We start from the raw sequence: 144,179 nt of genomic DNA, 5'->3' as shown, positions 1-144,179 counted from the left end.
GGGGGGTCCTTAAGACCTTTTCACAAATCATATGATTGTATATGGAAGCCTGTCCAGTATACAATTTCTATATAACATGTATCACATCTTGATGTGGTCCATTTGTTAAGTTACTATTGCCACTCTGCACAGATATTCAAACGATACAGATTTAATGAAAGAGCTTTGAAGTTTCGATCCGACACCTTGGGAGGGAAAGGGGCCACTGAATGCCTAAAAAGGGGTCTTCATCAGGACTAGGAAGATGAAGGAGTGACCTGGATGCCGAAGTCATCCAACTGAGAAAATAGACCTGGATAATTCCATGATGTAGGAGGGCCCAAAGTCTCCAATCTCATGGCTGATCAATCTCCACATTAATATATGGTTGTAACAGTGACCATGACAGGGAGAACCTTCAAATTCAGCTTACTGTGTGGTCCAGCCTTGCTTCCACTCAACTGCCCATGGCTTGGGAAAAATCCACAATTGGAGTCTGGGGCACACAAAATGGAGTTAATCACAGGGGCCCTGCCGTAGTCAGCTGCTACTAATGCATCCTCTCTCAAACATAGTCGGAAAGTAGACATTTCTAGCATTGGTGGCAGGGGTGGGAGCCCAGAAGGGCACAATTCCTGTGGCTGCAGTGAATCATAGTGTGTAATATTTTGTGTCATGCCTCACTAATATTAATGAGGTAGGTCAAATTGCAACCCACTGCCATTTAATATTTTGTAAACTGACCAATTAGTACATAGATGGGTACGCAAATTACCCTAGCAGTTACAAAAAGTTGGAGTGCAAAGTGCAACCACTTTTTGTGAATCCTATTTTAGTACATCTGGCCCTACAAGTGAAACTGGTCAGATTAATTAAAAAGGACTAGGATGAATCCAACCAATCAAATCACTACATTTTGCTTTTCTCAGTGAAACATTTTAGATGGGATGGATATGCCAAGGCACAGCTAAGCTGCACCTAAGTGATGATGTCACTTGGTTAAACCTAACGATAGCCAAGCTGCACATAGGAGTTGACCTCAAACAAGGCTGGAATATGTATGGAAATGCTTCAGTGTTTTATAGATGGAATGGGACATGGGAGTTCATGTTGTAATGTTCTTTCATGATAGGGCCAAGACTGATTTAAATATGGTTGGTCAATTTCTACAGTGGTACACTGAGCGAAAGAAGATGGAATAAAATACATATTAGGATCATTTTTCCATCACTTTTTACTTTTGTCACCAAGAACATCAGTAAAACTAAAACCTCAGAAGACTCTTGGATGCTATTGGATTGTATATATTCAAACACAGATTGTACATATCTCTGCCTTACTGTAGCACTAGGTATGTTAGGCTCAAGATGAGCTTAAACACCTTGAGCTTTGCCATCCAGCAAGGGTTCATTAATGATTAAAATTATCTTTAGAGTTATCTGTTTTTGGTAGAATGTCAGTTCAAAGTAGACATTGCTGTTAAAAAGAGACAGCAATAATGAATTGGAGTGGGTTGACTATGCTTGGGTGATAGTCCAAATCTGAGAAAAGAAGAGAAGATAGTGGGGAGCCCAATGTTTTGTTAAAATAGAAAAGGACATAGAATGGGTCTATCTTGGGGTATTCAATGAAATCAGTTGACCCCAGGGACATCTATGTGTCAATTATAAGGGCCATCATTAAACGGTTGGCATAGTTAGAGCAAAGTTGCATTGTCATTTGTGAAGATTGCTCACCACTGAAAACCCAGTTATGTAGGGATAAAGACAAATTTGTTTTTACAAATGGTGGTATTCTGCCCACATCATTAACTTGGGGGGGGGGGGAGGGGGCAGTGTCAAGACATTCAAACGTAGAGAAGTTTCTCTGAGCCTAGATTTGTTTGAGTCACACCTGCACCCTCTAAAACGTTTGCGTGCACAGGTACAGGAGATGGGTACAGTCACATAGACAACTGCTCACTCAACCCCTGCAGTATCCTACAGTACCAAAGGGGAGCAGAGAAGATCCCCCAAGCCAAACACAACCTGATCTTACCATAAATCCTCGGAGCAGGTAGAAGATGTCAATCAATTTGTCTCACGTATCAGGGGTAAATGAGCAGAAAAAAAACAGATACCTGACTCCTGTAGTTATTCCACACTTGTTTTGTTGTAGAGATAACAGCCAGAATCTCTGATTATGGATGATTATGGACTGCATTTTTGCACAACAGCCTAGCAAATCCGTAATGATTGCCTCTGTCAGGCATGTTATGCTAATATGGCTGAGGAAAGTTTGCAACCTATTATGTTTGCACATCAAAGAGAGTATGGTGAGTCAGAGTCAGTCTTAAATCAATTTGCTGTTTCTGCTGCAGCTGTATTGACCTCATATAGGCTCCATAATGCACAGAATGTTCTGTTTTTGATATGACTCAGCACAAGCCACCCTTTTGTCTTAGCCCATCAGTTCTTTTACGCAACAGTGCATATTTCTTCCTACTTAACTTCTGTGAATGTTGTTAGCACTACTCAACCTTCTATAACTAGAACATGTTTAGTAGGGTGTTCCTGACAGTTTCAACTATCATGGACTGTTGAGGTGATGTAGATATGCTTCATGTATTTACTTCTGCAAATAACTGTCAGAAAGTAGACATTTCTTAGTGTTCCCCCATTTTGGGTGACTAGATATGCTGGCATTTTGGCTATGGGACCTGGGATACTTCTGAACAACCACCTTTGCATGTGATCTGACCCTTAAAAGATTTTCAAATGTTTTTTTCTCATTGGGGTCTGCCCTTTGAGTAAGGCCCCAACTACAGGGCGCAGGAAGGGCAAAGGTGACATACATGTTAGCTCCTGTGTGATTTTAAACTATCCACATTAGTTACTTTAAAGGCATGGCTTCAGGACCTCAAACTCAGGCTTATATGGCTTTAGCCAAAAGTTCAGTATAACATGTCAATACAAACCATTTTTCCATATTGAAAGACCATTCAGTCATGTTAGATTAATCACCCCGATATTGTGTCTCGAGTGGACAGTATACAAAAGGGAAACATGCCCAATATTGGGATTGGCATGTGCCTGAAGTGACATGGTTAAACCTCCTTTATTGCATAGGTTGTGGTAGCCCTTCCCTACAGTAAAAGCATACTTACTGGTTTAGGAAGTAGTTACATGTCTCACCAATGCACTGCTGGGAATAATTGAATTCAATGGTCAAAATAGATGTTTGTTAATTATGCTGCAAAGTAATATTGTACCTACTTTTCTCTGATTAATTCCTGGATAGCAAATAATTCTGTTCTGTTATGCTCTCGTTATCATTGGCAGTAATTTAATCTTTGATGAGGTGTGAAATAATTCTCTGAAAGGGAACAATATGCGTGCTCTAAAGGCATGAGGGAGTTAATTTCAGGTCTTCCAAATCTGTCTTACTTGGTGTGGGATAGAGTTGACTACAACAGCAGATGAGCATTACAAAGTCCAGGCTCAGACTCTGATAGTGGGCCGGATGATAGTAAACAGGTTTGAGTCTTTGATGGTGATCTGTCCCCAGGTAAGCTGCATTTTGCTACTCAACAGAAGGGCACCCAGCCTCAGAACCATCCAGACTTGTTTGTCAGACACATTATCACATTTTAATGGGGCAGCCTGTGTGGAGGAAACACAGCTCCATACTTTGACAGTGGTGCCCTTAAATCATGAAACATCCATAGTTCTGAGATTTCTGGGATTGTCTTAAGTAAAGGAACAGGAACTACTGCAAAATGTGACTTATTTGACTGTGGATACTTTTGTGGGATTGGGTTATAAGTTATCCATTACTGGCTAGAAGTCAAGAAATTGCCTCGCATCTCCAACACCCGATAACACTACCAAACTTGAGAAAGACTCTGGGCCTATTCACAAATTTATTGTGGAATATGTAAGGTAGGTCTTGCATACTCTTACATGCTTTTGTAAACTGGCGTAGAAATATCCAACTCTCTGTTAGTAAAAGTGCAAAGATGAAACAATCCTCTTTATTTGTACTTATTGTATATGATTATTCCCTGAATATTCACACTTTATTCCCTTTTTATATGTTTAGGGGCCACTCTTAAATGCTTTTGTGAATCAGCCCCAAAACAGAAAGAACCTGATAACAACAATGCCTGGAAGAAGCCTGAAGTCTGGACATGCCCTAAATTGCACCCAGATAATTTGAAGTGCCTCTCAAGCGTCAGATGAGCTGGCCTCCTGTCGTGTCAGGAAATAAAATATGAAGGACAAAACAGAAGAACTGAGGGCACACGGAACTGTGCTGGAACCTTGGCTGAGTAGTGCTGTTGAAACAGACTCCTAATCAAATCCATGTCCCGGGGATTGCTTTCAAGGTTTGGGAGTGACAGTAGAAATAGTTTCAGCAACTAAGAAAGTTGGAAAGTGAAAAATATTTTGACCTCTGAAGAACGGAGATAAGCTGTCAAGTTTCTCTAGGAAAGCATAGAACTAAGCGGGCAAAATGTGTGCTTCATTCTGCTGACGCTGTTTGCTACAAAGAAAGAAGCTTTGCAGGGCTTCTTCTATTTGGCCTCCTGAAGCTCTTCCCAAATACTGGTCTCAAGCTCAATTGCTGGAGGATTTTATGCTCCAAAATGTCTTCTACGTTTGATGGTAAACCTCTAAAGTGACAAAAGTCAGTAAAGATATCCACATGGCGGCGACATATCCTCAGTGGCTGAGTTTTTCAAGTTTGTTCCACTCTGAGCTTTTGGTGCAAGGACTCAGTGCTTCAGCTGAATCCAGTGTACTTGACTTCATGAGGCCCTCACCAGCCACGGTCCTGCTTTGCTTCTCTGGGTCATCTTGACTCCATAAACCATTCAGAACAGGTGAACAATCTGTTGACCAACACCACTGTCGGCCTGAGAAAGTGCATAGGACCAGGTCACCATGGCAATGACTTACATTGACTCTTTGGGCCAGATTTATTAACTTTTCACGAAAAGCAGCAAGAGAACTTGGTGCGCTGAGTAAAAGGGGCAGGAAGCAATGTACCACAACTTATCTAACCTGTCCTCTGCCTACACTGGTGCACAATCTGCAGCCTAGGGACAAAGAGGGAACCCTTGTGCCATGGAGCAATGGTACTTGTGTCACAGACAGGATTGTTTTTGTGGAGGAAGAAACACCATACTGCATAAAAATAATCCTTAGCGGCATTTTCCTCTTTCAGCGTGCTGCAGAGTATGTTGTGCCTCTTATGGGGAGGCGTACAACTCTGATGTATTTCCAGTTCTAGCACTGTTGGCAAATACTGTAGTACTTCAGAATACATGGGTGGGTGAGTGGGAACACCCATGCTCCACACATGTAACATCCCCACCACGCATAGTAACGCAAAACAGCGACTTGCACTGCCTTGTGTTACTCCAAATCTACCAAACCATGCAGGGCCATGCAAGGTAGCCTTGCATGGCTTATTAAATTCTAGGTTTTGCGTCACCATGCGTCCCCTTATGTAGCACAAGAGTTACGCATAACCATAAAACTGGGCCTGTGTGTTTTAATGTACTTTGTCATTTAAATTACAATAAATATATATTTCTGGGTTTTTTCTTAATCCCATTTTTACCATATTTGTGTCATTTTAATTGTTCACCCTTTTTCCATATTTGTTGTTTAAATTTGATCGATTTGTTTTTTGACTTTATTGTTGTTTTGGCGTTTTTGTATTAATAACACATTTTGAGAAAAGCCTGCTTCCCCGTACTCAATGTCCTGGCTACCAAAGATTACATCCAGATTTTCTCACTAAAGCTGTATGTTACCTAACAAGCCACTAAATTACTAGTATGGTAAGAATTTTCTCACCAATCAACCTAACTGAGCACACAGCTGGACAAGGGCGTGGGTATTGGGGCTAGCTGGGGTGGAGTGAGAAAAATTAGGTAGGTATTTGGGAAAATCAGGACTCCATGAGAAACTGCAAGCAGTTCTGTTGACAGCAGTTTATCTTAATCTGTGTTTTGTTTTATGCCTAATTTGAAGTGTTGCACTTACTCAAATCTCTCATTATTACTGTACCTTTTCACAATTGTAGCTTTATGAGAGTTTGGAATCACACATCTGAAAAAGTCCTTTTGAACAATAATGCAGTGCGGAACCAAGCACTTTAAGTCAACACTGTCACATAATTAGCACCAGACATGAACTGCAGACCCAATACAGATTTATTTTAAGGCCCTAGAAATTACATTTTATCTTTTGGCTCCTTTTGAAGACAATATCCCCATTGAATTTGTAATGCATATGCAAAGAGTGGGCTGTGTTTTTATATTTTAACAAACTGCAACACATTTACTGGATGAGGCCACTTGAAACCTCATCCGTAAACACCAAGGACCACCAACTGCTGTGGCAAGTGAACCATGCTTTGATTTCATTTTGAGCTCACTGTAAGAGGTTTTATTTTTGTATGTAGCTGCTCTTTGAGAGAGCGGTACTTGTGTACTTTGTTATGTGAAAACAATCAAGTTTAAGTCAGCCTCCCTTCTCGATCTTATCTACATTTTACTTAACCCATCCACTATTAACACTATTTTGGGGCCTTTTTCTTTAGAGATATGTATTTATTAGCTTATGTTAGACCTGGCATCCTTGGTGTGGTTTTCCCTGTCTTTTTGCTTCTGTCCCCTGTATTTTTGACTCTATGCTGTACTTCATTTTTGCTGGTTTTTAAACTCTGGGCACCTTACCATTGCTGATCAGTCTTTTCACTCCTTTTGGCCACACATCACCTTTTCTTGCTTACTTAACTTGAACTGCTTCTTCACCTTCGTTGTCAAGTTTGTAAGATCTTTTGTTTAGTTTTTTTCTCTGTTGTACTTGCTCTTGATTTTCATCAATCACTTTCTCTTTTTCGTTCTCAACAGCAGTCTCTTGAGACCCAGTAGCTGGTGCACACTTTATTCGACTTGTACTTGGTTCTTCTTCATGTTCAGCATTTTCAGAATCTGTAACACCAGATTATATAGCTTCGTGTTCTTCAGCTTCTGGTTCTTTTCTTTTCTTTTCTTTTCTTTACCAGTTGCTGCTCTTCTTTTCGACTTTCAAGTGGACTTGGGACTCTTCTTGTATGACTTGCATGAATCCAATTCGGCAAGCCACCACACTTTACTGCTGTCATTGTTACCAATATTGTTTGGTATAGTCCGTGCCATCTGGGTTCTAAACTCAACTTCCTCATGTGTTTCTTCACCAGAACCCACTCTCCTGGACTCAAATCATGTGCTTGATCTGTGTTGTGGTTGAAATTTCTCCAAACTGATGAGACACAGAACGCACCAGATTAGCCAATCCTTTGAAATAATCAAGCACTAGATCCTCTGTAATATTCATCAGATTGTTTGCTGGAACAATTGCTTGTCTCATTGCTCTCCCTATCAAAACTTCATGAGGACTTAATCCAGTCTTTTTATCAGGGATGTTTCTAAGACTCATCAATACCAGGGGTAAAGCATCTGGCCCTTTCAGTGTTGTAGACGCACACACTTTTGATAGTCTGGACTTAATAGTGCAATTAATTTGTATGACCACTCCTGATGCTTCAGGTTGATAAGCAGAATGCAGTTTCTGTGCAGTTTGTAATGCTGCACAAATCATTCAAATTATTTCATCATTGAAATGAGTTCCTCTATTTGTTTCTAAAGAGATTGGAAATACAAATCTGGGGATGATCTCCCTTAAAAGAAATTTAGCAACAATTAAGCTATCATTCCTTCTTGTTGGATATGCTTCTCCCCAACGAGAAAACAGACACACAACCACCAACACATATTTCAGTCCATTACAAGGGGGAAGTTCAATGAAGTCTAGCTGTAATCTGGTGAATGGTCCTGCTGCTTTACCAATTCAACCCTAACTAACAACTGTCTTTCTACCTGGATTTTGCTGCGGCCAGACTATACACCTCTTGCATAAGCTCTCTGCAATGACCGTAAACTTTGGATTCTACCATGACTGCTTGAAGAGTTTGATCATAGCATCTCTTCCAACATGCGCAATTCCATGGTACATCCTTGCCATTTGAGAAATTAAACAATCCATCAGCATACACCCACACGTCATCTTCTCCTCCCACCATACTAAATTCAGCCCAGGTATGAGTCACCCAGGAAAGGCAGGACCCACCTCAACCCCCCAGTGGCAGTCTACAGTGAACGCAAAGCCCCATCCCCTGTCACTCCAAAACCAGACAGCCAATACAGAAACAACAGAGGCACACAGAATGGTTAAATAAGAAAATGCCTACTTTCTAAAAGTGGTATTTTCAAGCACACAATTTCAAAACCATCTCCCCTAAAAAGCTGTGTTTTTAAATTCTGAGTTCAGAGAGCCTAAACTCCATTTCTCTATCTTGTCCCAATGGAAAGTTATGCTTGTAAGATGTTACAAAGCAACTCTCATGTTAGCTTATGGGACAGATGCATTACAATGGTGAAAAACAAAATTGACAGTGTTCCACTATCAGGACATGTCACACACCAGCACATGTCCTACTTTTCACATACACTGCACCCTGCCCATGGGGGTACCTTAGGCCTACCTGAGGGATGCCTTACATGTAAGAAAAGGGAAGGTTAGGGCCTGACAAGTGGGTGCATTTGCCAGGTCGACATGGCAGTAAAAACTGCATGCAGACACTGCAGTGGCAGGTCTGAGTTCCATTTGAAAGGCTACTTGTGTGGGTGGCACAATCAGTGCTGCAGGCCCACTAGTAGCATTTGAGTTACAAGCCCTGAGCACACTCAGTTCAATTTACTAGGGGCTTACCCATAAATCAAAAATGCCAATCGTGGATAACCAATCAGGATAACAATTTACACACTTGCACTTTGACACTTATCAGCAGTGGCAAAGTGTCTAAAGCATCTAAGCCAGCAAAAACTAAATCCAGCAGAGCATCAACAAATACAGGAGGTAGAGCCAAAACATATGGGGAAACCAGGCCAAGTATGCCAAGTCTAAGAATATTTGTCTTTATTTTATCTAACAGGTTGACGGCTTAGGTCAGTTCTAAGAAAACTCAGGTAAGACTCACCTGGGTTTTACCATTAGTGATGTAGTTGCATTGCCTTGTAGGATAAATCGTGCCTACTGCTTAACTTTAGGGATCCTATAGCCCTGACGAATGTCCCAGAACTGATACACTAGTTATTATGGGTAGAAACATGCTCGCTACCATAAGGCGGCTTTGAGTCATTGTCCTCTACTTACCCATCCAATAAACTGTTTTTAAATACACCTATAGTCCTCACTAATGAAGGTGAAAACCGAGGAACCCTAAGGTATTTTTTGATTGTCCGGATCACGTTTTGGTACAGTAGTTTTATTCAAGAACTTCCTCCTACTGCTATGTCTTCGAGGAGGTTGAGTCCGCCTTGGTAGTAGCATCTTACCAGGGTGGGGAGAGAATGCCGATGATGAAGCATGACACTATTATGTGTGTGAGGCATCCTCTTTCATAAAGGATGGCTTTATGCTATGTATAATACACACAAACTTGACTTCTGTCTTAAAATTCAAGATTCTGTCACCATTGTGATAGGTTGGTTGATAGATTTTTATGTCTTTGGCTAATACAATATATCTTGCTATAATCCCTCAATATGTTTCAATTATTTGTACCGTTTATATTTTAATTGTCCTTACTTTTTAATAGGCGAGAAAGGTCAGTACTGAAAATGTGAATTTCAATACTTGTGCAATGGTCTAGTGACACCTTTTGAATGTTTATTGTTATGTTGTATAAATTGTATTGTATATCTTTTATGGTTTTTCAAACCGAAATAAAGATTAAGTCCTGCGAAGTAAGATTTTGATGTTAGGGAAGATTATATAGGGCATGTTTCTCTTCCTCAAAGAGAGACAGAAGTTGCTCAAAGCACCACTGAACCATAGGCCACACAGCCTGTAGGTATGGCGAGACCATCACTACAGCAACTACAAAACATGCATGTTGAACCTGCGCACCATGAAGAATGCCAAGGCCGTATCCCTGTTCCACTTCCACTGGACATGTTAACCTTACTGTAGTCTATTGTGCAGGAAGAAGAGAAGAGCTGCATCTTGCCACCAGCATTCTCTGCTACACAACTATCATCCCGGAGCAGTCATGGTCCATTCGGGGTACCTTTTCTCTTTATGGTCAAATGAAGTGGCATCATAAATGACAATTGAGCTTTTGCTCTTGTAGGAGTGGTACCAAGTATTTGGCAAAAGAGCAAACTGTTTGGACACTATGGGGCATATTTATAATAACTGACGCATCCCTGCATATCAGCAGGGATGCGCCAGTTATTTTGCGCCCCAGCTCCGCCACCATGGATGCGCCGCATTTATAATGCGGCACACCATGAGGCAAAAACGGCACAGATGTGTCACCCATCTGTGCCGTAAAAGTGGCGCATTGCTGGAGTTGCGTCGCAAGCGCGACGCAGCTCCAGCAATGCTCTGGGGGGCCCTATCTTCACAATGCTGCGTCAATCCTTACACCTGCTTCAAGCAGGCGCAGGGTTTTGACGCAGCATGGGCTCAAAATTGACTGAGTGAAATCTTGTAGATTTCACTCACCCACTTTTAGGAGGCGTTCCTGCGCCGGAACGCCCCCACCTGCCCTGGAACGCCTACATGTGGCGCAGGGCTTTACAACGTGACGCATCTCCCAGCCGTCAGGGGCTAAAGGAGGCCGGGCCGGGCCATACCCCTTTCTTCCTAAACACAACCAGTTCAGGAGGATGCCCTCTCCAGGACTACTGCCAGGGAAGGGGGCTGCAACGCAGGGACGTTGGACAAGTACTTCAAACCTACCAAAGAAGATGTAGGTAAGGAAAACTCTTTGGAGAAACGCAGGGCCGAGCGGCGGCACTCCATCGATTCCATGAAGAATACGCCCCTGCCAGAGATCATCCCGTAGCCCATTACCCAAGAGGATGGCACACCCCCACTTAGTCTAAGACCTTTGACTCCTGAGGACTTTCCTCTCTTATTGCGGGACATCCCCACTTCCCCTGAGTTGGTCCCTGGAAAACTCCTAGATATAACCCCTTCTGGGACTTGTCCTACTCCTGTTAACCTGGTCACTCAAACCCCACCTCTGCATGCAGCCAAGAAAAGCAAGTCTAAACAAAGAGTTGAGGTAGAGTTGCACAGGCCCCCACCGAGTAAACGTAGTAAAAAGTCAACGGGGGGCAGGGGGAAAGCCAAACCGTCGCATCTAGATTTTGGCAAAAAACACACACTTGTACCCCAGCCTGGGAGGGATAATAAGATTGCCCCGACTGATCTTCTCTCAAAGGTCTCTAGTTCAACTAGAGCTACTATTCTAAACATCCCAGTGGCTGACACACTTAACCTTTCTAAAGCTATAGGGAGCCTGCGTTCTCTTCTACAGCCCATTAGTGATAGTTTGATAAAAGTAGAGAGTAGGCTCACTTTATTGGAAACAGCTCTTACTAATCTGAACACCTTAGTTAGTAAGCAATCCAATAATACGGGACCTTATCCCTCCGCAGGAAACCTTACTAAAAAAGGAATTATGAAGGGCAATAATAAGGTCTCCCCCCAGAGTGCGACTACTGCCCCTCCTTTTCTACCATTAATGGCTGTCTTAGACCAGGCACCGCGTTGCAATGTGCATAATATGCCCAGAGAGGCAATGAATTCTGCCCCTCAAAGCTCTCACTTGGGGACTATTGACGGCAATCCAGATGTTGGTGGTATCCCTTTACCCTCCCCGGGCCGGCCGGCTCCAAGTCCACGGAGACCAGACTTGCCGCCAGAGGCTAATAGTCTAACGGTGGTCCTAGCAGGCGCCCCCCGCTTAAGACTAGGGGAGAACGAAGATTACCAATCACTAAAATACAAGGTCATTAAATGGCTGAACTGGAATCGACCCCTACCGTCCCATTTTAACAATGAGATTATTATGGTAAGAAGGGTCCCCTGGTTAGGTAAAACTAGGAAATCAATAATAGGGGACTGTATCCTGACAAGCTTTAAGGACCCGGGCACTGTGCGGCACATTTGTAAAGGAACAAATAGGTCACTGGACTCTACTATCCAGACCATGCCAGTATCCTTTTTTTTCCCCCCTACCCATATGCATCACAATCCGACACAAGATGAGTGGGTGAGGGTGGAACAGAGACATAGATACAAGGATCATATACAACGTCCAAGTCTTCAAGTGCAGGACAGGCCCTACTTCCATTTTAATCGCTTTAATTGGCTGAATGGTTTGGATGGGGTTGATTGACTCTCTAGTCATAAGCGAATGGCTTTGGATTGTGGTGTTTGCAGTTCTCCTAAGTTACCTACCTCGACTGCTGTCGAATTGGATGGGCCACGGAACAATCTGGCTGTTTTGGATAATTTATTGGCCCATAATGTTACCAATGCCCTTGGAACTCCGATTGACCCATCACTGGTGGAGAATGTCCGCAGTAGACCTTTTGATTTACCGGCCCCCACTGTTAGTAGTACGTTAGAATCCCCGATTCCAGTGGAGCCCGTAATTACATCTTTTAATTCTCCTGGTCCGACACCTAACACCCCCGGATCTCTGAGGCTAATCTGTTGGAATATCGCTGGCCTCGCTAACAAACTGGAAGATTTGGACTGGGTAAACTATATCGAGTCGGGGGATATATGTATGTTCCAGGAGACCTGGGCCAGAGAGGAACATGGCCATCAAGGCTACATGTCATTCTCCATTCCAGCGAGATGGGAGGGCAAAGGCCGGCCGTCAGGAGGACTCACGACTTGGGTTGCATCCCATCTGGGTTGTGTGGCAACTCGGATCCCGACCAACTCTGAGGACATCCTTGCAATTTCTCTATTATGGCCCAACCGAGTTAAACTGGTGCTTATTAATATTTATTCCAGGCCAATGGGGAATGAAAAGGAATCGCCGACCATAGATGAACTCTCCAATTTTCTAACTGACCTATCGAGTGACTCATATTATGTCGTGGGAGGGGATTTTAATTCTCACTTTGAGCCACTCCCAGGTCTATTGGATGGGTTATCATCTGATGAAGAAGTTAAATGGGCAGTCCCTATGGTGGAAGCCCCACCTCCAAAGGCGTGGACCCCTTTAGCGGTGCAAATCACAGCCCTCACCCTGAAGTTTGGACTCAGAGCTTGTAATGGGCGCATAAAATCTGACATACCCAGCAAAACCACCTACAACAGGCTGGGTAGAGAGTCCCGCCTGGATTATGTCTTGGCTCAAATAGTGAAGTGGCCGACAATTCAGGACTTCAGGGTGATGGAAAGGTCTGATAGTGATCATAACGCACTTGAGCTCGACCTTGTCCATCCTGGCCCCCAAGCCCCTCTGAATATTGTGGTAGAAAATACCCCTGCACTTCTCCTCGACAACAACCGCAGAAGGATCAGGTGGGAGCACTTGGCCACGAGTAAGAATAAACTCCCTAGGCTCTATGACGGGATAATTCCCATTTTGGAAACTGTGGGTCGCTTGGACGCCGAACCATTCAACAAAGACTCCCAGGGTAAATTATTCAAAGCCCACGAGGAACTTATAAAAGCTGCGGCACCCCATCTCACTTGTAGCCCGCGAAAGGCAAAAGGGGGGCGTCCAGGAAAAACACTATGGTATAATCCGGCCTGTAGAAGGGCTAAAATAGAGCTCCTCAAACTAATTAAGGAGGGTCTTGGTGGGGATACCCTAAAACAAAGCAGGCGAGTTTATAAGAAACTCACTGCCCACGCTAAGGCAGAATGGGAGGAAGAACAGTGGGAAAAACTCACTAAGGCACTAGTGACCCAAGACCATCGGTTGTTCTGGAGGATTGTGAACGGGGGGTCAGGGAACTTAAAATCGGCACTAGAGCCGAATATTGCTCCTGGGGTAAGGCAGGCACACTTTCAGACCCTATATAGCCCTGACTCGGAAGAATCCCCTGTTGATGATGCGGTAGGCTTCCCGGACTATGGAGGGGAGCCGATAACGCTTGGTGAAGTGACTGCTGCCATTTCAGGACTTGCCCCTGGAAAGGCGCCGGGACTGGACGGACTACCAGGGGATATGTTTAAGCAGGAACCTGCTGTATGGGCCCCTTATCTTACCGCCCTCTTCAATGGAGTTACTGGTGGTATGGAGATCCCTAATACTTGGCTGGGGGCTGAGGTGGTCCCCATCTTTAAAAAGGGCTCACCTCTCCTCCCAGCCAACTATAGACCAATCAGCTTGATCGACGCGACGCAGAAGCTATTTGGTAGGGTGATGCTGAATAGGCTACAGGACTGGATTGAGGAGGTGGGAGCCCTTAGCCCTTATCAGGCGGGATTTAGGAGGGGGGTATCCACAGTGGACCAGGTTTTTAAATTGAATCTGGTCTACTGGCGGGTAGCAAAAATCGAGGGCGGTAGTTTGTACACAATTTTTGTGGACCTACGGGCCGCTTTTGATTTGGTGCCCCGGGGGAAACTTTGGAGCATCTTGGCAGAGATGGGCGTCCCCCCGGACATCCTCTTGATCTTACAGAGACTGCATCACAACAACTATGCCCGAGTGAGGTGTGGGAGGGCGGGGGAACTGACCGACAGATTCCCCGTTGACCGGGGGGTAAGGCAGGGCTGTGTATTGGCACCGACCCTATTCTGCCTCTTTGTCAACGGGGTAATCGCCCATTTGAATGCCACCGAATACACTGACGCCCCGAAATTGAATGGCAGCAGGGTCCCCGCAATTATGTTTGCGGACGATACCCTGCTGCTATCCAAAACCCCTATGGGTATTCAGAGGATTCTCGACTCCTTCGTGGCCTTCTGTAACGATAGGGGGCTCGAAATCAATGCGGCAAAAACCAAATATATGGTTCTGAACCCGAGGCAAAAACTTCGCCCAAACCCGCAATTGGGAGTTGGACGGCTGGAGAGAGTGACTACCTTCGAATACCTTGGTGTGACTATTAACGAGACCATGACGTGGGGATCTCACCTGAGTAGGGCAAGCCTCAAACTCACGCAGATCACTGGGGGTATTGCTCGTATGATGAATGGTTCATCATATCGTCCATTGGGGGCATTGATCCAGATATATAAAGCCCAGGCTCGGGGAGCGATAATGTATGGGGCGGAAATATGGGGCCACACATCCTGTAAGAGTCTCTCATTAGTGGAAAACAAGTTTATTAGACAGACAGCCGCACTCCCTCCCAGCACTCCGCTCCTCCCCTTGAGGCTTGATCTGGGCCTACGACCTTTAGCTGATGAAATAAGCCTGAGACCTCTAGCATTTTGGCGTAGGCTGTGGAGCAGTATCGATCTCGTAGAATACAGGGCGGAATTGGCTGAACTTTTGAAAGAACCAATGGCGCTCAGTATTCCCTGGGTCAAAAACATCCAAGCCATTTGTGTGGGAATGGGGCTCCCCGACCTATGGAGTGTCCCAGCGAGAGCCGCACCGAAAATATCCAAAAGGTCCCTGGCTAAGGTTTACCATGAATATAAACTAGACAGGGCTCAAGCTATCCAGGCAGAAGGGTCCCTAGCTTCTGTATTCATGCAGAGCAAGGATGTCTATAGACTGGAGAGGGTGCTGGATTCCATCTCCCCCGTACTTACCAGGAAACTGTTTCTCCAATGGAGATACGGCACATTGCCGTTCAGATTTTTCACAAGTACCTGGTCCGCGGGTCCCACCCTAAAGCAGTGTCCGGCTTGTGATGCCATGGAAGAAACTGATTTGCATGTGGTTTTCTTCTGCCCCGCCTATAAAATAGCACGTAAATACTGGCTCCTCCCCTTGATAAGGAATATGGGTTGTAGGGAATACGCACCAATGTACAGAATTTTAAAAACTGATCTCTCTGGCCCAATTGTTTTCGCATTAGCCAAATTTCTGACCAATGTTTGGCACACGCGCAACCGAATCTTAAAGGCGTTAGGACCCCTATAAATGTTTTTACCTTTTATAGAGCTTGAATATGTATATTGTACTCATGATTGTCTTCACTTTGATAACTGTTGTTTAATAACTTTTTATCTCAAATTCTGAATTATTTATGTATTTTATGCTTGTACATATTTTACCTGTGCTTTTATGGTCATCTGACCGAAATAAAGCTATCAAAGTTGAAAGTCAGACATTTATCGATAATTTGTCAGAGTTTTCATGGCCATGTAAAAAGTAGGGGTGCAAAACTGCAACTTTTTTTGCAGCCTCCATAAAGGCCTGCTGGCGAGAACTTTCCAACTTTGTGTCACTAGCACTTTTTTTTGCTTCTGGTGATTGACTTGAAAATCAGACAATCTTAAGTCACATGTATCTTTAACAAAAAAGAGTTTTCTATGGTAGACTTGGCCCACATTTCTAAGATTTTGTTTCTGTATTGTGTCAGTTTAGAGGTGCAGCCCTAACGCAAATTCCATTTTAGGTTTTTTCTAAGCCATGCAAAGTCGATTTGTGTGGCTTTGTGTAGTTTAGTAAATACAAAGGGGCTCATTTATGAGCCCCTGCGTCACTTTTGCGCCGCCGGTGCGTCACTTTTTGTGACGCACCAGTGGCAGAAAACATGCGCCATGTTGCGCCATATTTACAGAGTGACGCATCTAGGTAGATGCGTCACTTTGTAAACCCCTGCGCCACATTATACCTGCGCCAGGGATAATGTATGCAAGGGGGGCGTTTTGACGCAACAAAGGGTCGTAGAAGTGACGCAGTGAAATCTACGAGATTTCACTGCGCCACTTCTAGTGTGCAAATGCGTCAATTTCTTGCGCCTGCCTCACAGCAGGCGTAAGACTGACGCAGGCCCTTTCACATGGGGCTTGCCCCATGTGAAAGGACACATTGCTGGAGTTGCGTCACTTTTGTGACACACTCCAGCGATGCGTCACTTTTGCGCCTACAGATACGTCAGAAATACTGACGTATCTGTGACTCCTTGCGACATGATGCGTCATACTGTAAATATGACGCATCACTGGAGTCGCAGGGAGGGCGCAGTGAAAAGTGGCGCATCACTGTTTTCACGCAGTGATGCGTCACTTTTCATAAATGAGGCCCAAAGTACCACAACATAGTCCATAGCACTGTCTTGCATTACTTTGCATTGGGTAGGTGCTGCATGGGCGTTCCCGTGCATCCACCCATGTATTTTGATGCAAGCCTGGTAAACTTCCAGTTTAGTGTTCTCTTCTGCAATGGCATTGTGCATAGAATAGCTCTGCAAGTCTGAAATGCATATTTCCAGCTTAAGCTTTAGCTATATAGATAGCATGAATCAGCACTGCATGTTTAACTTTTGGTTTAACTTGTTTCCAGGCAGGAAAATAATCTTGTTAAAACTTTTCATGGATGATAGTGAGGACCAGCTTTAGAACCTTGCAACCAATAAGAATGGCAAAAATCAGTGACATTGCCAAATTTAGTAGGTGAGAAAAAACACTTTCTCACCACTGATATCGTTACATATTGAAGATGTCTTTCACTAAACCAGTTGATTTTCGATAACTTGAAGAGGAAGGCGCAATACTCAAACGTCCTTTAAATATAGTTATGTCCAAACTTTCAAAATACATTAAAATGTAGAAACCTGATGAAGACATTGATACCCTAATTACTTACAATTGCCCAGAGGCAAAAACCTCGGTACATGTGCCAGTAATACAATAGAATAGCCAAAATGACACATAATTCCTTTTCCAAAAGTGCTAAATCTCTTGGAAGTGTGGTGCAATAGCAGCTGTGCTTTATTTGAGCCTGTGGTTTCTGGTGTTCGGCACCTGCACTTAATTGGCAGCATCACACTTATGACAGTCTGCCACATGGTGAGCTGTTTGTCTGATTTAAAGTGAGCACAACAACAGTTGTTAACTAATTTAATACACGTTAAAAATGTCGATTACCTGTCACCTATGCTAATCTCATAGCTTTGGGGGCCTGGAATATTCTGAACTGCCACCCTTGTAGGAGTGTGGTGGGTAGTTGCTGGTTTGGTACTGTCATTGGCAGCGCTGTATGGGGCAATGGGTGGTGTAGGCTGTAGTGGTCTCCTGACGAAGGCTGTGGCACTTCATTTTTGACAAATTAAGCACTGAATAGCAGTACTGTGTTGTGTCCATTCATTTGCATGGGGCTCCTTTCACTTTGCTGTCGACATAAAACGCTCGACTGAAATGTGGCCCGAGCCATCCCCTGTCGTTGACATTTTATTTTTCCGCAGATTTATATAGCGCTTACTCAACCCAAAGGTATTGGAGCCATTCACATGAGTACCAGTTACATTACACGTGAGCACATTCATTCTTGGTAAGCGCAGGGAGATAAATGATCTGCCCAGGATCACAGGATGTTGAGCCGACGTCAAAACTCGAACCTGGTTCCCCAACTCCAAAGATGATAGCTCTGGTCATTGCTCCACATCATTTCCTTGTTACAGGCAATCCTTCCACGGCTTTGCTGTTTGTTTCAATACCACCTAAGGCACAAAAATGGCTCAGTTGCATTGTTGCAATTTCATGTGTTGTGCATTTTACTGACCTAGCTCTGTCCTTTATATTGTAGTTGTCTGTCGCTTCAGTTCACTGTGCTTCTTTTCCCTCTTGAAATGTATTTGATTTTCCTAGTTGTAGAATGGAGATTTTCAAATTTGTGTCCGGACAAGAAGCGCTATTTTCAGTTTTGGGGAGCCATTTGGATTATTACAGCATGCTACAATGACGCCCATATTGTTTATTATTTCTCTCTGTGAACAGTTTCTGAATGCAGTCCTTTTTTGATGAAAACTGTTGCATCTGCCAGCTCATTAACGAATGCTACCCAAAGACCTTTCCATAAAGGAAACATAGGAGCTTATTTACGAACCCCTGGGCCACCAAAGTGTCACTTTTTGTGATGTTCCGGCGGCACAGATTACAATCTTATATCTATGAGGCCACGCAAAGCAATTCTGTGTGATTCTGCAGCACACATAGAAAGAGGAAATCTCCTGAAATTATTGATTTTATGCAGGATGGTATCCCTTATTGCACAAAATCCATCAGCCCGGCAACGCTGGCACCCTTTCACCAAGATGCCTGCATAGGTGAATGGCAGACCATTGGCCTCATTTATGAGGTTTTGGTGCAGGACAGCAGCACAAGGAATCTTGCTGTGCTACCCAGCGCATGGGAAAAGGACAGGAATGTGTCATATAGATAGAGCACATTCCTGCCCTTTTCTTTTGACGCTTGGCAGCACAGCAAGATTCCTTGTGCTGCTGTCCTGCACCAAAACCTCATAAATGAGGCCAACTACAGTGAGGCAGAACAAGGAGATATGTCCTTATTTCTCCTTTGTATTTCCTCTTTCTATATGTGCTGCATTCTGTGGCGCACACTGAAAGAGTAAAACGCCTCTTAGGAATGTGCCCCTTCCTGCACAAAAACAATCCTGCCAACAACAGAGGAACCCTTGCATTATGGTGCAAGGGTGCCTGTGTTAGCGCTAGGCAACAACAATGGTGCCAGTGCAAGAAGAAAGGACAGGAACACGCCAGATTGCATAAATAGCAAACATTCCTGCCCTTTCTATTTGATGTAGGGCAAGCTGCGCTGCTCTATGCCAAATCCCTGTAAATAAGTGCCTTACTCTCCTTTCCGAAGCTTCATGGTATTTTCAAATCTTGTGAATCCATTTGTAATGGTGGTGCATCTCCCACAGAATTATGGGTGCCTTCTAAAGACTCACAAGAAAGCTAATACTCACACCTCCTGCTCGTACATTACCAACATGGGTATCTAATTAAAAGCAATAACAAATGATCCCTCCAATACTGCAAATTATAAAAGAGGAAAGTGCAAATCCAGACATGTAGTAGATGATCAAAAGAAAAAAATAAATGTTATATTATTATTCCCTGGAAACTTTACTTAAAAAATGCACAATATATTGAAATATTTTAATTTATACAATTTGTGAGGAAATCACGGGAGGTGACTGTACAAGGCCACACCACAAATTGAGCTATGACTTTCAAATTTTTACATAGTGCTTGGCATTGGCTAAGATTGCTCATCTTTGATAATCTCCATCAAACACTATTTTTGTGCACCATTTTCTGGGCATTATTAAAGGCAATGTGCAGCAACAAACCAGTCACAAGTACAAAACACTAGGTTAACACAGTGCAATATAAAAAAGCCTAGCTTCATCAATCAATCAATCAATCAAACAGCTTTTATAAAGTGCAGCACTGTCACTCCTAGGGGTATCTGGGTGCTGTGTTTCCATCTAAGAGCCAGGTCTTGAGTCTCTTTCTGAAGTCTGCCAGTGGGGAGGCTGTACAGAGTTGGAGGGAAGGGTTATTCCAGGTCTTGGCAGCAATGTAGGAGAAGGACCTCCACTGCCACGGATGTGGGGGGGTGCTAGGGTGAGTAAAGAGGAGCACAGGTGTCTAACGGGTTGGTGAAAGTTCAGTCGAAGGTTGATGTAGGCAGGTCCTAGGTCATGTAGGGCTTTGTAGGCATGCATGAGGATCTTGAACAGGAATCTCTTCTGGATGGGGATCCAGTCGAAGTCTCACAGTTGTGGGTCTGATATAGGTACATTTGGGGAGGTCCAGGATGAGTCTGGCTACATTGTTCCATATGATCTAGAGTCTTCTGAATAGCTGGGTGATGATGCCGGCATAGTGGGCATTGCCGTAGTTGAGATGGCTGGTCACGAGGGCCTGACTGATGGCCTTTCTGGTGTTGGTTGGGATCCAGCTGAAGATTCTGCAGTGCATGCAAAGTGTGTGGAACCAGGAGGAGATGACTGGATTGACTTGTCATTTCATGGTCAGTTGGCCATCAAGGATGAAGCCAAGGTTGCGTACATGGTCGGTTTGTGTCGGTGGGTCTGAGTTCTGCGGGCCACCAGCTGTGGTCCCATGCGGGGGTGTTTTTTTCTGAAGATCAGTACTTTATTTTTGTCAGAGTTGAGTTGAAGGCAGTTGTCTCTCATCCATTTGGCAACGTTGGTCATTGCGTTGCAGAAGTTGGTTTTAGCATTGGAGGGTATGCGTATGAGATTATGTTGAGTCCAAGCGATCTGACGAAATCTGCGAGGGGGGTCATGTAGATGTTGAACAGGGTGGGACTTAGTGATGATCATTGTGGTACACCGCATGTGATGTCTTTGTGGTGCAGAGGTAAAGGGAGACTGTCAGAGGCTCTGCTTGTGGCCTGTAAAGAAGAAGGCGATCCACTTGAAGGAGTCTTTCTGTATGTCCATGTTGTACTCTGTTGATGAGGGTGTTGTGGGAGACAGTGTAGAATGCCACGGAGAGGTCAAGGAGGCTCAGGGCCACTGTTTTTCCATGATCAAGGAGTGTTATGATGTCATCTGTGGCAGCAATCAGTGCGGTCTCTGTGCTGTAGTTGGCTCAGAATCCTGATTGTGAGGAGTCCAGTAGGTGATTATTTTCCAGGAATTCACCAAGCTGGTCGATGGCTTTCTTGAGTACTTTGGCCAGGTCGGGGAGCGGAGAAATTGGTCAATAATTTTTCAGATAACTGGGGTCGTCTGAGGCTTTCTTTAGGAGGGGTCTGATGTCTGTGTGTTTCCATCACTCTGAGAAGGTTGCTGTAGAGATGGAGGTGTTGAGGATGCTGGTGAGTTGTGTGTTTATTGGGTTTGTTGCAAGGTTGCAGAGGTGGCGCTATGAAAACGAAAGGAAACAGACACCATATTATATTTCCTTGCAGTTTTCATGCCACAATTATTTAGAAATGTTCCAACCATGCACACCTTATCTTGACATGCTGATGTGGGCATCCTTTCCTTTATAGATCCTTAAGTCATCTGAGCAGCATCTGTCCATCCCCATCATCCACTTCCTTAGTGGGGGTGCCACAGCGACCTACAGTATTTGGCGATACCACATTTGGCCAGTAGCAGCTTGAGGTATACAGGGGCAGGGAATGTAAAAGAAGAATGTTGTGGGACAGGTTGAAAGGTAGACCGTCTCAGGAATTTAGAGGATACTATGAGCTTGAGTTTGCAGAGTCAACGCCGATGGTTGGAAGTTACTGTGGATGGGATGTTGTTCAGGAGTAAACTTGTCATTGAAGAACTTACCCTGGAGTCTTGCTATCTTTGGTACACTGGAGGCAAGCATAAACTCATGGTTCTAAAGACAACGTCTCAACACTAGAAATTTCTACTATGGTAACCTGTTGTACTGTAAGGTACTATTTCTACTCACTTCGGGGCATATCAGCAAGCTGGCGATAAAAAATTATCGCCACTTCAGCGTCCGTTTTCGGACGAAAAGCGGCGATAATTTTATCGCTTAATCAGCAAGGTCACGCTAACGCATGATTCCTTGCTTTAGCTCCCTTTCCCATAACGTCCACCTTTGCATCTCTAATGAGATGCAAAGTGGGCGTTCCGTCCCAAAATAACTGGAGAAATGTCACTAACCGACATTTCTCCAATTATCAAGGGAATCGCTAACAGGCATAGCGATAAGAAAAGTAGCGCTAACCACAGTTAACGCTACTTTCCTTACGCCTGCTTTCACCCTGTCTTAGCCGTTATATCCAATGTAAGGTGGATATAATGGCTAAGTATGCCCTGCCTTATCAGCAAGCTAACGCCAAAATGTGTGAGATTATCGCTGGATTTCCAGTGATAATCTCACTTTTGGCTGTTAGCGCGAGGAATTTGATCGCTTTTGAGATAAGCGTTGCTGATAGCACGCTATCTCAGCGATAAAATTCCACGATAGCCGGCGATAATTATCCTAGGGCTAAGTGCGCTTAGCGATAATTATCGCCGGCCCTTGCTGATATGCCCCTTCATTTGGTGCATTTATTTGGAGAAGAACTTCTCTTATTTTCACATTTGATGTGAACTCATGTAGCATCTTTTTTTTCTTTACAGTGATTTGGATTTTGCTTGGGATTAGGAGCTGACTGCTTTAATCTTCAGAAATCTATTTAGTATTGTCTGTAATTGCATCCACATTTTTAATAGTTGCATTTAGTACCATTGCTTTCTTGTTCTTGGAATGTTTACTGGTCCTCCTCTTCAGCCAGTTACGGAGCACAAAGGAAGTTTATATAATCCATCCGTCATGTTCTTTCTTTGTTCATGAGGTTGGCAGCTCTAGTGCGACGCAGAAATGTAGTAAAATTGACAACTCGACACAGCTTGCGACTGGCATCACAGAGGAGCATGTCGTGACACACCCTACGTTAGACATCACAGAGGAGCACATCACATGATGCTTCAATGTCTGGCACAGTCAATATTTAACTCCAAAGAGAGAGGCATTAGAGGACATCGTTTCAAGTGGCTTTATTGTCATCTGTATCGGTGCTCTCATTAATGTCAGCAGTGTTTACGCAATATCATACGTGAGTCACTGGAAGGTAGAACTCACACTTGTGGAACTGTGGACAAGGTGAAGAAGAAAAATATAAGAAAGATTTTTTAGGCAATAAACATAGTCCACTCAGGAAAAACATTTCAAATTCAAGGGCCGTGACTGAATTTCTTGGTTATTTTATGGTTTACTCTGGAACGGCACCTGGTGTCCGCTGAACTCAGACGCACCACCACACCAAAAGACCACACCTGCATTCTTTGAATCATCCTGGACAGCAAACTCACCATGAAATGACAGATCAACACAGTCTCCTCTGCCTGCTTCCACACTCTTCACATGCTCCAAAGAATCTTCAAATTACTCCCCACAATCCAGAGAAAATCCGTCATGCAATCCCTAATCACCAGCCGTCTAGACTACAGCAATGCACTGTACGCAAGAATCACCAACAAACACATGGAAAGTTTCCTGACTATACAGAACTCAGCAGACAGACTGATCCTCAACCTGTCCAAACAGACCCACATTACCCAACACCTGAGAACCTCCACTGCCCCCATCTAGAAAAGATGCCAATTCAAACTACTGACACACCTGCTAAGCCCTCCACGACCAAGGACCAGCATATATGAACCCCCAACTGAACTTCCAATAACCATCCAGTAACCTTCGCTCTGCCTTCCTTGCCCTTGCACAAAAACCGTGCATCTGCCGTAGCGACAGTGGATGCCACTCCACCTCACAGCCAAGTCATGGAACGCTCTCCCTCTCCACCTCTGAACATCAACTTTACTGACAGACTTCAGGAAGAGACTCAAGACCTGGCTTTTCAACTAAACCCAGCAATTCAGCACCTGGATAACCTCACGAGTGATTAGCCACGCTGTACAAGAAATGCCTTTTAAATCTATTTCATCTATGTAGTTACGAACTTACTGCAATATGTGTTATAGGTTTTGTGGAAATATGGATTTTTCTGGTCAGTTATGTCCCCTATCTTGGACCCCAACGGTTCTATGTGCATGTTACAAGTACATGTATGTTCCCTCCAGTTCCAGTTATGAAGACGCAAATACATGTGCGTCCACCGTTAACATGTCCTCTTTCAGATCCGCCATGAATAGGCCGGATATTCCATTCCTAAGTACGAAAGGCCACCGCCTTTATATGGTTCACTTATGCCATTTTACAGTCCAGGCAAGTAGGCCCTGATTCTGTCATCAAGCTTTTCTTGCTTTCTGTCTCTGAAGCTCCAGTCCGAGCCTGCATCTGTGACCATGAACTTTGTCTCATTCCCTGCGCGGCTCACGAAGCCTGACATCAGCTTGCTGCCTGCCAAGAACTGTATTTCACCTTCGAAAGTTATCTGCTCCGTCCCTGCCCGATGCATTCCTGTCTAGCAGTTTAAGTAAACATTCTTCCAGCTACCAAGCAAAGGCCCGACTTCTCTGTCTTCATGCAAGTAATTCATAGCCCTGTTACTATGGAAGATTCCGCCCTCGCATCTAGTGTAGACACTTAGACGCTTGTACACGCACTAACAGTCAGTATAGTCAGTATAGAATAAGATTCTACTCTAAGAGACCTCTCTTTTTGGATAACATAGTTCTTTAAACATAGGATGTTAGATATGATTTGGGATTAGGTTGACTTGACCCTCCAGACTTCTGTCGCCACATGTAGAGCTAAATGTCAAGTCCCCTTCACCCCCTAGTTGCACGTCAATCACACGTCATGCTGCTGCGCGCGCATATCTGCCAAGTATTTCTGCTGACATTGCGAAATTCTTTCATGTAACCACCCTCTTATGACATCACATCTGATGACGTTCTTTCATCACTCCCAGTTACGCCTATTTTTGCTACGTACGAATATATTATCACCACTATCAATTGTTACGCCTCTTGCATTGGCCTCACTGTAATGCATATTGTATAAAAGTAATTGATTGTCAATAACGTATGTACTTCACTTCCTGAACCCTCGTGGTGATGGAACCTGGAGCAACCGATTATAATCGACCACTGGAATAAAGCCCATTCCGAACCTCTAATACCACGGATTCTGCCTCTTATTTACTGAGCTATTTTATTATGTTTCTGTATCAAATTAAGTCCCGGTAATTAAATTATTTACCACATGAATGGCGCCCGAACAGGGACACTTTCTCATCTCACGCGCCGGCGGTGCGTTGCAGGCCCGGTCTCCTGCCACAGCTGGACGGACAATAACGCGTACCAGCAGGATTTCCTGTATCTCCCTCCGGTCAAGCGGGGGCGACTGAGGCTGCGATCAACACCCAGACGAGGCGGTGAGAAGTGCGAAGTATCCCGACCAGAGCCTAGCTGAGAGAGCAAGATCCGAGGTATACAGAGGCCCACCAGTTTCCGAAGTCCCAAGTCGAGTCCAGTGTCCGAAGCGTTCGAGTCGAGTCCAGTCCGGTTCAAGTTCAGTCCAGTTTCTGAGGCCTTCCGTTTCCGAGCTACCCGGTGAGTACCATTACTGGGGAGGCGTTCTGGCGTGCACATAAGTTGTGCCGGTCCAGACGGGTTTGGGTACACAAATCCGGTCTGCACTGTTTCAGCAGTGTATCTGTACTGTTTAGCAGTATATCTAGTATATCAAGTATATAAATTCAGAATAATTCAGTTCAAGTCGAGTATTATGTTTAATGATTAAGTTTTCCTTAGATCGTCATCATCATTGTTGCTCAGTTAAATGTTAAATGTTAAATGTTTATAGTACGTTCTGCATATTGTGGTATGAATGACTGTTCATTATTGTGATTACTGTATTAAGTTTGTTCAAGATCAAGTATCAGATCAGTTCTCAATATGCCGCTCTTTTCGAAATTAAGACAGATCACAACTAGAAAAGGGGTACTCGAAGAAGCTGTTCCTATTCCTCCTAGGGACACTCCAGGGTACTTCATGTATCATAAACACGGCTTAGACGCTATATTATTTCTTGATTTATGGGTAGACTACACTAAGGAATTACCAGAAAGTCAGAGGTGGCCCGCAGCGGGGACCTGGGATGCAGAGTGCATCGTGAAAGTAGAGGAAGAATTATGGAAAAAGAAAGCTAGACAATCACAGAAAGACGCCATTGAATTATGGCGTAAAGAATCATATAGACGTACAGAAAAAGCACGTAGACAGGAAGAGAAGAGTAAAGAGAATTCCAATGAAGTCCGAGAAAATCTATTAATTGAAGAAGGTGCACGAGTGAAATCAGAACAAGTAGACAGACAAAGAAATGCCCTTATGAATGGTATGTATCCCCTTCTGGCCGAAGGATTACCTAAGGCTACTCCAGGGATACCAAAAGACTTGCCAACCCCATTATTTCCAATAAAGGTACATCCTAAGGGGCATCCTAGAACTGCAGAAGATGTTTTTCTTTCCTCATATTTAGATGACGCAGCTCCCGAGTATGCTAATCCCGCCCCACATAGACCGCCTGCCAGGGAGGTTCAACGCCAAGATCCAGTACCCGTATCCCTACAGCAACAAGTTCTGACACAAGTTCCGGCAAGCACATCTGTTTCTGCATCTGTTCCTACAGCTACTTCTATAGCTGTATCCACACCTATAGTTGCTGTATCACGTTCTACGAATCCTTTCACACCCGATACCCCAGACGGGGCTACCGGAGGTGCTACCAATATCTTTTCTACGCCACCTAGAATAAATAAACTTACTTTTCAAGAGTCAGCACATTCACGTACCCCCAAACTCATAAATGCCCGTACGCTTAAGGAACTTCTTATAGATTGTAGATATGACCCTGTGCCCGGAAAAGAGGACGAAATGACCCTAGCATCATTACGTATCAGACGAGCCGCGGTGTATTTAGGGAAGTTACCAGGAATGACTGCACATCTAGATAATATATACCATTTTGTCCAAACAGGGCGAGATTCTGAATGTATTAACAGAGCTATGGAATACCAGAAAGTGGAAATACAGGGGGAACTGTTACGTTTCCTCATAAATTGTGTGATCAGAAATCAAGACCGACCGGGGGTAGACCCGGAAGCAATGCAGATTCTTACCAGATGGAGCCAGAATATATCAGAAGGGAGACATGATAAGCAAAACTGTATAATAGCCATGTGCCGAAAGATCCGTAAAGAAATAGAACGCCTACACGAAGAAAGATTAGCGGTAGACCAGTTCGAACAAAGCGAGGAAGAAGTATCAGGACTGCCCACAGGACAGTCAGAAACTATAGCCTATGTAGGTAGAGGAAGATCTTGTAATAGTACTAGATGTCTTACTGATCCGATACGTCCGATATGTCTAGAAAATAACAGGAATTTTCAAACACCAATAATAAATATAAGGTCTAACGAGCATTCATTCCAAGCAGCTGATAAATTACTCCGAGAACGAAGGGGTTATCATTTTCTCGATTCTATGGATGAACAAGAATTAGCCAGGTCAGCTGTCCATTGGGTTGACAGTCCCGGGAAGTATAGTGATGATACAGTAGCACACACATTTTTGAATCTCACCCCAGATGAACAGCGTTTAGCTGGGATTTATATGATTCAACAACTTCTTATACTATATAAAAGCCAACATTCAGATCCTGGTCCCTTACCTGATATATTGACCGAATTACTCACGAATAGATGGAGAGGTTCAGGTACTAAGCTAATTAAAGAAATACTAGAATCAAGAAAGCAGTACATTCTTTTTATATGCCCAGAACATGTCTCACTGCCCATCAAGGAAAGAACCACGTATTACATGGACAGACAGAATCCCTTACGAGAAGTGCACCCAATAAAGGGCGAGGACAATGAGTTTAAACGTGTATATGTATATACGCCCATATCGAAAATAGAATTGTTGGAAATGAAGAAGGTGGTACCCAGTCATGACAAAGACCCAGCGGGTTTCCACCGAGAAATTAAAGACATGTTACTCATGGGAGAGTATACCTATCCCGACATTATGACAATATTAAAGGTATTGATGCCTGCTGGCATTTATGAAAAACTCAAGGAAAAAGAGTGGGAGGTAGGAGACCAAAAGATAGATTGGACAGCATTAGAAGCAGAAGAAAAGGCCCGAGGTCCAGGTTCGGGGCTTGGGGACAAAACTAAAGCACTACCAGGTCTACTAGTACAGGTACTGCCACGTTTATTAACCACGAAAAAGGAAGACTGGGGTGCAATCTCAGCTTGTAAACAAAAGCAAGATGAAGACACTAGTGATTTCTATGCACGATTTGAAAAATGTTTTGGTATAAATAGTGGTATAAAAGCAAGTAGCGAGTCATACCCACATCTGTTTGTGACGAAATTAGTTGAAAATTCTTTGCCCCAAGTGAAGAATAGAGTATTAAAATTCGAGAGTACATGGCAAGGTAACACTCCATCACAAATGTTACAAATGTTACAGTATCATCACAATAGAATTAGAGAGGAACAAGATCATGAACAAAGACGCATGAAAGACACGAAAATGAAAATGCTAGTCTCCCAGACAGTTCCAGTTGAAGGACATAAAAAGGGTACGACACATTCTGGCGATCTAGCAGGACCTGTAAAAGGGACATGCAACTATTGTAAACAACCAGGTCATCATGTACACGATTGTCCAGTCCTGAAGCGTAATATCGCCACGGGTATTACAAAAGAAAGACCACGGCCACTTAGACAGGATCAGAATGAACAAGGAGCCTTGCAGCATGCACAGTCCATGCCAGCTCCACAACAGACTATACAGTTTGTGCCAGCTGCACCAGCGCTGCCTGTTGCTGCCACGCAAACCACGACACGACAACTGTACCAGACCGCACAGTATGACTATCCTGATTATCAACGATATGCATGAACCAGCCTAGAGAGGGAAGTTGACTTACCCCTTATCGAGATCCCTGTAGATCAAGAAGGACCTTATGTACATAGTGAATTATTAGGCCAAGACAGAAAAATTTTACTCGATACAGGGGCAAGTCGAACAACCATAAAACGTAGTGAAGTTCCAGGGGCACCCCTCTCAGGCTCACAGAATATTTCCCTTGGTTTTTCAGGAAAACCTATTGTTAATGAAGTGTCACAACCTCTTCCACTTACGATAGGACCTTTGACCCGAACTACAGATTTATTGCTTACTAAATCATGTCCAGAAAACCTGTTAGGAATAAAAACACTGAAGGCTCTAGGAGCTATAATATGTTGTTCTCCGGAAGGAGTAAGATTGTTTTTACGTGATTTTAAAGGTCATTATGTGTCTAGAGACATGGATCCCCGATTGCAGACTTTACCTACACATCTATGGGCACAAGGCCCTACTGATGTTGGTTGCATGAATATTACACCATATCGAGTCACACTAAAGGCAGGAGTGGTACTACCACGAATGCGACAATACAAGTTACCACCAGATGCTGTAGTGGCTTTACTACAAATCATTGACGAACTCATTGCCCAAGGAGTGTTTGTAGAAACAGACTCCAATGTATGTAATTCACCGATAATTCCGATTCTCAAACGAACAGATCCGAAGGCCCCGCCAGTATATCGATTGGTTATTGATCTGCGCGAATTAAACAAGTGCATTGTGCCACAATTCCCTGTGGTCCCCGATATCTCATCATTACTGACAGCTATTGATTCCGAAGCAACATTCTTTACTGTAATTGATCTAAAAAATGCCTTTTTCAGCGTCCCAATAGATCCGGAAAGCCAATATTTGTTCGGATTTAGTTTAAATGGACGTAGCTTTAAATTCTCACGCACACCTCAAGGATTTACAGAAAGCCCCAGCATCTATAGCCAAGCACTGAAACGAGAACTCGACAGTATCCACATGCCAGTTAACACTGCCTTGCTTCAATATGTCGATGATCTGCTGATCACCGCTAGAAGCGAACCCGAATGTGAGAAAGCATCACTGACAGTTTTACAATTTCTAGCCGAAAAGGGGCACAAGGTGTCCCCTTCTAAGCTGCAATTCTGTGTCCAGCGAGTTGTTTATCTTGGACCCTCGCTGTCCAAGGAGGGAAGGCAGCTTACACCCGACCGCATTCAGTTAATAGCTAACATGCCAATACCCAAGACACAAAAGGAGGTACGGGCTTTCATAGGCCTCACTTCATATTGTAGGCAGTGGATCCCTCAGTATGCATTTCTAGCAAAACCACTCATTCAGTTGACAACACAGGAGGCAGCCACATCGACTGTTCTCCCTTGGACTCAGGAACATACACAAGCTTTTGAAAGCTTAAAGAAAGCTCTATGCCAAGCACCTGTTTTAGCAACACCATGTTACAGTAAACAGTTTACACTCTTTATTACAGAACGCGAAGGTACTGCCTTGTCAGTACTCACACAGGAACAAGCAGGAGCACACAAACCATGTGCTTATTTTTCTAGTACATTAGATCCCGTAGCTCAGGCTCTGCCTGCGTGTCTGAAATCAGTGGCAGCGACAGCTTTAGCAATCAGACAAAGCGATGCCATAGTGTTAGGACATCCATTGACAGTACAAGTACCACATGCAGTAGAGGTTCTTGTGAATCGAACGCAAACACAACATTTGACTATAGCAAGACTTACAGGGTATGAACTAACACTGTTTCAGCCACATATAGAAATCAGACGTTGTAACACATTGAATCCCGCCACACTTTTACCTGTAAATGGAACAGACCCACTAGCCCATGACTGTATTGATGTTATTACAATCACGACGAAACCCAGACAAGATTTGACAGATGTCCCATTGTCAGACCCAGACCTGACGTTGTATGTAGATGGTTCATGTATGAGAACAAGTACAGGAGAGTTAGTGGCCGCTTACGCAGTCACAACAGATACTGAAATCATTGAAACAAATTGCATAAATACCTTGTCCGCTCAAGCAGCAGAGCTCGTCGCTCTGACACAAGCCTGTATTCAAGCCACAAATAAAAAAGTCAACATATACACTGATTCACGTTATGCATTCGGAGTCGTACATGACTTCGGCGTGCTGTGGCGAGAGAGAGGTTATTTAACTTCGCACGGTGCCCACATTCAGCACGGACCCCTCATTCATGCCTTATTAGATGCAATACATTTACCCATTGCAATATCGATTATGAAATGCAAAGCACATACGAAAGTTACTGATATCATTTCTCAAGGCAATGATTTAGCTGATAGAACAGCTAAACAGACTGCTCAAACTCAAACATCCGACATGACAAAGACAATAGTCCCGACGCCAACACATTGTATGACGGTTAAAGATCCTACTCTTGACATAATTGATATACAGACACATGCTACACCAGAAGAAATACGGAAATGGACTGAATTAGGAGGGATCCAAACGGATCAAGGATGGTTGATGAAGGAAAAGTCTGTGTGGTTCCTTCCTGATTCAATGGTCCAAGTCATTATTAACACTATCCATAGTCCAGCGCATCTAGGAGAGAAAGCTATGCTAGACAGCATTCAACATATTTGGTTCAACAAGCATTTACGAGCAGCAGCGAAACAAAAGGTTCGTACCTGTATGATCTGTTGTCAGTTCAACCCAGGAAAAAGCGTTCCCGTAGAACAGGGTGGATTTCATCCTCCTGATCATCCTTTTGAAGTCCTCCAGATGGATTATATCCAGATGGAACGATGTAGAGGATTTAAATATGTTCTCGTAGTTGTGTGTGCTCTTTCCCGTTGGACGGAGGCATACCCGGTTTCAGATTACACTGCCCCGACTACTGCCAAACAGTTGGTTCGAGAATTCTTCCCACGATACGGTTTACCACGTGTTGTTCACTCAGATAACGGCCAGCCGTTCTCATCCGAATTAATGAAACACGTTTCACTTTTGTTAGGCTATCAGTGGAAATTCCACTGTGTCCGACACCCCGAAGCAGCAGGTCTCGTAGAAAGACATAATCAGACTCTGAAAATAAGATTATCCAAAATATGCAGAGAGAAAGGTGTCGACTGGGTAGTAGCATTACCAGTTGCACTCTTTTACACAAGAATGGTAGCACACTCTCGAACAGGGCTATCCCCGTATGAAGTGATCTTCGGCAGACCACCAAATATGTGGGGGACGCCTATACCACGCAAAATAACTGATATTGACTGTAACATGCTGACAGATTACTTGGCTTCCTTGATGTCTGCACTACAATCTTGTCGTTCACAGGTAGCTGCAGCTTTTCCTGACAACACTGAGGTGAAACCCCATGACGTGGTTCCGGGAGACTTGGTCCTCGTAAGGAACTTTGATCGAAAGACTCAGCTGGAACCTAGGTGGAGGTCACCTCAGCTGGTGTTGCTCACCACAAGAACAGCCGTGAAGATCGAAGGCAGAAAAGGATGGATTCATTCAAGTCATATCAAGAAATTTCATGGACTGAAATCAGATGTGAATACCACACCTTGTGTGTCTTCACCCATTGACTCAAAACTTCCTTTTGTGGAAACAAGTGATTCTGAACATTATAAATTAAAGCTCAGGCCCAATCAGTCGAGCAATTTGATTGTTTAAGTCCTCTCCAAGGTGAAGCGGTTGAATTGTCTCTGACATGTATCCCTTGGACCTGAATAGAGAAAGCACCCGAAAAATGTTGAAACGACAGGCGTACTGTAAATCACTGCGTAGTCATTGCATAGTGACGTTATTAATTTTGTTTTTCTCAAGTCTTTTAATAATTACTGCAAGTATATTGTTGCACATATATTATCCTATTTCTAGACATGTTTACAATGTTACTGCTGAACATTCTTTTAGTGAATTACCTCCGCTTGAATTGTCATACAGATTTGCGCTGCGCAATAACACTTTTATTAGTATGTTACATCATTCCCATCAGGTTAGCAATGCTACAAATTGTTGGATATGTGGCCGACTCCCTCCCTATCAGAACTATAAAGGAATTCTACCTCTTTTTCCATACCCGTTCACACACAACGGCTCCTGTGGAGCATGGTTTAGCTTAATTAATTCTCTGGATTCGAATTCTGCAGTTTATCAAGATAACTGGGTATGGGGAAATTTGAATTTAGTTTTGCTTAAGGTCTGCTATCCTAACAAGGAGGGACTTCCCAAAAGAACAGGAACTGATCTAGAAAATGAAGTATATGGATTAGGTAATTTTACGCTTAATCTTATGATCCTAAATGTCGAATCAGAAACTACTCCAAGTTTGCCCGCTATGTCAATATTTCCAGTAAAAGGTGAATTATGTGTAAGAAAGAATGGTTCCATACATATGGGCCATAGTAGATGCACCACTGTAGTAGAATTTAGTGATCAAGGCAAGTCTACATTTAGAGCTTCCCGCCATTCCTATTTTATATGTGGTCAGATGGCATATGTACGTTTGCCTCTAGATTGGGATGGTACCTGCTACATTGGATTCCTTTTGCCACCTGTTTTCCTAGCTCCTCCTGATTATCACAGAAATACTCATTTAGTACACAATAGAGAAAGGAGAGATCTCCCAATAGTCGATTACACTGAAACGGCATGGGAAAAATACACAGATTTCAATAAAGGTCTCTTTCCCTATATAGGTACCGTTACTAATAGTAAGCTGATACGTAGATTGACTAGAACCCTTGAAGCAGTAGTGAACGAAACTATTTCCGCCTTAGGCAATTTAACAGAAGAGCAGTCTGCTATGCGGATTGTTGTGCTTCAAAATCGTCTTGTCCTTGACGTCATCCTGGCTGATAGGGGCGGAGCTTGTAGGGTCATCGGATCAAGCTGTTGCATATTCATACCAGAAAATTCGCCATCTGTATATAAAGCCATAACCCGCCTTCATAAGATTGTAAGCCAGATACACCAGAATCCAGGCACCTGGACTTGGTCCGGTTGGTTTTGGAGCGTGTTATCAGCCTGGGGATGGAGAGTTCTATCCTTCCTAGGTATTGGCCTTCTCATTTTATTCAGTTGCTGTTTATGCCTGCAATGTGGACCAGCGATTTGTGGTCTGTGTGCCACATCGTGCATTCCACATCAAGATTTTCGTTCAAAATCCCGGAAGAAGAAAGAAGAACAAATGATGCTATATGAACAGATCAATGGATTAATGAAGATTGATATCTCTTGACGGGCAAGTAGGGGACAAGGAGGGAATGTGGAAATATGGATTTTTCTGGTCAGTTATGTCCCCTATCTTGGACCCCAACGGTTCTATGTGCATGTTACAAGTACATGTATGTTCCCTCCAGTTCCAGTTATGAAGACGCAAATACATGTGCGTCCACCGTTAACATGTCCTCTTTCAGATCCGCCATGAATAGGCCGGATATTCCATTCCTAAGTACGAAAGGCCACCGCCTTTATATGGTTCACTTATGCCATTTTACAGTCCAGGCAAGTAGGCCCTGATTCTGTCATCAAGCTTTTCTTGCTTTCTGTCTCTGAAGCTCCAGTCCGAGCCTGCATCTGTGACCATGAACTTTGTCTCATTCCCTGCGCGGCTCACGAAGCCTGACATCAGCTTGCTGCCTGCCAAGAACTGTATTTCACCTTCGAAAGTTATCTGCTCCGTCCCTGCCCGATGCATTCCTGTCTAGCAGTTTAAGTAAACATTCTTCCAGCTACCAAGCAAAGGCCCGACTTCTCTGTCTTCATGCAAGTAATTCATAGCCCTGTTACTATGGAAGATTCCGCCCTCGCATCTAGTGTAGACACTTAGACGCTTGTACACGCACTAACAGTCAGTATAGTCAGTATAGAATAAGATTCTACTCTAAGAGACCTCTCTTTTTGGATAACATAGTTCTTTAAACATAGGATGTTAGATATGATTTGGGATTAGGTTGACTTGACCCTCCAGACTTCTGTCGCCACATGTAGAGCTAAATGTCAAGTCCCCTTCACCCCCTAGTTGCACGTCAATCACACGTCATGCTGCTGCGCGCGCATATCTGCCAAGTATTTCTGCTGACATTGCGAAATTCTTTCATGTAACCACCCTCTTATGACATCACATCTGATGACGTTCTTTCATCACTCCCAGTTACGCCTATTTTTGCTACGTACGAATATATTATCACCACTATCAATTGTTACGCCTCTTGCATTGGCCTCACTGTAATGCATATTGTATAAAAGTAATTGATTGTCAATAACGTATGTACTTCACTTCCTGAACCCTCGTGGTGATGGAACCTGGAGCAACCGATTATAATCGACCACTGGAATAAAGCCCATTCCGAACCTCTAATACCACGGATTCTGCCTCTTATTTACTGAGCTATTTTATTATGTTTCTGTATCAAATTAAGTCCCGGTAATTAAATTATTTACCACAGTTTGCAATAGATATTTTTTTTTTTTAAAGAAAAGAAAAGAAAGACTGGATTGTTCTTCTTTCAGGTATCATCAGCACACTCTTGCATCATTTGGATGTAGATGTAATTCTGCTGCTGAATACTTGCGTGTCTCTTTTCTCTTGTGTTTATGGTAATTTGGTTACACTCAGTCATGTGTCCTTTTTAACTCACAATATACATGTTCTTGTACTGTGAAAGGTGCCCCATATCTCCCAGTATTGAAAATACTACATGTTACTCCATCCCCTTCTCTCTAACATATCCTACATTGAAGTGGGAGGAATAGAAAAAGTTTTCTCATGGGAATTCTAGATTATGTTGTACAAGCCTTATTGAAGATAGAGTTACACTATTTGAGGCCTTAGGGACAGGAATTCTTGGAATACCCAACAGAACTTTACAATGAAGAGGTGAAAGTTAAATGAATATGCTATATTTATAAAACATTTAGATATACACTAATGATGCTATGCTGCTGGAAATGTTTTATTTTAGCACAAAAATGCAAAAGAATGGCAAAACTATTGAAGGTTACATTACTGACCCTTGAAAGTTAGTGTTGACTTGTAAATTTCTATCGCGTTTCAATGAAAAGGTTTGGGGTCATTTTATGCTGTTATGTGCTTACGATAAAGTCAGGGAGGACTTGTGGATATGTGATGGTCCAACTTTAACAGGGATTATTACTCTTGCAAAAAAAATTGGAATAAAGTGTAGGTAGTGTGGAGGAAATTAAGAGAGGTGGAGTCAACAAGGAATCCATGAGTGCAGTGAACAACAATCAACAGAAGTAAAATATGAGTTATGGGTTGAGTGGTAGCAAGAATGGTTCTGCTAATTGAAGCAGAAGTATTGTGGTGAATTCTGTACAGTGAAGTGTTTTAGATGTGGTGAATATCTTTTTAAAATGCTTCATTTATAAAGATTTATTTAGAGAAAACAAAAAAAACACATCACAGTGAAACATACATTGCCTATTTATTATAACAGAGAACTTGCCTCTGTACCAACATGTCCAAGGTTCTGAGCGTGGCGTCAGTGAATCTAAATGTGCCCATGCCGAAGTACTGACAAAGGGATCATTATGGTGCTTAAGAGCGATTCTCATCCATCCCCCCGCTGATCCCTGCAGATGCCTCTGAGAGGCTAGCTAGTGCCTTGGCTCTTCACATCTTATCTATGCAAGTGTCTCTAGGCCACTTCAGCCCCAGTCGCTCCGGTTCCTGCCCAGCCATTAAAAGATGTGGGAAGTATCTAGCAAGCAACAAAGTCAGCGCTGATTGGAGAGGAACATGCAAAGTGTTTGGTTGCAAAAGTCACACCCTTACTTTGGAGTAGAGGCAAACATTAATGAGGTTATAGAAGAAGAGGATGAAGAGTGTGAAGAGGTTGTTCTTCAGATAAATGGAAAGAGGGGAGAAGATCTGTTTGATGATGTGCCAGTTGGAGGTGAGAAAGTAAGGCTGTTGCTTGATTCAGGAGCTAAGTTGGCATTGATTTCTCAGGGAGTGTCTATGAACAGAATAAGGGACGAGGTAAAATTATGTTATCCAGACATTAGACCAACAGGTGATGGGGAGAGCCTATAAAATATTAGTATATTTTAATGGGTGGGTTAATACCGCAATCGATATTTATCTGGGAAGGTTTATATGGCAGTAGGAAATGCTTCAGTAATAAATTGCATTCTACAGAGACATTTAGAGAAGGTTCTTGATATATATCTAGAGCCTCCCAATCAAGTCAAGGAATGTGAGGGATCTCAAGGTGGCTAATGGCTGTGGTGTTGGAGAAGTGGAATTCAATACGGAATTCTTAAAAATGTTCAATGAATTATCAGGTTGTCTCAACGCACAAGTGCTTAGAATAACACTTAAGGAATGTGCTATCCTAGTCTGAAGCAAAGTGAGAAATATTCACAGAGAAATAAGAGAATCTGTAACTAAAGAGTTCAAGAAATTGGAGGATCTAGAGGCAACAGATTAGTTGGTGCAATGGTAGCTCCACCCAAACCTAGGATTGATGTACGATTCTGTGTAGATCTAAGAGGATTAAACAAAAATGTTGTAGTTGTTAACTTCCCTATTCCGAGTATAAATGATTTATTGATTTTGTATAGGAATGCTAAGGTATTTTCGACTCTCACCGTATCTTCGGCATGCCATCACATTTGTTTACATGATAATTCAAAAGATTATACTGTGTTTGAAACAACTAAAAGGACATTTAGGTTCAAAGGGATGCAATTTGGCTCAAAATCATCGTCTGTCTTTCAGAGGGAAATATACAGCATTTTAGGAGCCATAAGAGGTGTTAAGGTGTTAAGGTTTATCAAGATGATATATAGATTTATGGGAAGATGGTTGAAGAACATAATGACAGAGTTAGAGCGGCTTTGAGTAGACGAAGGGAAAAAGGTTTGACATTAAAGGTTACAAAATGCAATTTTCATGAAGAGAAGTTAGATTTTTTGGGACGTACCTTACCAAAAGACAGTATAAGACCCAGGAAGAACTTGGGTAATATTTCAAGTATCAGGTAATTTCCCAAGAACAAGGAAGAGCTTGCTTCATTCTTCAGATTCATAACATTTTCGAATAGGTTTGTGTCTTGAGAATAGGGCAAAAAATCTATCGCCACTTTTGCGGCGCTAATGTGCTGATACATCGGGAATAAGTCCTTGAGCATATGCCCCTTAGTGTCTTCTACACTGAAACTACCACATAGGTATATTTTGTTTTCCGAGGATCTTAGGGCACAAATGAACCTGATAATAACTTCTTTGATTAAGTGCCACACATGAGCGACTTTTTCAACTTCGCAAGACATCACACAGCCATTCAAAACACTGCAATCTAAGCCAAACCAATCGCAACGCGCATCCGTATTAAAACTCACAATCATTTTCTGCTATAAGTCATCTCAACTCCGTTAGTACTCCACCAATCCTTCAGCTGATCCATGGGATTCTGGACTTTTTGGCTGGACAGGGAACATTTATTTTTGGGCACCCTAATCTTTCACGTCACTGGACAAAACCGTCCGATGTGTGACCAAGTTTTGTTGCAGCTGAAGTTGTTCTGGGCCCAATGCCTTTTATAAACCTTAGACTTAGTCACCTCTAACAAAATCTTTACTTCACCACAGAGGCATTGGTCCTCCGATGGACTTTGCTCATCTCAGTGATGGGTGAGGAATCAGGGTGTTAATCCGTTGACCACCCGAAGAGGGCTAGTTAATTGGTATCCAACTGTTGGACCTGGTCCTTTGTGCAGGGTTATCGCCAAACGTTTTGCCTTCTTCCTCTCATTTTTCTGACCCTCTTTTTGTTGGCTTGAGGACTCTGGGCACTTTACCACTGCTAAACAGTGCTAAAGTGCATGCGCTCTATTCTTTAAACATGGTATGATTTGTTTACACCTGTTTGGCATATTTAATTTACAATTTGTAAAGTGGTATCCCATATACCAAGGGCCTGTAAATTAAATGCTACTAGTGAGCCTGCTTTACAGCAAACAAATAATGGACGGAATGCTGACAATGCAAACATTTTCCCCCAGTCAAAAGATCTGGGTTAAATCCATAGTTCTTTTGCCCACTCCGCCACCCCAGATTGGACCAAGCCATATGCAAATCAGTCTTGACCCTGTGCCCCATGGGAACAGTCCAGACCGAACTGCCAGGCCAGGTCCTTCTTGGACTGGAAACAAGCATCCTGGGAGCGGTTTCAGGGTATGTCACCCTTCTTCAGCCAGGCTAGCTGGAATCCAGTGGCACAGTGAGTGAGGGACCCACGTCTGGGCATACCCATCCCACTTAGGGCGTAAAGTGTTACATCAAACAAATGATGGACGTAATGCTGACAATGCAAACATTCTCCCCCAGTCAAAAGATCTGGGTTAAATCCATCGTTCTTTTGCGCACCTCCGCCACCCCAGTTTGGACCCAGCCATATACAAATCAGGCTTGGCCCTGTGCCCCATGGCAACAGTCCAGACCGAACTGCCAGGCCAGGTCCTCCCTGGACCGGAAACAAGCATCCTGGGACCGGTTTCAGGGTATGTCTCTCTTCTTCATCCAGGCTAGCTTGAACCCAGTGGCACAGTGAGCAAGGGACCCACGTCTGGGCATACCCATCCCACATAGGGCGAAAAGTGTTACAGCAAACAAATGATGGACGGAATGCTGACAATGCAAACATTCTCCTCCAGTCAAAAGATCTGAATTAAATCCATTGTTCTTTTGCCCTCTACGCCACCCCAGTTTGGACCCAGCCATATGCAAATCAGTCTTGACCCTGTGCCCCATGGGAACAGCCTAGACCGAACTGCCAGACCAGGTTCTCCCTAGACCAGAAACAAGCATCCTGGGAGCGGTTTCAGGGTATGTCACCCTTCTTCAGCCAGGCTAGCTTGAATCCAGTGGCACAGTGAGCAAGGGACCCACGTCTGGGCATACCCATCCCACTTAGGGCAAAAAGTGTTACAGCAAACAAATGATGGACGTAATGCTGACAATGCAAACATTCTCCCCCAGTCAAAAGATCTGGGTTAAATCCATCGTTCTTTTGCCCACTTCGCCACCCCAGTTTGGACCCAGCCATATGCAAATCAGTCTTGACCCTGTGCCCCATGGGAACAGTCCAGGCCGATCTGCCAGGCCAGGTCCTCCCTGGACCGGAAACAAGCATCCTGGGAGCTGTTTCAGGGTATGTCACCCTTCTTCAGCCTGGCTATCTTGAATCCAGTGGCACAGTGAGCAAGGGACCCACGTCTGGGCATACCCATCCCACTTAGGACGAAAAGTGTTACAGCAAACAAATGATAGATGGAATGCTGACAAGGCAAACATTCTCCCTCAGTCAAACGATCTGGGTTGAATCCATCGTTCATTTGCCCACTACGCCACCCCAGTTTGGACCTAGCCATATGCAAATCAGTCTTGACCCTGTGCTCCATGGGAACAGTCCAGACCGACCTGCCAGGCCAAGTCCTCCCTGGACCGGAAACAATCATCCTGGGACCGGTTTCAGGATATGTCACCCTTCTTCAGTCAGGCTAGCTTGAATCCAGTGGCTCAGTGAGCAAGGGACCTACGTCTGGGCATACCCATCCCACTTAGGGCGAAAAGTGTTACAGCAAAAAAATGATGGACGGAATGCTGACAATGCAAAGATTCTTAGTGAACCTGCAGCGCTGCTTGTGCCACCCACATAAATAGCCTTGCAGATCTGTCTCATGCCTGCCAATTCAGGGCCTGGGCGCTCAGTTTACTGCCACTTTAACTTGGCGTGTAAAAGTACTGAAAAGCCTTCAACTCCCCTTTTACTAAATATAGGTCCTTCTCAAGGTAGGCCCTAGGTAGCTCTATGGTCAGGGTACTGTGCAATTAAAAGGTAGGACATGTGACTTTATTGTGTGACATGTCCTGGTAGTGGCAAACAGCTATTTTGTTTCCCACTACTGTGAGGCATACTCCTCTTATAAGCTAGCATTGGTAGTTCTTTATATATGTTTAAGTGGTAAATTCGGATCTGAAAAGGGTAGCGTAGGCATGTTTGGTATGTGTAGAATTGTAGTGAAAAATCATGCTTACTGGTCTAGGTGTTTTTATTTCTATTTTAGAAATGCCACTTTTACAAAGTGCAATAACAAATGCAAAAACAAGAACAAAAATTTAACCAATATCTCTTGACTGGGGGTGAATGTTTTGATTTGGTCTGCATTCCGTCCATCAATTGTCTGTCTTTTGCTTGTCTTTTGCTGTGTCTTCTGCTTTTACTTTTACAAAGTGAGCATTTTTCTGTGCTTAGAACGGTATGTGCCTTGCAGCCTGACTCCAATCCACGTCGAGGGCAGAGTAACAGCTGCTCTTTGTGCATGCTTTCCAGACAGCCACAACACAGGAAAGGCTGGGTGTGACAAGAGAGGCATCTGCATCCATCTGCATACTTACTAGGAAATTGTGCGGCGCTGCATGCAATTTTGCAGCACTGTGCCATTAAAAAAATGTTTGGATGTGCAGTATTCACAAGAATACGGTGCAGCCCTGTGTTTTCCCTTGCACTAGCACTAAAACAAAATGCCTAGCTCCAACACAGACACCTTTGCACAATTGTGCAAGGGTGTCTGTGTTGCAGGGATGATTGTTTATGTGCAGGAAGCGACACCTTCACTGCTTATACATAATAATACAGCAAGACAAGTCATTCACATTAGTAAATAAGGTAGCCCCAGCTCCACATGGCAAACATAGGTGAAACAGCCAACCAGAACATCTAGTAAAAATCTTAAAGAAACACAAATGGTTGTGGTCTCCACAATTTTGGTCAAAGAAATGTCTAGAAACTGGCTACTTCGTGTCATTGTGGTCAAAGATCCTGAGATGTTCCTGGACCCTCTTTTTGGCTGTACAAATAGTACTGCCAATGTGTCTTAAGTTGCAGGGACACACAGGGGCATATAGCACAGGATTGGTGCTGAATGTAAGGAATTGTTTGATGGTGCATGTGGACCCATTTTGAATGGTATAAGTATTGGTGGTTTTGCTGTTCCTGCATGCCCCACATCTGCCTCATGGGTAAAAACCCTTGAGGTTGTGTTCTGTTATACCCCTGGTCAGAGTGATATCATCGCGTAACAGTGTGTCTCTCAGAGATTTGTTTCTGTAGAAGGTAATACTAGTATGTGTATCCACGTCTTTGCCTATCACAGAGTCACTCTTACTAATCTTTCCAAAGATCTATTTGACCTTGTTGGAACTATTGATGTATGGTCATATGAGCCTAGGAGTGGGGTCATTGGTATCCTTGTTAGTGTTGTTGAACAGGAGTTGGTCCCTCTTGGGTGTACTCACCAGAACCACTGCTTTCCTCAGTACCTAATCTGGATAACCCCATTCTTTCAGTCTTCCTAGCATGGTATTTTCTCCTGTAAGATAGGCCTCATCTGTACTACAGTTCCTCTTGGCTCGCAGGAGCTCACTGTAGGGGATGCTCCATTTTAGATTTTCGAGATGCCCACTGAGGTCATGGAGGAGGCAGTTCCCAGCCATGTTTTTCCCGAAATGTTTGATCTGAATACTATTGTTGACAGCTTCTACCACCACATCAAGGATGTGTTACTGATGGACTTATTGAATACTAAATGAAGGTTGTTCTGATTTGTTTCTAAACTCAATGGGCCTGATTCACAAAAGTAATCTGAGATAATATCCTAGCTTTACGACTTTCGGTATTCACAAAAGGCATTTAGTAGTAGTAATGTTAGGAATACTATACAGCTACTCACACACCCACTTAGTTACCAACAAAGTCACTCACACACTCAGCCAATCATACTCTCAACACAGCAACCCATTCACCCATACAGGCCCTCACACACTCACTCACATAACCACTTACAAACCCATTCATACATCCATACAAGCATCACACATCTCCATATTCACCCATACAGCCAGTCACACAGCCACTCACTCACTCTCAGTCTCGGATACAGCCACTGGCACATGAACTCACTTAATGAAACCCCCGCTCAACCAGGCACTCACTCACCCATACAGACACTTACACACCCAATGACTCACTCATACAGCCATTCAGACACCTAATCACTCACTCACCCACCCAGTCACTACACACTCACTTACCCACCCATAGCGCCACTTAGACTGCCACACGCCCACCCATTCAGCCACTCACACACCACTCACTCACCAATACAGCAACTCACATAACATCTGACTCACCTACACAGCTACTCAGATACCCACTTATACATCCATACAGCCACTCACACACCCATGTGCACACACCCACTCACATGATATATATTAAAAGAAGTATCACTCATTAGTAGTACACCTAGTATACTACTGTAACTTTTGCAGTATCTTAGTATATGTGTTTAACAATCATAAACTCTTACAAAATACATACACTCACTGGATGGTGTCATCAGTGATAACATCAGTGATGTCATTTGAGATGTCATGAGTGATGTCACTGATAATGTCATGAGTGATGTAATATGTGAGCAGTGCATTGCATGGGAGTAAGTTCTACTTAGCTCAGGTAATTATAACAGCTGAATTTCACTGGTTTTGTCCATGTGAAATCAAAGCCCAACTATAATACGCAAATAAATAAATACATATACATATATATATATATATATATATATATATATATATATATTCAGTGAAAAAACCATAGGTTTCACACACGTTATAGTTTGGAATTAGCATTTAAAAAACCTTAGAAATTCAGTGAAAAAACCATAGGTTTCACACATGTTATAGTTAGCTGGACATTTTACTCGTAAAAAACCAATGAAATTCCCCCGTTATAGTTAGTTCAGCTAACTATAACTCGCGCGCCCGCAATGCACTGCTGATGACGTCACATATTACATCACTCATGACATGGTCAGTGACATCACTCATGACATCACTGATGACATCTCAAATGACATCACTGATGACATCACGACATCATCCTTGTGATAGAGTGGCAGACCTCCTCTCACCCTATTATAACCTTTGATACACACATTCAAAAATAGAGACTAAAATTTTCAAAACAATGGACATACCAATACCAGTTACAACAACCTCTTCAGTAATTCTAAGATCCACATACACATCCACTCATTCACCAACAGTCCTATACAGTCACTCATACATGTACTCACTCATCATATGTACTCATACACCTATACATCCTGTTACACAATGCCACTCATCCATAGAGTTACTCACACACATAGTCACTCATGATAATAAAGAATCAAACATACATTTACTTACATATACAGTTATACACACACCACCACACTTACTTCTACGGAAACTTACACATACTTAGTCTTTTAAACAATCACTTATAGAAACACCTACTTATTCATACAGGAACTCTTTCAATCTCTCACTCTCACATATACTCACTTATATACACCAATAGTCACATATACTAGTTTAAAACATATGTAGTTACTCATAAAGACACTATTGAGACAGTCATTCACTCACTAACACACCCATACACACACTCATCCACCCATACAGTCCTGCACACATGCTGTCTTCAACACATACAAACAGTGAGTCACTCATTCATGCACCTATGCACTACGTAATACCCCCCACCGAACCATGCAGACACTCAGACTGATACTCAAAAAACCAACTAATAACCTATATAGACACCCATGTAGCTACTCACCAACCCATGCAGCCACTTATACACAAAGTGAGAGACTGATACAGATATTTACATATTTAAACATTACTCACTAAGCCATGTATTCACTATGATACACTTAATCAGTCAGTTACACAATCAATTTTTCAAAAAGAAATCATCCATTTAGACACTTATATACCCATTTATTCTTCCATCATTGTTTAGATATACATATATAAAACATATTTCATTTTCTGAAAAACAGACATTCACTGGATGATGTCATGAGTGATGTCATCAGTGATGTCATTTGAGATGTCATCAGTGATGTCATGAGTGATGTCACTGACCATGTCATGAGTGATGTAATATGTGACGTCATCAGCAGTGCATTGCGGGCGCGCGAGTTATAGTTAGCTGAACTAACTATAACGGGGGAATTTCATTGGTTTTTTACGAGTAAAATGTCCAGCTAACTATAACATGTGTGAAACCTATGGTTTTTTCACTGAATTTCTAAGGTTTTTTAAATGCTAATTCCTAACTATAACGTGTGTGAAACCTATGGTTTTTTCACTGAATTTCTAAGGTTTTTTAAATGCTAATTCCTAACTATAACGTGTGTGAAACCCATGGTTTTTTCAGTGAATTTGCAAGGTTTTTTAAATGCTAATTTTTTTTTTTTTCTTCTATTTTTTTAAACATATTTTTATTTTAATTTTCTTACCTTTTATAAAGACTATGATTAAATTTTTAAAATTCTTTAATATGTTTTTTTAATATATTTTTTAAAATAAACATGTAAAATTTATTTGCAGTACTTTTTTTCTATTTTTTTTATTATTTTTTTAGTACGCGTACCGTAAGCTTACGGTAAGCGTACGGTTTACGCAACGTCCGTAATTTATCTACGCTGCTTGCGTATAGTTACGCAATTTGCGTAGCCGCGCGTACTCCGCGTGGGACGCGTGCGCGCGTACGCTACACGCGCACGTTACGCGGATGTGTCGGGTAGTGACTGTTATGCGCATGCGCGCAAGCGCGTGTCTTTTTTACGCGCATGCGCACTTTTGCCGTAAGCGTACCGTAAGCGTACCGTAACCGTACGGTAGGTCATGTGATCATGAAACACAACTTTTGATTGGTTGAAACTACTTTCAGTTCTAGAACTCTCCTACACCACACCCATTCCTCTCATTTCTGCTTGTGATCCCTTAGGAGAAGGAGCTGGGTTGTCTTTGTGATACGATGGCAGAACAGCAGAGCTCTTCTGAGAGTGAGGCTAGCACTAGCAGCACTGTTTTGAGGCAGAGAGCGAGGAAACAAAAGCCCTCTTATGTATGGGATTATTTTACTTTTCCTGAAGGCCAGCAAAAGGTGAATGCACCCTTAGTAACTTGCAAGCTGTGTCAGCGTGTACTTTCTAGAGGTAATCCTGACAGGAAGTATTCCTTTGGGAATCATAACATGAAGAGACACCTCAAGGATGTACACAGAAGGACACATGGTCATCTTTTTGGAGGTAACTCTTCAGAAAGACAAGCAAGTACATCCACAGCAGCTCAGCCTGGACCATCATCTGCAGAGCTGACTCCTTCTTCTGCAGGTCAGGTGAGCCCTTCATCTGTGGGGGGAGCATCTCCTTTTGCTGGCCCTCTGGAAATGAACCCTCGATTTCGGAGGGTTGATATTCGATGCACCTTTTGTCAAGATCTAATTTGCCATAGGGAGACCAGTGTTTCCCTAGTGAACAACAAAATAGATCAGCACATTTGTCGCTTTGAATAATTTTCCCATTCTTTCTTTCCTCTGTCCCTGCATGAACACAACGGTTCTTTTAAGAGCCAACCTTATCTTTCATCTTTTTTTTACATATGTTTTTAAAAACTTTTTTTTTTTTTTTACCGTACGCGTACGGTGCGCGTACTTTTTTTTTTTTTTTTTTTTAAAAACACTAAAAATCAATTATCACATTACAAGGTCCTTGAGAGACTACAATTATTATTATTGACTTACCATACCCACTCAAAAAAATATTTATTCATTTGTTTTTTTAAAAAATAGCTTTAAAAATGGTTCTAGTTTTCGAAATTTTTCTATATCAATCTGAAAAAAAAGAAAAAAGTATTAATATTTGTAAAACATTTTATAATACAGTACACATATTTACATATTTTTCAAAAAATATTTTTGCCTTATTTTTGCTGTTTTCAGAATATATTGCATTTCACTATAAATTGTGAAAGCAATTGCATTCATCATTTTACAGCGGGCAAAAAAAAATAACAATCACAAAGATTGTATTAAAAAAGCCCAGAATCTCTTTTTACTTAAACTTAACATTATAGAAATGCATAATATTCTAAAAAAATATCATCTAATACCAATACTTATTTCTTTAAAATACCGTCTGATATGTTTGTTTCAGAAGTATAATCACAATATTATATCTCAAATAACTCCACAATACATCTGATTCCATTTCCTTTAGGCCAAATAGTAATTTTAAAATTTTTTGGGGAATAAATTTCCAACGGTAATCCAATAAAATTCTAAAGTTTAATTTGTCCAGATCTCACCGATTCTCTGTAACATTTTGGTTCACGAAAATTTTTTGAATAATTTATTAAGTCCACAATAGAATTGGTTACTTTTCCGCATGGCCAAATAGTAATTTTTTAAATCATTTTTGAAAAAATTTCCAATGGCAGTCCAATAACATTCCAAAATTTAAATTGTGCAGATGTTACCGATTATCTCTAAATTATTGGTTTTTGAAAGTTTCATTAAAAATTAAAAAAGTCCACATTACAATTGGTTATCTTTCCATTAGGCCAAATGATAATTTAAAAAATCTTTTTTTTACAAAATTGCAATGGTAATCCAGTAAAATGGTAAAATTATTTTGTCCAGATCTTGCCAAATCTCTCTAAAATTTAGGTTTCAGGAAGATTAGATAGGAATTTGCTAAATCAAAAGGCAAACGTTGTTTGAAAATCAATTGGGAATCATTACACAGTGTCCAACCTTTTTCACATTTAAGATAAACTGTGTAATGTCCAGAAGTAACAGTAGGTCCATCATGGAAAATTATTGCAACAGTTACAAAAGTTTTTCCTGAAATTGATAATTGCTGTCCTGTAAACTTCTTTATTAAAGTATCCAATTTTGAACCATCAGCTCTACATCGTTGCATCATTAAAATTACATACTGTCCGTATTCCTTTAAAATTAATGTTGAAAACATGTCAGATTTACACTCACCACATTTCATGCTATGATTAGCATCTTTAACTAATTTTGCAAAAGTGACTGTTTTACTCTCTGGCAATGTCAAATAAATAAACCTTTCATTATCAACATTAGAGCCACATATATTATAACAATTTTCACAACTATGTTCCCATTTATAAGAGAGACGAAAAAAAATTTCAATGGAAACTCCTTCTTCTTCCACTACCTGAAGAAAATACATCAAGAATTCCTGTGCGTCTTGCTGTACATTTTGAGAAAACTGTGTTCGTCCTGAACATACATCTAAAAGTTTTCTAATTTCAGTAGCACTTTCTATTTGAGTTTTATCTTTACTCAGCTTTTGAAAAAGGAGACTCAGCTCTGAACAGAATCTTTTTCCCTGATTTACTATTATCTGCTCTTGCAAACTTTCCAGATAAAATGCAACATTCAGCACTACATTTGCGTAGCAGTTGACACCAGAGCTATTTTCAAAATGACATCCTACAACCTGTTCTTCATTTTCCTTTTTCTTTTTGCTTGCAATTACATCACTCCTCTTTTTTTTCCTCTTCTCTACATCTTCATTACAGATATTCTCATTTTTTCTTTTACGAGAAACTACACGTTTCTCCAACACAGGATACTGACCTAAATGAGGAGCATAGCTTCTTCTTAATCTATTATACTCCTTTACACAGTTTGTATCAGCACTAACTTTTGAATCATCAAAGTCTATCATGAATAAACCTGATAATGTTTTCACTCGTGACAAAGCCACATATGCCATACCTTCTTTGAACACAGTTGAACCAATGTTCACAAATGCACAATCTACAGTCAATCCTTGAGACTTGTGAATAGTTACAGCATATGCTAGAGAAAACGGAAACTGCTTCCTACGTACATATAAGTCTTTCACAAGCATGAAACGAACTGTACAACGACAAATATCTTTAACTTCTTCTATCTGATCAAATTTTATTTTTAAACATTCAATTCCTTCTTTTTTCTGATAATTAATAAAACCCACAACTCTTCCCATAGCTCCATTAACTAAACCTTTTTCAACATCCAAATTTCTTCTTAAAAATACTCTACAGTTCATGCAAACATATAGATTTTTTTCTAATCCAGCTGTTTTGGAGATGTTCTTCTCTAGTGAGTCCAATTTATTTTTCAGTTTGCCTGTTACTGTGACAGTAATTCTTCCATCCTCAATTTTGTCCACTGCTTCCAATTTCCTGATCTCTTCCTTTTCCAATTTCAAAAGCTCCACATTAAATATTGAGCATTCACGTAGAGTTGGCATTAAGCAGATGACACTTTTGTTTTCTGCAATATTCTTGTATATCTTCTCTGCAACTATTTCTTCCTTTGGAAATAAATTATGTAGCAGCCGACTCTGTAATGCTTTTTTGCCAACTTCTGTGAGTAGTCCAATTCTGATATCTTTCAGAATACTTCCATATTCTTCATCGCTTGCTTGCCTCATATTAGTAGTAAGTTCCTTGTACTCAAAGAAGGACCAAATATTTGTATTTCCGATGCTTCCCAATGACTTCTTCGTGTCTTCATGTGTGACAGTATTAAATACTGGTTGTCCTTTAACTGGAGTAAGTTGCAAAAGATCTCCAAAAACTATGACGTGTTTTCCACCAAATAACATGTCATAGTCTGTCTTCAAAATTTGCTGCATTCTTAAATGCACAAAGGCAAGCATTAAGTTTGATACCATGCTCACCTCATCAATAATGAGAACTTGCATCTTCTTCAATACTCTTGAAACTTCCAAGGATGCTTCTCCAGTTAGCTTGTTGTATTGTATTTTGTTCTCATGCTCCACTGGTAACATTAGCAAACGATGTAAAGTGATTCCTTTTATGTTATATGCTGCTAACCCAGTTGGAGCAGTAACCACACAAGACAAAGTAGAATCCGTTTTTTGCTGTAGGTAGCTTCTGATGACTTTTATTAGGAAACTTTTTCCAGTTCCAGCTTGTCCGCTTACATACATCCTGATTGGATGAAATGATGTGCATGAGCACTCTTTTTTTTCATGTAGAAATCCATGATCAATTTTGTTTTTGATCTCTTCATAAATTTGTTGCTGCTCTTGATTCAGTTGTCTTTCCAAATTTTCTAAGTCTATAAATTCTTCTTGAGCTTGATTCATAGCCGTTTCCACTTCATTCATGGCTATTGATGCTTCATTTTCAACGATTGGTTGTCCTAGGGGATCTTGACTGAGTGTTCCTGAACTTTGGCTGTCCTGAGAACTGTCTCTAGCTATTTCTGCTGCAATTGTAGTTTCCTGTTCAATTTCTTCATTTAACATTTGCAGATAAGTTGAGAATGTACTGCATTGTATGCTGTCTTTGCAAGCATTAAAAGAATCTTCATAGCTTTGAAATTCTCCCAGTAGTTCATCCTCTGTACGCCATGGTTTAAACAACTGTAAAAGAGCCAAGTAGTAAAATTCCTTCTTGTCAGTAGTGTCACAACTCAGCTTCCGGTGATTTATCAAACTTCCTTTTGTTTGCTTCACCAAACATCCTTCTTCACCAACGACTTTATATTTTCCATTGTTGATGTCTTCTGCGGCTTTCCGTGAATAAATGTAGTTCTGCAACACTTCATAGAGACACATGTTCTCCAGATGATGACTTCTCTTGGGATAATAAGTGTCCAACATGTTTGATTTCAAAATATCTGTACTTTCTGGGTCATTCTCGGCCAAATATTCAATTTCTCCTACAGATTTCAGTACTCGATTTCTCATTGCTGCAAGGCCTAAACTTGCCCAAATTATTCTTCTTGACTTCGAGTAGAGACTTGCAGAAGATAACCTATCTGAACATTCGTAGGATCCAATTTCTCGATGCGATAACATCTTCAAACTGAAACTGTACAGCTTCTTACTGACAGTCTTCTCGTGAGAAATCTCTTCCCACATTTCCTTCAATTCTGTTTTTTCTGATTTTGTAATGTAAGACGTTACATATCGAGCAACAGCAATGGAATTGTCAGCAACATACTGTATATCCATGTTAGCGTTCCACATGGATAAAATGACTGGGTTGTAGTCATTTATATTTTTTGATTCTTCTTTTCTTTTTAGGTTGTAGGTATTCTTAGGTGATTTTCTTGTGATAGTATGTCTCACAGCTGACATAAAACTGTTGACTCTTCCATTTGAAAGAACAGGTCTTGGAAATCCAAATCGACATTTAGTGTAGTATTTATCTTTGCTCTTGTATTTCCGTCGACAGTATTTTCCACACCGATGACTTTGGAAACGTAAAACTTGCTCCTTTAACTTTTTCTCTTCTGTGCTTTTTGGTATAGCACATGTTGCATATTCTTCAATGTAAGATAACACTGCTTCATCAGTATCTGTTCCAAACTTTGGGGCATCCTTGATCCACAACAGCATATGAATATGAGGAGCACCTCTTGCCTGGTACTCTTTTCTCCAAAAGAAATCCTCTACTTCTCCAAGAGGTGGATTTTTTTTATTGCAGATGAAGGACATCATAGCCTCAAATCTATGATTGAAATATCTGCAAACATTAACCGGATCCAATGAGTACAGTTCTCCTGGTGTCTTGTATTCGATGTTTTTAATGTTTGAATTTGCCTCTCGTAGAAAATCCAGTAAATCATCCCAAGCGTACTCGGCACAGCTTAGGGTAAGGAACCATGTTGGTGTTCCTAAATTCCGTAACATGCATTTTAATTCACCATGGCGTCGGTACCAATATTCATTTGTCCCACGCTGACAAGCCATCAGATTGATCAGTTGTGTTTCCAAATGATCATCTCGGTGCTGCACTTTCTCCATAAAATCCTTAGCAGACACATTTTGTAAATGTACTCCACTTTTTAAAATGTGATTTACTGCATAAGACAGTGCAGACAAGTCGCTTTCAAATAAAAGATGGAATAAATAAGGAATACTTTGTCGAAATCTGGGATCTTCAGCATATAGTCTTGTAGTCCGATACTCAGAAGCTGGAATCTGTTCTGGACGTTCATCGTATCGTCCTCCTTTTCCTTTAGGAAACAGCTGGGGAAAACATCGAGCTTCCAAGCTCTCCTCCCATACACTCACGGGAGTTCCTTTTGCTTTCTTCATCTGAAAGAGATCAATATTGTCTCCCATAACTTCTTTTGAATGAAGAGGATGTATGCTAAAATGTTCATAAATTTCTTCTTCCTTTGACTTGTCCACTTTTTCAATTTGTCCAGTTGGTGTTTCTGTGTCTTCTTGTAAATCTTCTTCTTCTTCTTCTTCTTCTTCTATATAAATTGATTCATACCATTTGTTATTCCTTTTCAAATACAAATTAGCTTTTTGTACTTTCCGTACATCTACCAGCTCCTGCCAAATCTTCTTATTCTTTGTAGGTACACCATTAACCAGAATAATTAATGGTTTCGTTTCCAAAGTATCCGCATCAATAGTTTCCATATTTTTTTTCAAATCCAAGGGCAAATACACCACTCTACCTTTTAAACCTCTCAGTAAATCTGAAGGAGGTAATTTACCAGTTTTGGGCTCCATACGTACTATGGTCTGGAACGGATGAACACATTGAATGAGTATAGACTCATATGTATTTAATTCAGAAAGTTCAGCAGGAATAGCATCCAATTCTAAATTATTATGTACAGCTCTGGTCGGCATTCTATTTTCCTCTAACTTGTTGTAACAGTATTTACAAATACGCTGATCTTCACCCAATTCAAAACAATTTTCTAGAAATATATATGTGGCAAAATCCTTCCACTTATAATTATCTTCATTTTCACTCTTTCTGTAGAGATCAACATTCCTAGTTTGTTTTCTATAATGAGTTCTGCGGCAACAAATACAAGTAAAATTTGGTCTTTCATTAGAGACAATTGCAAATTTTGTTATGTGATCATTAAATGTGTAACTTACAGAGGGTTCTACATTCTCTTCCACTTCTTCCTCATTTAGTGTATCCTTCTCTGCACTGTTTTGTTCAGGACCAAAGTAACAAAACTGAATTTCATCAACAACCTTCTCTACATCTGATACCGTTCCTCGGAACAGAGCCCTATTCAATTCATGTAACTTTATTGCTGGACTTTTGGCAAAATACAACCGTCTCACAAACTTTCTCATTTCAGTATGATGAACAGCCAGCATCCTAAAATGATGGAAAACACTATTGCACACTTTTCTAGATAGACAAGCCAGAGAATGACCCTGCAAACCAGTATTCTCTCTCACTCTGCATGGATCCAGACTTTGAAGCACCTTAATCTTCTGTTTTATACTTTTTTTACTATATTCTCTTAGAAACTCTCGAAATTTGTCAATAGATTCCTGACGCACAGTGCAAATACTACTACAATTCCAAGTGTACACTGGGGCTTTAGGACGTCTCCCCATTGCCTCATCTGCCATCACTTGTACCTCATCTCTTGGAACCATTATCTCCTTCTCCATTATGCAACCATTTTTTACTTCGTATGAACGACCTCTGGTGTCAACTGCATGCAGCAAACTATTACTTTGAAAATAGCTCTCTTCATTAAAAAAAGGTTCACTACTTGAACTATGCATCCACTTTCCTAAAAACACTTTATAAAAGTTTGTTCTGTTCACTACTCTTTTCCTTTTGCTATGTGATTTCAGTACATTAACCATTTTGTCTAATGTACGCATCCTATTCAAAATGAATATGAATAGTTTCCTTTTTAATTCTAATGCCTTTGCTGCAATGGCTTCAATTTCTTTTTTTCTCTTATAAAACTTTGCCTTTTGCTTATATTTCTTCACATCCTTTATCAAATTGGACATAACTCTCCTCTGAAACATTTTTCTACGTATCTCTTTAAACACTGTTTTTCTGTTTAAGTTTATCTTTTTAGTTGCAGAAGGTATATTTGCATTAACTAAATTCTCAATTTTTTCCTGTCCTTTTCGATTGAAATCATTCTTTCCAGTACAGACATTTTGTACATTTTTCCTTTTTTTGAATATGTTCCTTAGAAAATCTTTTGTTTGCTTACCAGAAGATTTTTTCTTCCTCCCAACATCAGCATCTTCTACTAACTTTGATCCTCTAGTTGTCTTCAAATATAGTTTTTTTTAGCGTTTTTTGAACTCTGGATTTTGTAGGCATCTTAAATTTTGTTCACTGCTCTTCAGCAATACCTGAAAAAAACTAAAAAAAAATTTCCTTTATTTTATTTAAATATATTACTACATTTCTTTTCACAATAGTCACAAAACGAAATTTCTTTGCCAATTTGAATGCACACTTACTGCTCTTTTTTTTGGGCAAGTGAAAATCACTTTTACAGACTGACACATTATGAAACCACTTTTCAGATTTTTTAAAAAGCCCATGTCCAGACTGCTACACTCCAGCAAGGGCAACCAGCCTTAGTGATGCTGAATGTATTTGCATTACAGACTGAAACCTCAAAACCCCACTCGCTTCTAAATACTGTGCATGATTATACATGGAAAGGAGCTGGGTGTGTGCTAAGAGTCTGCTTCTTCCCCCAAAAAATCGCTCCCCCTTTTTCCTACTAATGCAACTGTGAAATCACCAGAGCAAAACGCAATAAATCTCTGCCTGTAATTCCTATTTCCACACAGAGTCATGTTTTCACATTAGTCCCAAAACGAAATTTCTTTGCCAATTTGAATGCACACTTACTGCTCTTTTTTTTTGGCAAGTTAAAATCACTTTTACAGACTGACACATTATGAAACCACTTTTCAGATTTTTTAAAAAGCCCATGTCCAGACTGCTACACTCCAGCAAGGGCAACCAGCCTTAGTGATGCTGAATGTATTTGCATTACAGACTGAAACCTCAAAACCCCACTCGCTTCTAAATACTGTGCATGATTATACATGGAAAGGAGCTGGGTGTGTGCTAAGAGTCTGCTTCTTCCCCCAAAAAATCGCTCCCCCTTTTTCCTACTAATGCAACTGTGAAATCACCAGAGCATAACGCAATAAATCTCTGCCTGTAATTCCTATTTCCACACAGAGTCATGTTTTCACATTAGTCCCAAAACGAAATTTCTTTGCCAATTTGAATGCACACTTACTGCTCTTTTTTTTTGGCAAGTTAAAATCACTTTTACAGACTGACACATTATGAAACCACTTTTCAGTTTTTTTAAAAAGCCCATGACCAGACTGCTTTTTCAGACCACCACCATGTGTATCCTCAGTGACTGCCTACACTCCTTCAAGGGCAACCAGCCTTAGTGATGCTGAATGTATTTGCATTACAGACTGAAACCTGAAAACCCCACTCGCTTGTAAATACTGTGCATGATTATACATAGAAAGGAGCAGGGTGTGTGCTAAGAGTCTGCTTCTTCCCCCAAAAAATCGCTCCCCCTTTTTCCTACTAATGCAACTGTGAAATCACCAGAAAAAAACGCAATAAATCTCTGCCTGTAATTCCTATTTCCACACAGAGTCATGTTTTCACATTAGTCCCAAAACGAAATTTCTTTGCCAATTTGAAAGCACACTTACTGCTCTTTTTTTTTGGCAAGTGAAAATCACTTTTACAGACTGACACATTATGAAACCACTTTTTTGATTTTTTTAAATGCACATGTCCAAACTGCTTTTTCAGACCACCACCATGTGTAACCTGGGTGGCTGCCTACATTCCAGCAAGGGCAACCAGCCTTAGTGATGCTGAATGTATTTGCATTACAGACTGAAACCTGAAAACCCCACTCGCTTGTAAATACTGTGCATGATTATACATGGCAAGCAGATGGGTGTGTGCTAAGAGTCTGCTTCTTCCCCCAAAAAATCGCTCCCCCTTTTTCCTACTAATGCAACTGTGAAATCACCAGAAAAAAACGCAATAAATCTCTGCCTGTAATTCCTATTTCCACACAGAGTCATGTTTTCACATTAGTCCCAAAACGAAATTTCTTTGCCAATTTGAAAGCACACTTACTGCTCTTTTTTTTTGGCAAGTGAAAATCACTTTTAAAGACTGACACATTATGAAACCACTTTTTTGATTTTTTTAAATGCACATGTCCAAACTGCTTTTTCAGACCACCACCATGTGTAACCTGGGTGGCTGCCTACATTCCAGCAAGGGCAACCAGCCTTAGTGATGCTGAATGTATTTGCATTACAGACTGAAACCTGAAAACCCCACTCGCTTGTAAATACTGTGCATGATTATACATGGCAAGCAGATGGGTGTGTGCTAAGAGTCTGCTTCTTCCCCCAAAAAATCGCTCCCCCTTTTTCCTACTAATGCAACTGTGAAATCACCAGAAAAAAACGCAATAAATCTCTGCCTGTAATTCCTATTTCCACACAGAGTCATGTTTTCACATTAGTCCCAAAACAAAATTTCTTTGCCAATTTGAATGCACACTTACTGCTCTTTTTTTTTGGCAAGTGAAAATCACTTTTACAGACTGACACATTATGAAACCACTTTTTTGATTTTTTTAAATGCACATGTCCAAACTGCTTTTTCAGACCACCACCATGTGTAACCTGGGTGGCTGCCTACATTCCAGCAAGGGCAACCAGCCTTAGTGATGCTGAATGTATTTGCATTACTGAGTCCAACCTCAAACCCTTAAACTATTCTTTTTTTTTCCAGTACACCTTAATTTATCGTGAAAACATAGTCCATATTATTTTACATGTTCCTCACATTTAAATTTCTCCCAAAACAGAAAATGATAAACGCAACTTCAACAAAAAGAATTTCCATTTCTATTATTCATTTCTTAATTTACCATATACATCTCCTCTCAAACTCTAACCTCACCTTTAAAATTAGTTAGTTGTGAAAGAAATGTGGCACTCAAACAGCAGATTATCAGAGCCAGGATCTCTGTTCTGTTCACCTCTCTCCTCTCAGCAGAACCAGATAATGGCAAACTTTCCCTCTATTTTTCCACACATATACATGTAAGTTTCAAATCTCAGTACTTCCCCCTTTTTTTCAAATGTAATCACACATTTCTATTGGTTGAAAACCAACCCTTTTCCAAAAGTACCCTTCCCCCAACTTGACTTCTGCCTAGTACCCTTCCCCCAACTTGACTTCTGCCTGCTACCATAGCAACTGCTCATGGAACACTGCTGTGTGGAGTTAGGTCAGAAGTTCGCCACACAATGTTTCAATTCCACAGAGCAAGAGTGCTTGACTTTTCAAACCTAACAGCAAATCCATAGTACTGTTCTTTGGTAACACATTTTTTTGTACCAATACAAAACATGCTTCTATTAATTTACACATACAGCCTAGTTTTTATTCTAGAATGGTATGAAACAGCCAATCAGTTCTTTTTGTTTTGAAAAAAATATGTATGCCTCCATTTCCAAACTGTCTTTATAGAGGAGATGGTGTGCACTTCAATGATGAAGGGAACAGAGTCTTCCTCTTGAACCTTAGACTCTGCATCGGTACTTACTTGTAGGTACCACTAAAAAAATGACTTCATAAACACAACGGCTCTTTGTAGAGCCCCCTAATATCTAAACTCTTAAATCTGCATTTCATTTCTTTTTTTTTTTTTTTTTTTACCGTACGCTTACCGTAAGCTTACCGTACGCGTACCCCGTGATTTTTTTAAAAATCAATAAATGTTTTCTTTGTACTTTACAGTCCTTCTTTGACCCCCTCACAAATGTAAGGGGGTCTGTAACTCTCCTCATTGCCCCCTTTTCTTGTTTTCACTCTTTTTTTTCTGAGTGAAACACACAAAATGGCGGCCGCCGCTTCCTGGTTTCGGCCGATTCGAATTTTTACTAAGATCTAACAGCCAATCAGAATCGCGCTCGCGCACGCCACCGTACGCGTACCGTAAGCGTACGGTAAGCGTACCGTAAGCGGGCTCAGATATATATATTGATTTAAAGGCTATTTTCTCAGAATCTACTGAACAGATTTACACCAAACCTACAAAAGGCACTTCCTTGACCTAGGGACTACCTCTCTGCCAAATTTCAAGTAATTCTGTTCAGCCGTTCGGGCTGTAGCTCATTCTAAAGGTCCTATGGAAAAATGCATGGGAAAAACGCGTTTTGGGACCCCCCTTTTATCTCAGCCCCCGCTTGACGAATCCCCCCGAGACTTTCAGGGTAGGAGCGGAGCGTAGCGCCCCACCTATTTTGAGAAATTCACGAGGATTCGTCGACCGGCGCCAAAGTTATTCAAAATAGAATGTTGAGGTTTTCCTATGGAAACGTGGTCCTAACTATAACTACCTACTGGCGACCGCCAGTAGGTAATATATATATATATATATATATATATATATATATATATTTATTGCATTTAGTTTTTTGGGCTGAAAATTGTTAAAAGAAAGGCTCAGAGACTTGTTTTTTTTTCAAATAAAGCCAACATGTCAGTGAGTCTTTCCTTTAACATGTTTTCAGTTCACAAAATGCAATCTCAAAAACAAAGACAAAAATGCATTGCACTCCAGTTGAGAAGCATGGAGCTGCAGTTAGGAGTGCTTAAAAACATATGGTACTATGGTCATGGATTTAATGACCCAGGACTCAATCCAGCTGCTCACTCAATGGCTACTGAAGACATTAGTGCACAAATTGGAGAATTTTGGGAAGTTATTAATTCCTTGAAGGATGTTTATCTAGATAATTTGGCAACAACATAGGTCACCCTACCAATGAATTACCCACTCCCATTTAGGGTGCTTATGTTTCTCCTAAGAACAGTTCTAATGATAACTTTACCTTGATCTCCTGGAAGATAGCTGGACTCTAGAGTAAACTTGTCCAAGTGGACTCGGGAGCTTTTATTGACCAGAGTTGCATTCTTATATTCCAGGAAAAATGAGAATGTTATCCCTTCACACAGGCAAGGTTAAAGGACTTTTAATATTGCAGCTCACAAGTCCCATATTTGTAGACCTTCAGGTGGTCTCGCAGGTTGGCTTAGGATTTCCTCAGGTTACCAAGCTAGGCAGCTTTCTATCAACTCTCCGTATATAGTTGGTTTAGAAGTTCATTTTCAGAACAAAGTAAAATTCCTCTTTTTAAATGCATATGGTAGGAGTGTCCCAAAAACAGCTGAGTCTTCAGTTTTGAGAGACTTTTTAGCTACAGTATGAGAGGAGGATAATCTAATTGTGGGTGGGTATTTCAATGTATGTTTTGAACCCTCATTACTGTTAAAATAAATTGTAAGTGAGGGAAGTCAAACTGGGGCATACCCCAACTCCCTAGTCCTTATCTAAAAACTCTTCCCAAGGTAGTTTTACAGTTGCTGGACCTCTGTGTGAGTTGTCACTTGAGAGCCAGCAATGGTAGAACTAAGTCTGATGCCAAGAGGTGCCCCACCTTTAGAAGGAATTCCTACCAAAGTCATCTTGACTACATTCTTGTAGATTGTAGCTCCTGAGAAAATAAACTTGATATGGAGGTTATGCCCCGATTTGAGAGTGACCACTATCTCTTTCCTTCTGGGGCAACCTAAACAGTCTAGCCCAGATTCCTTGTCTTCCTTATGGTAATTACAAGTAATAACTGGAAGACGGTTAGGTGGCAGTGTGTAGCAAATAATAATGAGGGAGCTTGTGCACAATTACTTCAGGATTTCATCATATTTCTGTTCTTTTTGCAGAGTCTGAGTTTACTGAGGATACTCATGACAACTGGTTTAAGGAATAAAACATCCAATTTTTTTGCTAACCCCCTCTGCCAGGTGTGTGCACATGACCACAGATCCTACGTGGTTTAATAAGAATTGTATGGCGGCGAAGAGACATTTAATGAACTCTCTTTAAAATTACTCCCCCAAGAAGTCCGGTCTGCTGGATCTGCCTACAAAGCAGTCTTAAAGAATGCACAAAATTCTTTGTACACTGCCATATGGGACAATATTTGAATGCTGCTTTATCTGAGAACCAGGCAGCATTCTACCATACCATATCACATGGTGCCAGGATGACTAAGATGAGGCCTGAATCAAATATTCTGCCATATGATCAGGTTAACTATATTCTATCCCTCTATAGTGATCCGATTAGTCCCTCTGCCCTATGTTTTAATGATCAGGCTAAGTCAGGAATTGCTCCCCGTCCTATTCCTGGCTCGATGCTTCAAAATCACAATTCAAATGATATACCAGAGTTTTTCAAAGTATCAGAAACGTATTATGCCATCTGTCCTCAGAAACATGCTAAGGCTCCAGGGATCGATAGAATCATGGCTGACCTCTTTATATCAGAACCTGTCATTTGGGCACCTAATTTTAAATGTGTGGCAAAGGCTATTACGGTGGGTGCCAAATCCTTGTCACCCGGAAAGGTGCAGAGATTATACTGATTCATAAGAAGTGTCTTAAAACCAACTCAGCGAAATGTTGGCCCACCAGCCTTATTGACTCTAGTCAGAAAATATTCTGTAAGCTGGTGTTGGATCGTCTTGCATTGATGATAATCAAATCCTGTCCCAATTCCAGGCTGGTTTTCATTCCAAGACCAGCACTGTCGACCAGGTATTTAGATTCCAACTTATCCAGTAGAAGGAGGCCAACATAAATAAAGGGAAGCTTATATATTATTTTTGTCAACCGTAAAGCGGCTTTTGATATGCTTCCTAGAAATAAACTTTGGTGCATTTTGAGAGATCTAGGACTTCTCAGTCCCCTTTGTGATATAATTATGCACCTCCAGAGGGATAACTTTGCACAAATTCGCTGGGACGCTGACAGGGAAACCACAGACAACTTTAGGGTCGACAAGGGAGTCAGGCAAGGCTGTGTCCTTGCCTCAACGTTGTTATTTTTTTATCAACAGCTGTGCCGATTACCTTATGGACTGCGACTATGATTCCCTAATACTTGGAGGCACAAATGTTCCAGCTCTCTTTTCGCCGATGGTACACTGCTGACTTAAAAACTCTGAAAGGTATTGAGACTCTCCTTTTAAGGTTTAAAATATTTTGTTCTAACTCTAGCCTGACCATTAGCACTAATAAAATTGAGTATATGGCTATACATCCACATAGGGGTTTTAGAGGGACGTTAACACTTGATGGATTGGAGCTGGAAAGGGAGCTCGATTTTGACTAACTTGGTATTTGGCTTTCCAATTCATGGGACAGCCAAATTACCAAAAATTGTTCTCACATTTAATTTTAGAGCATCCACTATATTAAGATTTGCCAATCAGACCTCCTTTTATCCTGTTTCTCCCATCTTGGAAGTGTAGAGAGCTAAAGCAGTAGTGGAAGCTGCGCTTGGCGCAGAACTATGCAAAAATAAGTTCCTGAGGGCAGCTCTTAAATTACTCCAGAGCACCCCTTTGGTTTTTAAACAAGATATAGGTATTTGGCCTATCTCTTCTATAGTGAATATTAAACCTGTACTCTGCTGTTTCAAGTTTGGCCCACTCCTGAGTTGTCATACTATAGGGGGGTCTAAATGATGTGCTGGGTAGGCAGAAAAGAGAGGCCAGACTTTTATAGTTAGAACATGTAAAACTGACCCTCTACTATTTGGGCTTTCTTGAGTTTTGGTTAGATACAATCACCATTACACCTTTATCAGTTCAAAAGTTGGAGTCCCTTTATTGGGCCCAAGAGGAGATGCAATTGATTAACCACCAACACTTGGGCCGGCTCACCAAATGTTTTTTTAGACTATAAGCCCTTACCAGCCTTTGAGACTTATATGGCTGAGGTTGATCCTTCCTTTACTAAATCCCTCTACATAAGGCTTAGGCTAGGTACTCTTCCTTTAGCCACTTTTACAGCTCAATGGAAGGACAATTTGGGGAATAGTAAACTTTGCCCAGCATGTAAGGGGAGCACTGAAATTGCTGTCAATCTCTTGTTCTTTTTGCCCTAACTACTCTAGGTAGCGAAAGCACTGGATTGGCCCTTTAAGACTTCTCCTAGGAGTTCACCACTTTAGGGTTGCTTTTTGTTTTTTCTATTACTACATTTCTAGAGAGTATTTGGCCGATTTGATGCAAAATTATTTTGCCATGTGCTTCTAGAGCTGCAGCTAAAAAGAGCAGAGACTGATGGGTGTCTGGTAAACAAAATCTAAGTATAGGTTGATTAACATCGGTAACCTTACTAAAAGTATTTTCGTGCCCTTGTATGTTAGGCAAGTTCTGTTTTAGATATTTAGATATTTATTAACTCTTTTTCTTAAGATGTGAAGTTTATATTAGTTCATGTTTATTTCTTTGTGAATCATTTAGAAGCTATGAATACTTATAAATTTGCACATGATTATTTTTAATCGATTTTTTGATGGGTGTTTATGATATTTGTCATATTCTTGACTCTGATCTTTTGTATTTATAATGATACTTTCAGGATTGTTTTTATTTAAATGTATTATTCAAATGAAATTATAAGTTGTATCCTTTCACTGCTGGCTTGGGTGGATTCTTTTTTCCATTCACCACCCCATGGCAACATATTTCTCCTTTCCTTGCTGTCTTCCAAGGACTGGACTGCGAACCAAAAGTGACCTTGCAAACATGTTCAAACCAGACCTTCTTCCTTCCTACCCACTCTTTCTCTTTACATCCATCCGTTCTCTGCCTCTGTCTTTCTCTCCTCTCCATCCTTTCTCCCCCTTCCCTGTCATTCTCTCTACCCACCTCTCTCCTTATTCCTGCTGTCATATCCCCAGGTAGCTGGAGAGAATGACGAAGGCACCAAAGGTGGCCTTTTGCCTTTCAAAATCTGCCTCCTGAGGAAAATGTCCAATAAGGTGAATTGGCAGTCTAACCCAGTCTCTCCCCTGTCAACATTTTCTCCCTATCACCCCTCACCTTGCTTTCTATTTCTCCTTTGCGACCACCTCACCCCCATGCATGGTGCTCCCACACCCCTCCCTGTATTTTTTTAAAATTATTCTTTTGTGGGTGCAGCTGCTGCAAAGTGCAATCAAGGCCATATTGGCCATATTGCAATGGTAAAGTAAAAAAGCCAAAATTGTCGCTGGTGCATTAGAACACAGCATATGCATATGTTGTAATGCATGTGCACACATAATGGCCATAATGCAATGTTCCTTCTTAAACGAAAACCATTCCAAGATAGCTACGATGTGTAAGCAAGTGTGTGCATGTGCTGTGACACACATTGGTGGCTGTTATAGCTTTTTTTATTTTACTGTTCCAATGTGGCCAGTGCGTATTTCAGAATGGTAAAGTAGAATTATTATTATTATTATTATATTATTATTATTATAGAGGCTTTTGTAACGCGCTCTGCTACTAAATAGTATAGTATCCTGGCACGGAGAGAAAAGGAAGGGGGCAGATCACAGTAAATGCAAAAGAGGGACAGCCATTAGGCGTTGGTGTTAAAGAGGTAGGTTTTTAGGCCTTTCCTAAATACCATGATGGAAGGGGCTGTTCTCAGTTGCAGGGGGAGGGCATTCCAAGCTCTCGCTGCTCTAACAGAAATGGATTGTCCACCAAGCCTACTATATTTGAACTTTGGTACAGTCATTTGATGAAGATTGCTTGATCTGAGAGGGCGGTTGGGGGCATAAAGGGAAAATCTTTTTCTCAAATAGGTAGGGCCTGTTAGGTGGAGTGCACGGTATGCTAACACAAGGATCTTAAATAAGATCCTTTGAGCCATTGGAAGCCAGTGAAGGTCTCGGAGAGGTTGGCGGACGCTAGATCTTCTGGGGATGTTGAACAGCAGCCGGACCGCAGCATTTTGGATGACTTGGAGGCGGTGGATCAGATAGGCTGGGAGTCCGCAGTAGAGAGCATTCGCATAATCCAATCTGGATAATATCAGAGCGCGGATGACCGTCTCCTTAGCTGCTCGCGGGAGCAAAGGAAGGAATCTGCGTAGAGTTTTGAGAGTGGAGAAGCAGATTCCGGTGAGTTTTTTCAGGTGATCTTCAAATCTTAGATTATTGCTAAACCAGATTCCTAGGTTTTTTGCAGGTCCACCTGTGGATTTGGGGCTGGGAAAATCGGTGGGCCAGAGAGAATCATAGAAATTATCTGGGAAGGAGCCGTACAGCAGAATTTCCGATTTGCTCTCATTACACTTGAGTTGAGCCAAGGCCAGCCAGCGGAAGACCGATGATAAGCAGAATTGGACTCTCGTCGTGTCCAGGTTGTTTTTGGGCCATGTAAACAAGAGCTGGGTATCATCGGCGTAGGCCATAATTTTGGCCCCCAGCTGTTCCGCTAGATAGATAAGGGGGGTCATATAGACATTAAAAAGCAGGGGGCTCAAGGTGGAGCCCTGTGGTACGCCAGTTGAAAGTTTTTTGGGAGAAGAAGAGAAAGGCGGCATCCACACTTGCTGGGACCTGTCATCTAAGAAAGATCTTAACCATCCGAGAGCAGGGCCAGTTATGCCTATGTCTGCTAGTCTGGTAAGTAGGAGGGAGTGAGGAACCGTATCGAAGGCGGCAGAGAGGTCCAATAAAATCAGCGCCGCTCTGCCACCTCCGTCTAAGCACTCACGGATAGCCTCAGAGACCTCAACTAGGGCCGTCTCTGTACTGAAAGCAGCTCTAAAGCCTGATTGCGCAGGGTGGAGAGCTTGAGAGTTTTCTACGAATCGGTTCAGCTGTGAAAATGCAACTTTTTCGCATATCTTTGTTAGAGCTGGCAGTTAAGAAATGGGTCGGAAATTAGCGGGAGTTTTTGGATCTAAATTAAAATTTTGGATCTGAATTAAAAAACAAAGTGTGCATGAGCACCATGCCCACGCACTAGCAAACAAAATACATTGGCACTTGTCTTTTGAAGACGAGACCAGTTGGGTTTTCCAATGCTTGTTTCAGTATTATCGAATTTCAGATGATGTTGTGCTCTCTTCCTTCAACGAGAACAGGAAATGGCAGTGCAAAATCATAGAACACAAGTTTCAAGCCTATTGGATTATCCAATGATTATTTTTGCTCTTGGGAACAGAGAACAGTGGTTATTTTCTGCAGCTTTCCTATAGATACGGCACAAGCATAGCTTTGGCTACCTTCCTCTACTTTTAGCCAGGCCACAAATATATTTACACTTTGCCTTATGTATTCATGTGGCGCTATAATGCTAATGAGATAAGGTGCACTGACTGTATAGAGGTGCATCTAGTGTATATTTTGACAAATATGTGTATGCATTTTAACAATTTTTCCTTTTCATAAACATCTGGATAACTCATATTAATTTTTCCATAGGTTTAGATTGTAAGGTGGTGAACTAAAATGCATTTAATGCAGTGCATTCACCAGGGATTGGTGAGAATGCACCACATGTGTGTTTAATGCTATATTGATAAGTTGTAACCAGTTGTTATTTTTGCCTAAAACTACATGAATTAGTTATAGTGCCACATATAAGAGTACTGCACAATATAGCTTGATTGAATATTAAAGATTTTATTTATTAGATTATATATAGGTTTTACAACAAAAATGTTTCAAAGAGAAATGCCAAGTTAGCATGATTGCGGGCCTTAATCTTGCAGCCAAAACATTTAACTTAAACTTGAAAGTTGTTTGTCTGCATGTTTTTTTCCTCCTCAGGTGCAGACCAAAGGCATTCATTAGTTAGTCAAAAGTACATTGTATTTTATAGATAGAGAGGCAAGGAAGAGCTGGCAAGGTCAAATGATTTTCATGAATTACAAAGGGAGTGTTACCAATTGGTACTATAAGACAAAAGGAGGAACTAAGGACGCTTTGGAAGTGGAGCCTGGCATACAGAAGTAGTGTTTAAGATGTCAAGTTCATTTCTTGGAAATGTAAAACATATTATGATGTGCATGAGGTCATGTTGTCTTGAATGTACTTCATAAAATTTAATTGGGGGAACCCACCTTGAGTTTAGTCAGATTCCCTCTAGACTCTGGAGGGGTACAGACCTCTTGACATCGCTGGCTGTATGGCTTCAGGCTATACATGACTCTTCACTTTAAAACTTCTACAGAGATTCTGATGCTGACACATTTCTTGCTACCTTGATTCAATGGGGTTCCTCGTATCCTTAGGTTAGTGTAGGGTTTAGTAGATGTTACAAATCTTTTCCATGTATGGGGAGAAGGATTGGAACCATTCGACAAGTCATCAAATCATTTTCCCTATCTTTTGTATCACAGCTACTGAGATTCTGATATGTTCTTTGCTGTTGAGGACCAACATTGAAAGACACTTTGGTCTCCCTTTAAGTATTTCATATTTTTATACTATGTACTTAAGAATGATTTATATTAGTCTGGCTTTGAGTTTGTGATACACCTTTTAATGTCAAGTTACTGACTCAGACTTTTATTACACTTTGTGATTTAAACTGTTGGGAAACCCTCTTTCTCTCATACTTCTGGAACGGTCTATTGGCAACAGCTGAATTGGAAAAAATTACTCAGCAAGTTTTCAAAATGTTTGGGGTTAGAAATTCCTCTATCCGTGGCTATGCTTGTTGAACCCTGATTTCCCTACTTCCAAGTTGAAGAGATTTTATACTTGCAGACAGCCTTCTCCTATGGACTAATGCAGAGATCAATCGGGTTGTTCGAATCTTTTAGTCTCAACATTAGACTTGTGAGAGCTTTAGGAAACCTTACATGAAAATGTAAGTACATTGCAACCTCGAAAGTGATGTGGTCACTGTAAATCGATGAGCTTTTGGGCAGAATACATTGATGGATGTAATTTGACCTTCAATTAGGTCAGCGCTGGGAAGCCCAATTGTTGGGGCTGCTATGCGCTTTATAAATTTAATTAACTTAACATAACATCATTACTTATTATTCACATAATGTTAATTCACGGACTGTAGTGGTTGCCAGCAAATATGTACAAATGCAACATTAATGAAGACTTACATTGGGAACTTAGTTTACCTAAAGATAACCTAAACCATTTTCTGTATGAATATATGAGCATGGTACATTTTTGGAGGGAATTTATCGGCATAGGTTAACATAATCTAACAACGACTGGCTTTAATGAGAATGTTTGCTTGTGTCCTAAGTGTAAAATTCATTTAATCAGAATGCCACTTACAAAGCTTTGAAAATGTGGTAGCACTCGAGATGCCCAGCTGCAGAAGACTGGATATTCAATTTAAGATTTCTGTTATCTTTGGAGAAGAGTTTGTATAAGGAAGAAGTGCTGCTGGCAAGTTTGAAAATATCTGTGCATTATTCCTCGAAGTGCATTAACCTCATGTGTCTTGTATGTGGGCTTAGCATTTGTGTTTACCCCCCTCCTTTCTTTTGTCTTAGATGTATTTCCTTTATTTTTACTCTAGTGTAATGTTTCCACAGATGACTGTTCATATTGCCTTGATAGCGTGGAAAAAGCCCAAAACTTAATTATCAGTTTTGGTTCAACCTGTGACTTACAAGAATGGGCTCCAACACGGCACCAAATTCTTCTTCTAGGTGACAGATCTTTACCACCATTCTTTAATGGAAGCTCATATCAAATCATCCCAATCACAAAGTAATTTTGCAATTCTTAAGTTCCATCAATAATGAGAGTGTTGAAATGGTTTCAAAACCTTTATTATCATAAAGAGATTAGTAGATTTTTCTCTTTAATTAGTGAGTCAGGTAAAACCATTTACATAAATTTATCACAAAAATATGGTTACATTTAGAAATAGCGCAAAACGAACTGGATGTTCCATAAAGGAATTAATCCCTAGTCTAAATACCGGATCAATTTCAAAGGTTATTAGAACTAATAAAGAGTTAAAAAAAAGAATTAGATCAATGGAGCATTAGAATTAGTAGTCAAACTCCTCATAAAGAGCAGTTCTATGTGACTCAGCCGAGTCACAATATTTGAAAGAGTATCAGCACACATTTTCAGTAGCAATTCGTACATATATAAAATGCAGGAAATATGGAGAGAAAGATTAAGCAGTAGCTACATCTTTCCAAAAACTAGACGTTTGGACGTAGAGAGTCTAGTAGCTTCACCTCCAAAGTGCCAGGTATCAGCATCAGCAGTCAGCAAGAAGCATTAGTCAGCATTCCGTGACAAGCATTAGCCCCTCTAGCTAGAACATGCACTAATATAAACAACAAATATGTTTATTATTACAAAGTTGCAGGTTAGATCAAGTCCGTCCAAAGAAAAGACATCTTTCGATGGTGAGCAGTCTTCATTCTTCCTTTCCCATGGACAACACATGACGTCAACAGTCTATTATCAAATGTGTAGCAGACATCACGAAACATTTGGGTTTGTAGAATCTTTAACACTGGTTCCCAGGGAAGCATAATGCAGAGTCTATTCTATCATTTATTCAATGTTTCACTGTTACAATGATATACAGAAACATTTGCTAGCAGGTTTCTTGCTAGGTAATGCTTTTCCTATTTCATGAAAGTGAGAGTTATTGTTAAATTATACAGTTTCTATACATCAATATTAAATCACGAGATAGATAGGAAGTTCAAGCCTTGTGCAAACGAGAATATGCAGCTTAATGAAGATAATATATTTTATAAAGAAGGAAGGTTCTGCACTTATGGCGGAGATTTCTAGAAAAGTCACATTAAGGTCAAGCTATTAAATATATTTATGTATAGTTCAGCACTTTCTTAAGCCTCTATTTGTTAAAGAGAAAGCTAACTGTGGCCTACCAGTGAATATGGCTGCTTGGTGCATTTTGGAAATTGTTTCTATGTGGGGTTTCTACAATATGTTTTCACATTAATATCTAGGACAACTATCAGATTTCTTAATTGAAGTCTGATTTGCAAATGTTTACTTTTACAGCCTTGAGTCATCTTTGGTACTGTAGTAATATGTCTATTTGATGTTTGCAAACTAAGGGGCATATTTATGAATGAGTTGTATTTCCTTTCTACCATGCAATGGACCCAAGAGTGACACAACTCCTAAGTCTGATTTATCAAGCCAAGCAAGGCAACCTTGCATGGTCTGATGAATCTAGAGTAACGCAACACAGCATTAATTGCTGCGTTATGTTACTTTGCCCCAGGGAGGCATTTCATATATGGAGCATGGGTGTTCCCACTCATTCACCCTTGGATTTTGTCGCATTCCCAGATTTACCATTTCTGGTTGACCTGGGAATATGTCAAAATGCTACACCTGCCCAGGTGAGGCGTAATGAGGAGAAATACATTTATTTCTCCCCATTACTTCCTCTTTTTGTGTGTGCTGCATTCTGCAGCACATGTAGAAAGAGGAAAATGTCTCAGAGGATTGTTTTTGTGCAGGAAGGTGTCCCTTTCTGCACTATCCTGCTTACAAAACAGGCATGCTTGCACCATGGTGCAAGGGTGCCTGCATTGGCGCTAGGCAGCACATTGTGCACCAACACAAGGATATGACAGAAATGTGCCCTATATTGTTAATTACGGCGCATTCCTTCCCTTTCCCTGTCAAGCAGCGCAACAAAGTGGCTTGCTGCACTACATGATTAATTGTTAAATATGCCCTTAATTCTCTTGACAGGTATGTTTGGAGCTGTTATCCATGTAGCAAAATCATATTAAAAACTAGGATAAAAGGAAACTGTAGTGGAACAAAACAGCACAGAGTCACTATTATAAGCCGGGGACCCTGGCCTAAACAATTTCTATGATTTGAACTTCTAAACAATATACAAAACCTCAGAACAAATATACATAAGCAAATGCACACGTTTTAAATTCACAAACAAAAAAATACAAAAATCAAAATTGTAATTTTAATGGGAAGGTTGGAGCGTTTCAAAATTGGTTTTATATCTAAAAGACAAAGTGATATGGTAGACTTCAGCACATTGTTTTTTTTTGCTCCTGTTGCATGCTCTCTTTTGTCAGCACATACCAGTGCTTCAAATAAGGGGTTTCAGTTATCCATACTTTTGTTTACTGTACTCCTATGAATCAAGATAAGGATATCAACATTATTTTTTGCCTCCAACTTCAAATTGTTTCACATTTAAAGAGAGTTTTAAAATGTCCAAATTTACAATTTACTTAGTTAAGAAGGTACAGCCTGGCCCTTCCTCACCTATGCCACTCCCACAGGCCCGGCTCTTTTTAGTCTCTGTCCACTCTTCAGACTCCCACCTTTCGGTCTCTTTCTTCACTGTTTTGGTCTTTTGCTTCTGGCTTTTGCCCCCTTTGCTTTTTCATCTTTTGCCTACCTTGCCCCTCTGCTTTCTGCTTTGCGCCTTTTGCGCCTTCCACCCTCTGCCTCTCTTGCTCTTTTTTCCTTTTACCCCTGCTTTTATTTTATAGTTTTTTTGCACATTTTGCCTATTGCTTGCCCATTTTTCTCAAAATCTCTCCACTCACTCCTCTTTTGCCTCCGTTGAACTGCTATTGTGACCAGGCACAGCCCTATCATCTCAATTGCATCGGACTGTGGCCATCCAGCCTCCAGCCTATCTACCTTTCTACCCTCTTTTTCTTCTTGAACTTCTCCCTCTTGCCCTTTTGCTTTTCAGTTTTGTGACTCTCTTGCTCCTCTGCTTTGCCTCTTTTGCATGTTTCACCTCTGCCCTCTTGCCCTCTTTCTCTCTTTTCCCCTGCTTTTACTATATCTGCTTTTTGAACCTTTGCCACTTACTTTCCTGTTTTTATGTCATTGTTTCCACTTTCCCTCACTCCTTGTTTGCCTCTTTCGGACAACTTTTCCACTCAGCATGCTCGCTCTTGTCTCTCACACACAATGTGCCCCACTCCTACTTGGCCACTCTGCCTCATTTTACTCGCTTTACCACTTTTCCCTCTGCTCCACCTTGACCCCTTCTCTTTTTTCTCTTCTCTGTCCTTTGTTTGGTCACTTTTTTGCCTTGAAAGTGCACCAGAGACAAGCCCATTGGCACATGGCTGTGCCCTGCCCATGCCCAAAGACAGGACGCTTGATACGCCACCTACCCACTGCAGCCTGAAGCGCTACTCAACCAAAGTCTCCCATGCCACACCTTGAACATCAAACCCCCAGCCCCGTTCTGCACCTTGGCTTCCCCCTGTCAGCATGGAAGGTATGTTCTCCTGCCCCACCTGCCCCTTCTTCTGTGCCTCTCCCAACTCACTTCCCCCTCTCACTCACTATGCACACAAACAATCCTCACAAGACACCATCACACACAAACTCATCCCACCCTGTCCTGTGCTCTCTTCAACACTTGCTTGTTATCAAATACACCGTCAAAGTCTTTGACCTTGTGCATGACCTCTCACTAGATCCACTCTTCCTCACCAAGACCTGGCTCAACCAGTCATCCATCACGGACATCGCAGTAGCTATTCCCCCCAGCTACAGGATTGAAAGACAGGACAGAACCAGCAAATCTGAAGGAGGAATTGCCATCATTAATAAAGACAAGAAAACATGCTCCATCTCAGCAGCTAATTCTAGTAACCACCTTAAGCATATGGCCTTCAAGATCAGCACCTCTAGCAACATCACCCTGAGAGGGACTCTACTCTACCAACCTCATGGGCTCAGATCCAACTTCGGGACCACCCTTTTGTACCTCATTGCCCTACTGGGGTTTGCCTCCAGCTCCTTTATCTTCCTCCACAACCTCAGCTTTCACCTAGAGGACCTCACCAACACAAACAACCCCCTCCTCCTAGTAGTCCTGAGCATAATTGGACTCACACAATGAGTGAGCGAACCCCCCTGCATAGCCACATACCTCCTTGATCCTGTCTTCACCAACTTCATAGATATCATGGTAGACAAACCCACTCCCTCATCTAGACGGACCACTCATTCTTCCTACTCCGCTTCAGCTTGCACCTACCCGACCAACAGAGAACCCATCTCAACATGTCCTCCTGGTGCAATGGTAGCAAGATCCATGAGGAAGTCTGAACAACAGTGTTGGACTTGGCCCTTTTTTCAGGGTCATCCCTAAACATTTTGCCTTCCTCCTGTATTTTTTCTGACCTGTTTGTGTTGGTTTTATGACTCTGGGCACTTTACCACTCCTGAGCAGTGCTAATGTGCATATGCTCTCCCTATTGTAAATTGATGTATGGATTAGTGATTGCATGATTGGCTAGTTTGTTTAACTTTCAGACCCTAGTACAGTGCACCAGGGGTGCCCAGGGCTTGTAAACCAAATGCTGCTGGTGGGCTTGTAGCACTGGTTGTGCCACCCACAGAAGCAGCCTGTAAAAGTGTGTCTCAGGTCTGCCATTGCAGAGCCTGTGTGCAGTCTGGTACTGCCATGCTGACTGGGCAAGTGCACCCACTTGCCAGTCCCTGAACCTTCCCTTTTCTTCATATCAGACACCCCTATGGTAGGCCTAAGGGCAGGGTGCATTGTAAGTATAAGGTAGGACATGCCCTGGTGTGTGTGCCATGTCCTAATACTGAATTACAGCCATTTTCGTTTTTCACTATTGCAAGGCTACCTGTTCCCCATAGGCCAGGATGGGCAGTTTGATTATTACATCTTATAATCCTAACTGACTCAGGGAACATGGTAGAAATTCGAGTTTAGTATGCCTGAACTCAGAATGATAAAATCCATCTTTTAGTGAAGTTGGTTTTAACATTCTGTATTTGAAAATACTCCTTTTAGAAAGTAGGTATTTTCTTGTCTAATCATCCAAGCCTGCCTCTGCTAGGTTGTGTATTCCTTGTCTGGGGTTTGAGTGACAGGGGCTGGGGGATTCCAGGAGACAGGGTGAGTCAGCACAGGACTGAATAGAAAGATCTGCATGTAGATGGGTGGGAGGAGTTGCACCTGCGACCTGAATAGGGCTATGCCGTCCCTCCACAATGCTGGCTCCACCTCCTGAGGTACGTCTGATGTCTCTGCCCTGCACTGTGAAAGGAAAGAAGGAGTCATGTAAACAGAGTGCTCCAGGACTGGTTTGGACTAGGCAAAGGCCTCTCTGCTTTCAGAGATTCAAGACAAACTGAGTATAAATATTGGGACCCAAACCCAAGAACTTTCGATCACTTTGGGAAACATGAAGAAACCTTTGCTGAGGAGAAGAACCAGAGGGACTAAGGAGAGACTATCCCTAAGCTTGAGGGATTTGCCTGCAGTCGTTGCCTGACTGCCAAAGAGAGGAGAAAGGAACTTTGTGTACTCTATTCAACTTGTGAAGGATCTCCAAGGGCTTGAGAAAAGAGCTTGCCTCCTGCTGAAGTCTCAGGGACAACAGACTTCACCAACCAGCTCCCCAAGAGTCTTTTGGAAGTGACTGCTGCTTTGCGAGACTTTCTGAGGGACTGCATCTTGCAAGGAGCTGAAAGGGCGACTCACGAGCAAGAAGCATGTCGCCGAACTGCCGCAGTCGCTTCACAACGAGAAAGCCACTCGCATCGCCGGAGAAGAGGATCGACGTCGCATCAGACGCCGCCGCATCACCGGGAAGAGTGTCGCAGGGCCTGTCGTGGCCCAGAAGAACCGTTGAGTCACCGCAGGGTCCCCGAAGCGCCTTGCATCACTGGAGAAGAGGATCGGCGTCACATCAGACGCCGCCGCATCACCGGGAAGCGTGTCGCATGGCCTGTCGCGGCTCGCATCGTTGTCGAAGCACCTCGCATCTCCGGAGAAGAGGATCGACGTTGCATCTGACGCCACCGCATCACTGGGAAGCGTGTGGCAGGGCCTGTCGCAGCTCGCATCATTGCTGAAGCGTCTCGCATCGCCGGAGAAGAGGTGTGGTAAATAAAATAAATATTACCGGACTGAATTTCATGCGGAATCTTAAATTAAAGTAAATAGCTCAAAATAACAAGAGGCAGAATCCGTGGTATAAGAGGTTTCTAATGGGCTTTATTCCATTCAAAATGGCCGACTCGAGTCGCGGCCCTCAGGTTCCGTCACCACGAAGGTTCAGGAAGTGAAGTACAATAATTTATTAACAGACATGTATTTTTATAATAAGTACATTACAATGAAACGAATGTAGAAGGCGTAACATTTGATAAGAAAAATGACGTGACAGTGACATAATCGAAACTAGGCGTAATAAGGAATAAAAGAAACATGATTGGTTAGAATTATCAGACATAGGTGGATCTATAAGATAATACTTGGCATAGATGCGCGCGCGGCAGCATGACGTGTAATTGACGTGCAACTAGGGGGTGAAGGGGACTTGACATTTAGCTCTACATGTGGAGACGAGAAGTCTGGGGTCAAGTCATCCTAATCCCAAATCATATCTAACATCCTATGTTTAAAGAACTATGTTATCCACAAGGAAGAGACTCTCGGACAGAATCTATTCTATACTGACTGTGTGCGTGTACAAGCGTCTAAGTGTCTGTATGAGATGCGAGGGGCAGAAAACTTTCCATGGCAACAGGGCTATGAATCACTTGCAGGAGGACGGAAAGGCTGAGTCCTTTGCTTGTGAGCTAAAGGAAATGTTTACCTAAATCACTGGACAGGAATGCATCGGCTGAAGAGCAAAATAGATAATTCGAAGGTGAAATACAACTTCTTGGCAGACAGGCGAAAACTAGCCGAGGCAGGCACCGTTAGCTGCACAGGGAGTAGGACAAAGTTCATGGATACAGATGCGAGCTCAAGCTGAAGCTGTCAGAGACAGAGAGCAGGGAAAGGCTTTGAGGACAGAATCGGGCCTACTCGCCTGAACTGTAAAGATGAAGTAACTTAGCCATATAAAGTCGGTGGCCTTTTATACTTAGGAATCGAATATCCAGCCCATTGATGGCGGATCTGACAGAGAACATGTTGACGGTAGACACACATATGTTTGCGTCTTAGAAACTGGAACTGGAGGGAACATACATGTACTTGTAACATGCATATAGAACCGTTGGGGTCCAAGATAGGGGACATAACTGATCAGGAAAATCCACATTTCCACATTCCCTCCTTGTCCCCTTCTTGCCCTTCACGAGACATCAATCTTCATCATTCCATTGATTTGCTCATGGAGCATCATTTCTTCTTCTTTCTTCTTCCGGGATCTTGAGCGAAAACCTTGATGTGGGATACACGATGTGGCACACAGACCACAAATCGCTGGTCCACATTGCAGGCATAGACAACAACTGAAGAGCATAAGAAGGCCAATACCTAGGAAGGATAGAACTCTCCATCCCCAGGCTGATATCACACTCCAAAACCACCCGGACCACGTCCAAGTGCCTGGATTCTCGTGTATCTGGCTTACAATCTTATGAAGGCGTGTTATAGCTTTATATACAGATGGCGAATTTTCTGGTATGAATATGCAGCAGCTGGTTCCGATGACCCCGCAAGCTCCGCCCCTATCGGCCAGGATGACGTCAAGGACAAGACGATTCTGGAGAACAACAATTCTCATCACTGATTGTTCCTCTGTCAGATTGCCTAGGGCGGCTATAGTCTCGTTTACTACAGCTTCAAGAGTCTTGGTGAGTCTGCGTATCAGCTTACTATTTGATATAGTACCTATATAGGGAAAGATACCTTTATTGAAATCTACATACTTGTCCCATGATGTCTCAGTATAATCGACAACTGGGAGATCTCTTTGCTCTCTATTGTGTACTAAATGAACATTTCGATAATAATCAGGGGGAGCTAGGAAAACAGGTGGCAAAAGGAATGCTATGTAACAGGTACCATCCCAATCTAGAGGCAGACGCATATATGCAGTCTGACCACATATGAAGTAGGAATGGCGAGAAGCTCTAAATGAAGATTTACCTTGATCACTATATTCTACTGTAGTAACGCATTGGCTATGGCCCATGTGTTTGGAACCAACTTTTCTAACACATAATTCACCCTTAACTGGAAATACTGACATAGTGGGCAGAATTAGTTCAACTTCGGATTTGACATTCAAAATCATAAGATTAGGTGTAAAATTACCTAATTTATACACTTCATTTTCTAGATCAGTTCCTGTTCTACTGAGGTGACCCTCCTTATTAGGGTGACAGACTTTGAATAAAACTAGATTCAGATTTCCCCATATCCAATGTTGTTGATAAACTGCTGTGTCTGGGTCTATGGAATTTAATAAACTAAACCATGCTCCACAGGAGCCATTGTGTGTGAACGGATGTGGAAAGAAAGGCAGAACTCCTTTGTTATTCTGATAGGGAGGGAGTCGGCCACACACCCAACAATTGGTCGCATTACTAGTCTGATGGGAATGATGTAACATACTAATGAATGTGTTATTGCGCAGCGCAAGTCTATAGGATAATTCATGTGGCGGTAGGTCACTAAAAGAATGTTCATCAGTTATATTGAAAACACGTTTAGAAACAGGATGATACATATGCAAAATCATACTCGTAATAATTACTAAAATACTCAATAAAAACAAAATTAATAATGTCACAATACAGTGGTTACGCAGTAATTTACAATAAGCATGTCGTTTCATTATGATTCTGGACTCTACATGATTCAGACCTAAGGGGTACATGTCGGGACAGATTCAACCGCTTCACCTTGGAGAGGACTTAAACAATCAAATCGTCCGACAGTTTAGATCTGGACCTGAGTTTCTGTTTATAGCACTGAGAGTCATTCAGTTCAACAAAAGGAAGTTTTGAATCAGTCTGTGAGGGAGTGCAGGGCACAGTGTCTATATCTGAAGGTAGTCCATGAAATTTTTTTACGTGACTGGAATGAATCCACCCTTTTCGTCCCTCGATCTTCACGGCTGTTCTTGTGGTCAACAGGACCAACTTGGGTGCTTTCCACCTGGGCTCCAATTGACTTTTCCTGTCAAAATTTCTCACAAAGACAAGATTACCCGGAACAACGTCATGGGGTTTCGCCTCAGTGTTGTCGGGAAAGGCTGCAGCTACCTGTGAACGAGAAGATTGTAGTGCAGACATCAAGGAAGCCAGGTAATCTGTCAGCATATTACAGTCAACATCAGTTATTTTACGTGGTATAGGCGTCCCCCACATATTCGGCGGTCTACCAAAGATCACCTCATACGGGGATAGCCCTGTTCTAGAGTGTGCTACCATTCTCATGTAAAAGAGTGCAACTGGTAATGCTACTATCCAGTCGACACCTTTCTCTCTACATATTTTGGACAGTCTGATTTTCAGTGTCTGGTTATGTCTTTCTACGAGACCTGCTGCTTCGGGGTGTCGGACACAGTGGAATTTCCACTGATATCCCAACAGGAGTGAGACATGTTTCATTAATTCGGATGAGAAAGGCTGACCGTTATCTGAATATACAACACGTGGTAAACCGTACCGTGGGAAGAATTCTCGAACTAGCTGCTTGGCAGTAGTCGAGGCAGTGTAATCTGATACGGGATACGCCTCTGTCCAACGGGAGAGAGCGCAGACAACTACGAGGACATATTTGAATCCTCGACAACGTTCCATCTGAATATAATCCATCTGGAGGACTTCAAAAGGATGGTCAGGAGGCTGAAATCCACCCTGCTCTACGGGAACACTCTTTCCTGGATTAAACTGACAACATATCATACAGGTACGAACTTTTTGTTTAGCTGCTGCTCGTAAATGTTTGTTGAACCAAATGTGCTGAATGCTGTCTAGCATAGCCTTCTCTCCTAAATGTGCTGGACTGTGAACTGTAGCTATAATGGCTTGAACCATGGAATCGGGGAGAAACCATACAGATTTCTCCTTCGTCATCCATCCTTGATCTGTCTGGATCCCTCCTAGTTCAGTCCATTTCTTTATTTCTTCTGCTGTGGCATGTGTCTGTATGTCAATTACGTCAAGTGTGGGATCCTTAATTGTCATACACTGTGTTGGTGTCTGAACTATTGGCTTTGTCATGTCTAATGTGCGATTCTGAGCAGTCTGTTTAGCTGTTCTGTCAGCTAAATCATTGCCTTGAGAAATGGTATCAGTAACCTTCGTGTGTGCTTTACATTTCATAATCGATATAGCAGTGGGTAGATGTATTGCGTCTAACAAGGCATGAATGAGGGGTCCGTGCTGAATGTGGGCACCATGGGACGTTAGATAACCTCTCTCTCGCCACAGCACGCCGAAGTCGTGTACAACTCCGAATGCATAAAGTGAGTCAGTGTATACATTAACTTTCTTATTTGTGGCTTGAATACAGGCTTGCGTTAGAGCAATAAGTTCTGCTGCTTGGGCTGACAGAATATCTATACAATGTGTCTCAATAACTTCAGTGTCTGTTGTGACTGCATACGCGGCCACTAAATCTCCTGTACTTGCTCTCATGCATGATCCGTCTACATACAACGTCAGGTCTGGATCTAACAATGGAACGTCTGTCAAGTCTTGTCTAGGTTTCGTCTTTATTTCAATGATTTCAACACAATCATGAGCTAGTGGGTCTGTTCCAATTACAGGTAATAGTGTAGCAGGATTCAATGTATTACACCGTCGGATCTCTATGTGTGGTTGAAACAATGTCAGTTCATAACCGGTAAGTCTTGCTATGGTCAAGTGTTGCGTTTGTGTTCGGTTCACAAGAACCTCTACTGCATGTGGTACTTGAACTGTCAATGGGTGTCCTAATACTATGGCATCGCTTTGTCTGATTGCTAAAGCTGTCGCTGCCACTGATTTCAGGCATGCAGGCAAAGCCTGAGCTACGGGATCTAATGTACTGGAAAAATAAGCACATGGCTTGCGTGATCCTGCTTGATCCTGAGTGAGTACTGACAAGGCAGTACCTTCGCGTTCTGTAACAAAGAGTGTAAAAGGTTTGCTATAACATGGTGTTGCTAAAACAGGTGCTTGACATAAAGCTTCCTTTAGGCTTTCAAAAGCTTGTGTATGTTCCTGAGTCCAAGGGAGAACAGTCGATGTGGCTGCCTCCTGTGTGGTTAACTGAATGAGTGGTTTTGCTAGAAATGCGTACTGAGGGATCCACTGCCTACAATATGAAGTGAGGCCTATGAAAGCCCGCACCTCCTTCTGTGTCTGGGGTATTGACATGTTAGCAATTAACTGGATACGATCTGGTGTAAGCTGCCTTCCCTCCTTGGACAGCGAGTGACCAAGATAAATAACTCGCTGAACACAGAATTGCAGCTTAGAAGGGGACACCTTGTGCCCCTTGTCGGCTAGGAAATGTAAAACTGTCAGAGAAGCTTTTTCACATTCTGGCTCGCTTCTCGCGGTGATCAGCAGATCATCGACATATTGAAGCAGTGCAGTATTGACTGGCATGTGTATACTGTCAAGTTCTCGTTTCAGTGCTTGGCTGTAGATGCTGGGGCTTTCTGTAAATCCTTGGGGAGCGCGTGAGAATTTAAAGCTGCGCCCATTTAAACTGAATCCGAACAAGTATTGGCTTTCCGGATCTATTGGGACGCTGAAAAAGGCATTCTTGAGATCAATTACAGTAAAGAATGTTGCTTCGGAATCAATTGCTGTCAACAATGATGATATATCAGGGACCACAGGGAATTGTGGTACAATACACTTGTTTAGTTCACGCAAATCAATAACCAATCGGTATACTGGCGGAGCAGTAGGATCAGTTCGTTTAAGAATCGGAATTATCGGTGAATTACATACATTGGAGTCTGTTTCTACAACTACTCCCTGGGCAATTAGTTCATCAATGATTTTCAACAAAGCCACTACAGCATCATGCGGTAACTTGTATTGTCGCATTCGTGGTAGTACCACTCCTGCTTTCAATGTAACTCGATAGGGTGTAATGTTCATGCAGCCAACATCCGTAGGGCCTTGTGCCCATAGATGTACTGGTAAAATCTGTAGTCGGGGATCCATGTCTCTAGACACATAGTGACCTTTAAAATCACGCAAAAACAACCTTACTCCTTCCGGAGAACAACATATTATGGCTCCTAGTGCTTTCAGAGTTTTAATTCCTAACAAATTTTCTGGGCATGATTTAGTAAGCAATAAATCTGTAATTCGTGTCAAAGGTCCTATCGTAAGTGGTAGAGGCTGTGATACTTCATTAACAATAGGTTTTCCTGAAAAACCAAGGGAAACATTTTGAGAGCCTGAGAGGGGTGCCCCTGGAACTTCACTACGTTTTATGGTTGTTCGACTTGCCCCTGTATCGAGTAAGAATTTTCTATCTTGACCTAATAATTCACTATGTACATAAGGTCCTTCTTGATCTACCGGAATCTCGATAAGCGGTAAGTCAACTTCCCTCTCTAGGCTGGTTCATGCGTAACGCTGATACTCAGGGTATTCATACTGTGCAGTCTGATACATTTGTTGTGTTGTGGTTTGTGTGGCAGTAGCAGGCAACGGTGGTGCAGCTGGCACAAACTGTATGGGTTGCTGTGAGGCTGGCATAGACTGTTGCTGAACTGGCACGGACTGTCCATGCTGCATAGCTCCTTTTTCATTCTGATCTTGTCTAACTAATCGTGGTCTCTCTTTTGCAATACCTGTAGCTATATTTCGTTTCAAGACTTGACAATCATGTACATAATGGCCTAGTTGTTTACAGTAATTGCAGGTTCCTTTTACAGGAACTGCAGAATCACCAGAATGTGTCACACCCTTTTTGTGACCATCTGCTGGTACTGTCTGAGAAACTAGCATTTTCATTTTTGTATCCTTCATGCGTCTATGCTCGTGTTCTTGTTCATCCCTAATTCTATTGTGATGATACTGTAACATTTGTAGCATTTGCGACGGAGTGTTACTTTGCCAGGTACTCTCGAATTTCAATATTCTATTCTTCACTGGAGGCAATGCATTTTCCACTAATTTTGTCACAAATAAATGTGGATATGAGTCACTACTTGCTTTTATACCACTATTTATACCAAAACATTTTTCAAATCGAGCATAATAATCGCTTGTGTCTTCATCTTGCTTTTGTTTACAGGCTGTGATTGCACCCCAATCTTCCTTTTTTGTAGTTAATAAACGTGGCAGTACCTGTACTAGTAAACCTGGTAATAGTTTAACTTTATCCCCGAGCCCTGAACCTGCGGCTCGGCCCCTTTCTTCCTCTGCTAATGCTGTCCAGTCTATCTTTTGGTCTCCCACTTCCCACTCTTTTTCTTTCAGTTTTTCATATATGCCAGCAGGCAAAAGCACTTTTAATATCGTCATAATATCAGGAAAGGTGTACTCTCCCATCAGTAACATGTCTTTAATTTCTCGGTGGAAACCCGCTGGGTCTTTGTCATGACTAGGTACTACTTTCTTCATTTCTAATAATTCCATTTTTGATATGGGTGTGTAAACAAATACACGGTGAAACTCATTGTCTTCGCCTTTTATTGGGTGCACTTCTCGTAGAGGATTTTGTCTATCCATGTAGTACGGTGCTCTTTCTCTGGGGGGCAAGGAGAGAGAATCTGGATTTACAAAAAGGACGTACTGCTTACGTGACACTAATATCTCTTTAATTAGCTTGTTACTAGAACCTCTCCATCTGTACGTAAGTAGTTCCGTTAATATATCAGGTAAAGGACCAGGGTCAGCATGTTGGCTCTTATATAATATGAGGAGTTGCTGAATCATATAGATTCCAGCTAAACGTTGTTCATCTGTACTGAGGTTGAGAAACGTGTGTGCTACGGTCTCATCACCGTATTTTTCAGGACTAACAATCCAGTGAACGGCTGATCTGGCTAATTCTTGCTCATCCATGGAATCGAGGAGGTGATAACCCCTTCGTTCTCGTAGTATTTTATCTGCGGCTTGAAACGAATGTTCAGGAGATTTCAGATTTATTACAGGCGTCGGATACGTTCTGCTATTATTTGGACATACAGAGTGTATTGGATCAGAAAAACATCTAGTATTTTCACAAGATCTTCCTCTGCCTACATAGGCTATGGTCTCTGACTGTCTTGCAGGGTCCCCTGATTCGGACACTTCATCTTGCTCAAACTCGTCTGTTCCCAATCTCTCTTCATGAATACGCTCTATTTCTTTACGTATTTTTCGGCACATGGCTATTATACAATTTTGCTTATCGTGTCTCCCTTCTGATATATTCTGACTCCATCTTGTAAGAATAAGCATTGCATTCCGGTCTACCCCCGGACGATCTTGATTTCTGATCACACAGTTTATGAGGAAACGTAACAGTTCCCCTTGTATCTCTACTTTCTGGAATTCCATAGCTCTGTTAATACATCCTGGATCTCGTCCTGTTTGAACAAAATGATATATGTTATCTAGATGCGTAGCCATCCCTGGTAACCTTGCTAAATACTCTGCGGCTCGTCTGATACGTAATGATGCCAGGACCATTTCGTCCTCTTTACCAACCACCGGGTCATATCTACAATTTACAAGAAGTTCCTTAAGCGTACGTTCATTTACGAACTTAGGTGTACGTGAATGTGCTGACTCTTGAAAAACAAGTTTATTTATTCTAGGTGGTGTAAAAATACTGCTAGCACCTCCCGTGGCCCCATCTGGGGCGTCGGGTGTGAAAGGGTTCGTCGAACGTGATACAGCAACTATGGGCGTCGATACCCCTGTAGAGTCGACTGCGGAGACAGATGCGGAAACAGATGTGCTTGCCGAAGCTTGCGTCGGGACTTGCTGTTGCACGGGGACAGATACCTGATCCTGACGTTGAACCCCTCCGCCAGACGGTCTATGTGGTGTGGCGTTAGCATACTCGGGGGCTGCATCGTCTAGATATGAGGAAAGGAAAACATCTTCTGCGGTTCTGGGATGCCCCTTTGGATGTACCTTAATTGGAAATAACGGGGGTGGCAAGTCTTTTGGCACCTCCGTAACAGCCTTAGGTAGTCCTTCGGCTAGAAGGGGATACATACCATTCATAAGAGCATTTCTTTGTCTATTTACTTGTTCTGATTTCACTCGGATACCTTCCTCAATTAATAGATTTTCTTGAACTTTATTTGAACTTTCTTTACTCCTCTCTTCTTGTCTACGTGCTTTTTCTGTTCGTCTATGAGATTCTTTACGCCATAACTCAACAGCGTCTTTCTGTGACTGTCTGACCTTTCTTTTCCATAACTCTTCCTCCACTTTCATGATGCACTCTGCATCCCAGGTTCCCGCTATGGGCCACCTTTGACTTTCCGGTAATCCTTTGGTATAATCTGCCCATAGATCAAGAAACAATATGGCATCTAAGCCATGTTTATGGTACATGAAATGTCCTGGAGTGTCTCTAGGAGGAATAGGAACTGCTTCTTCAAGCACCCCTTTTCTGGTAGTAATCTGTCTTAACTTCGAGAAGAGCGGCATATTGACAACTGATCTGATACTTACTCTTGAACTTGCTTAATACGAGAAACACAATAATGAACAGTGAACAATGAACAGTCATTCATACCACAATATGCAAGACATTTCTGAATACTTTAAACATTAAACATTAAACATTATAACAATGATCGACAATGATGACAGTCTGCTTAACTAATCACCACGCTGAATTCTTGACGATAACTGAGTACTTCGGAATACTTGATATACTGCTAAACAGTACATATACACTGCTAAACAGTGCAGACCGGATTTGTGTACCCAAATCCGTCTTGACCGGCACAACCTATGTGCGCGTCAACACGCCTCCCCGGCGATGGTACTCACCGAGTAGCTCCTTGAAACGGAAGGCCTCAGAGAATGGACAGGACTCGATAACTGCGGACATCGGACCCTCTGGACGTCGGAATTTCGGAAAACCTGGTGGGCCTCTGTATACCTCGGATCTTGCTCTCTCAGCTAGGCTCTGGTCGGGATACTTCGCACTTCTCACCGCCTCGTCTGGGTTGATCGCAGCCTCAGTCGCCCCCGCTTGACCGGAGGGAGCTTACAGGAAATCCTGCTGGTACGCGTTTATGGTCCGTCCAGCTGTGGCAGGAGACCGGGCCTGCAACGCACCGCCGGCGCGTGAGATGAGAAAGTGTCCCTGTTCGGGCGCCATTATGTGGTAAATAAAATAAATATTACCGGACTGAATTTCATGCGGAATCTTAAATTAAAGTAAATAGCTCAAAATAACAAGAGGCAGAATCCGTGGTATAAGAGGTTTCTAATGGGCTTTATTCCATTCAAAATGGCCGACTCGAGTCGCGGCCCTCAGGTTCCGTCACCACGAAGGTTCAGGAAGTGAAGTACAATAATTTATTAACAGACATGTATTTTTATAATAAGTACATTACAATGAAACGAATGTAGAAGGCGTAACATTTGATAAGAAAAATGACGTGACAGTGACATAATCGAAACTAGGCGTAATAAGGAATAAAAGAAACATGATTGGTTAGAATTATCAGACATAGGTGGATCTATAAGATAATACTTGGCATAGATGCGCGCGCGGCAGCATGACGTGTAATTGACGTGCAACTAGGGGGTGAAGGGGACTTGACATTTAGCTCTACATGTGGAGACGAGAAGTCTGGGGTCAAGTCATCCTAATCCCAAATCATATCTAACATCCTATGTTTAAAGAACTATGTTATCCACAAGGAAGAGACTCTCGGACAGAATCTATTCTATACTGACTGTGTGCGTGTACAAGCGTCTAAGTGTCTGTATGAGATGCGAGGGGCAGAAAACTTTCCATGGCAACAGGGCTATGAATCACTTGCAGGAGGACGGAAAGGCTGAGTCCTTTGCTTGTGAGCTAAAGGAAATGTTTACCTAAATCACTGGACAGGAATGCATCGGCTGAAGAGCAAAATAGATAATTCGAAGGTGAAATACAACTTCTTGGCAGACAGGCGAAAACTAGCCGAGGCAGGCACCGTTAGCTGCACAGGGAGTAGGACAAAGTTCATGGATACAGATGCGAGCTCAAGCTGAAGCTGTCAGAGACAGAGAGCAGGGAAAGGCTTTGAGGACAGAATCGGGCCTACTCGCCTGAACTGTAAAGATGAAGTAACTTAGCCATATAAAGTCGGTGGCCTTTTATACTTAGGAATCGAATATCCAGCCCATTGATGGCGGATCTGACAGAGAACATGTTGACGGTAGACACACATATGTTTGCGTCTTAGAAACTGGAACTGGAGGGAACATACATGTACTTGTAACATGCATATAGAACCGTTGGGGTCCAAGATAGGGGACATAACTGATCAGGAAAATCCACATTTCCACAGAGGATCTACGTCGCATCAGACGCTGCCGCATCACTGAGAAGCGTGTTGCAGGGCCTGTCGCGGTCCGCATTGTGTTGCATCAAGAAAAGATGCCATCTTTGTTTCATTGCACCGGATCTTCATTGCATCACTGCTTTGGGGGCCGCACCGCCACAGAAGCGCAGTAAGAAACCGACGCATCACCTCCCCTCGCAGAGAAGAACCGACACATCCCCTACGCAGCAGTAGGGATGCGACGCATCACCGTTCTTGCATGTAAGGAACCGATGCATCACCTTCCCTGCAACACTTTTGTTGTATAGCGTTACGCATCTTAAGGTACATTGAACTCAAAGTGTCGCATTTTACCATCTAAAGAGAACTAAGCTAATTCTACCATTTTAAGTACAGTATTGTGGATTTTTGTTGTTTATGGTCTTGTGTTACATCTATATAAAAAATACTTATTTTCAATATAAAACTTGTGTGGTGCCCATCTGTAGTGTTGTCACTTGATTACTTTATGTGTTCACAAATGCTTTACATACTGCCTCTGAGATAAGCCTGTCTGCTCGTGCCAAGTTACCAAGGAGGTGAACAGGGGTTATTTTAGGAGTGTACCCCCTTACCCTGACTAGACGCAAGGGTCCCTATTTGTCAAAGGTACCTACCTCTGCCAACTGGAGACCCCCAAATCTAACACACAGATTTTCTATCTTGACACCCACCACAATACCACAACCTCAGTCCTCAATATTGAACTTTAACACCTAGAAAACTTTTTGTGCAGACACACTGGCTACAGCTCAGACCACAGGCAAGCTGGTACATGGAAGATCTCAGACCCTCCAGGGGCCACTGCAAAGTGCTGGAATGCCATTAGAGAAACTCCCATAATAATAAAGGCAGAGACATTTACCAATCTTCCAGCAGCAAATCAGGACAATCAAGTATGCTGCAATCAGCAAACACATTAAAAACAGCTCCAATAGCTCAAAGGAAATCTTCACCACAGTCAAGGAATTCACAATCCCTCAACACCAGCTCCACAACCATCATCCCATCAGAGGAAATCTTCACCCAGCTCGGCCAAAACTTCAACAACTAGATCACAACAACTTACAACAAATTCACACCCCAACCTGACCTCTCCACTTTCGCCATCCACCAATTTGTTAAGAAGTACACTCCAAAAAACCCATCTGGATACCCCCAACACGAGTTGTTGCATCTGCTTGTGAGAGACCTTGGATCTGTGACCCCCACTTCATCTTCAAAAAGGACTCAACCCCACCTGTACCACCCTCACACCAATCCTAAATGACTCACCACAGCCACCTTTATGGATTCCTGGAGACCTGCCACACTCTTACCCTCCTCAAAAAACTTTCTGTGAACCCCGAATACACTGGCTTACTTCAGGCCCATCTGCCTCCTCCCCTACCTGCCAAAGTCTTAGTAAAACTCATCAACAAATGAATGACTGACCACCTCATTCCCAACCACCTCCTGAACTACAGCCAATCAGGGTTCAGTCCAAACGACCACTGTACAGAGATGGATCTCACTGCCACATGCAACAAATTTCACCTAATCATGGATAAGAGGAACAAAGCCTCACTAATCCTTCTCAACCTCTCTATACCATCACCATCTCCCACTCCATCCTCATCCAATATGTAGACATCACTGGAATACACTGCCCCTCACTCTGGTGGATCATCTCCTTCCTTAGTAGATGCACTCAAACTGTCAGCCTGCCCCATACTTAATCATTGGCCTCCAACCTGATAAGTTTATATGGCCCGCTCACCAGCATCCTCAATTCTCAGGGACTCAACATCATGTCCTACACAGATGACACCCAGCTAGGTCTCTCCCTGCCGAACAACACCTCCAAGACCTAGATGAAGTTCACCTACTGCATGTCTGAAGTCGCAAACAGGTGGTCATCTTCAGAAAAGACATTTCCCTCTGGTCCGCAGCTTGTTAGCCTTTTAAGAATCTTGATCAACACACACCTCACAAAACTAACCAGGGAACCTAGAGCTCATGATCATCAATCATATCTCAATGTCTAACCAGGTCAACAAGGTTGTCTAACCCTACTTCTACACCCTCAAACTCCTAAAGAAAGATTTTAGATTGCTCCTGCTAAACACCCGAAGATCCGTCACTGAAGCACTGATCACCAGCAGAATGGATTATCGAAACACCTTCTACATCAGAATCACTGCGCAATGGATCACTCCAGGTAATTTGGAACGCCGCAGCCAAACTCACTCTTAAACTCTGATTATGCACACACACATCCAACCATCTCAAAGACCTCCACTGGCTCCGCATACACAAATGAGCCCTCTTCATATCCCTCACTCACACCTACAGAGCAATACACAAGCAAGGCCTCGCCTTTCTGAACAGCTGTATCAACTTTCACACCCGACCAGACTCCCCCACTCTGCAAACCTCCTGCTAGCCCACATCCCCTGCTTCCAAAGAGGCAAGGGTCGCCCCTTTTCCTACCTGGTTCGTAAAGTCTGAAACAACCTCCCGTTACACTTTAGAGTCGCCTGCTTCATCTTAGAATTTTGCAAAAATCGGAAAACCTGACCCAGTCTGGGCAGCTCTTCCCCTTTTTAGGCACCAGAATACCTCTGGATTGGTACTCTACGCCTCACAATTCATCATCATTTTTTAAACAGGTGTGGACCCTCTCAGCAGAGGAGCGGATCCCCAGGAGTCCATGGGCACCAGGTTTAGACCTGCTGCTCCAGTACTTAGACGTGGATGACAAACGAGTTTAACCTGAGAGGCCTCAGAGGTAGACGGAGGAGACTCTCGAAAAGTAAATCAGTTTTTAAAAGGTTGTCCTTATATCAAACTCACAGTATAACTCGTCCATTCAAAATGTATATCGCACAAATTATCTCAGCAATTCAGGTAATCTTACCAACAAATGACACACAATAACAACACGAAATTTGGTTAACGTTTTAAGATACATAAAATATATTCCAGTCATTATCCAGCATGTCATAAACCAGGAAACTTGTGAAAGCAGCAAAGGTACCTTATTTTATTAAGAACTTGTTTAAAAATATTCTGGAACACACAAAAAATCAGATTGATGGATGGACTGCTAAATATAAAGAAAACATTCCAGAATAATTCTATACCGGCCATTTAGCAGCCCGGCTTTAGACATTTGATTACAAGATAGGGTATGTCGGACAGACAAAAAAGTAAAGGTTTATTGCGTGCCAAAGCCCTGCAAACAATATATACCCAAAATAGGAATCCCAAGAGCTTCTATTTTCAACATTTCTCTAAATTACTGACTGAGTGAATGCAAAGATGGTTGATGTTTTGAGTATGCAACCAACATTTCAATTAAAAAAAAAGGATTTAGCCCTTTATAAATGACAGCAACGTAAATCATACTCAAAAGAAAGAAAACCAAAACAAGGTGTATTGAAGAAACACCATAAAAGTATTTATACAACTAGAGTTGATAAGGACAAGTGAGATATTTCTATTTCCCTATCTACGATGAAGTGATAGCACAAAAAGAAAAAGGAAATAACTAAAAAAAAAAGATTTTTCTCCTCGTTACGCCATCCTCTGGGATGCGTAATGATATCACGCAATCCTAGGTTGACAAACGTTTATCCCTTTGGGATTGCATGAAATCCATGAATAGAGCACGGCAACGCCTATGTCCCACCCATAAAATGGGTCCCAGAATAAAATGTAACGCAATGCAGTGCAAGCCGCTGCTTTACGTTACGTTTGTTTTTACAAAGTCATGCAAAGTGGTGCAAATTGCCCCTTGCGTGATGTTCTAAATATCTGCTAGCATTTTGTGCCATGGGTGTACCACAAAAGTGGTGCAGTCATGACACAAAATGTTAGAAAATCGGGCCCTATATTGGGCCTGCAGGTTTTGTTCATGTTAGAATGAATTGTGGGCCTCGTTTACTATATTTTGATGCACAGTAGCCCACCAAGCGTTCCTGCTGTGCTATCGTGTGTCAAAATAAAAGGGCAGCAATGCGTCATATCTACAATATACAGCGCATTTCTCTCCTTTTCCCCTGCACTGGAGCACAAACAGCAGAAGATCGCCAAAGCAGACACCCTTGCGCCATAGTGCAAGGGTGCCTGCATTGCAGGGATGATTGCAGGAAGAGGCACCTTGCTGCACAAAAAACAATCATTAATGGCATTTGTTACCCTCTATGTGTGCTGTAAAATGCAGCCCACATGGAAAGAGCAAAATACAAGGAGAAAGAAAAGCATTTCTCCTTGTTGCACCACTCCTATGTGTAAATCTGTTAATGTTTCAGGTTCCATGGATGTTGCGTGGGAACACTCACAGCAACACCCATGGAATGCCCCTTTCACACAGAGTACTGCATGAAAGAGTCCCATATTTACAAGGCCATGAAAAGTCGCTCTGGGTGATTTTATGCGGCCTTGTAAATATGGGCAGGCACACTGCACCACTGGTGCGTCTAAAACAATGACACATCGGTGGCACAATGCTGAGATAGGTTTGATGAAATATCTATTCTCACACCTGGTAGTTATTAACGCACAGGTGTTGAAAACATCCAAGACAATGGCTAACAAGGCTTGTTTGTGGTGGTTTTACCATAAAGGTTTATATAGTAGCTGGAGGTGGTTTCATTGAACTGCCTCCCCAAGGTCCACTAGTCGATTTCCTTGGACACGCGAGCTTCTCCTTCGTTCTGGGGTGCAGGCATGTATCCCATCATCGGTACGGTGTATACATCCTATGGTGTCTATCCTCTCTTAAATGCTGCTGTATGTTTTCATTTTGTGGGCTTAAGGCACAGGAAATGATAATTTTCCAAACAATTCATCATTTATGAGGTACACACTCCTCAACTTTTGCCTCCAACTCTTTATCACTGAACTTATGCTCTACTTTTCTTCGTTCTTCGTTTTTTGTCTTCACTGGGCCATGGCTTGTCATGATGCCTCTGAACGCCTTTGTGCTATGTGGCTTCTCATCTCCTCGTTTATGCTGTTCCTAGCATTTCTGGGCATGTTGTGGTCTACTCCCTAGCTGTGGTCTCCTTAGCCGCTACAGGAGTCATTTTTGCATTTTGCTGCTATCTCCATATTGCAATCTGCAGTTTGATAATTAGCGACAACAAATCTTTCCAATTTGCTATTTAGTAGTGATTACCTTTAGTAATTAGCGATTTGCCATAAACAGTCGGGTTCCGCATTTGTTTTTCACTAATCTCAAACAGCAAAATGCTTGCTTTGTACATCAGGCCCAAATTCTGTCAATGCACTAGGAGTATCTTGCAAGTAGGTTTAGCTGACAGGAATATCCTGCACATTTACTAGTTATCGATGACAAGGAAGGCCCTGATAGATAGATCAGGTCACAGTGCAAATAACAGCATTATCTTTACATAAAATGTCAGCGCTAATCATTAGACAAAACATACTGAATTTATTCCATAATGCTTAGTTGTGGGCAGAAGACATCTTTATATAGACAGGTTGGCTACAATCAAACATCTTTTTTTTCCCTTAAATTCCATCATGATCAAGTCCTGGTTTAGTCGAGCAGCCAAGCCCTTGGAATGGAGACACTTGTAAAACATGCAAACTCAGAACCACTTGGTTGGAGTTAAATGGTTTTCTAGCTTATTGTTTCCAAGTATGATTAAGAAAAGAAATGATGGAACCATTTCTTGTCTTGCTTGGCAGTAAGTAACAGTAAACTCGCTAGTTGTGAAATAAATGCTCTATGCAAATTAACAACCAGTACCCCAGTAGGCAGCTCTATGTAAGTCAACATGAAACACACTGCAATGAACGAGAGGAACCCCTGCTTTCCAGTTCTGAAAACGAAAGCACCAATTTAATAAAAATCAATGGCATTCTTTCAGCGTTCCTGCAGTAGGGAGGTCAGGCCCAAGCAAGACTGTGCCCTGGGTCGGACTGGCCGAAGCAGGCACCGGTCATATCCCCGGTGGGCTGGCAGGGTAGGGCTGGTTTTGGGCCCCTGGGGGCCGGTTTTTTACTGGGGCTGGCAATATTTGTCCCCTGTAACAAAAGGGGGTCCCACCCTGACTGTGCCTAGCCTTTCCTGCTTTGCTGCAGTACCCTGGCCCTCTACTCACTGCTTACACAGACACAACAGGGGGAATTCACAAATGCATTCACGTGTATGTGTAATAGTACACCTTTAGTACTAGTTAACTTACTTAGGGGCATATTATCAAGACAGGCGATAAAATTATCGCCGCTTTAGCGGCAGAAAACTGCCGCTAAAACGGCGATAATGGGCTTGATAATATGCTCTATGAAATTCCAATTGAAGCCCATGTTAGACGTGAAGGACATCTAACCTGAGCTTCAATTGGAATTCCATAGAGCATATTCTCAAGCCCATTATCGCCGTTTTAGCGGCAGTTTTCTGCCGCTAAAGCGGCGATACTTTTATCGCCTGGCTTGATAATATGCCCCTTACTAAGGCAATTTACAATGTTTCGGGAGTAGATCTACACCTGCGCAGGTAATCGCTGGTGTGTGGGGTACTCCTTTGAAAGTGCAAAAAACGACATACGTAAACCTATGTTTTAAGTGTCAATGTGGGAATTGCAAGGGGGAGTGGCTGGTAAATAAGGAATTTCAGCTAAAAAGCAAGAGGAGTGTAGGAGAAATCAAGGTGACGCAAAGGGCGGACATGCAAATACGAGAACATACCTATAGTAGGGTAAGTCAAATGCAATTAACAAAAGTTACACCCACATCTACTAAAGACATTTTTTAATCAATCCTAAAAGTAAGCATACCACATATGACATAATTCACAAGTCTACACACAAAGGTACATCATTATGCATTGCACATTCCATACACACACACGTACAATCACCCTTACAATACTTAACATAGCCAACACACATAAAAAGCACATGAATTTCCCTCTTATTATAAGAAAAAACGCATCAACAATCAAACCCCCAAAACTCACAAAACAAATCATTTCCATCTGCATAGCCATCACACCTCGTAGTTGTGTTCAGAAAAATATGCAGACTGCACCCGTAAATATTAATCTACGTCCCTATTTTTATGTCTGATTTAGATGAATCTACACCATAGGGTCAGGTTTGATGAAAAATATGCTTAACAGGAAGTTACATAGCGAATCTTCAAAATCCACCACTGGAAAACCATGCTAGGTAATTACAGTTGTTGCTTGCGCTTGCCAACTTGGCCTTGGCGAGGCGTGCGTGAGAAAAAACTCACTACGCGGCGGTTGGCGAAGTTTAGCCAGGACTCCGCATTACAAGTGTAAAGCAGAGTGGGCAAAACTCTGCGAACTCCGCCAGCAGAGCGGAATTTATTACCTACCCCTAGCAGTGCATGTCATCCTCCAGTCACACCTGGGGGCATCAGTGTCAGGTCGATCAGCTGAGATGCTGTGATGTAAGAAAACAGTTACATCTTTGATTTTTGGGACTGTGCAAAAGCTTAGTGACTCAAACAGCCCTACATGACCTGGGGCCACTTATTGGCACTCTCATAGACAAGTAGGATATTATTTGCATATATCAGTAGCTTCTACTTGAAATACACCCACGGATATAGGATAGGATTTTGTCTTACCTGCTAGTACTTGTCTGTATAGATTATGTTATGGCAGGTGATTACTAATGATGCCTGTAGGTGACTGTGGATATGTGAATACTAATGCAGCATCAGGGAAAATATGACACAAGAGAGGCATCTGGGTCATGGCAGTGTAACTGTGGATAATGGTGACAGGTGTGACAGCTTGTGTCAATGATAAGTAAAGGGTGATTTTGTACACTCTTTATACTCTGACTGAATGAAAGTTGTACATTCATGTGCTTCAGATGACAAATGGTGTCAATGAGATGTGGATGAGTTCAACTTTTAATGGACGACCTAGGGCCACAGATGCAACTTACTTATAAATAGCATGCAGATACATTGCTTCTTTAAGGAAGACACCTGATGTTGACTGCTGGATGGTTCATGGTGTGTTCACAAGGGGACGTTTAGTTAACTTACTACAACTGTGAAGAGGGGCATTTAGGTACTACTCGATTTCACACAAGCAAGCAGTATTTGCTGTGTGGTGACATTTACATTTGCTTATCAATGATTCATGGTGTTGTGCATCTCGTTTTGACAAGGATTAGCCTTTTGTGTTAAATCAAAGATCTTATATAGATTTATACATTAGGGGGCAGATTGATGGGATTGTGGTGCAGCGCAGCTACACACCTTGCTGCGCTGCATCGCAGGGACAGGGCAGTATTGCACCGTATTTAAAAGAATACAGTGCACTCCTTCCTTTGTCTCTGCACAGGTGCCGTTTTGGCAGCCTGGCACCAATGAAGGCACCCTTACAGTACAAGGGTGCCTTCATTGCATGCAGGATTGAGGACAATCCCCTGAGACATATTCTCCTTTCTATGTGTGCTGCATACAAAGAGGAAGTAACAAGGAGAAATAAAGATATTTGTCCTCGATACACCTCTACTGGGAAGGCGTAGCATTTTGTTGCACTCCCAGGTTGACCAGTTCTGGTAAATCTAGGAATAAATCAAAGTCCATGGGAGTGTCGTGTAGTTTCTAGGAGTCCCCCAGGACTTGTGTGTTTTGGTTCTTCTAAACTGAGGGCTTGGTGTCCCAACCACTTCCGGACACCCCCACAGGATATGTCAGCAGTTAGGCCAGCTAGCTCTACAGTGCCACTACTACCCCCCTGTATTCTACAGTGGTGTAGGTAGCTTCTAGCAACCACTGAACATGACAACCCTGATTCCTCAGGGATCGTGGAAAACAGTACAGTACATTTCGCTCAGACTCTCGTGCTTGCTTCTCTCAGAAAAAACACAGGATGGCGATTAGGACTTTTCAATAAGTATATATTGTTCCACCGACAGCCTTGTGTAAAACATATGTGCTACGACAATCAGGATACAGAAGAATACTAAAGAGATTGCTAGTACCAATATAGTGAATAGTAGATACATTTCTACCATAGTGCTAATAAGATGAACAGAAACAGTTCAGATAGAAACAGTAGCACTTGCATATTCCTAAAATGCGCGTCCTAGTTAATTTTCTAAAATGTACCTAGCCTAACCTGGATGTGTATGTGTATATGCGTATAGATATGTGTATCTGTAGCCAAGAAACCCCTAGGGATGAACCAGCTCCTCACCTGATGGTTGGGGATAAAGGACCCCGTCTCTGCATTGAGGATGACAATCCGCAAGGGATGTCAAACCCCTGCTTGTCGGAGATTTGGCATGCAAGACCCCAGTCTCAGCTTGGAAGGAATTCTCCTCTAATTTGTAGGGAGGGGTGAGGCCCTTATATACTAAAGTGGTCCCTCCAGGTTTTCTTTTCTAGAATGGATATGTTTTTAAAACAACCATGGATGTTTTGAAAACAATCATAAATGTTTTTAAAACAATCACCAATGCTTTTCTAAACAAGTGTGATCATGTACAGCTGGCTGTTGGCCAAGGATGAAAAAAAGCAGTGACCCTTATACAGAATAAATCTGCCGTGCCTGAGGACATGTTTATGTATGTCAGGTACAGGGATTATGATAGAACGATTAGAGCCTCGTGTCAGGGAGACAGGAGCAAGCTACTAGGTAAAAGGTCACCTGTTTAGAATCGATATTGTCGTGGGGCTGGGACAATGTATGAAAACGGGATATACCTAATGGGACTATCCTAAAAGACATGACAGGAGATGCATGGAAACACCGACACAATGCTCGTGGAACACCTTCCCAGGGCAGAGTAACACAACACAGCGATTTTCAGTGCGTTGCATTACTCCAGATTTATGTAGCCACTCAGGGCCAAGCTAAGAGGCCTTGCATAGTTTCATAAATAGCATTTGGGGTTTGCTTTGGACATGTATCACGCTATGTGGTGCAAATTCAATGCAAACACCCTCATAAATATGCCCCTACATGCCAAAGTTTTCATGTACGAAGGTGAAAGTGGTAGTTGGGCTTTTCATGTGGCATAACAGCTCCAATATTCTGTTGACAATGTCTATGATTTACATTGTATAATTAATACATAAACATCAGACAAATGCTTAACAGTGTCTCCTGTGTGGGTGACTGATTGACAATTTTACTGTTATGAAATGTGTACAGACATAAATGGATGAGTAAAGTTTGATATGAATGTTGACTTTTCAGATTCTATCGTCTGTATTGGGAGAAAGGCCAGAACAGCACAGGCAATGATACTGATATAAAGGAGTTGATAGGTGGCTTAGGGGATCAAAAAACAGGGCCTGACAAGGTGAAAAGTGAATAGTGATAATTTACCTATATCGGTATAATGTAATCTCAGCGCATGTAGACTAGATACGTTTAGCCAAGTGGTGAGTCAGGAAAATATAGGATGTCCACATCTCAAATGCCTGGTTGTGACCATCATAGTAGTATCACATACTTGGATGGAGGTTAGGAATGTGTGGCGGTGCCAATTCGGGTTTTAACCATGCGACTGGTCAAGATGCTAGTGCTACTGCTCCAGCTTGCAGTGCTGTACACAAGTGAACTGTAATAAGGTGAGTAAAAAAACAGGTCACGTAAGTATTTTTGCCTTTTCCATACACGTGTGACTTGGGGAATGCTGTGTGCCACTGGCAGGGATGGGTCATATGCCTTTGAAGGCTGTTGTTTCTGTGCAGGATGATAATGAGTGGAGAACCAAGGGATAGGTGAAATGTAGAGGTCTGCTGAACACATCTGGCCTGAAGTTGGGATTCCCTGGAACAGGCAGACCATGCAGTAGGCCAGGGAGCATTGTGAAGGTTATACACATGTTCATGGCGAGAGACTGAGTTATGATCGAGGTCGGTGGCCAGCTAGATCTTTAAATTGGCAAACTTATCCTCCACTCACCTTCTTCTATCATGACATTTTTTTAATGTCTCTGTGATGTTTACCTCTGACCCAATGCATTTACTCTGTGTCCTCCAGTCATATGACTACCTTCTTGGTTACACAGAGAATGTGTGAAGATCAGCTATGTCATCGGCTCCTAACATTTTGACTTCTGTGGACCTCCATTGAATCACTACTGGAAGCCGGGAACCTATGCACACCCATGGGCGTACTACTACATGTAGATGGTTGTGCACTCAATTACTTACTTTTGTGAATTATCACTTCTGTTATATCAGTAGAAGACATAGAAAGTCCTTTTTTCATTGCAAAAGTTAGCAAAACACACCCTCTTGCAGTTCAGGTAAGGTGCTGGAACAAGTAAAGATCATCACTAATTTCCTTGGAAAAATTCCAGTTCATTTTTACAAAGATCTATTGGATATCTGACACTTTTTGTCACCAGAGTCAAATATGGCAAGCATAGGTCATTTGATGATTCATAAGTGAAGCAGCAAACACGTATTTTACCCCCTTAACGGCCAGCAGGACTGGGGCTTCTTCAGGGCGTCTTCTTCACGCCGACAGACCGTAGCAGAGGTCAGAGACCGGACACCTGACCTGACGCCTGACCTGACAAAATACTCAGGAACCCTTCACCTCTCTCATATCGATAAGCGCAACATTATCACGCCCTAAACAAGACCGAGGGTAGAGAGAGAGAGAAAGAGAGACAGACATTCAAAGGTAGCAATAACGATAGGCAGAGAGAGGAAGGGAGGTTGAGATTGAGAAAGACACTGGCCTATTGTAGTATTTCCTATGTTAGACTAATTGTGCATGTTAGAGGCCTCAAATACAGTTGCACATGTTACTATAGAAACACGCTTGCTTTTGTGCCACACTGTACTTTCACACAGAACCTGCATATGTTTTCGTGTTCTGTTCTTTTCCTGGTATTTAGTCTGAACACCATAGACAAGGTCAAACAAAAATGCCCCTTGTTATTCTCTCTGGTCAGACATTAGCCCCTAATACATAACACAAGAATATAGCTGCTGTTTGTTTGCACACGGCTTGTCATATAACTGAGTATAAGGGCCCGATTCACAGAACTAACTTAGGACAAAATCCTAAACGTACTACTTTTGTTATTCACCGAATGCACTTACTACTTTTGGTATTCACAGAATGGATTTACACTACTAACTTTACATCCGCACTCGGGCCGGAGATTCCGGCCCGGAGGCCGAAATTCCTGCCCGGAGGTCGAGATTCCCGCCTAGAGGTGGAGATTCCGGGTCGGAGGTGGAGATTCCGGCCCGGAGGCCGAGATTCCCGCCTAGAGGCGGAGATTGCGGCCCGGAGGTGGGGATTCCGGCCCGGAGGTGGGGATTCCGGCCCAGAGGTGGGGATTCCGGCCGGTGGCGGAGATTTAGCCATGGCCGAAATCTCCACCTCCGGGCAGGAATCCCCACCTCCGGACCTCAAGTCCCACCTCCGGGCCGGAAGTCCCACCACCGGGCCAGAATCTCCGCCTCCGGGCAGGAATCTCCGGTCCGAGTGCGGATGTAAAGTTAGTAGTCGTAAATCCATTCTGTGAATACCAAAAGTAGTAAGTGCATTCTGTGAAACCTAAAAGTAGTAAGTTTAGGATTTTGTCTTAAGTTAATTCTGTGAATTGGGCCCTTCGAGTTTAAACAGGGGCACTGAGTGAGAACTTTGAGACAAGAGTGCTGCATCAGCTGAGATGTAAAACGTCCATCTGTGTATGCTAAGGTACGGGGTTCGCCACTAATACCAGATATCTTTGATATATAATTATTTAGCTTCAGTAGAAAGGGGGGTAATCTGTCTTATAACATGACAAGACTTTTCATAGAATATGGTTTGTTGGCCATGCTAACAGTGTTTTTAATATACATTTGTTTTCTAATTGTGGCACAAATACTGCATTTTAAGACACAATAGTTTAAACAAATATTCTAAACGTCCTTGGTTTCTTTCATTTATTTTATTGTGGACATGTACGAGTGAGAGATGAGAGAGCTAAAGGGTGTGTCTTGTTACCGCGATCCCTGAGATGGTTGAGAGGCTTGTATTCTGGGGTGCCAAATCAGTTGTTTCTCTGGTGAGGTTGGGAGGGCGAGTGAGGCACTATAGCTAATCAGACTCTGGCTCATAGGTACTGAGGTTGATGGTTGGTGACTCAGTCCCTGCATGCCGATGTTCTATGGTCCCAAAATAGTTCTGTTTCTGAGCAGAATCCCTGCAATATGGTGCCACCAATGTTTTGGACAGGTACTTACTTGTGGGAACCCAGAGCAGAGCTTGTGCTTGTCAACAATACCTGTGTACCTTTTTTCCGAAGACATCTGTGGTGTTAGGGATTCATCCTCCATAGTTTATAGATAACACCTAGTTCTGTTGGTTTTTCAAGCTTGAACATTGAAAGGATTAAACCCTGTTTGTGCTACTCTTTGAATCCATTAGATATTACTTATGGTGCAGCCTATTGCTATTGCTGCTAATCGCCACCCTGCAGTAGCGCAGCATTTGATGCAACACGGAGTTCCTAATGCAGGAGCTGCGGTGATTTTTGTTGTTGAAGCAGATGCAGCGTTCCACTTTGAAGTTTTTAATATTGGGTCACATTTCCGGCTGTGGACTCTAATGATAATACTTTTCATGAATACACCTCGCCCTTGGCTCCTAATGCATATCTTCTATATTTGCATCTTGAAATTCCTCTTACAGCCTGGAAACACCAGACTTGGTTTAATGGCACCCTTCCCTACATGCTTGGGACTGTTCAAATGTGTTCTTTAAGTCATGAAGGGGCTACATGGCCGGCTCTGGTGGGTTATACCCCGTATTCAGATTTGGGTAATATAAATTTAGTTCAGACTCTTGCTTTATACAATATTCTTGTTGTCCTATCTATACGCAATATATCTCACATGGTTTGTTAGCTAAGTCAGATAGAATTGGCCTGCAAAGTGAGGCCCAGCAGCCTGCTTGGTCTGTCCTTAGTCCTGCAGTTGTTTATTCAGTTATGACCCACACATTGTGAAGAAATACCATTTTGGATAGCCCAAAAAATCGATCAATTTGAAACTGTGTTTCCCTTGATGATCCCCCAAGTCAATCACAGAACTCTCAACATGTGCTTACCCACTGGACTGGTTCCCACTCTAGCTAACTACAACACATGGGGGACCAATTTTGCCACTGTCTACACTGTCTACCCTCTTTGACATGTTACTCCCTCTTTGGCCTTTGTACCGAATTTCCTCAAAGAGATGCAGAATGAACATGGGGCAGGTCCTACCGTCTATTTGGGGATTAAATTTGTGGTATTTTTTCCTTTGTCCCCAAAATGATTGACTCTAATGTTGGTGGTGAAGAAGTGTCTTTGGCTATAAGCCAGTGACTTGCCATGGTGGCAGTGGCTGACCACGAATACGAGTTGCCTGTCATTATTGCTAATGTATACACATATTTAGGAAGTAGCAGTTTGGGAATTAGACCTTTAGTACCACCTCTTGGGAAGCCTAGCTCTGACAAGGATGCCAGACCAGCCAGGGAGTTTGCTAGAAAACCATGGGATAAGATGAAGGCATTGATGTTATTGGCATGGCTCTCAACTCCAGACCCCAACCTCACCACGTCCCCACCTCCTTTATTCTCCATCTATTGAAAATGTGTCTCACTCGCATTTTTTTTCCTGTTTAATGGCAATTTTTCCAGCAGGTTAAGGGCACCAGTATGGGTGCAGTTTTTGCTCCAAATGTTGCCATACTATATATGGACTGGCTCGAAACACAGAGAATACTATCCCCCCACAATCCGTTCAGGATTAACATCCTAGAATGGAAGCGTTACATAGATGACATCTTCCTCATTTGGAATGGGACTGATGAAAGTCTGTTGGACTTTCAAGACTGGCTGAACACACACAGTAATGGCCTCAAGTTCACATCAATAAAATTAAACAAGAGGTGGCTTTCCTTGACTTGACCATCATAGCTGACAATGGTACACCATACACAACACTTTACCGCAAACCTACTGAGAAAAATACATTATTGGCATACAGCAGCCATCACCCGAGAGCCCTACGCGATTCCCTCCCATACTCACAAATTCTTCGCATACGCCGCAATTGCTATCGCAAGGAGGATTACTTCATGGAGGCTAGAATCTTATCCAAAAAACGGACAAGTAGAGGTTACCCTCGTAAACTAGTGAAAATAGCCCTGAAAAGAGCCTGGTATTGCCCCAGGGAGAAATTACTGAGCCCCAGAGAAAGAAGCAGTGGGTATAAAATAGTATGTGTTACCACATTTTCATCCATCTCCAATGCAGTGAGGAAATGCATCTTGAAACACTGGCCTACAATGAATGCAGGCAGCCTCAATCTAGAACGCCCTCTTTTTGCTTTCAAGAAAAGTATAAGTATAAAAGACCTCGCTCTCCCTAGTACAAAAAAAGTAATCTCATGCTAAGGGGGTTATGGGGTTTACCACTTGTATAGGCCATTTCAAATACGGTGGATGCAGCGTATGCCACCTCACAACGGATACAAAAGAAATTGTGCATGCGAACATTGATATCAGTCTGACTAATTTTCCTAATTGCAACACTGTCAATGTAATATATGCTATCACTTGCCCTTGCAATTTAATTTATGTGGGCCAAACAACAAAATCAGAATCCGGATTTGTCAGCACAGAAGCCGTGTGCGCTGCAGAACATTGAATGCACCACTTGTTGAACATTTTACCTCCCTCAACCACACTGAAGATGACATAAGGTGGCAATTGATCACTGTGATTCAACAGCCACCTAGGAGTACGAACAATGCGGGCATCCTCAACAAGGAGAAATTAAAACGGATCATACAAACTGACAGTCCCCACACAGGTCTTAATCGCTTGGAGGACTGGACCAATCTGTTATAACTTGGCTACTCTCTTGAATAACTTATGATGTTCCCCGTTTTTCACTATGTATAACTGTCATACCTCTTCCAATGTTTTTATTTGAGTTGGGACCAACTCTTTACGATTTCTGTTGTTATTTACACTCCCTTATGAGATTATTGTTTTTCTTGTAAAACCGTTGGAGTGTTCTCTCTCAACACTGGTTACCTTCTGCGCAACTCTACTTACTCTACTCAATCTAGCATCTGATGTTTACCCCATTTCGGCTAGGTGTAATCCCCTTACTACTCCCCCTCTTTTTTCCCCCCTTCTGGAGATTGTCTACATTAGGAATCCGTTTTTTCATTATCACCCTATCTAACCCCTTTCTATCCTTCGCCCTTTGCGATCTCGCTATTGCTTGACTACTCTCACCCTTGTTTCTATTCCTTACCTCGGTATGTTCGCTTGATGCTAAGTCGCTATGCATCCAGCGCGTCCATGCCTTTCGTCTCCATATCTGTAACACCTTGATCACATTGAAGCACATTAGCCTCACTGCTCCTGCTAATTTTAATAACTTTATAATTTGCGCTCCCATCCTACCTTCTATTACATCTCATTTTCTCACTTTTTAAGCGCCCACATATTTCCCAAAATAATGCCATAATTAACACAATTAAATCACACTCCCTTCCAAGATGGCCGCCCTTGCCTACAGACATCTATGTAGGTTTCCAAATAATCACAGGGCTATGTCCCTTATGCTATGCTATTTAGATTACCTTTATATAGCTAAATAGAGAAGTGGTAAGCATCTATATTTACAACCCACTGAGCTATAATAATAAAGATGATGCTTTATAATATAAGTTAGTGTTGGATGGGTGGCATCCATTTTGTATGCTGGCCGCTATTTTATATTATGGTTATATATAAGCACGCAGTGAGCTCTAAACTGCGAACGAGGTAGGCCCAGATAGTTGCGCCATGGGACTTGTTGTTCACCTGATAAGTATACACCCAGTTTTGTTTCTTTATTGAACAAGGGGCGCTGCCCCACTTATGAATAGGCCCTTTCTGTGTGTGTAAGCAATGTTCTATTAGCAGCACCTCTCCTACGTGGGGAGGTGTAGGGATGCAACTGGCTGTACTTGGCTAAGAGATACCGTGTGCCCGTCTCAGGCTGCTGATGTACACCCCTCTGCCTCCCTAAAATATGCATCCCCAAACCTGTAACTTTCCTTTGTAGGCGTGCTCTAGAGGTTCATGACGTGTTTGATATATTATACTATGCTGCGCATGATTATTGAGTCAGTCCAATATCAAGCATTGCATGCGGCCTGTTGTATTTGGGCTCCTCTGCAGAGTATTGATAATAAAGTAAAACTGCTTGTTTGCATTCTCTACTGTCTGACCGACTCTTCAATGATATAGGTAAGGCCGAGAGGTGGTTTAGTAACCCGAATGACCCTATTCGGGTCATTTCCTTCAGTTGGCGCCCGAACAGGGACCTCACAATTATCACCCATCACACCCGCAAATGGTTCGTGAGGTCGGGGTGCATGCTGGTCAGGTGGGCGGATCAGGGGCCCCCAGCAAGATAGAGCTCTGTTTCTGTGTAACTTGCCCCGCCCACATGATCAAGGGTGCCCTGCCTAGTGGTGATACACCGGGGTCCAGAGACAGCGAGACCTTGGAGCTGACCAGGTTGGTCTGGAGAGTCGGCGGTACAGAATTGCGTGTAAAACCTTGCATAAAAACGGGGTGAGTGAACCTGTATACTTTTTTCAGTACCTGGAAATGTACTGGCGCCAGTCTTGAGGTAGTGCTGGACTGGACTGTGCGAGGCAGACCGTTGACGACCACCTTTCGGTGTGAATTTGAACTGCTCTGGTTGATGCGGGCTCTTGAGACCCGTCTCATAGAGGTTCTTAGGTAGCACCGGAGGGGCAGGGCCTTCGGGGCGTGTTTCGTGGACAGAGCCACACTACCGATATGGGTGAGACAGAACCGATCGGTCTGTGCTCCAATAGTCGTGCCGGGCTGTGTGGGTGAGGGCGCCCATCGAGCTGTATCTTACTGGTCTTGAACCACGGGTGAGCCTTAGCGGTGTACCTCACGGGCGGCGCCAGACCACGCCTTATGAGGCAGACCCTGAGTAGTACTCTAGTGGGAGACAAGCTTTTGGGCTGTGCTCTGATAGCGAGTTTGATCTGAATGGTATGGCAGATTGCTGGGGCTGAATTTCGTAGTGGTTTGAGAGTCGTTAATGGCTCTACGAGCAACAAGATGCGAGATAGGCTTTAGATCGTGTCGAGATGCAATAGGGTCGAGCTGGGCTATCATACCTGTGACAGAGGTTCTTAGGTGGGGCTTAGTGAAAGACTGTTTGGGCCGTGTTGTGTTGCACGCCTAAGAGGTCCGTTCGTGCTGATTTTTTTGTGTATTTTGTGTACGATTCTTGGACAAGAGAAGTGGATTTGCTTTGGGCTTGCGCAGTGAAAATTGTGTAAGTATCTTATATAAAGACGCCCTGTTTTAGTAAACTTGGATGTTTTGTATGTCGATGTTGTTGTGCAAGTGATCGATTGGAGGAAAGACAACCTGCTGCTCCAGAGGGTATCCCGAATTTTGATATGTACATAAAGCACAGCATTGGTCTTATTAAGTTTAGCACCTTATGACATAAATATACAAAGGAAAATGCTGATTTGCAGTGGACACTCGATGGCTCGTTCGATGAACAAAAGATGAAATTTCTAGAAAGAAAGCTGTTTACTAAGAAGAGTAGGCAGTCAATGTTTTATATGTTAATGGTTTGGCAGAAGGAAGCAAAGCAGCGGCGAATTAGAGAGGAGAAAAATTCGAGGAAAATACAGGCGCTGACGATCGTGCAGAAAGCCATGGCTTATGATAAAACGATAGCAAACAAAGGCATTGAGTGCGCAGATAGTGCGTTTCGGCTGCAAGCTGAGAAGAGTTATGTCGTTCAAAATGAGAGTGATGCTTTTGTTGAAGATTTGTTAGATACCCAACCCCCCACCTTATGCTCCGGTATGGCTATATACTAGTTTTCCAGCTTCCCAGGCCCCGGCTTCAAGGGCTCTGGCTCTGGTTCTTGGCCCGACTGATCCTCCTCCTGCTAATATTCCGGGTCTACATTTGACACCTCTTGGGTATTATACTGCTTTGACGATGTCCGGGTTGGAGGGGGGTGGCCCTCTGTCTGTGGCACCTGCTTCTGCATTTTCTGGTATGACTTTCTTTACTCCATCTAGTCAAGATCGGTCATTGATGATACCTGTCTCTTCATCCACTCTTTCACCGGTGGATGTTTCACTTCCCATGATGCAATTTGACAGAACGCCTGTGAGTGGAATGTCCCCGGGAAGTCGAGCGAATGCACAAGAATGTGTGAGTAGGGTGTTGGTGCATTCTGCAGTAAGTGACCAAGAAAAGGAAATGGTGGCGAATCAGGCTGCACACTGGATTCGAAACCCGATCTATATGGTTGAGGAAGTATAGGATGTGATGAGACAGTATGAACTGCTTATGCAGCAACTTGCACTTAAGCGTATGCGTACAGTGTTGATGAGTTTGTGGGAGCAGCGCTTTAATGCTGAGGTCCCAAGGGAGGTTTCTGAGATACGATATGACGTGTATGGTTCTGGTATGGATCCTGCTGCTGTGCTGAATAAAGTTACAACTTTGTTAAAATATCGAGGTAGGATGCTTAAAGAGAGTTCCACAGCATTAGCACAGTTGTTCCCAATGAGAGAAGTTCACCCCATATATCACCCCGAGACACCAGCAGGAATGAATGCAGCAGGTGACACTGTTCGGCCCCGGGTAGGGGCACGGTTTCAAGAACAATGGGTCTATACCCCCTGGAAGAGAAGCGAAGTACTTTCTCTTAAAAATCAGTTGCCAGATCCTAGAAAGAATCCAACTGCTTACTATGAAGAATTGACTGAGGCGGCCAATTCGACAGTTATGACGTTAGCTGATATTATGTTGTTTTTTGGGCACCTGGTGCCGACTGATATATGGAGACAGGTGCACTTGGTGGATCACGTGTTAGAGTTAGGAGCGACATGGGATCAGATAAAGCTATCGGCTCAAGAATGTAAGCCAGGTGAGAAGCGAAGAGCGGAAGTGTTAGCTTTACCTGGCCCAATTATTTTCGTACATGCATTCATTTATTGCTCCAAAGAAAGTGGATTGGGATAAACTTACGGCATGTTGTCAAAAGAAAGATGAGAATGTGTCAGATTTCTTTACTAGATATGAGGGAGTATTTTTGGATTTGAGTGGTCAGGATTTATCAGTGGTTGGTGGAGTCCAGCTGTTTGTCGACAGGTTTGTTAATAATATGCTTCCTGAGATTGCAGCCCGGATGAAGGCAGCGGAAAGTACCTAGTCCATGTTACACCTGGCACTTTGGTGTGGGTCTCCCTTCCATTTTTTGCTATTGCCTCATGTGTGTTTGCTGGTTTTAGATGCTTTGGGCACTGTGCCACTGCTGTCCAGTGCCACAGTGCAAGTGCTCCCTATTGTAAATTGATGTATGAATTAGTGATTCCATAATTGGTTGGTTTGGTTTACCTGTCAGACCCTAGTGCAGTGCACTGAGTATGCCCAGGGCTTGTAAACCAAATACTTCTGGTGGGCTTGCAGCACTGGTTGTGCCACCCGCAGAAGCAGCCTGTAAAAGTGTGTCTAAGGTCTGCCATTGCAGAGCCTGCGTGCAGTCTGGTACTGTCATGCTGACTGGGCAAGTGCACCCACTTGCCAGTCCCTAAACCTTCCCTTTTCTTCATATCAGACACCCCTATGGTAGGCCCAAGGGCAGGGTGCATAGTAAGTATAAGGTAGGACATGCCCTGGTGTGTGTGGCATGTTCTAATAGTGAATTACAGCCATTTTCGTTTTTCACTATTGCAAGGCTACCTGTTCTCCATATGCTAGAATGGGCAGTTTGATTATTACATCTTATAATCCTAACTGACTCAGGGAACATGGTAGCAATTCGAATTTAGTATGCCTGAACTCAGAATGATAAAATACATCTTTTAGTGAAGTTGGTTTTAACATTCTGTGTTTGAAAATACCACTTTTAGAAAGTAGGTATTTTCTTGTCTAACCATTCAAACCTGCCTCTGCTAGGCTGTGTATTCCTTGTCTGGAGTTTGAGTGACAGGGCTGGGGAATTCCAGGAGACAGGGTGAGGCAGCCCAGTGGTGAATAGAGAGATCTGCATCTAGGTGGGAGGGAGGAGTTGCACGTGGGACCAGAATAGGGCTGTGCCTTCCTCCACAATGCTGGCTCCAACTCCTGTGGTGCGTCTGATGTCTCTGCCCTGCACTCTGAATGAAGAGAAGGAGTCATGTAAACAAAGTGCTCCAGGACTGACCAGAACTGGTTTGGACTAGGCAAAGGCCTCTCTGCCTTCAGAGAACAAAGGAAAACTTAGTATAAATATTGGGACCCCAACCCAAGAACTTTAGATCACTTTGGTAAACAAGAAGAAACCTTTGCTGAGGAGTGGAACCAGAAGAAACTGAGGAGAGACTATCCCTAAGCTCAAGTGCTGCTTGGGGAATTGGCCTGCAGTGGTTGCCTGACTGCCAAAGAAAGGAGAAAGGACTTTGTGTGCATTTTTCATTCAACTTGCGTAAGGATCTCCAAGGGCTTGGAAAAGAGCTTGCCTCTTGCTGAAGTCTCAGGGACAACAGACTTCAACCACCAGCTCCCCAGAGTTCTTTGGAAGTGCCTGCTGCTGTTTTAGGCCTTCTGAGGGACTGCATGTCGCAAGGACCTGGAAGCGCAACTCACGGAGAAGAAGCATGTCGCCGTCGCAGCAAAAGAGAACTAAGCTAAATTCTACCATTTTTAAAGTAACAGTATTGTGGATTTTTGTCATTTATGGTCTTGTGTTAAATCTTTATAAAGAATACTTATTTTTTATATAAAACCTGTGTGGTGTCCATCTGTAGTGTTGTCACTTGATTACTGAATGTGTTCACAAATGCTTTACACACTGCCTCTGAGATAAGCCTGTCTGCTCGTGCCAAGCTACCAAGGTGGTGAGCAGGGGTTATTTTAGAAGTGTACCTGAGGAACTTTTCGATTGTGATCGTATCGACCCACCATTTTGTGCTCGCCGCCATCTTGTGTTACCCTCACTCAGGCAGCACGACGGTCGAAGTCTTTTTCTGCTCTTTCTGCAAGCTTCCTGTCAAAATTAGCCTTCTGCCTCTATTTGCAAAGCTGGTGTAAGGTTTGGCCGAGTACACTAATCCCTGTCTGGATTTCCTAATCCCCGTCTCAACTATCTGTTGGTTCACACTATCCTTCTCTGACTTTATCTTATCGTCTGGCCTTCACTGTCTTTTGCTAGCATTCTCTCGTTTCACAACTGTCCTCCAACACACACAAACGTATCTCGCCACCTGCAAGTTAGTTATGAATCCGTTAATAAATTAGTTTGAGGGAGGGGTGACAAACATAGTTGGAGGAGAGGTTTCTTCGAGTCATCTGACACTTTTGTTTTCAAATCTCTCCTATTGGTTCTGTCCTGTTTTCCAACTTTCCTTATTGGCTCTTTCTTGTATGTTCTGGGTGTATATTTGGTTAATGTATATGTTACCTATATAGTGTCTAAGATTGTGCGCCACAGAGTGAAATGGCAGTCTCCTGAGAACCTACCTTGTGTACTTCTGGGATAACTGTACTAGCTGCAGCTAATAAACCTGATCTTCTAACGCCTAACAGAGTGTCCCGTGTCTCTGTGTAGCTGAGCAGGAGAACCTAGAAGATTAAGGCGTACCCTGTGCCGCCAGGCCCAAAAGGTTCTGGTTCTTCAACTGGCGCCCAACGTGGGGTGTCTTCAGTGGTACCAGTTCTGCCCGAAGGTCGTGAGGAACCTCGCAAGAAAATTCCGGAGGGTTCGCGAGTCACATTAAGCGACCCCTGTATGTCGAAAGTGGTCCGAAGGTCTTTTTCAGCGTGGTTACTCCTTCCTGACGGCTACTGACGACCGCTGCCCTGACTGCCGTCCTGCCTTGGCCCTTTCTTTGGTGATGTATGGTAAGGCGAGACGATAGACGGGCCTCTGTTGGTGTAAGAGGACGTCCTTAGTTAAGTATTTTCGTGGGTCGCGCCCACAATTTTTGTCCTTTGTTCCTTAGTACCTCTGGTCCTTAGATTCGACTATTGCAATAGCCGAAGCCGAGGGTAAGTGCATTTGTGCTGCGTAAACTGAGTTTTACCCCCTTGAAGTTTGTGAACAGTCAGGAGAAATCACGAGATGCCTGGTCTGACTAAGCTTGGGAAATTTTGTTGCGTTGGTTGTAATAGGGATTCCCGGCTTGAGGACTCTTGTACGATTCCTTCGGTTGGAACTCCCAACTATGAGCTCTATTCAAAACATGGTATTGGCCCCATCGCCTTTAACGAGGCATGGACCCGATACACAAGGAAAGATGGTGTTCTAAAATGGCCAGAAAATGGTAGCTTTGAGCCTGATGTGCTAGATAATTTAGAAGCAGTTCTATTCAAAAGAAAAGGCCAGCCGGCAATGTTTGACTCTTTCCGCCTTTGGCGTAAGGAAGCCAAACAGAAAGAAATTAAGCAAGCAAAATGAGATAGAAAAACACAAGGTATGACAATTATACAGGCTGCCCAACAATTTAAGGATGATGAAATTGATAATACGACTGAAATTTCAGGGAGACAGCATCGCATGGCGATAGATAAATGCTATCCGGTATTGCCTGTTTCCCCTTCCGATAATAAGAAAGATATAGAAGAAGATCCCCTAATGTCCCATTTATTGAGGTTGCCTCCGCCCTATGTACAAGGTACTAATGCACCCCAGTTGTTACAGCCTGTTCAACTGCCAATAGTACCTCCGCCTGTTCCGGCTCTTCCGCATTTGCCACCTCCAGTATTACCGCCTCTGCCAGTTTTTCCTTTAACTTCGACTTCTTTGCCCTCATCTCCTGATCTTCGATCTCCTTTGCCTTCTGCTCCTCCTGCAATTATCGATTCTCCTTCCATTAGTTCGCCTAATACCTTGTCCCCTATTCTTATGTCTAATTCTCCATCTGTGCGTAAGCGTCTTACGGATACTGTCACTGGTATCCTTTCTCCTTTCTTTGAAGCTTTAAATGTATCTCCGGCTTTTGCTCGAAGACAGTCTCGTAGTCAGTTCCCAAATTCTGAAGAACGAGAGAGGTTGGACTCTCTTGCTCGTAAATGGATTGAAAAGGGTCCTAGGTATAGGGTGCTTGATATTATGCCTACCTTCTCACAGTGGAATGGGCCTACGCAGAGATATGTTTTTAATGCTATGTGTGATACTCTTATTAAAGGATGGGAAGATATGGACTTGGGTTCAGTTCCTCAGGGTCTGTTAGACATTCAGGCTAATTTTGATAAAGGACTTATTGTGGGTTCTAAGGTTGAGGATGCTGTAAAAACACTTGTTTCCTTTAGAACCTTATTTACCTCACAGACTTTTCTAGATTCTGATCCTTCAGTTAGGTTAACGCTGAAAAATTATCCTATGAGAGAGGTTCCTCCAGTGTGGATAGAAGAGGTTGCGGGAGTAGGTGCTAATCCAGCTATTCCTGCTCATTTTCAGCGTATATGGGTACATGTCCCCTGGAAGAGATCTGAAGTTTTGGCCCTAAAACAGACTCTACCGGATCCTCGTAAAAAACCTGCGGGTTATTATAAAGAATTAACACAGACAGTTGATGCTTGCATCATGAATTTAGCCGATATTGATATGTTGATGGGGAATGTAGTCCCACAAGCGTTATGGGCTAGGATTCGTAAAGAGGATCATGTTCAAGAATTGGGTGGTACATGGAATGCTATAATTGCCGCAGATAGAAACCAAGTGGGTGGTGCAAAGCCTGACGCTTTGATTTCAGAACTCCCTGGTAGGATTATTACACTAATGAAAACGATGATGCCTGCATTAAGAGTTAATTTGGATAAATTAGCAGCATGCAAACAAAAGAAAGATGAAAGTGTCTCTGATTTCTTCACTCGTTTCGAGGAGACATTTATTGATCACAGTGGTCAAGATATGGCTACAGAGGGTGGTCAGCGATTATTTGTGGACAAATTCGTATTTAATTTGCTTCCTGAGCTGTCACACAAATTGAAAGATTCGGAAAGTTCATGGGCTGTTTCTTCTTCTGCCCAGATATTGGCTACTGCACAATATTATGAAAACAGGGATAAAGAAGAGAAAGAAAAGCAAGAGAAAAAGACGAAAGAATTAAAAACGAAGGTTCTCTTGCAACAGGCTTATCCACCTCGTTATGCTCAGCCTCAGTTTCAACAGCCTCCGCAATTTCAGAGGTTGTATCATAAGCCTGAGCCATATATTCTGCGACCTTTGTTAGGTCCTAATCAATGTGCCTATTGTAGACAGGAAGGCCACTTCAAGAATAGTTGTCCGGTTTTATTGCAGCGAAATGGGACACTATCTGATCCACGAGGTCGTGCTGGCCTCCAGTCAACAAACAGAGGTAGAGGTCGAGGTGTGTTGACTCAAGAACAGCGTTCCCTTCCTCCTCCTAGTTCTGTTAATTATTTTGATCAGCAGAATGTTAGGTCTACACAGTACTACAATGAGGATTGCTATATTGAAGCCGGGAATGAAAGTCTTCATGCTAGCTAGGACAACCATGGACAAAGTAAGGGAGTTGTGTTGATTCCAGTAGACCAGAATGGACCTTATGTTAATGTCACTACAATGGGTGTTTCAGAGCCATTCCTTTTAGATACTGCTGCGGTGAGAAGTTCTATCATCCATTCAAAACTCCCCGGGGCACCTTTGTCTGGCTTAACGAATGTATCTGTAGGATTTTCTGGCGACCCTGTTCGCAATCCAGTTTCTTGCCCTTTGCCTATTTCAATTGGCCCTTATGATTTGGAAGCTCCGCTTCTCTTGACGAATGGTTGTAGTGAGAATCTATTGGGCTTGGATTTATTGAAGAGAATGCATGCAACGATATCTTGTTCTCCTTCTGGTGTGTATCTTACTTTAGGACAGAAACTGATTACGCCAATGTATTTGTCCAAAGATCAGTTTCCACCTGAGTTGCTTTCTCTTCCGGCAATGCTTTGGGCTACAGGTCCGAATGATGTGGGTTGTCTTGAGATCCCACCTTATGTTGTCACTCTTAAGCCTAATGTTGAACTGCCACGTATTTCACATTATAGGATTTCCACTGAAGGTGAAAAAGCGCTTTTGGAAATTATTCATGATTTGATTCAGAAGGGTGTGGTTGAAAAAACAAGAGGTAACACATGCAATAGTCCTATTCTTCCTGTTCTTAAACGCACTGATCCTTCTCAGCCACCTGTATATCGTTTCGTAATTGATCTACGGGACGTAAACAAAATTGTTGTACCACAATTTCCTGTCGTTCCAGATATTACTGATATGTTGACAATGATACCTTCCACAGCGACTCGGTTTTCTGTTATCGATCTATAGAATGCCTTCTTTAGTATTCCCATTGCCGAAGAGAGTAGGGATATTTTTGGCTTCTCTCTTGGAGGCCGAAGCTTCTGGTTTAAGCGCGCTCCTCAGGGCTACTGTGAAAGTCCCTCTATTTACAGCCAAGCTTTAAAATGTCATCTTGATACTTTTCATTTGCCATCTGGTGCTGCTCTTATACAATACATGGATGACTTGTTAATCGCTGCTGATTCAGAGGATATTTGCAAAGATGTGACTGTTGCATTACTACGTCACTTGTTTAATCTGAATCACAATGTTTCACCTTCCAAACTGCAATATGTTCGTCGAGAGGTTACCTATTTGGGTCTTCTCCTATCAAAGGAGGGACGGCGGTTAACCCCAGAACGCATCCAAGCAATTGTACAAATGTCTGTGCCATCCACACAAAGGGAGGTACGTGCCTTTCTAGGTATTACTTCCTACTGTAGGCAGTGGATCCCTAACTTCTCTCTGCTGGCCAAGCCTTTGTTGGCACTCACTTTGAAAGATACACCTCAGCCTCTTCCTTGGACTGATGAGTGTCAAAGGAGTTTCACTGACATACGTACTGCTCTGTGTTCTGCTCCTGTACTAGGCACCCCTGATTACAGTAAGCCTTTTACACTCTATGTTCATGAGAGAGAGGGTTGTGCGCTGTCAGTTTTAACACAGCAATTTGGAGACAAACAACGGCCATGTGCTTATTTTTCGGCTACGTTAGATCCAGTGGCTAAAGCATTGCCTAGTTGCCTCAAAGCAGCAGCAGCAGCAGCAATTTCTATTCGACAGTCCGCTGGAGTGGTGCTAGATAATACTCTTATTGTCATGGTACCACATGCAGTGGATACTCTACTAAACAGAACGAAAACACAGCATCTTACGAGTGCTCGTCTAACTGGATATGAGCTGACGCTTTTGTCTAGCCACGTACACATCAAACGATGTAATACCCTAAATCCAGCCACTCTGTTGCCCCTTCCAAATGAGAAAAGTGTTGAGGAGCAACATGATTGCTTTTTTCGTACTGAGGAAGAGACAAAAGGAAGAATTGATCTGAAAGATTCGCCGCTAGAGAATCCGGATGGAACTCTATGGGTAGATGGATCTGGTTTTAAAATGCCCAATGGAGATACAGTTTCAGCCTATGCTGTAACTACTTTGCATACAATTGTGGGAACTGCACGAATCAGACACAATTCAGCTCAAGCAGCAGAATTGATAGCTTTAATGAGAGCATGTGTATTGTCAAAAGGAAAAAGAGTAAAAGTGTATACCGACAGTCAGTATGCCTTTGGTGTAGCGTTTAATTTTGGGCGTCTTTGGAAGGAAAGAGGTTTCATCACTTCACATGGCACCAAAATACAACATTGTCAGTTAGTGACTGATCTTCTTGAATCACTTGCCTTACCCACCCAAATAGCAATTGTGAAGTGTAGTGCGCACAAAAAGATTGCAGATGATGCTGGTCGAGGAAATGCATTTGCAGATGAAGTAGCGAAAAAGACAGCGAGAGATGCAACAATTCGAATGTATGTGGTGGGTCCTGCAAATTGGGTTAGAGAGAGAAGAATGTATGAGGATACAGTGGAAAGTGTAAGAGCGATTCAGAAAGAGGCTACAGAGAAAGAGTTGAGCAAGTGGCAAGAAAGTACAGGAATGTTGGATGAAATGGGTTGTTGGGTGGAATTATCAGAACATCAACGTTGGCTGTTACCAGATGCCTATGTACTCCCAGTGGTTACTATGGCGCATGGTCCAGCCCACTTAAGTGCAAAAGGTATATGCAAGCTTCTAGCTCCAGTGTGGCAAAATGAAGAGATCCCAAAATGCGCAGACAATGTAGTGAAACATTGTATTATTTGTTTGATGTACAACCCGGGAAAGGGAACCCCAACTCCAGCGGGTCATTTTGCTCCTCCAACATATCCATTTGAGGTGTTGCAGATCGATTATATTCATATGGAGCGATGCAACAACCTTAAATACGTTCTGGTGGTAGTATGCGCCTTTTCAAGATGGATAGAAGCATACCCTTTAAAAGACAACACAGCCTTATCCACAGCTAAAGCTTTACTAAAAGAATTCTTCCCCAGGTTTGGTTTACCGCGCATTGTCTAGAGTGAAAATGGGAGCGAATTTGTTGGCCAAGTCATGCAAAAAGTTTGTGCAGGTCTTGGTATCAAGCAAAAGTTCCATGCGGCAAATCACCCACAGTCAGCGGGTTTAGTAGAATGCTACAAGGGAACCTTAAAGTTAAAACTAGCGAAAGTTCAGGCTAGTACAGGACTAAATTGGCCCGATGCTTTACCATTGGCTCTTCTGTCCACCAGAACTGCAGTACACTCTCGTTTGGGACTTATTCCTTACGAAGTGGTTTTTGAACGCCCGGCTAATGTATGGGGAGTCCCTCGCCCTAAGAAATACTCAGACCTGCTATATCCAATGTTGATTGACTACCTGCATGATCTTACGATTAAATTGCGTGTTCTCCATCAACAGGTTCAAAGTGCTTTACCGGAGGCTTCCACAGACCCAGGTCATTCCATCCGACCAGGTGATTGGGTCTGCACCAAGAATTTCCAAAGGACAAAAAATTTGGAGCCTAGATGGAAGGAGCCTCGTTTAGTACTTTTAACCACGAGAACAGCAGTCAAAGTCGAAGGAAAGAAAAATTGGATTCACGGTGTGCATTGTAAGAAAGTGCCATTGCCTCTACCCTTTGATCAGTGGGTTCGTAGAGGTTTGTAGAGGTGTTGGCGACTCAGAAAATGAAAAAGTTCCATGATTTGTACCCTTCAGTGATGCACACTTGAATGGAACATTGTCTGAGAAAGAGGACAACGACATTCTTCAGGAAGCAATACCATCACATTGTCGCCTGAATACGACCAGTCCACGAACATTGTTTCAAAACCAAACCACCCCTGGAAAAGAACACTATAATTTGAGACCTAGACCAAAGAACACTTAAAATCTTTATCTCTTGTGTAGCACTCTGTCCCGGTTGCAGGGTCACGGTAGGAGTCTTGATTGTGACCTGAGTAGTGGCAATAGGCCTGCAGGACTTGCAGTGTCATAGGACGGCAGATAATCATAATTAAGTGATTGAGGAAGATTGCCGTGAGCATCCACTTAGAAAGATGGAGACTACATTAGGCAAAAGAGAAGGTAAAGATAAAAAGAGTTATTGTAAAGAAATATATAGTCGTTGTGGTATTGCTTTATGTATTATTATATTTTTATGTATTCTTTTGGCATGTATAAATTGGATTGCTATTACCCTGCAGCAAAAAGTTTTCTCTCCTTCTACCTCTTCGTCTTCTTCTACTGTCTCTCCACATCTATTTCATACCCTTCCTCATCATGAACTCATTAGAAGAACTGAATATTACAACAATTCCTTTGTCCAGTTGTTACATCAACATCAATTAGTGATCAATACAACTGACTGTTGGGTGTGTGGAGTCATGCCACATACCGTAGAAAAAGGAATGCCGTATTTAGTCCTTCCATTCTCCTATGAAGGTTCTGCTTGGGCTTATTTTATCAACTTCTCCAATGCCTACCAAAGCAAATTCAGACGATCCGTTAGTTCACGTGTTAGTGATCCGGATTTTAGTCATAGTTCATTGATAAAGGGAATGGTAGCTATGGCTAAAATCATGGAAAATAGAAAGATCTCCATTGACGAAAGAAAGGCGTATACTAACTGGAATGTCACCCAATATGTCACTAGCCTTAGTGATAAAGTTAAAAAAGGACAATCTTCACCGATTTGGACTATACCACATCAGGGCAATTTCTGTTTACAGATAAAGGGTCAGTCTGCTGACACTATACAAAGAAATAGCTGTTCTCACATATATGTCTACTCTTCTCAAAACTCGCCTCCTCTAGTGCCGTCTTAAGGCACATATTTCATTTGTTATAATAGGGCTTATACGTGGTTGCTAACGAGTTTCTCCGGTACTAGCTTTATAGCTTTCCTTCTTCCCCCTACTTACACCGCTTCCGCAAATCATCATCGAAACTGATATGGCAGAGAGATTATTGATTCGAAGGACACAGCAGGACAAGAGGGAGGAGATTTCCTCAAAGGATTTCTTCCTTTTTGGGGTCCGATGGCCAACAGCAGAAATATAAGGCAATTGGTTCGTGTTGTAGAAACCACCATAGACATCACTGTAGGAGCCTTAAGCAATATCACAGCAGAACTACAGGCCGATCGTCTCATGACTTTACAAAACCGAGGTGCCTTAGACTTTGTTCTTGCAGATCGTGGTGGAGTATGCAAATTGATCGGGTCAAGTTGCTGTATTTTCATACCAAATGACGCTCCGACAGTATACCAAACTATCTCTAAGTTACACATGATCTCTGAGTCGATTCATCAGGACGAAGGAGATTGGTCATTATTGGAGTGGTTTGGGGACTACTGTCCAAATGGGGTTGGAAAATATTGACGTTTCTTGGAGTAATTTTAGCCATCATATTCTCTTGTTGCCTTTGTATGCACTGTGGCCCCGCCATCTGCGACCTCTGCGCCACTATGTGCATCCTTAAACCCAAGTCACAAAGAACAGAGAATATCAAAATGATGATACAGCAACAGCTCGATGATCTTATGGCTATCGACATAGACTCAGATTAAAATGAGCCTGAGTATCTTGCCTGAGTTCTGGCAAAAGGAGGGTCTAAGGAACTTCGATTTTCGATTGTGATCGTATCGACCCACCATTTTGTGCTCCGCTGCCATCTTGTGTTGCCCTCACTCAGGCTGCACGACGGTCGAAGTCTTTTTCTGCTCTTTCTGCAAGCTTCGTGTCAAAATTAGCTTTCTGCCTCTATTTGCAACGCTGGTGTTAGGTTTGGCCGAGTACACTAATCCCTGTCTGGTTTTCCTAATCCCTGTCTCAACTATCTGTTGGTTCACACTATTCTTCTCTGACTTTATCTTATCGTCTGGCCTTCACTGTCCTCTGCTAGCATTCTCTTGTTTCACAACTGTCCTCCAACACACACAAACGTATCTCGCCACCTGCAAGTTATTTACAAATCTGTTAATAAATTAGTTTGAGGGAGGGGTGACAAACATAGTTGGAGGAGAGGTTTCTTCGAGTCATCTGACACTTTTGTTTTCAAATCTCTCCTATTGGTTCTGTCCTATTTTCCAACTTTCCTTATTGGCTCTTTCTTGTATGTTCTGGGTGTATATTTGGTTAATGTATGTGTTACCTATATAGTATATAAGATTGTGCGCCACAGAGTGAAGTGGCAGTCCCCTGAGAACCTACCTTGTGTACTTCTGGGATAACTGTACTAGCTGCAGCTAATAAACCTGATCTTCTAATGCCTAACAGAGTGTCCCGTGTCTCTGTGTAGCTGAGCAGGAGAACCTAGAAGATTAAGGCGTACCCTGCGCCGTCAGGCCCAAAAGGTTCTGGTTCTTCATACCCCCTTACCCTGACTAGAGGCAAGGGTCCCTATTTGTCACAAGTGCATACCTGTGCCAACTAGAGACCCCCAAATCTAACATTCCACATCCACTCCCTCGGGAATATTGAGCATGGCACAATATTATGAACATCGAGAGAACGAACAGAGACAGATTGTAGAGAAGAAAGGGAAGGAATTGAAGATAAAGGTATTGTTGCAGCAGGCGCAGGGAAGTAGTGGAAGAGGAAGGGGTCAGCCGCAAGCGCAACAGCGATGGTCCGTATCGCGAGGTGGTGGAACGAGTGCTCCATATGTACCTAAGGGACTTAATCAATGTGCGTATTGTCGGAAGGAGGGGCATTGGTGACATGAGTGCCCTGAACTGCTACAGGCTGGTGGGATCCCAAGGAGAGGGGGTTTGCCGGGACGTAGTAGAGGAACAGGAGGACAGGGTGAAAGAAGACTAGAACGATTTGAGAATGTTGAAAAGGATCAGAATTACTTTGATGATCCCAGAGGACGACAGTATTGTCGCGAGGATTATGATGTAAATGACGGAACAGGGAGGTCCATCCATATCTAGGACTGCGACGGACAGGGTGCGGGACCAGTTTCAGGGAATCTAGATCAACGCGGACCCTATGTTCCTGCAGGTTTGCTTGGTACCTTTCAAAAGTTTTTGATTGACACGGGTGCTATGAACAGCTCTGCTTTCCGTTCGCTGGTTCCTGGGGCAGCTCTGTCTGGCAAGAATAATGTTTTGGTGGGATTTTCAGGCATGCCGGGTGTTAGCCCCTTGCTTTGACAATTGGTCCATTTTCAGTGAAATCTTCATTTCTTTTGACTTCAAATTGTGGGGGAAATGTAATGGGGCTTGACCTGTTGAAAAAGCTGCATGCAACCCTTTTCTGTTCCCCAGACCGTGTTTATATGATGATTGGACCTGATGTGGCGCGGGCGAAACAACACTTTGCCAAAGGCGCCCCTCTCCCCGATTAGTTCAAGGGCGGGCCTAGTACGCTGTGGGCTAAAGGTGACACAGACGTAGGACTGTTTCAGTTTCACATGATGCCCATGTTGATGTGTACCGATTTATTATTGATCTTTGGGAAGTTAATAAAATAGTGGTACCACAATTTCCTGTTGTTCCCGAAATCACTTGGATTTTAACTATGATCCCTCCTACAGCTCAGTATTTCTCTGTGATTGATTTGAATAATGCCTTCTCTAGCATTCTGATGCATCCCGATTCAAGGTATCTTTTCGGGTTCAATTTATCTGGGAGAAGCTTTGTGTTCTGTCACGCTCCTCCTATAGTAAGGCCTTGAATGCTCAATTGGACTCGCTAGTACTTCCAGGTGGTAATGTATTGTTGCAATATGTTGACGATCTCCTCGTGGCTTCTGATACTGAAGAAGGATTTAAGGATGTAAGGAAGCCACGGTTGAATTGTTAATGCATTTGGCACAAAATGGACATAAAGCGTCTCTTTCAAAGTTTCAGTATTGTCGACAGGAGGTTGCCTATTTAGGTCACCTCCTATCGAAGGAGGGCAGACGATTGACAGCTGAACGACTTTCTGCAAACAATAATATGGGCATGCCAAAGACACAGAGAGAAGTGAGAGGTTTCATTGGGATTACCTCATACTGTCGACATTAGATCCCTAATTATTCTTTGATTGTAAAACCCCTCCTTTATTTAACTTCGAAAGATGTGTGTGAACCCTTGCCGTGGACGCTTGAGTATCAGCATGCCTTGGAACAGCTGTAGCATGCGCTTTGTTCTGCTCCTGTCCTTGGTACTCCTGACTATAGGAAGCCCTTTGTATTGTATGTCCATGAAGTGGATGATTGCGCGTTGAGTGTTTTGACACAGGCTTTTGGTGGTAAGTACCGGCCCTATGCTTATTTTTATGCAATCCTTAACAATGTGGCTAGAGCGCTCCCGAGTTGTCTGAGAGCCGCTGCTGAGGTGGAAATTTCAATCAGACAATCGGCAGGGCTCATTCTTGACACTGACCTAACGGTCATGGTACCCAATTCTGTAGACATTCTATTGAATAGAACGCAGACACAGCACCTTACCAGTGCACGACTGACTGGATATGAGCTAACTTTGTTCGCTCCACATGTCACCATTAAACTATGTGTCACTCTGAATCCAACCACATTACTACCCTCCCTTCGACGAGTCATGATGCAGATGCACATGATTGTATGTACAGAACAGAGGAAGAAACGAAGGGATGGGTAGACTTGACTGATGTTCCCTTATCTGACCCCCAAGGGGAACTATCTGTCGATGGCTCCTGCCTTAAGCTACCAGATGGCACTGCTTCGCCGCATATGCGATCCCCACATTGCGCACAGTCGTAGAAACTTCCTGTGTCCCGTATCAATCTGCCCAGGCTGCTGAGTTAGTAGCCCTGTTGAGAGCTTGTGAGTTAAGTGAGAAGATGGCTGTTAATATTTATACCGACAGCCAGTACGCGTTTGGAGTCGCTCATAATTTTGGCCGGTTCTGGGCGGAGAGGGGGTTCCTGACATCTCATGGGTTGAAGATACAACATGGCCCGTTGGTCCATAGATTGTTGTCGGCTTTGATGTTAACCGAAAAGCTGGCAATAATAAAATGCAGTGCCCACAAGGTAGTTACAGAAGACGTGGGTAGGGGCAATGCATTTGCAGATCAAACAGCTAGAGAAACTGCTAGATCGGAGATGAGTAAGATCTTTGTGGCAGGACCTGCTAGGTGGGTACTTGATAATGCGATGTACGAGAATACTTTAGATAGTGTTAAAGACATACAGAATGAGGCCACAACAGATGAAGTGGCTGTATGGCAGGAAAGGACAGGTACTCTAGATGAAGATGGGTGCTGAACTGATGTGTCTGACAGCCGAAGATGGCTGCTGCCAAATGCATATGTTTTCCCAGTTGTCACTATGGCTCATGGTCCCGCTCATATTAGCGCAAAAGGAATCTGTAAATTGTTAGACCCAGTGTGGCGAAATGATCTCATTCCCAAGGTAGCTACTCATTTACTAAAGACGTGTTTGATTTGCTTAAAGCATAATCCTGGGAAAGGTACTCCTGTGCCTTCTGGGAATTTCGCACCAACCTCATTTCCCTTTGAGATTCTCCAAATGGACTTCATTGAGCTAGAACGAGTGAATAATTTGAAGTACGTCCTAATGGAGGTGTATGCTTTCAGTAGGTGGCTGGAGACGTACCCTGTGAAGGAAAATATTGCTAATGCAATGGCGAAAGCCCTCATAAAGAGTTCTTCCCTCGTTTCGGTTTGCCTCAGGTGATCTGGAGTGACAACGGCAGCCATTTTAATGCCCGATTTATGCAGTTGGTGTGTGAAGGGTTGCATATAAACCAGAAGTTTCATGCATCAAATCACCCCCAATCTGCAGGTCTTGCGGAGAAATATAATGGAACGCTTAAGCTGAAGTTAGCTTAGATTCAGGAGAGCACAGGCCTGAATTGGCAGAATGCGTTACTGTTAGCCCTTTTGTCCAAAAGAATGACTGCACACACGAGGACAGGTCTATCTCCCTACAAGGTCATTTTTGGGCACCCTGCCAATATATGGGGTGTCCATAGGCCAAAACAATTTAGTGAGATCAAGTATCCGATGATGATAGATTACCTTTATGAGTTAACTAAAAATGGACAATAGAAGCCTACCAAAGAGGCTTAGAACAGACTTTGGCGTAGTTGCCTATTGATTGAAGAAGGTCGTAAGTGACTCCATCATTATTGTAGAATGTAGGTGTTAGATTTGTTCCCGTTTGGGCGAATTGTCGCGCAAGAGGAGCAGCCTCTGGCGGCCCCACCCCTAGGTCAAAATGATCCTGGGTGGCCTAGTTGTACCACTAAAACCAAAGTTGTGTTTTTATTTTGTATTTTTATTATTATGATTATACTGTTTGGTGTGATATTTTATTTAGAAAGTAAGCACCAAATGCATGTTCTGATCGGGACTACTCCTGAATCGCCTGTGCATTCGTTTGTTTCCCCAGCTCCGCATAAAGTAAGACATAGGCAGATATATTTTGGAAATGCTTTTCTTCAGATGCTTCATGAAGTACACCAAACGACTAATGCGACAAAGTGTTGGATCTGTGGTTTACTTCCTTCTATGATCTTCTTATATCCTTGCCTCTGTCATATCTGGGAAGTTGTGAAGTTCCAGCTCCTTACTGTAGTGTATACCCACTCACATGCAGATACTGCCAAACTAACTAAAGAAGATTATGAAGCAGTGTTGGAATATATAGTGATGCACCAGGGTTACACTCAGGGAAAAGGAGGGAAGGCAGGTACTTTACATTTAGATGCCTGTATGAATGTCTATGAGCAAAGTGCAAACATTTCCTGGGGAAAAGATGAGATGATGGAGTTCCAAGGGCTTAATATTACAGAGTTAGTGAGGCCATACTTATACCAATAATTGATACATCAGCCCCATTTTGTGTAGAAGGGTTTGGGAGTGTTTCTGTGGGTCAGAGTCATTGTAATTACACGTTTACATTGACCACAATAAGTAGTCTACACTTGCTCACACCCCCAAATTTATATTTTGTCTGTGGGACACATGCTTATGTATGGCTCCCTAGGGGGTGGGCAGGACACAGTTATGTCTCTTTCCTTCTACGCCAAGTTTACTTAAGGATCACAAGTTGCAGAAAAAGTGTATCTCATTGTCGCGAGTAAAGAGAATTATCAACACTGAAGATGTTGATCAGGTAGATACTACATTGCAGCAATTTGTTGATGCTATGGAGGGATTGTTGCCTTTATGGGGACCTATGTATAATAGCAGGCAAATTCGCCATATTCCTAGAGTAGTGGAAGCTGTCATTAACACTACTGCTGATATACTCACAAATATTACAGCTGAGCTTCAGGCGACCAGGCTTGTTGCTCTTCAAAATAGGATGGTTCTTGATGTCATCCTTGTAGAGAGGGATGAAGCCTGTTGTGTGATCGGTAGCAGCTGCTGTGTTTATATACCAGACCACGCCCCTACCGTTTATTTAGGTATTCAGAAACTCCATAGTTTAGCCTCTGACATACATGAAGATAATGGTACAGGGTCTCTGACCCAGTGGGTCTGGGGACTGATGTCAGCAAGGGGAATAGAAGATTCTCATGGGTTTAGTAGTAGTTGCAGGGATCATCTTTACTTGTTGCCTTTGTATGAATTGTCTTCCATCCTGTTGCACTTATTGCATGGCTAAACTCACTCCATCTGTTCCAATAAGTGAGTCCAAAGCCAGGGATGCGATTATGATGCTGAAAGAACTTCAAGAACTGATGGATATCGACAAAGGTATTTTCGAGGACTGACGATCCGAATTCTACTGAACCTCGCCTTAGTTTTGCACAGTTGCATACCCTTTAGTTTTTCCCTCATGCTGACAAATGATAAAGACCCTGTCTGATGGCCCCCGCACTTCTATATTTCGCTTATAACGCTAAAAGGAGGGTCTGTAGGCTTCAAAATAATCATAGGGCTATGCCCCTTATGCTACGCTATTTAGATTAGCCTTAAATAGCTAAATAGAGAAGTGGTAAGCATCTTGAAAACCCACTGAGCTATAATAATAAAGATGATGTTTTATAATATAGATTAGTCTTGGACGGGTGGCATACATTTTGTATGCTGGCCACCATTTTACATTATGGTTATATATAAGCACGCGGTGAGCTTTAAACTGCGAACGAGATAGGCCCAGATAGTTGCACTATGACACCTGATAAGTATACGCCCAGTTTTGTTTATTTATTGAACAAGGGGCGCTGCTCCGCTTATGAATAGGCCCTTTCTGTGTGTGTAAGCAATGTTCTATTAATAGCACCTCTCCTCCGTGGGGAGGAGCAGGGATGCAGCTGGCTGACCTTGGCTAAGAGATACCGTGGGCCCGTCTCGGGCTGGTTATGTATGCCCCTCTGCCTCTCTAAAATAAGTATCCTCAAACCTGTAACTTTCCCTTGTAGGCGTGCTCTAGAGGTTCATGACATGTTTGATGTATTATACTATGTTGCGTATGATTATGGAGTCAGTCCCATATCAAGCATTGCATGTGGCTTGTTGTATTTGGGCTCCTCTGCAGAGTATTGATAATAAACTGCTTGTTTGCATTCTCTACTGGCTGAACGGCTCTTCAATGATATAGGTAAGGCTGAGAGGTGGTTTAGTAACCCGAATGACCCTATTCTGGTCATTTCTTTCACTCTATCCACGTAATGCTCGCGCCCCAGGATAACGTCATATCCCGGCGCAACGCTTACTTAGAGCCCATAAACGTCTGCTAGCCAAGTCGTATCATTCATTGCGGGCACAGCATAAGAAGCATTCATTGCTTCCCTCGTGGCCAGAGCGCACAAAGTTCTCGACCTTCACTCATTATATATCGCCTATTCAGGTAAGCGCCCTACGCTCTTTACTGACCTTTTGGCAGATGCTCGTTTCTTCGCACATTGATTTAATTATTTCCTTCCCTCAGGCTTGGATTTACTAATCCCTACTGGCATTGTGCCCCTTCAGTCCCAGACGGTACACTAGCATTTCTCCCCTGCTTCTCATCTGCCGCCTATCCAGGAAGCGCCCTCCGGTCTTTACAGCCGATCTTAGAAGTCACTCGGCTCTTCGCGCATTGAATTATTTACTCCCTCCCACAGGCTTAAATTTACAATTCCCTACTGGCATTGTGCCCATTCAGTCCCGGACGGGACATCACCTCTTCTCCCTTGCCTCTCATCTGTCGCTGCTTCAGGCTCGGCCCGCCGCAATCACCTTTCTGGTAAGTTCTTCGGCTCTCATTTTGCAAATTGCCCCCTTGCTCCTGTTATCTCCCTTGTATCTAAACTGACCTTCCCTTCATTCTAGGCCTCCCGCCTCTTAATTGCCCTCTATCCATCGGGATTCCCCAGGCTAAAAACAACTTAACCTCACAGTAAGTCCTTGCTTCAACTTGCCTTGCATTATAGCTCTCTCTCTCTGCCTCTGTTCACTGCACTAGTGTACCGTTCCTTGCCAACTCTTGGTCCCATTTCACGGATTTACCCGGCCCGTTCAATTAAATATCGGGCCTCCCCCTCAATTCTTCCTGCGCGCACACTTCTAGCTCACTATTCCTCGACTTTTCACTTAGACAATACCTATTGCAATCATCTCAATTTGATTCCTGACGTTATTCCGACAGTTCCTCCAACTCTTCTACGTAAATTCACTTTATTATTAATTTGAACCTTCACAATTGGTCATTAACCTGTCATATCAACACACCTTGTTTATGACTCCGCTTTGCCCTAAACTCAATGTCTATTGCAGTAGTTGACCAGGTCCCTTTCATCCACGAGCCAGCGCTCACGACTTTTTCCTTGATTATTACTATGCCATGTGCGCATTAATTTAGGCAATCATGCCTCGCTAGCCTTGTCTCTGTTTAATTATATATTGACCATAAATAAACATATATGACCTTGCCCCTTGTGATATATATCATGATTTTTTTATTTTTTTCCCTCCCCGTTTCTCTCCATGCCCTTTCCCTACCCTCTCCACTTATACTTATCCAGGCAATTTCCCAAGCACTTGTTTCATCACTTAGTCCTGATGAGATCCCAATACCTAGCTGGGATCGAAACGTAGTCGACACAAACCTCTTCGACTCTATACTGTAATTTGTGTCTAATTGTGGAGTATGAGATGTAACTCTGATTGTGACTTTTTGCTTACCTACATTTTCACAAATTGAAAAGTCACTTTTCAAGTCATTTGCCTGTGGTAAGGAGATCGGCTGATTTCCCATTACCCTGTCACGTCCTGCTCACTCACCTTTCCGTATAATAATTTTTGCATTGAATTTAATTGTTAATAAATGTTTCAATCTTTCCATTTGATACACTCGTAAATCCAGTTTTGATTGTAAAATTGTGATATTGTACCAATTTACCTTGTATGGGACCATTGTTTTTCTTAACATAAGTCCACCCATGGTCCCTTCAGACTTTTAGGGTCTCCTTGTTTCTTTTTTTGAAATCTAAACAACAGCAACAACAGAAAGGTAGACAACATGAAGGTTCCTGTGTTTCTCCAATGAATAATCCTCTTTTTCCGGTTCTGAAACCAGATCATTCATATTGCATTGTCTAGACATTTAAAAAGTCATACAAGCATATTTGCGGGGTGCAAAATACCCATTGTACGGCGCTCATTGATAATGTGCTCTGTAAAAAATACAAAACCACTTTGGACATTTCCAATGGTTTTTTTAGTCACACTTTGGCTCCTGAGAGCCAAGACTGGTCAGCCTTTAGCACCTTAGGCTTTCCAGTGCTCTCTGTTAACACCAGATTCTCCCCGACCCTGCACACCTACAGGAAGAACCTCAAGACATGGCTCTTTGAATGAACTGGAGCTGCACCCCACCCTCCCCCCAGTGCCTTGAGACCCTCACGGGTGAGTAGCGTGCTTTACAAAATCCTGCTTGATTGAATGAATGCATTACGCCCAATTTCCTATGAGCTAGAAGAACAGCCCAGGAGTTATTGGGGCACATATTGCTTCAATTCTTCAAAAAATACACCCTGATGATCTGTCCTATATAGATGATATCCACCCGATGGACGACGGTTTAAACCCACATCTAGCCAGAGTCTATCACATAATACTGCAATCGGCAGAACTTGGCTAAAAGTTTAAATTAAAAAAATTTAACATAGCTTTTGTGAATGTTCTTTTCTTAGGATATGAACTTACAAATGAAGGAAGAGCCTTGCCCTTTACTTTCTGGAAAAGTGTGTACAACTACAACCTCCAGGTACCTTTAAAAAGTTACAATCCCTAGAGGGATTTTTTAAATTTTTTCTGCATATACTTACCTGATTATGCACAACGTATTAATCCAATTTATTCATTAATATTCCCAGATTTTTCCACTTCCTCCTGGAGTTGGAACAGTCTGACACTCTTAGATCTTTACAATCTGAATTACTGGAAACATAGCATTTACATATGCGTACCAATACCACAAATTTAGTCATCCGTGTTTTTTCTGGTGCAATTGGATATCTGCATATCACCTTTAACAAAGGTGAAATGGTACCTATAACATATAAATCGCATTTATATTCTACTGCAGAAATGTGTTTTGCGTCTACTGAAAAAATACTGACTGCTGTACAAATGCCCATCCATAAAGAATGGCCACTCGCTGAAGGAAAATGCATTATTGTTGTTTCTACGGTACCAGCCTTAGAGGCTGTCACCAAAGCAAGCGTTCCTAATGCGGAAGCAGTCTATCTTGGCTGGATACAATGGGCTACGTCCTTAACAGCCGTAGATGTAGACTTCGTCTTTGACCCTTCCTTGCAAACGCAAGAATTGTTGCAATTTGAACATGTCTATCCTTTACCTTCTTCAGTTCTGCTTCTTTGATCAATATAAATATATAATTTATGCTGATGGTTCTGCACAACCTGCAATAGGTTCTAAGCAGCAGTATTCTGCAGCATGCGTCAAATTATTGGTACTATGTTTGATGGTGTTTTTCACCCCAAACAACTTGCACACAATCTCTAGGAGACTGTACTGCACAGTTGGCTGAACTGAAAGATTTACTTCATGCTCTTAAAAATATGGATCCTATACTTCCCACACTTATTATGTGTGATTTGTATTTTTGCGTACAGTCCTTTAACAATAATGTACATTTTTGGCAACAAAATGATTTCCGGGATTCAAAGGGTAGCACAATAAAGTACAAACTGCTTTGGGTTAAAGTGGCAGATCTTAAGGCTATATTGCCACAAACACATGTTATACATACATTGAGTCATCAGTGGGTGGGAGAACAGACTGTAGGAAATTCTCTGGCTGATGAAGCAGCTAAATCTGTAGTAGCCACAGTAAAAGGTGCAGCTGTAACATGCTCTAAAACTTGTATTGACAACAATATCTTGGCTGCCGTGAATGCTTTTAAGAACGAACCCCTTTACAGAAGGGTTTTCCTTCTAAATATGGCTATCATTTAAATGACCAAAATGTTCCTTTTGCAACTATTCCTGGAGTTGGTGATCGTGTGTTACCCAACGCAGACCGCAGACATGATATAATTGTAGCCGCACATGAAGGTGTAGCTTTTGCCCAAGCAGGAGTGACTGCCACTAGTTCACTCTCACAGTGCCGTCATTGGTGGCAAGGTTTATACCAACCAAGCCAGAAAATACATTTTGTGTTGTCACATATGTAAGCAGATTAAAAGTTCTACTGTGTCTCGACCCCAACAGACACATCTCTTTATTTTCAACCAGCCCTTTGGCTGTATTTACTTAGATCATTGTGGTCCACTGATCTCAGATACTGTGTTCACGCTTATTTTGGTTGCAGTTGCATCTTGCTATAGATTCCTCTGAGTTTGGGCACAGCGCTTGGTTGACGCTTGTACGATTATTAAAGTCTTACAAGTCTTTGTCGGTACATATGCCTGCTGTGCATTCCATATGGACCAAAATCCAGCTTTCGCTTCTAAAGAGTTCCATGATTCCATGATTCAATGAAGTCCATGGGTGTACAAGTGCATTATTCTTCACCATATAGGCCAGAGGGCAATTCTGTAGTGGAAAGAATGAACCGTGACTTAAAGCAGTCTTTAATGGTAAGGGTATTAGGAACAGGACGTTGTTGGTTGAACCATCTCTATGGGCGTCTAAGATTATTAAATAACCTTCCCAAAGATCTCTGGGTGGGTGGACCCCGTATGAAGTGCTTTTTGGGATCAAGATGTATGTTACAAAGCTTGACGGGTCCCGACATTGTGGGGGCAGACGCATCCGTTGATGTAGATAAACATGTGCTCTCTTACAGGACCTACAAAAGTTCTGTGATGCTCAATCTTACAAGCATTTGCCTACATTCCTCTCTTCATGTGCTAACGATTCACTTCCAGTTTCTATCTGGCTTCCAAAAGATGGAGATCTGTTTCGAGAAAAGGTGGCAATCAAAAAGGAATTCAACCCTACGTACTGTGCTCCTGTTCCAGTCCTTGGTGTTCAAGATACACACACTGTGATTTTGCCACCACTCCCAGGATATAAAGACAAGCTCTTTATCTCTATTGAACATGTCAAATGGCATCATGTGGCCCATTCTTCAGAGTATGCAATGGAATAGTAATTTATTTCCACAAGCTTGTGAGCATCACCGATGCTGATACTCCCTGGCTTGGGGGGGGGGGGGTGGGGCTGAGCCCTCCACTAACAACTTAACTGATACAATACCTGCTTCTACTATCACGTCTTCTACACTGGATGTTGTTTATACAGATCCACCATTGGCAAATCCTTCTGAATTTCATTTGTAAAGCCCTACTGCTGAGTCACAGCCTCCTGTTTTCCAGCTGAGTACCTCCGTGTAATATATGGATTAAGATGACTTTTCTTTGGACTATTCTTCTGTTTTGCACCCACACCCAGCACACATTTGTGTTTTTATTTCATGGCTAAAACACACTTATGTAGCCCCACCTGGGTTTTATGTCTGGATCATACTCTCTGTGGTTATCCTGTTCATGTGGATTGGATTTGTGTCAGGTTTGTTCTTGTTAATCAATGGCCATTACCTCCCGAAATGTTCTGCTGCAGAACTGGTCGACGAGGTGTTTGCCCCTCATTCTTCATCAAATAGATTGAAAAGAGGCTTGTCCCCGGTTCACATTTTAGCCGCTCCAATGACTGATGCAGTTGTTTGCGATAAGGTTCCTTTTCACATATTCAGCCCTATGAAGATCCTGCAAATACCATATATGTTCATAGTTTCTAAGGGTGATGTAATAGTACCAGGGTTATATTCGGATCATTGGGATGTTGACACTGTAAATTCAATGCTTTCTGAATTAGAGTACTATACTGTTTTTGAATCGGAGGATATATATCTTTATCTGCTAATTATGCTGATATATGTTCTGTTCTCATCACTATGGACAGCTTTTTCTGCATAGAGCAAGTGGACAGCATCCCCATTTTAATAAATACACAATGGGGACATTGTCCAACACCCCCTCAAGGGAGTTCCAGAAAGCAAAAAGACAAGTTCACATATCTTATGGGATATGACACTTCAGACCCCCCCCCCACTTCATATGATTTCAAATTAGTTAAGACCCTACCAAAAAATATATGCATACTCAAACTAAACTCATCTTACAGCTTTGTATGCTGACCAGTTAGCCCTCAAAGGTTATGATTACTGGAAAGAGTTTTTTAATTAATTTTGTGAATGATGTCTTGGCAGGTGCAGGACACAGGAAGTTTATTTCTAGCCTGTTTGATTCCCACACAAATGATTTTCTTGAATGAAACGATCCAACAGACTACTTGTCTGGGATTTGCAGAAATTAAAGAAGAAAATTCCCAACTTTGATAACTGGCAGAGTCTAACAAACTACAACGAAGATCAATTAAATAGCATGGTACAGAATGGCACATTTAAATCCTCATTTTCAAGTCCTGGTGGGTGGTTTAAATCAAGCAGACCTGATCCCCTATACTCTCAGTCTGCACAGTCTGGTATTGCAGTGAAACAACATCGTTCTCTCCTGCCCGAAGACATGAATTTGTCAGATTTTCTTTTAGGTCCCAATTTCCCACATTTCAAAAGATCTATATATGCTGCTTCTATTGAATTTTTGAAATTGTCCCTAATGGAAGCTGCTGCACATTTAAGAATAATTGACCAAGATAATTTAGATTAAGTGCTAGCTGTTGTTGATAATAGTATTAATGAATTAATGCGTTGTCATCTCATATTTACAATTTAAACAGAATTGTGTCATCTGTTAATGATATTTTGCAGAGTGATATATCAACATTGTATCATGGGCAAAGTTAGCTTAGATCTACTATGTAGTTTAGATGGGCAACTGATGGCTATGAAAGACGCGACCCACACAATGCTGCATTCAGAACAATTGGATCAGCTCCCATTCACCATAACTGAAACGCCTTCGACAGTCTGACTAATACATGGCGTTATTTCACTGCCTATATCGACATTTCAATTTACATAGTGAATGAAACATTTCCCTATAGGTAGATATGAACCCCTTAGAGGCAGCTTCATTAATGAGTTATGGTCACTTCCCTTTACATAACATTGTGAACGTTCTAATAAGGATGTTTTTGTTATGGGAGAAGAATGTGACTCTCCTGTCGTACATTCACTTGTTTGTATACAGGTCAAAACTCATGGCACCTAATTTGGTTCCCGCAATTCTTTCTTTTATTATGGTACTCTCTAATGGGAGTAGATCTCATGCTTAGTGATCATGACTGTGGCAGAATGCGGGCTGGAGTCCCGTATATTTTGTCAGTTTCTCAGCTAGTCACTTGTTGCAACAACGTCTCCTTTACCCCTCCGCATGGGAGTGTATGTAGCTCATTGTGGCCCTTCATTTCAACTTTGAAGGCAGATTTCAACAAGCTAAGCAGAATCAAAGCATTATTGTTTCAACAAGAAGTAACCCTTATATCTGATCACAAGACCTTTGAATTGCAGGTGGCTAGCACTTCTAGTGAAATACAGTCATTGTTAAGTACAAATCTTCCCCTGCACTTTGGATAATTAGTGCATCATATTTGTAATGCCTCTAATACAGCTGGGCTTGCCTACTTTTTTAAGGTTGTGGGCTCCGGCCTCGGTAGTTCTTTTCAAACCATCTTTGGAGTAATACCGACTTTTATCCTCTCTGATTTTTTTAGTGTGTTCAGAGGATTCCCGTTGCTGTTATTCCTCATTTATAGCGTTCTCATCCGGTTCCTTCATCTCCGCAATGGATGTTCCTTTTGCGGGCGCTCTGGAACTGGCACAGCTCCAACACTACCATGAGCATAAGCTTCAGATCTTTGGAATGCTTCTACTGCAGGAACTGGATCTTGATTGGTCTCTAACCTTCCGGCCTGTCTGGTTTTCCTGCGTGCAACCCGCGTTCCAGTGTATCCGCTGCCCCTTTGAATGGGTTCTGTACATTGGACTGTTAATTAGTCCCTTAGAGACCCATTTTCAGAACTGTTCCTTGGGTTTGCAACTTCTTCACAATACGAAGTTTGTGCCACTAACCTCCAACGAAACTTGTGCATTGGCACCTTGCTCACTGCAATCAGGCTTTGCTAACACAAATGCATGTTGTGCAGTAACTATCCCAGCAATGATTGAGATCGGAGATCATATCTGTTTTTTGGAACACGTGACCTGGGCAGTTGACCAATCCTCATGTGTGGAATTATACTCCTTTATGAAGTCTCTAGCCTTTGAGGTGGCGAGTGATGCAATGGAATCCTTCGAAGCACCAACATTTGAATATTTTTCCAAATTGACCTTCTCTTCTATTCATTTACAGTAACTTCCAGCTATAAACTATGCTTTGAGTATGTTTACCTTTTGATTACATTTATTACATTTAGTATTCTCTTCAGTGCTATTGTCCTGACCAAAGGGAAGGTGTCCTGTGTTTTCTGTATGGCCCAGTGTAGTTTTTCCTGTGTTAGCCTGATTGTGCAAATTAGTGAGCGCACTTTTTTATTTGCACATGTTACTATATAAACACGCTTGCTTTTATGCCATACTGTACTTTCACAAGAAACCTACATATGTTTTCAAGTTCTGTTCTTTTCCTGGGATTTAGTATGAACACTATAGACAAGAACAAACAACAATGCCACTTGATATTTTCTATGAGACAATATTTCTACGTCAGATGAGATGCAGAACTTCCATTGGTGTATGCTAAGGTACGGGGTTTGATACTAATCCCAGAGATCTTTGAAATATAATCATTTAGCTTCAGTAGAAAGAGGGCGGTTTAGGCTAATCTGTCTTATAACATGACACAACTTTTCCTAGTATATGGTTTAATAGCCATGGTAACAGTCTTTTTGATATGCATTTGTTTTCTAACTGTGGCATGAATACTGCATTTTAGGACACTATAGGTTGAATAAATATTCTAAACTTCCTTTGAGTCTTTTTTTTTGTTATATTGTGGATGAGTATGCGTGAGAGAGCGAAAGGGTGTGTCCTGTTACCACTATCCCTGAGATGGTCGAGAGTGTTGTGCTCTGGAGTGCCAATTCACTTGTTTCTCTGGTAATGTTAGGAGGGCAAGTGAGGCACTGTAGCGAATCAGACTCAGGCTCATAGATACTGAGGTAATATAGGGACTCAGTCCGTAAATGCCTATGTTCTATTGTCCCAAGCATAGTTCAGTTCCTGAGCAGAATCCCTGCAACATGGTGGCACCAATGTTTTGGACAGGTACTTACTTGTGGGAACTTTGAGCAGTGCTTATCAACAATACCCTTGCACCTTTTTTCCAAAGATGTCCATGGTATTAGGGATTTATCCTCCTGCAAGTGAGGGACTATAACTAGTCAGACTCAGGCTCATAGGTAGTGAGGTATTATGGTGACTCAGTCCCTACATGCTGATGTTCTATGGTCCGAAGCATAGTTTCTGTTCCAGAGAAGAATCCCTGCGACAAGACACAGGTAAAAAAATAATGATCACTTTATCTGGAGCCTTTTGTGGTGGGCCTGGGCATCTGATCACTATGTCCATGTGATAAAATGGCTCTGTGTACCATGACTTCTTTTACCCCAAAACCTTTCTGGATTGGGATACACATAGTTTCCCACAAGCAGCTTTAGTAAGCTAAGTTTGTCTGGGGTGGCACATGGCCACTTGTGCCTGCAAAGTACGCTGGTTGCTGGAAAAGCATGATTTAATCCAGTAACATCTGTATCCTTTAATGATGCATGAGAACTCGGTCTATTCTGAGTGGTTGGAATTCATGCACATGCAGTAGACTACTGCCCAACCTGCATGTGTAGGACTATGTGAACTCAGCCTTGCTACGTTTTTGAACTTGCAGTAGAGGTTGCTCCTTTTCTCTAAGATGAGAATACATCTGGTGCTCTTCTGAGGTTCTGCTCATCTGCCCTTTAGCTGCCATTGCCTGCGTGGAAGTCCCTAGTCTACTCAAACAATACACTATGCTGTCTAATAATGCTAATGGGAGAAACGGAAAGGGCTGCCTAAAACAATCTGTGCAAGTGTAAGTGAGATAATTCCTGAATTATTACCCATCCTTGTGGGACTACACAACCTTGACCCATTCATATGAGCCCCTTATCTGCATCCTGTGTGATATTGAGCATGGGACCTATGTTGATCTTAGTGGCCTTGTCACCAGATCATTGGTCCCTTATCCACATTTAGTGCCTCTCTGGTGAGCTTTACCATCATTGCAAAGAAGCAGACTGCCAGTGTTTACTGTTCTTGTTGCCTACGTGGTTTAGACAAGAAACTGATGCAAGCAACATTGTGAACCACACTCAAGTGTGGAGTTGTGAAATGCTGTGCCTAAAAGACAGCAGAATTGGACAGTAGGTACATCTAGTGTAAGCTAGTGTAAGTCAACTCTTTTCACTCTTGCTGGGATATGGGTGGTATACATATAGGGCCTGATTCACAAGGGGCCTCCACACTCATTGCAGAGGCCCCCCAGTCATGGGGGAGTCTATTCAGTCAGGGTGGAATTTCCTCAATGAATATTCTCATTGCATAGATTACACCTCAAGTGCGGAGACTCCCCACGACTGCGGAGCTTCCATCCCGAGTGAAAAGGCCCTTTGTGAATCAGGCCCATAGCGTATACCACCACTGGGATAACAGTTGCTGGAGGAGGTGCCCTTGTCTGCCTTATTAACGATTTTGAACTGAAAATCTACTTATTTCTACCAGAAACTCTAAATATGTAGTAGAACTTAATAACTGAATTTCCTCTGCAATAATTCCCCCGTTGTGAAGGAAGTGCAGCCAGCAGATTCTATTCCATGTTTAAGTTTCCTCCAGAAATTGGAGTATTTTCAGTTCCCCCCAAAATTATAGAGGAGACTCTAGCTTACTTTCCTTAGAGACATTGTACGCGACTGTAGGAAAGTAGGATCTGCTTTTATGGTTACTCCCACTTTTTGCCTGTTGCTATGCTGTTTCTGACTAGTCTGACTGGGATCCTGCTAATTGGGACCCCAGTCTCTCTGCTTTCTCCCCTAAATTGTTATGGTAAGTACTTAGCTACATCCCAGATTGGATACTGGGGTACCCTTATAAGCCCCTAAGGTACCCAGGGCATAGGTACCCCAGGGGTCCCCCATAGGCTGAAGCATGTATAATGTCACCCATGTGAGACCATTCAAACTGTCACTATAGACATGCCATTTCAGCCTGTGTAAGTTGGTGCTAACACCACTTACGAACGATATAGGTTCCTTATATCTAGGGTCATCTCACTTAAAAAAAGATACAGAACAGGGTAGGAGGGTCCAAGGGAAATTTTAAAGACCAGCACAGATACTTTCCCCATACGACTCAGAAACAAACTGTATTATCTGTAGGTCTAAACAGTTACAAAGCGCCATTTGGCGTCCACAGCACAAGTAAATAGTACCTCGTCAAACCCAGGGAGATCCTAATTAAAGCACGGAATACCATCAGTCACTGAAGTGACATGCTTCATCATCTGGGATTTCCTCCCGGCTGTAACTCCTACTACAACCGAGGGCTTCAACCCCCTCACTGGGAGGGGGAAGCTCAGGGATGTTTTCAGTGTTTGCTAGGATATACTAAAATCCATCAGACGAGGAGCTGAAGTTTTGACAAAGTGATGGGCGCAGTGCAAAAAATAAAAAGGGGATGTGATAAGAAGTGTAGTAAAACTAACTACCAGGAGAAGAAATCTTTATTACGAATCTCCTGGTGTCAGGATTAAAAACAGAGCTAAAGCAGTTTTTTAAAAATAACTGTAACTATCTAGTTCGAGGGTCAGACTACATTTTTCAGCTTTCTTGACCTAAAGAGAGTCTAGCCTTCCTCAGGACCTAAAAGTACAAGTTACTGCGTGATGAGTGAAAAAAAGTGAAAAAACAAAGTGTAACTGAAAATATGACCTTACTTAATCTTGACAGCTTTTGACTTTTCTGGACCTGGTTTGTCTATTAGAAGATCTGTTGTGTCTATATGAAGAAGAAACTTTCATGTCCCTACTTGTATGGGTGCCACATTATATACAACTTGATTCATGACACTAATCAGTTCAGGTGTAATGGACTATCTTCTTCTACAGATAAGCTCCAATAAGTCTGCTTGAAGGGCACATGCCGTGCCCTCCTTGCTTAGTCCAGCTCAAACCAGCTCAGGAAGCTGTGGCTTCGGCTCTGGCGCGAAACTGGACAAAGGACATGGGAGTATCCTGCCCACTATCAAAACCCTTCTCTGGGAGGGGACCCTGAATCATCTCAACCCTTTCCTTAGGGTACTTAAGGGCTTATCTGAGGGTGGGTCCCTAGATTTATCGTGAGGCACAATTCAATTTAGACACCACTTAAACTTCGACTGTCTGGGCACTCTGGAGTTCGCTGGACTTCATTCTGGGCATCAAGGCTGCAACTGGGAAGACCTCTGCTGCTCCTGATCTCTTCGTCCTGCTCGTCTGCTGCAACGTCCATGCCTGTGCTCAATATATGAAACCTTTCAAGGACTTAGGGCACCAAGACACCTGAAGGAATATCCCTTGAAGTGAAGGAGTCACTTCCCTGCATCTGCAGGCACCACAACTAAGCTGACCGGTCTGCTGATCCTGGGCTCCAACAAACTCCAAAAGGCTTAGCAATACAGTTGGTGGTTCTCCACATCTCTCAAGGTCTGCTGTGTCCTCTCACCAAGTTTGAGGCCAGTATCCCTCATCGAAGCCACAGGAACCAAACCCCTGTGCACCACGTCATCTTGCCATTGCAAAGGCTTATTGGCTTCCTTCCATCAAGATCTTCGGGTTCAAAGTAGCCCCAACCTCAAGCATCTCCAGAGATAAGAATCAGAATCTTCGACCACACCGCATTGTTTGCAGCATGGGCCTGCTTCTTTGGTAAGCTGCTCGAGGTCCTCTTGAAACTCCAGTGCCACCAGCCTGTGGGTTCTGTCGAGGGTCACATTTGAATTCTTTGGGCTCCCCTGATTGCTCAGGGCCTGCCCTTACTCCCCTGTTTGTGGAGAGTCTCCTGGACCTTGCTGGTCCTGACATTACACCTTCCAAATTGGTTGCAGTTGCCGAGGCTTGTTGGTGCTCTCGCTGCACACCGGATCCTCAGCTCTCGACATCCGATGTGGGACAGCTTGTGTATGGCTGCTGGTCTTCCACAGCATCACCTGGTCCAAACAGCTGCAGGTTCAAGGTCACCGTCAGCGCTCCTGTAGCACCTGAAATTGGTGGGCATTCATCTTCCGTGCCTCCTGATCACTCCTGAGTGGCATGGACTCTGTCTCCTCTGCTTGCAGGCTCTTCACATCTTGAATCCATCTTTGGGTTTCAACAGACACTTTCAACTTCTCCAGTAGCGGCATCTTTCTAAAATCCTCTTTTGGATTCGACGGAGGTCTCCGAAGCCACTTCACACCTATGCACCCGGCTTCCCTGGTTCAGGTATCCTGGTTCCTAAGGCATCCACAGGTGGGGTCGCTCTCCAACCTCTTGTCTTCCACAGGATTTCTTCAGGGTCTACTCAGAAGGGTCATCTTTCTTTAAAATTACAACCGCGACTTACATGTTGATTTGTACGATTAACTCCATTGAGGAAAGTGCATCCTTGGTTCCCTTCTCTCCTAGAACTGTCAGTCAGTTGCCCAATTCTTATTCCAGCCCTCCCTCAGCTGCTGAGGGACCCTCTGGGGACAGTCTGCAACCTGATTTTGGAGGGCAGGCTTACTGTGGTGCTGTGGAGCCTTTCAGGTTCTCACAGACATGCCAGGGCTTTCAGAATCAGCTTATACCTATATCAGAGTTTCCAGGTATAACATGGGCCTAAAGATCAGCATGGGATATGCAGAGCAGCTGGAATATGGTAAAAGATATCAGTACTATTTTCTCTGATGTCACAAATGCTTTGTGACATCCTTAGTAGTGGGACAGAAGGCTCACAGAAATATTAATGGATAACTTCATCAGCAGGACATCATAACTTTGAAGGTAAGCCGATTGGGGAGCAAACACCGATTTATAAATTATTGGTGAGTATGAGGCATATGTATCCACTTAAGCCTACATATTTTATCCACTTTATGGGATGTTGAGATGGTTCTACAGCTTTTTTCTATCATGGGAAGGCAATGACAAGTTATCCTTGAATCTGTTGACAGCAAAATTAGTATGGTTGTTATGTTTGGTTTCTTTTCGAAGGACATCAGATGCAACAACACAAGAGAGTTCTGTCATGCAATGTTCTCCTTTGGGGGTTAATTCTACAATATCAAGGTGTACCAAAATTGCCTCTGCTGTCATCATGTACCCTGCCTTTCCTCTACAACCTAAGTTGTGTGTGGTACGATGCCTCAAGCAGTACTTACATATAACAGAGAGTTTGAGGACATCTTTCAAAAGCTATGCACAAGCCATTTAAGCTTGTGTCTCCCATTGCCCTTAGTTAGTGGATTAGCTGTTGTACAAAGCTTTTGAACCTGCAGAGAAGAGCCAAAGGAGGGGAATATTATCTCACTGGTATCTCTCTCTATGGTGATGGTAATATACTTGTTGTGCAAATCTAAACTAGCCAACCGGTGGGTACAAGAATCTAATCATAATGGGCGTGGCCAGTGGCATACAATGTAAGTTGAAATTTTGTCTTGGGAGGAGGATGGCCAAAGGAAAGAAGCTCTTTGGCTGCTTCTTGGTTTTTTGATACTGTTTGTAACTTTTCATTTTTTTAATGGTCCATAGAATCTGACTCATAAAAGAAATGAAATTGTGTATGGAGTATTGTTATTTTCTAGGTGGGATGTCCTTTGTTACTGTTAATAACGTTCAGCTGGAGAGTAGGATTATGGGAGCTGCAGTATTCTTTTGGAACTGCTGTACAAAATAAAGCAAGGAGAGAGATTGCCTAATATGCCTCCCTTGTCTTTATTAAAATAAGCACTCCCCTTCAATAATATCCAGGAGAATCTGCTATTTATTTAAAGAGAGAAGTGCTGCATTTGAGTGGAGTAAGTTTGTGGATTTAACAGCCAATCTACATCAAACCAAAGTTGAATGTATTTTTGGTTTTCATTGTTCACTGTGTTATTTCTTTATGATGAAAGGAAATATAGAATGTGCATTCAGATGTACCCATGCGATACCTGAGCTGTGATTGAATGCAACCGACTGCCAAATCCATTTATTATCCGGTGACTAAGAAACATTCAAGCTATCCATCACCACCCAGTTTTTCTCTGAGTGTTGCCTTATACACGACAGGTATGCCTAGATATTGATCCGTTATCTAACTCTGCCATAGGACTCAATCTGCACTTCACTGATGATGTCCAACAGGGTAGAAACATAGGTTCAGAGGTGAGGTGGCCTGTTTTTATTTTTTGGGGCGGTTAAAGCAAAGGCAGATTTATATATCATTGCTCCATGCCTGGAGTAGCACAGTGGCATAAAAGTGAAGGACTGGAAAACAGCCCTGTCAGTTATTTAGGGAGTGAAACATCTAGCAGAAGACCTCTGACTGTGACTGTGGGAGGGTCTTGAAGCCCAGTCCTTGACAGTCCTGGTATGCCACAGGTAAGGGAGTCAGTAGCCATGATGCCACTGACACTTTACAGTGCCTAAGCAGATACTGCCTTTCCGAAGCGCCCCAGTGGAGGAAAAAGTTAGAAGGCAAAAAATCCATGGACGTCGATTTACCAAAGTGCCAGGAGTGGTGGAAGTGACGTTGCACATTTTGCCCCATCCCCTCGTGATATAACAGGAAGTGACCTTAGACATCCCTTAACACCAGGAAGTTATATGACTGAAAAAATGACTGTCCTTCAAATTAAGATAGCTATCTTTTCAAGGAATGTTATTCTGTTAAGTAGATGTAAAGAACACATTGTGGCACAGCATGTAATATTAAAGTGCATGAATGTTATGGCACAGCAACATCAATCGAATACTATTATGTGACTGTACAACTGCACTATAAAAGAATGGTGGCAAAAGAATGCGACCCCCAAAGTTCCAGTGCCAGAATGCATTTCCACCAAAGTTGCTTTGCCACATACTGGTTATCCATGTGACATATAGAACATAATTCACTTAACGTTTATTTTGCCAGAAAGTTATTACCTGTTAGCCCCCCGTGCCAAAGGCCATTATATAAATTTTATGTCAGCCACACTTTAGGAGCCTACACACGTATCAATTTGTGTTATCTTGGCCAAATTGCATCTTCTCTGGTCCAGATTCTTCATCTGCAACAGCTGCTTCTTTATCTGCTCAAAGGTACAGGTTTAGCACAAGTGTTGTTAAGCAGTGTACATATAAAATCTGGATATTTTAAAATGATACTGAGTGTTTATGTACCATGATACCACAAAGTGCAATTACTTTTAATGGCTCCTAAAAAGCTCAATTAACCAACAAAAAACATTTTATTGCTGCTAAAAGCCTGCACGCAGATCTCTGAATGGGATTGCATTTTTTCAGTATGTATGATAGATTGCTTAAAATAGCACTTTCAATGATAAGAATGTAAGCATAGACAGCATGCAGTTTACATGCATGCAGTACATCACTGTCTTGATGATCAGAGTAAGCCTTTATGTATGGTTAGGTGGCATGAAAACAGTGGCCACTGTGTAGATGATGAGGCCACCAGTCAGCCTCATGATCTACACAGTCAAATCCCAATACACTGAGAAAACTGGGCCATTCTATACTCAGGTCGGGTAATAAATAACAGCTATACTTAGGGTGCAATGACCCATCATACTACTGAGCCTAGAGTGACTGTACATGCTCTAAAGATGATAGTCATACCCATGGGAGAAGGTGCTGTTGGTCGGAACAGATGTGCATGAGCAGTCAGGGCTGCTTTCAGAACTGAGTAGTGAACTGCAATATTTAGGAGTCCAGCTCACCAGCAAAGAATTAATTTTATTGACAAAGCTTTGGACCTTAGCTGTTGAATAGTTCAAAGTGCTGCTGTGTTGGACCCCTGGACATGAGCAGAGCTGTGCTTATTCCTGCTCGAATGGAAGGAACTGCTGCTATCCTAGAAAGAGGATATGAGGAACATTAAGGTAACTGTACTTGTGTATCCTCTGGGAAATATTAGCAGATTCCACTTGTTTGGAATGAGACACATTTGTAAAGCTGTTTGTATATTACCAGCGACATGCCAAGGGTGTTGCAGAGTTACCAGGGACACGTGCATCTGCAGAGCTTTATTCGGATCCCACTATGGGTTTAAAATAGTGTGTTGATGTTTAGAACCTAGGCATGTTGCAAGGGTACATGAAAATCCAAGCAGTAGGATAGCATAAGCTGTTGAGATAGCAGAGTGTGTTGCAATGTTCTAAAGTGAAAGAAAATACAATGCACAGAATATATATGGAATGCAGCACGCCCATAGAAATTGTAGAGATGCTGGACTGCTCAAAAGTAGGTGCATCAGTAGGGCTTTAGAGGTCTCTGCAATTTACTTTGGTAAACCCTATATAATGAACAACGTTTAATGCAGTTATCATTACACAGAGTAAACTACTCTCTGAATGGAGATATACAGAGTAGAGAAAAAACAGTTCACTTTACCGTGTCATGCATCTCTAACAATTACCAACTATGGGCATTGTGGAATTTTGCTTTGGTTGAGGGACATGGCCTGTTGTACAGTGCACCCATGACTTTGAAGTGTTCCAAATACTTTCTATCTTCTTTTAATTTCTGATTTCTTCCTTATGTCTGGATTTTAAAGTCCCTCTTAGCCCTATAAAGAATCTTTCTTATACCTGCAACTCCGTGATGAGAGGCATTTTATTTAAAAATGCATGGGTTGATTGTAGCAGCCTTACATATTCAATTAATCTCTATCTTTCCCCTCCACTTCAGTCTCCATCGCTAATTACCAGATATTCATTGGGCCACCAAAAATGGATGCAAGTTTCTCCCGTGTAAATTTGCAATGTTTTGGGCTTGCTAAATATGCATCCAATTGAGCAGGTATGGGCAATGACGCATGAATGTTATATTTTTCACCCCATTAGAGAGTGTGCAAAAAGCAACTTTGCATTTTTTGCCCCCACTCATTTTTGCAAACACTAAGGATTTCTCCTCCAGAATGATCACATTTTTGGCAAAAAAATAAAATTGTGCTCAGCATGAGATTTGCAACAGTCTCTGTAAACAAATTCTCTTTTTGTATAAAAGAGAAAATCAGAAATATGAGAATAAAAGAGACACGTTGTGAATAAACATACAGGCCATCATTCAGGAATTATTGGAAGAAACCTTTTCTGGTAATATGACAATTCTAGAAGTTACCACAATCAGTAGTTGTGATATTACAGCAAACCTAGACTTAATTGGGCGATACCATGTGGCAACTGTACCCTCTGTGTTTACCAACATGCAAAGCTATTGCTAATGAGCAACACTTAACAGTGCCGAGAACAGGTTTTACTATATTTGTCAAGCTGTTAACACCATTTGTCTCTCAAAAGTGTATTTTGCCGCACAGTTATCCAAACATTTTATCAAGCTCATAAGTCTTTAAATTATGACTTTATCATTAACACACTGTGCAAGAACCAAAGTTGTTGATTAACTGCAACCAATACAAGTATTTTTTTGATTTCAAAAGAATTTATTATTTTAAAGGAGTAAAAACAAGCATGATATACAAGCAAGAATGATACAAATGATATCAGCTGAAAAACACCCAATATGGTAGAATGAGAGTTAACAATAAAAATATCACTACAAAATTCATTAATCTGGAAATATCAGAGGAATAAATTACATAAAGAAGAATCAGTGGATATCAGGAGACGTGTTTATCAAAAGTATCATCATCATATATTAATTTGGGGATGAAAGGGAAGAAAGGAAAGAAAGCAAAGGCAGAAAAAAGATAGAAGAAAAAAGAAGAAAGACAAGACGAGGTGAAAGAAGAGAAGAGGATTTCCAAAGGATTCACCCAACACCAACAACAACATTAACCAGACAAATCAAAAGGATATTGAGCCACCAACCCCTCTGAGGCCCTTTGCATGTACGTATCTAGAGCCAACCACACATCATTAGATATAGACGGAGAAGGATGAGCATGATCAACTGACGTATGAGCACTACGCAGAAAAGAAACCCATGCCCACTAAGTATGATAAGAAACTGAAGAAAAAGATTTCCACTCCATGAGAATTACGCTGACTGCAATAGTTAGTAAAAGATCCAACAATTGTAATTTCATGGAATCTAAAGGCAACGGGGCCGAGGCCGCCAGCGGACCTAAAAGAATTAGTGGAAAAGAGAGTTGAAACTTAATATTAAAGATAAGCATGAGGTGTTTGTGAACTAAACCCCAAAAGGGTTGGAGAAGAGAGCAGTCAAAGAACATATGCTGGAAATCACCTGGTACAAGACCACAACTCCAACATCGATTATCTTCTTTGAGATTTAACGCGTATAAACGAGTGGGAGTCCAGTGAAGAAGATTAATAGACAAAAACTTAGATTGCATTAATGAGGGGGCAATTTTATTACGAAGAGAGAGCCTACCAATATCTTGCCAAGTGTCTGAAGAAATATGATCGGTAACACCATGCTCGAAATGACGTAGCCATTTTTGCTGTGTAACAGTTTGAGTAGGAAGTGTCAAGGACGACAAAAATGTATAAATCCTAGATGCTACATGACCAGACTTAATCCATAATTGAAAAAGCATAATCGTAGGGGAAGAAGGCTGAAGCTGTACTCTAGCAAGTGCTACCTTTATGTTAAGAAAAGTATAAAAGTCTAAATTAGATAAAGAAAATTGCTGGGCCAGGGTAGAGAAAGGAAGAGGGTCATTATTGGAATCATACAAATGTTTAACAAGTGAGATACCTTTCCCCGACCAATAAGACATCAAGTCCAGATCAATATTAATTTTAATTTTGGAATTTCACCAAATAGATGACCATCTAGTTTTATGCAGCGGAATCGCCACTCTCTTATCAACCTTGCGAACCGCAGCAACAGTATCTAAAATAATAGATCTAGAAAATGGAATAGAAAGGGTAGACGTGGTTAAGAAAGAGGCAGTTGGAAGAGGAGAGGCCAATTCCTGTTCTATTAGCAACCAAGCTGGAACATGCATAGAGGGAGAGGAAAACCAGAGCGCACCCTGAGAGGCCAGAAAAGCAGACTGATATTTCCCCCAATCAGGAAGATTACATCCCCCCAACTCGTAGGATTTCCTCAAAAATGTATAGGCAATTCTAGCCCTTTTATCATTCCATAAGAATTTGGAAGTAATTAAATCAAGATCGTGAAAGAAGGCATCAGAGAACTTACCTGGAAGCATAGAAGAGACAAAATTATTAATAGGTGTTATCATCATTTTAAGAGTTTGGAGACGGCCCCACCAGGAAATATGCTTCAGAGACCAATTTTCTAAAAGCTATCGCACCTTAAGAATATTTTGAGATTCATTATAAGTAACCGTAGCATAAAGGGTGGAACAAAAATAAATACCCAGATATTTTAGTTGTTTAGATTGCCACTTAAAGCCCGCCGACCCCATATGAGAGGAGAAACAGTAAGCATTTAAGGGGAACATTTCTGTCTTATCTCTGTTCAGTGTATAACCTGAAACCTTTGAGAAAATGGAAATGATATCAGAAATAGCAGGGATGGCACGTGCAATATCATCTGAGAAAATGAGAACATCATCAGCATAAGCAGCTACTTTTAGCTGATGGGATCCAAAAGAAAAACCCATAATGTCTGGATGTACGTCAATCAGTCTGAGAAGAGGATCAATGGCCAGCAAAAATAAAAGAGGAGACAAAGGACACCCTTGTCTAGTACCCTGGCAAAGGTTAAAAAAGGACGACGTAGCCCCATTCACTCTTATGTTAGCTCTAGGTCGGGAGTAAAGAGACATAACCATACGGATAAAGGAATCACCAAGGTTATGTGCACATAAAACAGCTCGTAAAAAAGGCCAGGAAACCTTATCAAAGTCCTTTTCAGCATCAAGGGCCAAGGCCGCCGCCAGAAGATTGGATCGCTTGGCGACACCGAGAATATGACAGAAAGTGCGGATATTGTCACGTGCAAGACGTCCCTTCACAAAGCCTGTTTGGGAAGGATGAACCAATTGAGGAATAAAGGATTCTAGGCGTTTAGCTAAGATTTTACCAAAGATCTTAGCTTCCATGTTAAGCAGG

The 144,179-nt window shown here is 42.4% G+C and overlaps 1 pseudogene; it reads left to right on the top strand.

Annotated features, from left to right (window-relative positions):
- The first annotated feature begins 36,946 nt into the window (after window positions 1-36,946).
- LOC146822811 (uncharacterized) lies at window positions 36,947-114,408 on the top strand (annotated as a pseudogene).
- The last annotated feature ends 29,771 nt before the right edge of the window (window positions 114,409-144,179 follow it).

This window comes from Triturus cristatus, chromosome 5_2 (assembly GCF_964204655.1).
Source record: "Triturus cristatus chromosome 5_2, aTriCri1.1, whole genome shotgun sequence".
NCBI classification, from domain to species: Eukaryota; Metazoa; Chordata; class Amphibia; order Caudata; family Salamandridae; genus Triturus; species Triturus cristatus.
The sequence above is the reverse complement of the archived record's forward strand: the minus strand, read 5'-3'. Positions and strand labels throughout refer to the sequence as shown.